Consider the following 144,179-nt stretch of genomic DNA (forward strand, 5'->3'; position numbering starts at 1 on the left):
AAAACCTTGAATTATCTTTTGGTCTTACTGTGCAATAAATTATAGAATTTACTGTCTTCTCCTCCATTTATACAGTATGATGGGAAAGATGATTAATTGACTGGTGAGTGGACTAAAAAAGTATCTTTTAGTCCACTACAGAGAAAATTCTATGGTGACAGACTGATTGGACAGGAATTTATGTATGTTTGTGCTTGGAAGACAATAAAAAAAATATTTCCATAGTCTTGAGGAAACAATCCCTTTTATTGTAGAGAAGTTTGTATACACAGATGCAATGTATTTACAACCAGCTTTTCTGAAACAGATGACTGCTTAACATCCTTCACAAATCTGTCAAGAATGAAAGAAAATGAAGCTCAGAAGCCCAGCCAGCCAGCACAACACCCGTATTCAGATTAATTCCCAAAGACACCTGTAATGAGAGTAGATGACATTATTCAGAAAGGAAAAAAATAGGACTGTGACAAAGATCAGTGGATGGTTTTCAGGATTGGTTCATTCAAATGCATTGCTTAGCTTGATCTCAGAGTAGATAAACCATGAACTAAAATTTCAACAAGCAGATGGGGTCCTGCCTTTTGCCAGGGATGTGGGAGAGACAGGCAGAAAGCATCTGTCCTTTCCTTCCCTGGCTTCTGCAAGAACAGTTCACAGTTGCAATCTCTGAAAAGAATTTGTTGGTCCTGTGTTCCCCTGGAAAGCTCTTTTCCAGAAAAAGTCAGGAAAAGTTCCACATTTCTTCAGTAGGTAGAATGGAGTCAATGCACTAAGGGTGAGGACAGGTGTCCTCCTCAGGAGGGTGAGCACTCCCACGCCAGCCCAGCCACAGGAGAGGTGGCACCTTGGTGTCTTCTGGTGCCCCTCCAAACTGCGACTCAGCTCTGCACTGCCCTTTACCTGGGGTGCTGTGCAATGGCACCAGCTGAGATTCAGCCTGTACAATCACCCCAAATGCAGAGGAGACAATGCAGAGGGAAACAAGGAGAGGTAGAGACACACATTATATTCCCTTTTCATGTTTCTTTTCAATTAAAAGTAGAAACTTCATCAAAACAAAAAGTTACATGTGCAGGAGGCACTTCTCTAGAGAAGAAATAAATACCTCACACAAACATTCACGGGTGGATGAGTCCCATGAAAAAGATTCTCAGTACAACCAGTTCAGTCATAAAAGGAATCTATACCTTCACATTGATGTATATGAGAAACAGACAAAACATATCTGCTGATGCTCAAGGAAATTACATGCTTAAGTTCCCCACAGGTTGGGAACATGTATCTTAGAATCTGCATAATTTAGTTAACACTCAGCAGAACACTGCAATATTTACAGGCACATTCCAATGGGAAAACATTTGCATGTTGAGTGTGAAAGACACAGCTTTGTCACCTAATCATGGGACTTTAAAGCAGGGATTTTGTGACCTCAAAATACTATTTGTGAAGTTAGTGGAGAGGAACAAGGTGGGTAGGCGGTAAATAAAGTAATCAGAATTTGCTAACTTTTTTTTTGAGCATTAGAATGGTTTCAGGCTGGGATGAAGTGAGTCTCTGTAGACCACAGGTTCTGGCTTGTTACACATAGAGTGTTTTGTCTATTCTCATTTTCCATACTTATCCTTCCCAATTAAATATGTTTCCCATTAGCCAGGTTGATGAGAATACTGCATAAGACTAATTCTTCTTCTTGCAATCATCATCATCACTCATAGCAAAGTAACTTCAAAAATACTTGCAGAAGAGGAATGAATTGGAATGTCACTTTTTTTGACTTGGTCTGTATTCTGAAGTTGAATGTGGGCATCTAAGAAACATATTTGTAATACTTCGGAAGTTTTACAAATTAAAAAATGAAGTTACACTCTGAACCTGATTGAGAATGCAAAGTTCTACTAGCACTGTATGTCAGACATGGTGGAAAAAGCTATTTAGTGACTACTGTAACCCTAGTGCTAACCAGAATTATTCTGAAAACAGTTCACTAGTTTCTGAAACTACTGTAGTTGCAGCAAATTATTAAAACTATCTACAGAATATGAGTCATACAATTTAAGTTTCAATATGTCAGCAAAACAGCAAAGTGTAACCCACAGAGGTTATATCCTGGAAGTGAAATTATCAAACTATTGCTTCAATGTCTGTAAAGTAAAGCTATCCTCCCTAGGGACACAGCACTCTCACTTATGCTGACACATAAGGTGGTGGTGGATCTTTAGCAGCTCCATTCACAGGATCATCATATGGTGGTAGCAGGACCTGCAGGAAAGGAAAAAAGTTTTTATTTTTAAAAAAGAAGTCAAATGAGAAAATTTACAGAAAAGATAACCCCTAAGGCCTTGTCCACAACCAATCAATCAAACCCCAAAACAACAAAAAACTCCAAACAAACCAACAAAAAAAAACAAACCAAGACAAAACACCAAAACAAAAAAAAAAGAGTAAAATTATTAAGCAGGAGCAGAATAGTTAGGAAAAGAAATAATACTAGCATGAAGTTCCTCCTTTTCAATATGTATATTCATAATCTGTTTTCATTATGAAAGAAAACAGATTGCTTCTCATTTCATAGTAACCCCATAGTAACCTTTCATAGTGAAAGATTAAAAGCTTGATTTCATCAATTCACTGCAGGTACCTGAATTTGCTCAATCTGGCATAGCAGTGATAGTGGCTGCTTCTTCTGCAGCTCTCCTCTGTCAAGAGTGCTAAACCTTATCTCCTGGAGGAGTGCTCAAACTTCCAGAGTGAGAAAAGTCCAGAAAACCTCTCCTTCTGAGCCCTCCCTGGAATAGCTAATAATTATTTTGGAGTGGGGAAAAAGAAAGTAAATGGAGAACAAATTACCCAATGTCTAAATAAATCTCCAGTTTTATACTTCTGGAGTATTCAGCCATGAGAAGAAGATCTATACTCCCAGAAGCATTTCAGTGAATCCTTCAAACATCTGACAGCAATTAGGAAATTAGGACAGGTTTAGTCATATATCAACCCCATTCACTGCAGTCCAGGCACCTTTCTAGGACATGGGAGATATAAGTTCAGGCCACACAGGGCAGAGGAGAGATTTGAACCAAGACTCCTACTTGTTTAGGAAAGCATGCCAGCCATCATGCATTTTTTAATGGCACCTGCACTGACATTAGTTAGTTTGCATGTGAAAAGACAAAGGAAGAGTTGGTCTGTGAACCCCAGCAGGGACTGAGGATAAAACAGATGTCTGAATGAAGAATGAGTGTACATTTCCTAAAATATCTCAATAACAAGTAAGAATATCACTGAAGTGCACTGTCTGAGATACTTTATGCAGCTGATGACAAGTTATTCATAATGGAATTTCCAGATTTATCAGCATTGCTTCTTGGTCATTAAAGAGCATGTAAAGCTGATTGTCTAAATGTACATTGGGAATATCTATAGGGACTTCTGCCATGAGAGGATTTCACCAATTCCTATAGAAGTTGATAACCTGCCTTCTGCAAAGAAACATCCATAATCATTCCTTTTGGACCTCAACCACAACATACAAAATCAGTAGGAATTGTTCTGTAGATTTAAATAGACTTTGGAACAGGCTTTTGTGGGATAGTTCCAAGTGTGATTCACATTATACTCATGTGAGTTTACAAACATGCATTGATGACCATGTGTTCAAGTACATCTGTGCATGTTGTTAAGATTACAGAATGGCTACCTTGGCATCTTCAGCCCTTAATCAGAAAAGTTTCATTACTTAGAATACTTAGAAAAGGAAATTGTCAGAGCTGTTGCTCTTCATTAATACCATATGTTTGAGCTTGCAAGTGCAGTATTTTATGCACTACACAATCTAAAAACCCTCATATTTGAAAAGCATTTAATAAATTATGTCACCCTTAAAGGCTGAAAGCATCTTATGACTATTTATCTAGTGAAATCAGAACAAGATTTAGAATTTCAAGTATATATTATGATAAAAATCATAACCATATTTTGCAATGTAACCTCAGTAAATCACAATGCTAAAGCATGTTAACTGTGAAAAGCACTACAGATGAAATCCCCTCCCTAGCACTGATCACTAGTTTAATAACAGGATTTCTAGTAAAATCCTCATGTTACTAAAAAAAGTTTCTCAAATATCCTGAAACATGTTCATTCGTTTATTATGACACGATATAATTAGGAATTAAATCTGACCTAGAGATTACTCTGAAAATGAATGAAGTTCCTCTTGTGAAGATTTAGCTGTCTTACTGCACTTTTGTAATGCTAAGCCCCAACCTGTGATCCATTTCTTTCAGGTTCAGAGTCTGTTTCATCAGGTGTGACAAGAAGTGACAGCAGGCCCTGTCATCCAAAGAGCTGTCCATCTTCCAGCTAATAAAGATGAGCTGATAAATAATGGATGAGACCTCTTCCTGTGCTCTGATCCTCTTTTAAATCCATGTGTCCTAAGGCTACATCAATATTATTACTTCAGCATTGAGGTTGCTGTCATTTCCAGTAGGTCTCCTGCCCTGGAGAATTAATGATATGAGTGAACTTCTCCATTCCCTTCACTCTTTTATGAAACAAAATCTGTCTGGTAGGAGAAAAGCCTCACCTCCTGGTGAGGCTTTTACATCTTGGGAGTAAGCTCTCTTCATTCATTGACCCAAACCTCATATATGGGTCAATGGCCCTAAGGGCCCTCAGAAGACACTTTCTCACTTACCAGCAGTTCAACAAGAAGTGAGAGGAGATAGGAATGCCCACAGAAGTCTGGGCAGCTGTAGGCACACAGTTTGTAGTAATTGGGAGTGGGGCTGTGGGGGAGCCTCATCCCCAATGGGTACAGCTGTGAAAAGCAGGTGAGCAGCATTGAAAGCAGTGAGCCATGGAGTGCCAGGTGCACTGACCAATCACCAAAGGGAAGAGAAGGCACAAAGGGGCAATGCAGGTAAGAGGAAGAATATAAAAGGTTGAGCTAAAGAACAAGAAGGGCAGCTGCTTGTAGCTTTCTGAAGTGGTATGGTGCCGCTCTGTGTGGGTGAAAGATTAAAGCCTTCTGAAGTTGTATGGTGACATTCTGTGTATCATGGCTGTCTCAGCTGTGACATGTGCTGTGGCAGACAGCAAGGAGATAATGCATTACTATGCCTCAAACACTAATGACCATTCAAGTGGGCAAGTTGGAACAGAACATTCCTGGAAAGGTGGGACCATACAAAGGTAGCACAGTCCCATTCTGGAGCCAATTTTCCTGTTCTGTGGTGACCATACAACATACAACACACAGCACAAGTGCAGAAGCAGGGTCGAACAGTGGTTATATTCCTAGAGAGGACTGTAGACCACCAAGGATCCCAAACATCCCCTGACTCTTTTTGGGAACTCTCCATCAGAAAACTGCATGCTCCATAGTGCTGCATCAGACACAAAGAAACTCCTCCCTGGAAGGGATCTGGGCGTTCCTCTTCTAACTTGCAGGTACATAACCTGACAAACTTTTTTGGTTTGTGGGTCCCCACCCTCAACAGAACACAACTGTAACCATTATTTTGACCACACACATTGACATTACAACTGTCAGATCTTGTCACTGGATCCACAGGTGGTTATGTCTTTCCTCTCCACTATCTGCTCTTAACCATCCATCCATCCATCCATAATGGTCCTTCAAACCTAACTGAAAACCTGATATGATGGCTAATGGAAGCAGATAAGTGCTGTGAATATAAATCAGCATAGATATTCAGGCAGTAGATTATGCTCTCCAGAGACAGAAAATGGAAGCCAGTCACTGAGCCAAAGGGTGAATTCAGAAACTGGAAAAATAGAAACTCACTATTCAGTCTTATCTGTGAATCTGATTGGAATGGATACAGTCTAAATTGATTGACAAAGTACAAAAGATATGTGCATATTTTAGGTATATAGTACCCAAGGCCGAACCTCCACTCAGACAACTGACACATTTTGTTTCACAGGCATTACATTTTTGCATTTCTTTGTTGTGAATTGAAAATTGTATGATAGTTGCCTGAGCGCTGCGGGAATCATGTTTGCAGAGTGTTTGAGATTGTCACACACAAGTTACTATAAAAATTATGAAGGACACACATTTTTTGGTACTCAGTGATCCCTATGTGAAGACATTCTGGCTTTTTTCAGTAGACCAGCAAGCAAGTTTGGAAGATTAAATAGTTGCAAAGTTCAGTCTTATAGCATGCTTAAAATCTAAAGGACAGAAGCTCCTAGCTTATGTCACAAGCCCTATAACTGCATTATTTTTATTTAAGAAGCAAGTACCATTTTAACACCATCCTTTAAAATGCAGCCAGACGTAACATTACTCACTGTTTGTACAATAGTCTGGTGTAAAAGCATCACAGAGAGACTCTGAAATCAGAGCACTAGGGGTCTCAAACCAAGAAGGCTCAAACCCACAGCTCCAATCTGTCATATGAATGCTCCAGCAATGGGGTTTTCAGTTGGGGAGGGAGGGAAACTGGGGCTAGGTAGCCCTATGCTCAAGTGGGACAGGGAATGCTGAGTGCTGGGCTTCGCTCCCAATAGCATTTAAGCATTTTGTGATAAGCAGTCTTGTATAATATGCAGAAGGAATCCGTAACTGTCCCATAAGAAATCCTGTTCCTGACTTAGCTGGTGTCATCTGAGTGGTTTGGTTAATTGTATTACATAAGCATCTCTTTTATAAAGCACATGATACAGGATGACCTTCTCTGAAAGAAATAATTACCAAACAAGTTTGCCAATGGCTATAACATATTCAGTTAATATAAGCATATGTCATTTCATATTTTTTACATCCTGGTTAATCTGGTTTTGGAGAATAAGTTTTTTAAGGCATTGCTTAAAAATATATCTGAGAAGAAACACAGGTAAATACTTGTATATTCAAACAGTTTGTAGCTAATCTTGTCCCAACAGTGTTTTGTTTGTTTCTTTCTTTGTTTGCCTGCTTTGGGGGGCATATTGCATTATTTCAATAATCACTCCTTATCTTTGCTGCTGATTCCACATTTACTTGAACTTTCAGGAGAAAATTTTCTTTCTTCAGCACATGTATAAGTTTTCTCATATTGCTGCAATGATTCCTGTTTAAACTCAAGCTCTTAGATCTCCTCTTTCTAAAGGAGAAAATGTGCTTAGTTCTGTATGAGTAAAATAAAATTTTGATTAATTGACTATTTCTGCATTCTCACCCAAACCTCACTGAACTCAACAGAAAACTTTATGTGTCTCCAGAGAGCTTTGGATTGCTTTTCCCAACAGCCATTTGCACTCTCCACTGGATGGAAGGGTCCTGTTGCTGCACAGAAGTTTTGAGTTTTAACAGCATTCTGTTTGGCTGCTGTATGAAACATTTGGGAGTTCCCATGACAAAAAACCTTGTTGATGTCTTGTTAGAAACACACACAGCTCTATTATACTTTTATCCAACACCTTCTTAAATGCCAAAAAAAGGCTATAGATTAAAAAGGTCTATGATAAGTACTGATGGTTAGAGTGAGCATTCATGATGTTTTCTCAAACTTTAGCTTTTCAGTAAAAACACCTTTGCTTTATGCTGAAGGACTTCAGGTTGCATCACACAGATCACAGTAACAGGTGGCAATAAATAATTGTGTAGAACTAGGGTCATTACTACTGCAATTTACTCCTGGTCTTGTCCTGGTCCTGTTGCTATTGTTTGGATCTCTGACAAATCGTTTAACTTTGCCTTAGAAGGATCTCACCTGTTTGTAAAACAGGGGTATTATTTGTTACATCTTGAAAGATGTTGGAAACATCAAGACAGAGTCAAAACTCCCTTGGATGACACTTGGATTTGACTGTATGAACACAGGTGGAAATTGTGGAAATATTTACAAACTAAATATGTATTTGAAGAAATTTCAGCCTATGCCTGAAAATGTTTATCCCAAGCTCTTCACCACAGCTCTGTATGTGCTGCACATAATTCTTCTGCAGCAGTGACCTTTACATTTTAGACACCTAAATCCTTAGGGAAGGCCAATGTGAGTGTGTGGGGAGGAAAAGAAGAGAGGGCAAAAGGAGCCCCAGGTCAAATACAAAGAGTCAGCGGGCTCAGACTGTATTCCCTGTTTATTAAAAAGAGGAGGGAGAGTGTAACCACAGGGTGAATAGTGTTAGACAGATGGGAAGAATATGCCAGTGCTGAATGCAGTGCTGAAATACAGTCATCACATGCCTTTCCTAATGCAGGGTACATTTCCCCCTTGATACAGCACAAGGCTGATGCATCAGGTTCAGAGACAACTGAACTGAAAGAAGAGGTTTTAAGCAGCACAAGCCTAATTGCACCAGCCCTCTACTTTGGGCTCATTTCACCTCAGTGATTCCAGCCATGACCAACAACTGCCTTGCACCAATCTGACACCACTGTGTGCTTTGGAGAGGGTTTAATGGTGTGCAATCACATTTACTAATTTCATGTTTACTTCCCTGCTGTCCTGTCATTTACCCAGCCAAGAGCAGTGGAATTTCCTCCCACAGCTGTGGTGCTTTGAGGAGCCATTAACTGCAACTTAAAGCACGTTCAGCTGCAGTGAAGCAGCATCCAGCCTACAAACAGCTCTAGAGGGAAGGCTGCCATCAAGACCACCTGTCCCATTCAAGATAGTCTCAAATGTACTGTTGGGCTCTTGACTACACAGATGTTATGAAGATCACCTGGGGAAAACAGCAGACGTCTGTGTGCATACACAGCTACAGCCAGCTGATTGCTTCACTCTGTAGGCAGGAAAGGCTTAGGATAATTCTCCCTTTGCAATGTTTTCCTGCCAAGTTTGACAATGTGGTTTTTTCCTGAGCAGTCTGAGCTTACAAAGGAAAATGTAAAATTAAGGTATATTTTTTTTCTTAAAAATTTCTGAAATCCAAATCTCCTCAATTTAAGCTCTGTTGTGGAGACTCGAGCCACAAAGTGGTAGCTATTTCCTTTAGTACTTTGTGTGACAATGAGGTCTGCACTATATGTAAATATCACTAATTATTTAATCAATTTTGTATGTTATTTGAAAGTAAATAAGCCTATTAATGTAGCACTTGTTTTACTTCCTGTACAAGATTTACTGGAAGCTACTAAATACAGTGATTTTATTGAGGCTGACCCTCAAAAGTTTTCAACATTTCTCTGTGTAGGGGTAAAAGAAGTAGCATTTATCAAGAGTATCTGAAGAAATATGTTTTTTCTATAATGAGTTTCCAAGAGTTCACAGAATCATAGAATATCCTGAGTTGGAAGGGACCCACAAGGATCATTGAAGCCCAACTCCTTGCCCTGCACAGGACCATCCCCAAGAGTCACACCATGTGCTTTAGAACATTGTTCAAATGCTTCTTGGGCTCTGTCAGGCTGATGCTGTGATCACTTCCCAGGAGAGCCTGTTCCAGTGCCCAACCAGCCTCTGGGTGAAGAACCTTTTCCTGATATCCAATCTTAACTTCCCCTGACACAATGTCAGGCCATTCCCACTGGTGACCAGAGAGAGGAGATCAATGTCTGCCACTACACTTCCCCTTGTGAGCAAGCTGTAAACCTCTGTGAGGTCTCCCCTCAGTCTCCTCTCCTCCAGGCTGAACAGACCAAGTGACCTCAGCCACTCCTCATACAGCTTCCCCTCCAGACCCTTCACCATGCTTGTGGCCCTCCTTTGGACACTCCCTAATAGCTTTATATCTTTCTTATATTGTGGTGCCCAAAACTGCACACAGCACCCACCAGTGGGGAAACAAGAAGTACTAAAACTAAATCCACTGAGAATTCAGTTTTCTATTTAATCCCTTAACACAAATTCACGTTTTACATTGACTGTGTGAAAAGACTGACAGCCTTCAGGAGAAGAGGGAGCTTTCTTCCAGTAGTGAAGAAAGAGGACTAACAATTATTATTATTATTATTATTATTATTATTATTATTATTATTATTATTATTATTATTATTATTATTATTATTATTATTATTATTATTACTATTATTACTATTATTACTATTATTATTATGTGGTGAGAAGCAGTCAGATGTTGCATACAAGGCAAGCACTGGAGACAGAAGTGGGGATTAGCTTTCAGAATGCTGCAGTTAAGTACTTGCATGTAGGAACAGCTCTCCTGGGTAAGTTTAAAGGTCCATCCAGATACAGTAATAAGTGGTGGATGATAAAGAAACAGAAGTGCAAGACAGAACAATTAAAGAAATTTAGAAAGACCAGTGCAAACATATGTAGTTACAACCTGCCCAGAATATTCTCTAAACTGTCAGAAATTTGATTGTCAAGGACTTGGGTTACTGGTCATTAAATGAATTTTTCTTTCATTGATTTTTCTAGCCTGTATTTCAATCCATGCTGATGTCTAGCACTGCAATGTCCCCTGGTAAGCAGACCCACAGCTCATGTAGGTGTTTCATGAAGAAATGCCTTTGGTTTGCCATGAAACCTGCCAGTAGCTGTTCCACTGAGTGGCCCCTAGCTCCTTTCTAAGTCAGTGAGCACCCCCTCTGCCACTCATGACTCTAAAGACCTCTGTTAGGTCCTCTCTTGTTCTGCCCTCTTTCATCTCACTAAGGATCCTTGCTCCCCTGCAGGGCAGTCCCCACTTACTTTCTTCACACCAAGAAACCCACTTGACAGTTTTGGGTCCAGGCTGAAGGGAGAGCTCCAAGACCAGGTTTGTGAGAGGTATGTGCTGCACATAATTCTGGGGAGGGAGCTGACCTACATTTGAGCTCAGGAAAGTGGCAGCCACTTTCACCCACCTGACCTGGTCAGATGGTCTTCCAATGAAATCAACTGCCCTTTAGAAGCAATTCTTTTAAGTAAATACTTATAAATATCTGCTTCAAATGTGCTTGTTTACAATGCAAATGATGCTTTGGTCAAATGAGTCCAGTTAAAGCAGATGTTTCTAAGGAAGTAACACATCAATGTCTTAAAAAATGTTCCCATCTTTCTCTTCTTCTTTCTCCTTGCCCCTGGATAAGAAGAGCCCTGGGTATAGGGCCAAAACCAAAGCTTCATATCTGAGTCAAGTCTTATTTAATATTAAATGAGAAATGTTTGACTTTGCTTCATACACAGATGCTGTTATGGTTTCATTTGGATGCTCTTATTTGCAAAATCTGTCCAAAGTATGCTAGTTAATTACTATTTAAGGATTTCATTACATGTTGTCTTTCAAATAAATCCCAAGAAATCTTCCTCTCAACGTGGACAGGAAGTATTTTCATGTTTATATGTATGTATTTCCTTTAGAAACCACACTAGAATGATTACAGATGGAGTAACTGGAAGCAGAATAGCTCAGAGATAATTTATAACCCCATTCAGCAAAGAAGTAGGATTCAGTGCTCCAAAATCATCTGTGCAAAGTTAGAGCTGGTATGGCTTTTCTTTGGAAAAACTGCTTGTTTATTCCAAGCCACCAGCTCTCCAAGACACTATTTAGGAAACTTTACATGAGTTTATGAAATTCTGTAATGAAGCAGCACAATGTTTTCAGCACTCCAGATAGATGAATAAATGTATATATTTCTAGGATACAACAATATTTAGGGACAGACTGTGATTACCCTTGCATGGGAAGAAAATTGAACTGAGGAAGCTATTGTCTTGTTTCATCATGTGCAGTCTCATGAAAGTCATGCAGAATAATGGTGTAATTACCCTCTCCATTCAGAGGCATGGAGCAACAGCCCTCTTCAGGTCACAGACATCTTTCCTACACCTTGGTCAGCCTCATACTGCTGCATCTCTAGCTGTACATCGTGACTTTGTACAGGCAGAACAGCATTATTTTTTCAATTTTTCCTTTTTTTGTTTTCAAAATGAGCACTTTCTGGGTAAGCACATGCTTTCCCAGGGTATATTCATTTACAAGTCACCCGTACTGAAGACATTGAAGCATACATCTACTCTGTGTAACAAATGGTTGATGTCTTGAGTGCAGAAAACTGAGAGATCACTACTCTTTCAGTGGACTTTTTAATTACTAAATTACCTCTCTTTCTAACCTAATCTTTTACAATTACATCGTGTATTCCACTCAAGTGTTAACAAGACAGAAAGCTGGGTATAGCTCACATGGGACACCCAAATTGTTTAACAGGACTGATGATCTCCCAAGAGTGTGGTTATCACAGCCATGCTTACATTACAGATGCTGCTGGAAAGGCTCATATCTGTATATAAAAAAATCTATTACTGGAAGTAAAAAAATCTATTACTGGAAGTAAAAAAAATCTATTACTGTAAGTAAATCACAACTGTAAAGCACCTGTCAGCCAGAAACTCCCAAAAACTTTTGCAGATTTTCTAAATTTGGCGGATGAATACCCACTCAGCCTTGGCCTTTCTGATGTTCAGTGTCTGTCCTAGAGTTATTTTAAAGCAGACCTTGCTTTCCTCACTGCTCATAAGACAGAGGAGCAAAGCCACAAGTGCTGTGCAGTTTGGAACAGACCACAGTGGACAGCCCTGTGTCCATAAAGAGTCCCAAGAGATGCTTGGGAAGAGTGCAATTGCCCTAAGGGAGCCACTAAAGTGAAATGCAATGAGACTTAAAGCCCATAAGTTAGCTGAAACCATTAACAGCCACAGAAGGACAGACAGGCCTCCTGGCCACTGCCAAACACGGGCAGCTGGGTGTCCCTCCCTGGCAGGGAGCGTGGCCTCCAGGCCATCTTAGAGCACACAGCCAACGCTGAGCACCAGCTGTCACCACTCCCCCCCACCCAGCTGGGGGCTCTTCAGCATCTGAGCGCTTTGTGGGGCTGGGAGAGCTTTGTCAGAGAGCCCTGGGGAGGGAGGGACTGGGATGTGTGAGGAGCTCCTCCTCTGCTTGGCCAAGGCCAGGGCAGTGCAGGAGGATGTGATGAGGTGACACCAGATGAGGTAGTGCTGGAGCTGCAGCAGGACCACGCCTGGGGAGAGCTCTGCAGCAGGGCAGGGCTCCTGCACAGGCCAACTCTACAGCTAAAAAGCCCCAGCATGGCTCATTTCTGCTGGGACTCTGCCTCTCACACCCTGCTGCAACTCCCTGTTTGAGCAACACCTGCCTGAGCAAATTCTCACCTCCCCCGTCCTTTGGTGCAAAGTGTAACTATGACTTGAGCCTGACCTGGAAAATTCACACACAGCTCAGCTTAACACCCATACACCCTGGCTAATGGGGATTTAAGTTGTCATTGACTTTTGCTGCACTGATATGTATCCTTGGAATTATACTGAAGACTTTGACTTGTGTTTTGAAGCCCAAAAAGCAGCAGCTGTCAGATGGTAGTGAATCAATCCCATTAGGATAAAAAGCACTAAAGAAAGAAACACTGCAAATTTCTAAACATGTTTTTTTCCTACATTGCAACATACCCAATTAGTGAACCCAAAAAGATTTGGAAGATTTAAATTACATGTCCCCATTTCATGTCTTCTTTTTAATCTAATTATGAACACTGAGAACAGAATTGTCTGTTTTATTGTAAATCTCTCACAAATTGTCACGTATTAGTTCCAAATTCCAAATAAATAAATTTGCAAATAAATACAAATTTAAAATCTTCTGAAGAAAATAGATAAACATGTATATTTTGAACTTGTAATTTAGCTCACAGGTAAATTTATAACTGCCATGACAAATGAAAATATTTTGGAAATCTTGTTTTTGAACTTAAGAGGGTATTTGCTCCAAATTGAGGTTGTTAATAGTCCATTCCAAACAGTACAGCTGGCTTTTGACAGCAGCTACCTAATAATAGTTGACACCCATAACAAGAAGCGCAATTAGCCTATAGCACTAAGCAACAAAGAAAACAGGCAGCATGAAGTAATTCTGACCAAAGGGAATGCTGGATTTTAATTTAAAAAATCTTCCATAAACAGGGAAAAAGTGGAAGCAAGACTGAGAATAGATGGTAAGATGGAAAGTTTAATAAAAATAGAAAAATAAATGACCAATCTCTTCACTAAGATTAAAGGTCAGCTGACAAGGCATGGGACTTCACTGCAAGTAGAATATGAAATGCTGGAGCAGCTGAGTAGCTGTTTGTTGGCAGATACAGACCATCATGATACGTTTCTGCAATTCAGAATCAAACAGAAGAGGAAGAACTGCACACGTGGCACATGCGTATTACCAAGATGTGAATGGTGGCATCCATGGGGATCTTGAGGCCTCTGAAGATTCTCTCATTAAAGAAATTGCTTGTGTTGTTATGTTTACAAAGTGCAATTCTGAAGAAAAACAACTCCAGCATTTAAACCACATTTCTAGGTCTCATGTAGACTATTACATTGTATTACTAATGAATTTACTTATTGCGCTGGGTAGTTCTACTTATATCCTTTATTTCTTGTCCCTGGTTCTTCTTCCTCTTCTCTATGTCCTGCTTTACCTGCCTTTCCTCTTGCAGGTTTTACCAGACAGTTTCCAATAAGGAAGGTCAAGGGTCCTCTGCCTGGACTCCATTGTAGGCCCTGAATGCACTGAGAGAGTCATGCCAGGGATATTCATTTGTGGTGTCAGCTCATTTTGAAATATTTCCCTGGTTACCATTCACTGCAAAAAGATATTTGTGATCTAGTGGCCCAGCAACAGTTTGTGGCACACAAACGGCCACACAAGACCAGCTACCTGGTGAGCATTGACAAGTTTGTAGGATTTTTAGGGAAAACATTTTTAAAGCAGAATTTTTCTCTGAGCTGTTTTCTACTCTGACACATACCATCCCAAATCTGGCTCAGCAGCTGGAAACCACAGGTTCCAAAGCATCTATCAGAAATAAGAGCTCTTGCTATGGTTTATCTGTCTCTGGGATCCATCTCATGCTTCAGTCTGTTTAACTGGCATGAGTCTAAGGGTCCTTCCCTCTGTCCATAGCCAAATGAATCACCAAATCAATAACACAATTATACAAAGAATGGCTCTTCCAACTTTACCAAAGAATTTCTTCCTCTGCTCAGAGAAATCATCCAGCAGGAATGAAAGATCTACTTCTGCACTTCTCAAATAGGTCTCCTATTGCTTTGAGAAAGGGAAAGCAAACAAAAGTGTTGACCAATTAATTGCAGGCTACTAAGCTGAGGTCATGTCCACAGAGGGAATATATCTGCATTTTTTAAAAAGTAACTTATTAACCATAAGTGTATGTAAGATAAAATCTATTGAAGCGATTTTATAAAGCACATAAAGATCTAAATCCCACTTTGAAGAGAGATTTACAGCTTTACATTTTATCCCCACTGGCAGCATGACCGGAGATGAAACTTCCATTGATTGGCTTCAGTGAGAGTTAAAAATAGACAGACTGAAATCTGTCCAAGAGCACAATAGAGCTGCTACTGCTCCAGAGAACAAATGTCTAACTTTGGGTTATCTTTTGCACCTCTACACTGGCAATTTTTCCAAACTGGATGAACATTTCCATGTACTATTGTGAAAGTTTAAACCTGTGTGGAAAATTAACCCTCATCCATGGTGCATTTGAGAAGGTGGCAGGAGAAAGCAATCCCAGATTGGGAAAGGGGGAAAAACCATCCTCAGGTTACTATGGATTGGGAAAGTGGGACAAGCAATCCTCAGATTACTGCAGGGTAATCCACTTTACTGCCATGCCAAAACCTCCTACAGACATCTCCAGAAACTGAGAGAAGTACTGGAAAAACACTTAGGAGGAAGGAGATCCATATTCCCAAGAGACTCTGCTGTGACTAATGTACACAGCTGGATTCTCAGGTCCTCAGGAGCATAAGAGTGTCACATCTTCCCCCTGCCTGGGGTCCAAGCCATTCCCCTGCCCAGCATCAGCTGGCACTCCCATGTCAGACCACAGTCTATTGATGGAGCCAAGCCAGGCATATTCATGTGGTGTCAAATTTTGATCAAAGGTCACAGAAGGAGGATCTCTCACCCAGTGGGCAGCAGGAGTATCCCATTCACAGCCTGCAGCAGGAGGAGGGATGTTTGCTCCAGATGGCAGCTTGCAAAAAGATGGCTTAAACCACTTACACTGAGTGACAAAAATCAGATTATCTGGTAGCTGATAAAAGGTTAGTTACAGATCAGATCTATGAGCATTATTTATAAGAACCAGTTTGACCAGGGGAACTAACTGGAAATTTCTGTGCTGAGAACAGAGCAAATGGGTAGCATGAAGCAATTCAGATTACAGGATTGATTTTAAGACAAAATCCTCCTATAAAGAAGAAAGCTCTGGGGGTCTCATCATAAGTAGGGCATGGACCTGTAGGAGCCAATCCAAAGGAGGGCCACAAAAATGGAGAAAAAGAGGCTCCAGGGAAACCTTATAGCACCTTCCAGTATCTAAAGAGGGTCTACAAGAAAGCTGCAGTGGGACTTTTCATGACAGCATGGAGTGATAGGACAAGGGGGAATGGCTTTAAACTGAGCGTAGGTGTAAATTAGACATTAGGAAGAAATTCTTTACTGAGAGAGTGGGAAAACACTGGAGCAGGTTGCCCAGAGAAACTGTGGATGGCTCATTCCCAGAAGTGTTCCAAGCTAGGTTGGATGAGGCTTTGAGCAGCCTGGTCTAGTGGAAGGTGTCACTGCCCATGGCAGAGGGGTTGGAACTAAATGATCTTGAAGGTCCCTTCCAAACCAAACCACTCTGTGATTCTATGATTCCATAATACTTAAAATTTTTACTCTAAACTGTAGCAATTACACCCAGTCTCATATTTAAGCTTAGATTTCTACTTCTGTTTGCACAGATTCTTCTAGCTAATACTGATGACAAGTACATATCAAAAAACATCCCTGAAGATGAGCATGCCTGCAGGTAAGACCTGCAGCTCTGTTGGAATTCAGGTAGCAGGTTTGATTCTAAAAATGACATATTTATTTCAATAAAGAGGGCAGAGATTGACACATATTTGTTAAGAAACTTGTAGCTCATGATTTAAAGGCATATTGGTATGAAGAAGCCCTGCTGAAAGAATTTTTCCAGCATTCATAAAAGTGGAAAAACATAATTTTAATACTAAAGTACACTTGAATGTTGGGAGAATATTATACAATTACACAGACTGTAGTGACCCATCACAGCATTTCAAAATTTTGTAAGGTTTCCTTAAGAGCTCTAAACTCTCAGAGGTCCTCAGTATTTCACTTTCAAAGCCCTTTTCTTCCATGCTTCATTTTGAAACCATTTTAAACCAACAGTGTTGTGCCTGCATTTTTTTATGGTCATGTGGAGAGGGGTTTGTGTATGTTTCGGAATGCAGACATCCATGCAGAGAAAGATAATCTTCTTAAGGCTGTGATTCCAGGGGGTGAACAGAGGGAACAACTGTCTTCTGACTCACAGTGGAGAATGATGGGGATTTAACCCCACACACTGTCATTCCTTCTGAAGCTCAGAAAGAGCAGAAGAAAGAAAGAGGCTGCTCAGGAGCACATCAGCTCCTCCGTCACAACCCTGAGTGCACTGTGCTGGTGGGTGCCCATGGAGCTTGTCAGGGAAGGATATGAAAGAGATGGATGTGGAATGTGTCACCTAAGGGTGAAGGTGCTCACCCTGACTAGAAAGAAGTAGTCAGACATGGGTTTGAATGAAGCTTGCCTCCACCTCAAATACATAATTCAAAACCCAGGCTGTTAGTGACTCTCCTCTTGCCTTCCTCCTGAGCCTTTCTGTACTCACAAAGAGGAAATTTTGAGTGATTTTTTTCTGATAAATTCCCACATAGCTCTTTCTCATTTAATGTCATCTTATTGAACTTCTTTAGAAAGATGCCTCATACCTTACAGGAACAGATTCTCACCTTATTAAAGAAGTGTAAATACTGGGAAAGGAAGAAGAGTCCAATGGTCAGAGCCCTAACTAGGAATGCACAACCTTTCTCACAACCTGCTTTTGCTTTAGATGTCTTCTAAGAGCAAGATAAGCAAAGTTAAATTAAAGGCTCAGTCCAACAATGTCATCTGTGAAGGGGATAAAAGGGCTTCCTTTTCCCACAGAAACATTTGGTAATCACCAAGTACAAAAGTACTGAGAAGAGCTTTGGTAGCCAGGCACCTCTAAAAACAGTCTTTTGTTTTATGAAGGCAGCAGTGAAGCAGGTGATTTTAATGTAACTTTCAAAAACTAAGTTTAGTTTCCCAGATAATCCAGCTGACACTCTCTCACTGATGAGCCAGCTGGCTCTGTGGGTTGTAGAGTTAACAGTGTTTGAAGCTGAGTTACAGCTACCTACAGGCTGAACAAAAGAACTATCAAAATCATTTCACATAAAATTCCTGGGTTTATTCAAAGTAGATCCCAGTAAAGAAAATAGTAATACTTCTTAGGTCTCAATAAATCCATGTTTTTATACTTAAATGTCCTAGTTGCCAGCTGTGATCATGGTTTGTAAAACTTCTTATGTTTTTCTTGAAGCTTCAGGTATAGAAGACAAATATCTACACAAGAGTTATGTCTTTCATGTAAAAGTAGTGATGGTTTACTAAGCCCTTGTGGCTGCCTGGGAATCACTCATTCCAAAGGATTACAGCTGACAGTCTAAAACCTCGGTGTGTGGAGACCACCCACAGTTAGGAAAACCTGAGCAAGGCAATCCTGGGATTTTACCCTGATGATCCAGAGGACCAAGTTTGTGCTGCTCTCATTCTGTTATGTAAAAGGTGTAAAGAGCCTTGTTCATCAGCCCTGGGTCACCCCAGGGACTGCTCTGGCACAGAGCCCCCAGGTGGAACTGAGCAGCTCCATGGCAACACCACTGCAAACAGAACTGGCTATTTTCCAGAGACCCTTTCTTCCCATAGTCCTTCAGTGCCTTCTGCAAAAAGCTTAGCAATCATGTCTTGCACATGTGCATGTAAGCACTAAACTACTATAAAGTGAACCTATGCCTTCCATACTTTGAGGTCAAAATCTGTTTATTAATGGCTTTCATGTCAATCTTTGTTTCATTTGGTCTCCTTACCATACAAACCCCATCATGTACGGGGAAATGAATCACTGAACTTCTGCTGCCTTTTAGCTCCTCTCTGTGAGTTTGTAAAGCACTACACCAGATGTTAAGTGTCCTAAATCACAGTTTCTATAGATAAATCAGAATTTCACAGCAGGTGTAGACCATGGCATCCTTGAGTTCTAATCAGTCCCTCCACAGTCCAGATCATCACACGGCTGGAGAGCTCAGAACTGGAGGTCATTCCTCAGAACTGGGGCCACTAAATAAACTGTAGTTTATGATTAACACAGATTCTTTAACAGATAAAATAAAATAAAATAAAATAAAATAAAATAAAATAAAATAAAATAAAATAAAAACCAGCATTTTAGCAATAAATGTGATTTGCAGCCACTGCACGCCAGTCCCCTGAGTTTCTATTCCAAACATCACCAACAAATGAGGACTGCCAAAGGAATTAAGGTGGTTAACTAAAGAGTCAGAAACATAAAATAAAGCTTTTAAATGCATAATAGTACACAAATGTTTGCCATGTAACATCCTTACCGCGGTGTCATTGGTGGTAATGTACACCAGCACATCCGAGTTGTTTCTGCCATTGATGTATCGGTAACAGTTCCACACACAGCTTATCAAGTACCCCTGCAAAGAAAAGGGATTTATTATTCTGTGCAGAAAATAAACCATGCATGCTTTTCTGATAGAGCATTTCCATTCTTTATAAATATGAACATCAGCATGATAGAAGGATGGGACAGTCACTTCCCTGGTTGCAGTGACTGTGAGAATGCCTGGGGGCTCTGTGAGTAATCCAGTGTCATTCCCCATACTGATAGCATTGGGGTTCTTTGGAATTGGGAAGGTTCTGGGGACACCTTACGGTGGCTTTCAATATATAAAGGGAGCTTATTAAATCAATGTATTCCATGTGACTGGAATGGTCTGGGGTCTTGGTATTCTTGCCTGACTAGAGAAAATTGCCAAAGTAAAAGCTTCTATTGACATATGAAGTTATTTCTGGCATTTTAAACATTGTTAAAAATACTGGTGGGGTTTTTTTCCCAGTGTAAAACAAAACCTCCAGTAATAGCAGCAATAAACCTACTGCAAGATCATAAACTTCACTGCTTTTGTTCTTGGAGCTTGAGTAGCGCTGCTTCCTGTCAAACAATTAGTTGTCTCCACTTTTTTAACTGGTTGGGCAAAATAGCCACCACCTCCTTCATGAGCAGGAGAGATTTTAGCTTGAGTAGCAGAGATGAGCAAAGTGACTGGAAGGAAGATAAGAGGCAGGAAGATGTGGAGGAGCTGGAGTCAGATCCGCAGGATGTCCGTATCACAGCTGGCAGGACTAAAGCAGTTCTCTCTGGAGCTTTCTGCTTCCCCTTGTTGGAGGCTAGGGCTTTTCCTTTTGTTTTCTTTCAAACCAAGACACCCATGTAATCACACATGATGGTGATGAGGAGAACTTTGTGTTTTGATAGTGCCCAACTTATATTTTTACTTAGTAGGTCTGCACAGAAATTCTTCCTTAAACCTAACACACATAGATTAAACTGCCAGCATTAAATTTGCATGTGTGTCTCACTGAGTGAGTCATACTTTTGTGACTCACTTGCACTGATGGCCTTCCAAAAGCCTCTTATCCCTTTGAGCTGCCCTGTGCCTCCTCTGTCTCCAGAGCTGACACACATGAGCTGTGTTTTTCAGGATGCCACGTGATTCACTGATGGCTTGCTTGCAGATCAGGAAGTTTGTTTTTTTTTCCACCAGGGCTGAGCTGGCTAAAATCTGGTAAATTTGCTTCCTCTTTTTTTCACAGCACCTTACAGACCCTGGATTGACTTACAGCTGTTGCAGACTTTGACAATACTTTTGGCCATCAAATGGAGAGAACAAAAGGCTTCTGGAGTGAGCTAAATCCCAAGGGAAGATTAGACATGCTCTGCAGACCAAGCTGTGGGCTGTGCAAACCTACCCCAGGCTACTGAAACAAGTAAAGGCACATACATGGAGAACTGCATCTCTTCCAGAATTAAGTAAAATGTCATTGTTAATTTAAAGTGGTAATAAGTAGTTCACCAGCTTTCAGTGCTCAGATACTATAACCTGGGAAAGGCATAAGAGCCAATGCAGCACAGAGACTGAATATAGTACACTTCTGTGGGGACACAGCCTTTCTTTATAAGAAACCCTTTACATTAAGCCCACCTATTTGCAAAATTATTTCTCTACCCCTTCTGTCAAAATCCAAAGTGATGGAAGCCCTGTTTTGGATAATACAATCTTATCTAGGAGAAGCTAGTGGGAGATTATTTTTTAATGCTCTCATTCCATGTGGTGAATAAAACACACTTAACCCCACAATGAACCTCCACAGCTTTCCCAGCTCTGAAGCCTAGCTCTGCATGCACAGGCTGTTTTTCAGTGGGTGAGGTATGTTCCTTGAATTAAGAGGCCATCAGCCAGCTCACACCAAGGAATTGGCCCTGAGACACTGACCAGCATAGGACAGAGAGTGGCAGCAGCTCGGAGCATGTCCCTGTCCAAGTGCTCTGGACATGTGCTGCTGGCCTGCAAACCATGACTCACAGAAACTTGTTTTCCTCAACCTGGAACTTTATTTAGCTCATTCCTAATAATTGTTTTCTACCAATACTGCTGCACTGTTAAATGGGGCTCCTGATTCAGTTACCAATTTACTTTCCTGAAAGACTTGGCTGAGGTTTCTAATACTGCTTTAAAATGTGTGGTTGGAGACACAGTATATAAATATATTGATTTTTGTCTCAGAAGACTAATGTTCACATTTGAAATTGGTCCTAGATTAAAGGCCTCCCTTGGCCTAATCCACCCTGAGTGGATCTCCTGCCTACCACAGCACAGACTGGTGACAGACAGTGACACCTTTTGGGGGAGGCAGCCCCAAGCAACCACCACGAGAAAGGACAGGGGAGTAAAAAGGCTGAATGTAGAAACAGGCACTGTGCCTATTTCTAGCCAGCTTTTAGTCCTCCCCTTGGGATGGTGGGAAATTACTTGAGACCCTAAGGATCTGAAACTCACAAAACTTTGTCAACCTGTCTCTCACTGTTGCAGTTGCAGACTCACCTGTTAAGCTGCATAACAACAGAAATGAACTGCAGACTTGTGCTCATCAGATGCCTGACCAGAAGACTGACCAGCATCTTTGTGGAAATTAGAGGTTGTTGTATTGTGCTGCTTCTTGTAACACAGCAAGGGAAAGTCTGTGCTGATCTGGGTCCCAGCAGCCCTCTGGGTAACCCCTCACTGGCAGCAAGTGCAGGGTGAACACCACAGACCCAACAGAGCCCCCTCAGGTTAGCAGCTACCTGCACTGAATCCCATTTGACTCCCCAGCTGCTTTGAATTTTCTGTTTACAGAGCCGGGATGGGCTTCAGTAACTGGTGAAAATGAGATTAAGATCTCTACACAAACTGAAATTTATATGAAGATTTCAAATTATGCTAATGGAAGACCAGTTGACCACATGTATTTCCCATGTTGGTGTTACAGAGAGAGAAACAATGGGTTGCTGTGCTGATAAAATCTGGAATTAAATCCATCTTCTCAGCACACTAGAATGTGTATCTTGTGAGTTTAAAAGGGTTGTATAAGAACAACTGCTTAGAACTGAAAGAAATGCTGTAATTAGAAAGAATTAGTATTAACCCAAACCACTGGTCTGCAACACTTTATATGGCATTTTACAGGGCCAGGACATCAGCTGTTGGCTCCCAGTCACACACACTGAGGTATGCAATTTAAAGCAACTGATCCCTGTTTTAGAGATGATTCTCCCATAACTATCCTGTCATCATCAGTGCTGGGACTTGTCCTAGGCTTTTGTGGAACAGGTGACAACCTCGTGCCTATGTACTGGCATTCCTGGGAGTGGGGACCAGAGCTTGGCTCTTGAGGCTGTGTTCATGGTCCCAGCTGCTGCCCCAACAGCCCTGCAGGAAGGTAGCAGATGCCAGGTGATGTGTTGCAGGGCAGGGCTCTCCCCCTCCCAGGAAGAATGCCCTTGGACTGAGGGCACTCACCCAAATTTCTCAGGGAGAACACAGAACTTCATTCTTATCCTTTCCCATCTGCTGAGGACACCAGGACATGCAGAGTGGTCTCACCTCTGGGCTCAATACCTTGGAGATGCAGCTTACAGGCATATTATGGAGAACACATCACACTGGCAGCTACCTCTTCCCACCTACTGTTCAGAAAGAGAAAGGCCGAGGAAGAGCCCATACTCTGAAGCTGCAGAGTGCTTGGGGCAGCCTGGGGAAAAGGTTTAATCTGGCTTATTATGTTTGTACTCATCTGAGCTCATTTGAGCCTAAGGAGCTTCCCCATGATGGAGAAGTTGAAGCCTCAATTGTTCTGTCTCAGAAGCAGGGAGAGCTGAGAGGATACGATTCAAAACTCTAAACCAGCTGCAGAGGACATGATTCAAAAGTCACTGTGTTGGCTATGTGCAATTTGAAGTCTTGTGTACAAGCATATAAATACATTTGTGCTGATGGATGTCCTTCCTCAGCCAGATAGGAAACATCTATGTTTCATGATATGCAACTCCAGTTCAGTTTCTAGACAAACACAGTGAATGGAATCATGTACTTTGTCTACTCTGAGAAGTGTTTCTTGTCTGAAACCACCTGAAATTCCCGTTAGGTGCTTCAGATGCAAGTAAAGGATAAGGACTAATAAGGTAAATGCTTGTGTGTGGTTAGCTGGCTTTCTTACCACCCTCTCTTGTACACAAACCCATGACCGCAAAACACAAACCCAGCATATAATAATGCATAATCTTGCTTTCTGCTCAGTAGTGTTCTTCTCCAAGTGTAGCTTCACTCAAACCAAAAGTGTGATAATACCAAATATTTCTGAGGAATTAGGTGATTCTGTTTAGTATTTCCTGCCAGTTGAATGCAGCTTTTCCTACTGTAGCTTTTCCTAGGTCACAATGTTTTGGTTCCTCTCCCTATTTCTAGTTGAACTCCAGAGGGAGAGGAGGCATATTTTTTTATACACAGTACCTTTCCAGTTTCAATATGTAAATGTGGTACCATCTGTTAAGTCTATCAGAGATGAAATGTGATGCATCTGTGTGTGTTCAGCTTTATTTGATGGAGCAGATTCTGTAAATCTGCATAGCAGCTCTTCTGGAAACATAAGAAATTCAAATGCAAATGCTAACCAGAATTTAGCATGCGTTTCTGTGTAAGTCACATATTTTGTGACTCATTTATATGATAATACATTGCTAGAATGAGCATTATATAAGCCACATATACTCTTGGAAAAAACATGTTTTACCACTTAAAAACAAAATGAGTCTTTGGCACTATTAATTTCTTAGGTTTCTTGTCTCTGTAGTAAGCATTTTTGCCATTCCAATTTTAGTTGCCTTTTTTTTTAAATAAGCTTGAAGTTTTATTGACATACTTAGTCAATGAAACACCAGACCCACGTGGAGTAAAAACAAGCTGTTCATTGCATCAGAGAAATTTTTTAGAACACATTCCCTGTGGAACCTCAAAAATCTATGGATTTATTAAATTCACACATATTTCTTAGAAGTGCAAATAAAATCAGCTGCATGGTTGTGAACATATAAGGCCAGAAAGCTGAACTCTATTGCTAAATCATAGCAGAAGAGTGAGCACAGCTTCCAACAGCACTTTAATACACCCTAGCTGTTGGGTTTCTTTTCCAAATTTTGAAGTAGCTTCAATAACCTAATCTACCTCTTTTGTCACAGTAACATTCCCTGTATATGTCATATGCATTGTCTGGAAGCAACATCTTTGGTGTCACTGTGACCCTTTGGGACTTCTCTAATCCAATGCAAAACTGCTTTGCAGAGAGAGCAAGACTAATCTGAAATAAAGTCCCACACAAGAAATACAAAACCAGCAGCACTGTGATGTGAGAAACCCATAGAAGGGTGCAAGAAAAGGGCAAACACACCAGCATATTTTACAAGAGGTCCAATGCTCAGGGTACTAGTAGGAGCCACAGGTGATTGTTTTTCCTACATTAATTTGTCTGATCTTATTCTGAGCTCCTTTTGAAGTTCTGACCCACAGCAGGATGAGTCTGCTACACTGGACAGTCAACCTGGATGTGGTGGTTTCACATGAGCCCTTTCCAGCTGCTCTGGGAGATGCTACATCTCCTCTTTGCCTGGTACCTGCCACCTGCAGGCCTCTTACCCACTCATTCCCTGTGTCCTTCTGTTGCCAGGTCTGACAGTTCTTTATGGTGCTCCTCCCAGGAGAGATGGCTTTGATTTATTTACCTGCTCTACAGAATTCTTTCTGAGACAGGGCACCCACCAGAAGGGAAACCATGCTTCCAGAGATGGTGGGCATCAGAACTGGCTAAGAAATGACACAATTTATATTTTTGGTTTATTTATTCCTTTCTTAATATTCTTAGCATTTGATTTACTTGTTTGACTAGAAAGGAGCTAAGCCAATATTTTTACAGGTCTATCTGTAACAGCTACAAGATCCCTTTTATAGATGGTCATTCTTACTTCAGAGCCCACAGCAGTGTTTGTGAAACAAGAGCATGCTTCCTCAGTGTCCACTACTTAGAATTTTTTACCACTGAGTTTCTCTACCACTTCCTTGTTCAGTCAGTCCATCCCATGAGATTCTCCTGCAAAGATTTCTTGACTAATTATTTTCCCCATTTTGAATGACACTGCAAGAAAATGTTGCTAGAGTTCCTTCCCCTTCCCAGATCTCTTGTGAATGCACTGAACTGCATGGGTCACAGTGTTGGAAAGACTGATAATTTATCTTTATTCCCTAGCTACAGTCAGTGATGTGAACTTTTCTCTTCTCCCTACACATTTTAGAGTAGTTTTTAAAGTTTTTTGCATACATGCTGCCAAACACATTCTAAAAAAACAAGAAGTCTATTTCAACAGGCTCTCCCTTGTCCACTGCTTCAAAGGATTCATAAGCCATGAGTTCCTCCAACAAGAATCACACTTCCCTGTTGTGGACTATATGTTCTTGTGTTTGTCTGTGAGATTTTTCACAACTTTTTCATATGTCTACAACCCTGTTTCCTATAGGTATCAGGCTGCTTGGGGTGTAGTTACCCAGAACTCTTCTAAAGACAGACTCCCAGCAAGGGACATTCCACCCAAGACCAGAAGTGGACTTTATACACAACAATGCACTTACCTTAAAAGCCAAAATGATACTTATGAAAAGGAGGATAATCACAACCAGACATGTAGGGTTCACAGACATAATCTCTTCCTTGTAGGGAAAATTGTTGGGCTGTGTAAGCAAAAACAAGCAAAACACTGTGAGTCAATCTCAGAAGTCATTTAAGAGCCATTCAACTAGTGCATCCTATAATTAATAGCTTACAAAGCTTTCTGTGATCCACTAAATCCAGAGCTCTCCCCACGAACAACCAGTTTCAGTAAGTGTGGCTACAACAGGCACTGTGAACACTCAGCTGCCAAAGGCTCCCTGGAGGGCTCAGGGATTTGCTTTTTGCTTTGGATGTGGTGTGGGCTCTCTCTTCCTCTGTGCACACTGGGTTTGTATCTGACACAAACTAGCAGAAGTCTGAGAGCTTTGCAGCAGGAAATCTTCCACCATGGGAAATGGCAAGCAAATCTCACACTTACTGAGTAATCATTACACTGGCACTGGTTGCCAAAGAACAGTGGCAGCTCTTTCCAGAAAATCAAAGCAGGAAAAACTGGACAGCATAATCCTTTCACCTAATATTTTATGACATTTCAAAATACCTTGAACCTCTTCTACTCCATCTTACTTTGGCTAAATTTGGACTATTTCTCTAGGAGCACTTGTTAGTTCTGCTACGTATGCGCCCCATGGAGTCATGGGTCCTACACGGGGCCACCTCATGATTTCAAGTTGAAATGTGGAAATCTGCCCCAGGCCCTTCTCTTACATGAAAGTAGCTTACATTCTGAAACAGAAGTGACAAAATGAATCTTCCTGCTTAGCACAGGCTCAGGCCCTATCACAGGATAATGATTTAGAGCTGTGAAACACTCTAGGATCAGTGACTGAAAAACAGCCCCTAAAAATGTTTTACTGTATTTTTTATTGCTTAAAACTCCACGCCCTTTGAAAAGAATGTTCCAAATAGTTCTGAAATACTGCAAGATACAAGTTCCAGTTTCAGTTAGAATAAACCATTGTTCACAGACAGAGCTGTTCTCCACAAAAGATAACTCCACTGCAACAGTAGCTCATTATATCTGAATGCAATAGTTCTTTCCCCACAACTCCCTGTTCCCTTACAGGTCTAATTACTTAACCAGGCCAGCTCTGCATCCTTGTCAGGACAATTAACTAGACCGAGCTATAACTGTATTCTTGGCAATGATGGTGTAAATCCAGAGTAACCCCTTAATAACCCTTATTCCAGCACTCAGCCCAGTGCACCAGGAAATTATCTTTTTTTTTGGACAGCTGCTACTGAGAATAGCTCTTTATTTAGCGCTTCCATGAACTGTTCAGAGTGGTTAACATCAACAGCAGCTGTAACCATTTGCAGCTAGATGTTACATAAGCACATTTTCCACTTCTTGACAGCAATGTTTCTGCTCCTCTGCTGAATTCCATGACTGAGGTTTTTATCATGTTATCTTCTTTGTTGAGGTAGAGCTTTTGTAGGGAACTAGCTTGCTATAATTCAATAAGTTACTGCTTTTTTTTTTTTCCCCCCCAAGAAGGTTATTCTAAATATAGTGGATGCAGTCACCCAGAGACCAAGAAAGCAAGAGTATATGCAAAGAAACAATGCACTGGGAAATTAAACAAAAATTTTATATGCATAAAATTTAAGTATTAATGCCCTAACCTGCCCTCCTGTTTGCAGAAGGGACACCATAAGTTAGGAAGGTAGAAAGTCCAGTCAGTTAAGACAGTTACAGTAAATCTGTACCCAAATGATTTTTTCAGTACTGATCTACCATTAAAAAAACAGTCAAAATAGTTTGTGAATATAATAAAAAAATCCTATTAAGACTTTGGTTCTCCAAAGAAGAACCTGGTTTTTGAGAACCAGTCACCAGTCAAAGACTGGATGACTGCATGCTGTGTTTTTGGCCATAATCTAATGGGCTGTTTCTAAACATCAGCTCAAAAGGGCTTTGCATGGGGGTGAGAGGAGGGCAGGCAAATGACCAAGAAATTTTCCTGCTTGAAAATCAGGAACATCTGCTGGAGCCATGATCCCTGGTCAACTCTGGGGCAGGGTGTGCTGCCCTGCAGTGCCTGGTCTTCCCTTATATCAGCACCAGTGTTTCAGCAAATATCTCAGCAAAGCCAGGAGAGCACATGAGGAACAAATCCTGAGGTTTGTCCCATTCAGGCTCAGCTTTCTGACTCTGTCCTGAAGAGATGAGAGGCGTAGGCAGCCCCAGTGAGTCAGTGGGTGCTGCACCCACGCCATGGTCACCCCCACACACAGGTGCCTGGGAGATCTTGGTGCAGGATGTGAAAATGAAAGTCAGTCTCTTCTGGAACTTCCAGGTTTCCTGTGTGGGAGACAAAGCTTTCAGTTCTCTGATGGATAGCCCAGGAGCATTGGGTCAGCATGGAAGAAACCCCTTTGGCTTCTTTTGCTAACTGGGCTGGGCCGGCCTATGAGCACTCTGATCTCAACTACAAACCCCTCCAGTGCTGTAGGAAAAGCAATTTATGACAGCTGAACCTTTGGCAAAGAAGCAGGAAAGATGGTAGGAAGCATCTCAACTGGCTGCAGTCACACAGGGTACAGGGACCACACTGGAACTGGTGCCATTAGGCAGCCCTTGGGGTCCCATCCCATGGCTGCAACTGTTCCCAAAATCTCATGAATTCCCACAGAAAACAGGTACCAAGAGTGGTTCAGATGAATCAGACCAATGGTCTTCACTGACTGTAATGATGAATTTAAATATTGATGTGGATACATGAGGTGGGACAAGAAATTCTGCTCCTGTCTTGGGAGTTTGCTCTCCGGTGGGAAGACCAATAGCTGGAATCCTGCTGCTGAGAAGGTTCCAGGCACCAGGCTCGGTGCTGAAACTTCCAGAAAAAGATCAGTGTCAGATGTTGTGCAAGGCTTGATGAAGCTGTGACTGAAATACATCTGGGTGGGAAAAACTAAACCTATCATTGGAAATACAGGAGTGATTTTGGAGCAGAACATGACGAAATTTTCTATACAAACAAAAGGTAGTTGCAATGGTGTTGCACTGGCAAGCTAAAGTCATAATTAAAGTGTCATTTATAATCTTGTCATGGATATGGAGAGGGCTGTGTGCATAATAATATACCTGATACAGTTCTAATTTAAAAAAATACTTCTTATGCATATCAAAGCCCTATTAGACACTTTAAAAGACTCTAAAATGTCCATGGAAAGTACATTTCTGCTGCATTGGTATCATACAAACACACAAAAAGAATAAAATGACAAAGGCTAAAGCCATTTCTCATTCCCTCAGCCTGCTTTCATGACCTTTCATGTCTTACTTCCCCTTGGATCACAAAAAATCCACTTTAAAATACAATGTAGATTGTCATTCCAAGTTACAATCTTACAAGTATTGAAACTTACAACAGTGAAAGAAAACAGCAACGTCTCCGTAGAGTTTGTAAAGCTCTGCTGTGAAGTTAGTGGTACTTCTTAGGAATTATAAAATGGCATTAAAAATGTCAGAAAGGATATTTTGGTGTTAAGCTTTAATTTATAGGAAAAATTTCTTTAGGTTAATCTCTTTTATGTCCTCTAGGCATTTCTCCATAAATTTAAAAGCATGACTGATACCACCTGAATTGTCAGGCAGCAGCATTGCAGGCAGTCCCACAGTAAAGCTACTTAGTATACTTTGAAATTTTGTTCAGATGAACTGTCATAGTCCTGCACTTTGATTAGAAAAAGTTTGCATAACTCAGTTGCAGACCAGCCTGTTCTACACCTCTACTTCAATCATTTCATATGCTGTTACCACATGACAGAAGATAAAGTGTTTAGTTGGAAGGCTTTAAAATGCCCATATATCAAAGATTTAGTGGGGTTAAACAAAAGAAATGTGCTTTAGGTCAAACTGCTTTAGACCTCTGCTTAGAGCAAGAACTAGAATGATTTTTATTTTACACATGTTGAATTTGCTGTATGCAAAAGTTTTTGCTTTTTACATGACAATGATAATGACCAAGATATCCAGTGTAACTCTTAGAAACTTTGATCACACAATCAACACAAAACTTAACTAAATGCAAAACTTGTAACATTTACTCATTTTACATGACCCTTCAGGCTAAGATGCTCTTGCAATCCATGGCAATTAAGTAGCACATCTGAGTGCAGCTGGGTATCAAAAGGCAACAAGAAGTTTCCAAAGACACCGTTCCTGGTAAAGAAGAAGCCAGTATAGACTGATGTTACCAAACACCTGTGAGCACTATTGCAACATTTTCAGCTACGGCCCTGACCAGCTCATTGATATGTGATCATCATCTTGCTAAAAGTAGGTGGAGAGTTTCACAGCAGCTGTAACTCATCACCCACACACTGACATCTGGCAGATGTAAAAGTAACCATAGTATGATACCAAAGTAACTATATAACAATACCAGGTAATAGTGAAGTAGAAATGGTTAAAGAAACAGGGTTTTTCTGACCTTAGAGCAAACAAAAAGTTCTTCTGAGACTGCTAAATGTATTCTGTTACCAAATGCAAACTTTCTTCCAGATATTCAATAATGGATTTGAAGAACAGTTGGGATTTTTTATTTACCTTATGGAGCTGTGCCCCCTAAAATATCATTTCCCAAATGCAAAGCAGTTTTAGAGGAACAGAATCTGTAAGAATGCCAGGAAGAAACACAGTCCTTGTTCCTGCCACCCTGGCAGACCACTGCAAAGGGGGTGAGGGCAAGACAACCCCAGGGTTTAGGGTTTGCAAACCATCAGGAGGGATCACACCTGAATGGCACTACATTCGTGGTGTAATTGCTTGCATTGATTTTCACCTTGTCACATGTCTGAGTATCTGGTAAGGGTGGATGTGCCCTTCACATCTCCCCTCTGCTCCTGCCCACTCAGACAGATGTACCTACTCTGAACCAAATGTAACAACCTTATGCCAACAGATGTAGCCCTTCCAGGTAAAGGGACAAGGGCCTCCAGTTGAGCCACATGTGCTTGGGACCACAGCTAAGACACAGGAGGCATAATCAGCTTCAAAGCAGATGCAGAACAGCTTCAAAACTTTTTTGAACAGGTGACATTAACTGTACAAAATTCATCACAGCTCTTGGTAGCTTTTCCCCATCACTAATCTCCGGCATAAATGATAAAATACAAACTAATCCTTGTTTCTAAATTAACTTGGACTAGCTTCCAGCTGCTCATTAGCATTATGCCTTACATCTAATTTAAACAGCATTTTAATACCTCATTATTTTGCATATGAAAGCTCTAATGGCACTACCTCTTGGTCTTCTTTCTCAGTAAATGAAGCAGGAAAAGCTGATTGTCTCTCATCATACTACAATATATCCAGCTTTTATGTAAATTTTTTTAGGAACCTTCCTGCTTGTTCTCTGACTTTCAAGCATTGTTTTTTTTTACAAACAGTCTCCATAAACAGATGAAGGAAATCCACACTACTGACAGAGAAGGGAAGTCTCCTCTCCCTTACTATTAATTGCTCCTTTTTCTGTCCACAGATCACAAGAGCAATTTTTGCAAACAGCAGAACAACCTAGGGACTCTAGTTTTGGCATGTAAATCCCTAGGCTGCTTACAGGGTCACCGCATCCCAGGCACAGCTGGCAAACTGTATGCTCATCTGTATTGCTCAGGCTTTTACATTTCTTTGCATTTATCTCTGTAGCCACTGAAATTAGTGGCTGAACTCAAGTTCTCAGGCAGTCTAGCTCAGTGTCAGCCAAGGGTTTCATTAGAAGTGAATTTGCTGGGAAAAGTCACGAGTACTGCCAGTGGGAAATGCAGAGATGTGCTCACTCTGGGCAGTGCAGGGGAGGGGCTTCCAGAGGATGACACAGAACAGCCAGATTATATTCCTGCTCACAGCCTCCCACCAAAGGACTCAATCCCTCCAGACAATGAGCCTGGAGAAGCTCTCCCACGGCTGACATCAGCTTTTGTGAAGTGCCTCTCGGGGTCCAACATTATTAATGGAAGTCAGGAGGAGCATGAAATCTACTGCTGATTGCTGGAGACCTTCCTCTACTGAAAATAGAAACTCACTGGCAGATGATCAGCTTGACCACAACCCTGTGCAGTGTGCCAGCTACCCTCTCCTAAGCCATGTGATACATCCTGTATTGATCTGGTGCTTTATTGTTGCTCTGAGCATCATGCTGCAAAGCCAAACATCTCATCAAAGCCCATTATGCCCCTGCCCATCTTTATTGATGGAGTCAGTAATCTTGTCAGTGAAGGAAAATGAGCTTGCCTGCAGGACTGATTTCTCATGAAACTGTGCTGGCAGTCATTAATAAATTTTTTCTGGTCTAATCCATTATCAATTGACTGTCCTCTCAGCCCCAGCCCTTCTGCTTGGTAGCAATGTCAGGCTAATCAGCCTATAATTATCCTGGAAATCCCCCTTGCCCTTTGGAGCACTGACAGTTTAGCACTCCTGAAGACCTGTGGCATTTCATTATCAGTCCAGAATATAATTTACAGCAGCAAGACAAAGATGTGTGCAACCAAAGATTCAGCACTCCAGAGCAGCAGTACAGATCACAGAGTGCTCTGCTGCACCAAATCCCTTCCAAGACCTGCTCTTTCTATTTCTGCTACAGAAGGACCTGTTATTTTTTTATCTGCAAGGAAATAAAGGGATTTTTTAGCACACTTTTCAAGAGGAACAGTTGGTCTTTGCCCTTCCAGTGAGTCAGCTCCAAATGCAGCACCAGATTTTCAGCAGAAGAGCAGAGGCTTTTAAGTGAACATTGACCAGCCTGTTTTTGCCCCCATCCTGTTCTTGCACAGTGACCAAGACTGAGTAAAATCTGGTTACAACTCATGCTCTGGGAGGTGGGGGGAGTTCTGCAGCCACACAGATGCTTGTGCTGCCAGAAGAGCAGGGCTGGCACCGATGCAGCAGCAAGGGTCTGTAGGCAAAGGACAGGCAGCAAGGCTCCAGCAGTGGCAGTGCCAGCTGTAGCACTCCCAAACCATGGCTCTAATTTGCTCTTTTCCACTCATATCTCTGAGAACTTTTTGACTTATGCCTCTGCTTCTCTTCCAATGCACCATCAGCTGTGAATGCAGGTGGGTGTTAAATAAGATGAAGGATAACAGGCTCCTGATACATCCCAGCTCTCACTGGCATGACACATTGCCTCTTCCTGCAGATTTGTGTGGCTACTTATCTGCCTGCTGGTTCTCATTACCTGTTATTTATACTGGCCAGCTTTCCATCCACACAACAAAGTTCACAGCCAAGTTAATCTGTATTCAGGTTCTCAAGGCAGATTTTCAGAGACATTTGCAGCACTGGCTTCTCCAGAGCTCTGTGACTCCACGTGAACCCTGCTGGATGTGGGACGTGCTCCTGTGATGAGACAGAGGCTGGTGGGCTCTTGTCTTTGCTCTTGGGGGTTGTGATCATATCTTCTACACTTATGCAATACTGGCCAGGGATGTTTGGCCAAAGCAGAATGAGAAGGGAGACTCTAAATGTCCCTAGGACAGAATCCAAAATATTTTCTAGAAAAACAAAACCTACACTCAGTCAAACTCCTGCCTATTTAAATGTGTTATAGCTACCAAATAAATTAAAAGGAGCAATAAAATATCCTTGAAAGAGTACCAAAAATAAGCCATATATGAACACAATAACGCTGAATGCAAAAGCAATTATTCATCATCCATGTCTTGAAATATGAGTCTCACTCTAAATGAGTGCTAGAGCTTTCACATCATTGCAAAATCTGAGCTTTTCACAAATATTGTAATTAGCAATGTAGCCTTGCAAGGATGTTGAATTCAGTCTGGCAAGGACTGAAAGAACTTCTCAAGGACTGTATGAGAAGGATACCACTGGCTAGAAATACAGGGCAGAAACTCCACCTTATAAAGGTTTTTCCCCCCAAAGGTCTGTGAACATCAAGGGATTTACCAGCTGGCGGAGGTAGTCCTGAATTGTGCTGGGATAGACGAGTACACTGATGGCAACCAACGTGTTGAGGGCAAAGTCAAAGATCTGGTAACAGAAGAAAGGGATGATCCAAGCTGCATGTTGCTAAAAAGAAAATAAATTAGAAGCTCATCAGCCATAAGTTAAAATAGAGGAATATGTCTTTCTAGAGGAATCTAAGAAATATTTGACATTATGGAGTATTAAATCAGCTAAAAGAAATATGACATTCAGCCAAGAGGTTTGGCCAAGGCAATCTGGCTGCTTTACTGCAGTCATATGTGCAGTGCAACTCCCACAACTCGTTACATTAGGAGATTCAGAAACCACACAATACTTTTCCTTTCTAATTAATAGGATTAATGTTGGAACAAACCACAGGCTTGGGAGGTGAATAGGAAAAAATTCCCTTAACTTTGATAGGTACAAGATTCAGTTCACTGAATTCACCTTTTGCCCAGAGCTCACTCATATTTGAAACTGCAGACAATCAACACAACTGCAGCAGGGGGCCCTGGGGAACCACTGATCTAAGCAATCAGTTCTGCTGCCTCTTCAACTTCTTTTCCCTCTCCCAGTTTTCAGCTAAGCAAGTAAAAAAGCAATTGTTAGAAAAGAGTTTTCTTAATTTTGTTTCTATGGAGTTGTGTGGTTCACTGTATTCATGTCTTCCCCAAATGTAATGAATTACCAAATGTAATGAATTACCTTATATGCACCATATGTAGCCATTGCACAGATCAGAATCATGAGGAGAGAAATTGCAGTGGCAATGCACATATCTGGAAAAGAAACACAACACATCAATGATTGAAGGCAAATTCAGAGCCTGGTTCAGTTATTTTACCACCTCCCTTGTGCAGAGCATCTCAAAGGGCAGGGTGGGAGATGGGTGGAGATGGGGTCAGGTGCATTGTTCAGGCATTGCTGGAGGAAATCTCTGGCTTTTGAGGGGAACCTCCTAAATACAAGAAGCACAGACAGTGCTTCTATCTGTTCAAGCCTGCAGCATTACACTGTGCTGACACTTACACTGACACTGTGCAAACCACTACAGCCTCTATAAGACAATGGAGATGAATGGTCTAGTTTTTATATGGGTTTTCAAAAATCAGAAGCAGTTTTGACAGGACTGTTTTACTGGTGGTGCTGATATCTGTAGTGAGAATGTGTCTGCTTTTCTGCACTCCAGATTGTTTCTTCACCAACAGCTGCTGCATACCATTGCTCATATATCTCTGTACTGGAAAAGGAGCAAAACTGGCAGATAAAGTCATCTTAGCAGAAATAACATCTTGAAAAATTTCATTTCAACCAATAATACTACAGAGATATATTTATTAATGGAAATGTATAACTGTCAGGAAAGGTAAAGCAGTAAAGGAAGGAAAACATTCTATTCTTTAAAGTTTTGATTGGAGGAATTACAGGACTCCTATCTTTTTATTCTACTGCTGACCAGCTTTCAATTAACTTTTTATTTGATTTAAGAAGTTCCTAAGCCATGAACAGTTGGAAGGAGATCCTGGTGGAAAAAATCACATTTGGTCTTTTCATATGCACCTCCCTAGGTATCGGTACAGATCACCGTCAGGAGATCAGAAGTGAATTTCTGAACTTGACCTTACAGTGAGTTTGGGAGTGCAGTGGAACATTGTGCCTTTTTTCTGAGGTCAAGCCAGTGCTTGAGGTACATAGCACATGGCTTTAGAGATCCCACTCTGTTGGTATCTGTGAGGTACATGCTGTTCACATTGCTGTCACCAGGTGTGTTTAAACCACCTGCCTTGATGAGGTATGTGGAGGAGCTCTGAGATGCACAAACACACCACAGTGTTCAGGATGTTCACTACCCTGACTTTGGAACCATTCAAAGTGTAAAGATGGCATCATTTCACCACAGAACTGCCACAACATCTAACTCCAGCACATGATGAGGGGCATGGAACAGTCCTCAACTCAACTCAACCCTGGATGCATCAAAATCAGATCCTGGGTACGTGTCCTGGAGCCTTCACCCAAGTCTCTGAAAGGATCTGGCAGCTGTGGACAGGTCTCACCTGCCACCACCAGGAAGCAGTGCAGGCTCAGCCAGGTGATGGCTGAGGAGGAAGGACAGGCACCAAGTCTGGTCTGTCATTATTTCCAGCCTACCAGAATGATCATCCATGTAGAGAACAAAAGACCCAGTCCTTGATCCTGCTGTGCCTGAGGGAGCACAAACTTTGCCCTAGATAGCACCAATCCAGATTTCTGCATGCAGAGAGGAACCTGAGACCTGTGAAGCTGGAGGGAAAATGAGCAAGAGGAGACTGCTGCTGGCAGGTGAGGACATGTCCAGAGCTGCTTGTGTTCTCTGGCTCCTTGGGCACTGCACCTACCAACAGCAGGATTAAGGACTTCAGAACCCAGGTTTCCCCTTTTTCAGAACACTGCCCGTGTCCTAGGTTTCAGGATTCTTGTTCTCTCCCTCTTGCCCCCAAAGTTTGTCCTTGTGATTGCACAGGAACTCAAATGCCACAGAAAAAGTCCTATGGCAGGTACTTCCTAATTTAATGGATTAAATTTGAAGGATAAAGTGCCCTTTCCTAGCACTTGGAGGAGCACATTCAAACCACTGTGGTCTGATGAGGCCCTGGAGCACAGACATCCTTTCTCACAGTAGAAATGCTTGAATCTTTGTCTTATTGTCAAAGTCAGCATGTCTCACCCAGGAGAGGGGCCTGCAGTCAGCAGTGAGTTTAGCTCACCCTGGTGCTCCCTCCCTGTTGCCTCCACAGTGGCTTTGTCCAGCTCAGCTCATGGGTGCTACACGATGCCATGGGAGGCAGCTGGGCTCCCTGCTCATCATTCAGGAGGGAATGACAGATCAGTCATTCCAAACTGCTCTTCAAAGGCACCTCCTTCTCCTCTTAGAATGTGTAGAGAATCCAGACAACCAGTGCAGTGTTTGAGCTGCATTACCTCGACCAGTTTCTAGGTTTTTAGGAGCTGTAAAGGCTGTGCTGTGCCTGTTAGAAGTGATCTGAATTCTGCCCTCAAGAGGAAGAAGTATCCACAAAATATACCTCTACTAATAAAAGGTACTGCAGCCTCTTAAGACACTTCTGGTTGTGTGGCCATTTACTCTGGCTGCCTACACAGATCCTGTGAAATCAAAATTATTTTGAATAGACCAGGTACACTTAAGGTAATGAAAGAAAAGAAGTGAAAATTGCTGCTGTAGCCACAAACCTCAATTGAACCTCTTGTAAAAGAGGCTCATGGATCAATATTTTGATTCTGACCATCCATTTGGAGGCACTGTTTATGCATTTGTTCTTGATCCCAACCACCTACTCCCTGCACCTGGGGGGAAGCTGCTGTCATTGTCATTTGCAGCAGATGCAGGAGTCACAGGTTCCACTTTGCTGGTGACCATGGCAGTACTGGTTCAGAGCCAGAGCCCAGCAAACTGTGATGAGCTTGACATTGAAGATCTGGTCTGACACACTCCTGCTCCCTGTCTCCAGTGTCTCCCTAACTGTGCTCCACCATGCCAAGTTCCCAGTTGGCTCAAGCTAGTTCTTTCTCATTTAAGGCTTCATTGGGTTTTTTGAGCTGTGTCAGCTTCAATTAATCCAAGTGAAACTAGATATGCAGCACATTAAATGAGAAACTGACAGGGTGTGTGATTTTTTTTCCAGCCACGCTGTGCTTTCTATGGCTAGAAGGGCTGCACTTGGACTGCTGAAGGGGTTATCCAGCCTGTTTGTCCTAGATGGCTTTCTGAGTTTTCTCCTTGGGTTTAAAGAAACCAGTTGAGTTTTTTTCTCCTTGGGTTTAAAGAAACCAGTTGAGTTTTTAAATTCTTATACCTTGCAGTGACATCCTACTTTCCTGCCTCTCTGGAGAGAAGATGCTGCTGGGGCTGGGCAGAGCTGCTGCCATGGGGTACCTGTGTGCACAGCAAGCTGCAGCTTGAGCTCCCTCAAATCACCTCAAAAGTATTTCCTTGCCTTCTCCTCTCCTCTTGCAGAGGTGGGTGCTGCAGGGACAGGGAGGAGCAGCCAGCAAGGCCAGTCCCTGTGTGTGGAGTGATGGAGACCTCAAATCCTCATCACCTGCCCCAGCCCTGGCGTTAATCACTGGCCCTCAGCTTTGAGAGCAGGGGCCAGAAAGCTGCAGATGAGCAGCCTGCAGTCCTCTCTCAGTCCACTCTCCCAGCCTTATTTATCCAAGAGCCTCCTGACTGCCAGCTAAGGATTACTGCCTTGCTCTCTCCTGCAGGCTGCTTGTGCAAGCTTGATGCCACTGCTGCCAGCCACCAGGCAGCCCCCTGGGTCACAACCTGCACAGCAGCAGCATTTTCTCCCTGGGAAAGAGAGGAGGGCAATGAGAAGGAAAGAGTATTCTGCACCTTTGAGCCCAGCACATTTACTCTAGAGTATAAAATTAGAGGGGAAGATGCTGCCCTGAGTATCTTATACTGGGAAGGGATTTAGTTTTTTGCCCCTCCCTATATCTGGGACTTGTACTACATAAGAGGTGTTGATGGACTGGGACAGGAATGTACCTACTCTACCACTTCCATTTATCCCCCAGCAGAAGTCCAAGCCTGCTGTCTGTAGATTTCTTTATAAAGTTTTTCTATTTGAAGTAATATTTTCAAGTCCTGGGTGCATGTCATTGAGCAGAGAGACCCTCACATTATTGTCCCCTGTCCTGAGATGTCTGCCTGTCTTGTCTGCCCATCCCAGGACAGGGACATGGGCAGATTTTGACCTAAGTTGATGATATCAGTGTCAAAGTTCCCCTCAGTTTCTGTAGGATATGCAGAGGATTTCAATCCTTGCTGTCATATGGCCTGTGAAGTATCACACACACATCTCTGACACTTTGGCAGCCATAAATAAAACCAAGCAACACCCACTGCTTGTTTGGGCTGTTGACATGTCAGGATGATGATCTGTGTGTCTGAAGAAGCTGAGCAGAAGGCTCAGGCAAAACCCTCTGGGAAGTAAAAATGAATTATAGGGCTTTTCCATCTCCTGCTCTGAGATTATTAGTCTTTTAACAGCAGCAGTATTGCATAGAGCAGCTCACACATTTTTAATTTTTCCTAGTCCAGCTTCTAAACTCCCTCAGGAAATAATAAAAAGAAAGATGACACTAAATGGGCTCAGCTGATTATCCAGCACAGGAGGAAGCCCAGCATTTTACCAGGTTCAGAGATGTACATCTTGGGGAGCCACACAAACCACACACACTGGTGTGCACAGCAAGCTGCAGCTTGAGCAGCTTGTTCCTTCCAGTACCTCCCTCTGCCACACGGGTACGTCTTGGCAGAATTTCTTCCCCCTTGCTTCCTTTTCTAGAATAGAAGGGAAAATAAATAGCCTAGAGCTTTTTTTCTAAGTGTTCAGGTAAATCCTTTCTCTGACTAATCAAACAGGTACTTTGGAGCCTCTGGTAATGCCCTTGGAACCACACTAAATCCTGGGATTAGAACTGATGTTGCACTGGTATTTCCAAGCAGTTTGCACCAGACTGGCTGTGACTCTGCAGGTGGCAGGAATTTTTCCCACTGCTGGAACAGAAAATTGAGAATTCTCCATAAACCAGGCACAGCTAGAAATAAATCTGAATATGAATACTGGGGGAATCCTGGTTTCTTAGAAGTCAAGGGAAACCTGTCATTAACTTCATTTGACTACTGTGACACAGCTGATAAGTTTTTTTTGAGATGATGTTTTCAGATCTTTTATGAGGGATCCTCTTACAGAAGAGAGAGGAAGGGAGTGACGAATTTTACATGTAAACTCTGTGTCTGCATTTTTTTATTGTTTGCTATTGATAGGAGGATCAGCAGGAATGAGAATAATGGCTATCAGTGTTTGTGTCATTATTATTTGTCAACAGAAGTACATACAGATAACAACTTTGGGACCTTCTTTAGAATAAAACATTATGTATCTTCCTGTATTTCATACACATGGTTTTGGTGCATAGAGCTAACCTGGAAAACACTGCTTCAAAAAAGATAAATAAAAGTAGGAAAAGAGAAGAGTATGTGGAAGTTTTTCTGATGATTTATCTCATAATAAAACATTTCATTACATTTGAACAAATACAGTCATGCTTAAAGAATAGAAAAAAGAAATTATCTCCTGCCAGCTATTTCCAGTAACCATAAAAGTCAGTAGCTTGACTCAACTGCCTTTACTCAGTAAGGCACCAAACCAGAGGGAGTCAAAGAATAAAAGGAGACATTAATTCAAGTGTTCATTCGTAATTTAACTGCCTGTGAAATGTTCCCTTTACCAAATGGAAATGAGGTTGCTTGGCCCATAAGCCATCCTTTCACAGTCTTGCAGGGTTCACTTCAGAACCCTTGATAAAAATATACAGAAAATACAATTTTCAAGTGTAGATGGAAATCCCCAATGTACTTTATCTGACAGCTACTGCATTACAAAACAGAATTACAATTTGAAAGCCTTGGGCACTGGCAGGCCTCTGATGTCAGCTATATAAAACCACACTGACAGACAGTTATTACCAAGGTTAATCTCTGAGAATTAGGACAAGGCAGTCAGTTTTAATATGTCAGAATCAGCTAGGAGCCCATCTGTATCTACTATGGTCCTTACTTTCTTAAATCCAGTTATATAAAAAGATTTTTAGTCAGAAGTTGTCGGTGGGTTTTCAATGAAGACACAATAAAGTTGCAATCACCCCTTATCATTAATTCAGTGTAGAGCCTCAAGGCATATCTGCATAAAGACCTTGTGGAAATAAGCATGCCTTCAATGATACCCAGCATCTCTGACACAACAATGGGCAATTTTTTTTTCTCATGTGTGGGGCTATTGCTTCTCCTACAGACATTTTTATTGACTTCAGTAGGAATGAGAAAAGGACTTAGAACCTTTAGCTGTGGATGGGGGGATTCTGAGCAGAAAGACACCAGGGTGACTAGCAACAGACCTTGTTTCAGACTACTATGAGAAATGTTGAATGTAACCATCTTGTGAGCAGAAATGAAAATAAACAGACATTTTTATCAAAATCAGGTGGAGGGAAAACTTTACTCAATATGAATTAATTAAATCAACACACCACCAAATAATTTGGAAAAGTTATGGAACAAGGAAACATTCTCAAAGGACAAGAGTTTTTTGTAGGAGACATAAATGGCCTAGCTTGCCCTTCTCTAAAACCATATTAAAGATTTTCTATGATGCCTTTCAGTAAGAGAAGGAATTGCTCTGTGTTATTGCTAATATGCCTGTGACTGTACAGTTGATATTTGCATTTGCATCTATTTGAGCAGGTTTGTGCAAGTCATGCCAGATGCACAGGGGGTGCATGAACACATCCAGCACGAAGGAACACACTCAGCTGTCTGAACAGCAGCGTGGCTCTTGTGCATGTGCAGGCACTTGGGATGTGGTGCTGCAAGATGCAGAGACTCCATATCTCCCTCTGGCCTGCAAAATTCCCCTGGGGATATCTCCCTCTGGCCTGCAAAATTCCCCTGGGGATTTCAGCACCATGCTCAGGGATACATCTCCCTGCCAAGGGCTGGCTCTGCCCCTGCCAAGTCAGGACACAGCAGAGCAGATGGATTGATTACTAATAGGTAGGTGGCAGATAAGGTCACTACTAGGAAACAAGTTTAAACTGTAACATGACACCTTTCACAATAAAAATGCATCTGCAAGATACAGAGGTGAAGCAATAATTAAAAGGACAGTAATTACTGAAATGATAGGACAGTTACATAAATGCTGCAGCAATGAGTGCTAGTAATTAGGGAATTTGTACTTACTGGCATCATCCATAAATTCAAATTCACCCCCTAATTCAGCACTAGTCAGGTGGTACTGGTCAGGATCAGTCAGGGCACTCAGCAGAATCAGCAAGACCACCGAATTTATAATCTACAGAGAGGAAAAAAGGAAAAGGATCAGTCTGTGAAAGTAATCCATGAAAAACCTCTGGGAAGCACATACCCACCATGTTTCACACCAGCTGATAGAGACTATTTTCCAACTGTACAACCGTAGTATTTAACTAACACTGTAATTAATTTCTTTAAGTTGGTAAACAGGACTTACTTCTTCCCTCAGCAGCAGCATGAAAATTAAACAAAATGTAGATTGCCTCTTTTCATTCTGACTCTATTCCACACCAGAAAAGTTACTGCTGCTCTTTCAGACTATAAAACATGTTATCACATCCACCAGTCCTTTTGAAATTATTACAAATGGGTGCTGTCATCAAGGACTATCAGCATGGCAGAACCAGAATTGAGGACAGACCCTGTTAAACTGCTAGATGACCAAAGAGGAGCTCAATTACTGGAAAGGGCTGTGTTTTAAGAGGCCACAAGTGAGGTGCTGGTTCAGGTGAGCTGCTAAATGAGGAGGCCTGGGGGGGTGGCAATGTGAGCCCCGTGTCTGATGCTCACATTCCTTTGTCATATGGCACAGATGGACATTCACAACCACCAAGGCCTTGGCTATGAAATGCAGTAAGTGAATTAAATGCCAAGAATATCAAGTGATCCAGCAGAAGCGGATTGTCAACCATCAGCTATGGACAGATTGGAGAGGTAGCCAAGAGCTGTATTTTAAAACAAATCTGAACAAAATGCTCATATTGCTTTGAAGTGAAGAGAGCTAATTGCAGAAAAGAAGATTACTCAGCACGAAATAATACAGCCAGGCTAAAAGCTTATTCTACAGAACTAGGAAGATAACTGGTGAAGAAGAAAATGGAAAGAAGAAAGCTGAAAACAGTACGCTTGGAAAGATGGATTTCATTGCTTTGGTTCTCACTTCAAAGTCATCCTAATCTGATCACAGGTTACTAGCAGCAACAAGAAGGTGTAGGTGTAGCACAGGTTATTTCAAGACATAACAGGCTAGAGAATTTCTCAGGTGAGATAAATCCTTTTTGATAGGTAAATTCCATCAAGTCCAGCTGATACCAGATCTGTTAGCAATCTTTGAAAACTGCTGAGAATAGATTGAGTTCACAAGACAAGATAAGAGCAAGCACAGTTTATGCAATTTCAAAGCAGGAAGGTCATGTAATGAATTTCTAGATAGACTGTGAGAACAAAATAAGAAGAGATAATCAAGCAGTCTTCCCATTAACACTTCAAATTTGTATGGTGACAATCACCACGGGCTTGTCAAGGACAAACTGTGAGTAATTTATCTGTTTTTCCTTCTCTGACAGACCAAGAGGCCTTATGGATAGGGATCGGGCAGAAGCAGTAGATAACATCTCTGCATCTTAGCTCCCTTTTTGACATTTTGAGATTCTCACAAATGAGCATGGAAAACCTGGTTTGGTTGGATGCGCAGGAAGGTGAATGCCCTGCCAGCTGGATAACTGTACTGAAAGAACAGCTGTGACAGATTTAAGGCCTCACAGCCAGCAAAGATATATTGATTGGGATTTTCCAGTATCATTGAGAGACTTGTTAAGTCACTCGTAACCTCTACCTTTCTCTAATTTGCAGACAAGTTGTAAGCACTTTGTGAAATAAGATTTCAATTATTTTGACCAACTAGAGCAGAATTCAGACAACAGAGCACAATTCAGCACCAAAAAGCATAGAGAAACACATTTGTGAAGAACTTCAGAAGAAGTTGAGGCAAAACCACTGAGTAAGTGACAACTGCTCAGAAAGGAGTCTGAGTATGGCAGTGAATTAACTGAACACAACTCAGTGGAATCCCATAAGCTCAGCTTTGTGACTACATGGTGCTGGGCAGTGCTGTAGAAACCTGGGCATTAGATACATAAACTATCTTCCCACTTGCCCTCCATGGGCTCTGCAGAAAGGATTCAAAGTCCTTCTAAAACGTACAAGGAAAAACCCTGGGGAGGATCCTGCATCAGAACAGAGGGCAGTGAGACATCTGGAATGTAGGACAGGTAGGGAAAAACCAGGGGTTGCTTAGCAAGGAAAAGGTAGGGGGAGGTGCTCTCAGTCTTTTATGAGCAGAAAGGTGGGGGGAAAGAACAAGGCAACAGATCCACTGGGTAAACAGATCTGAATTATAGCAAAAGAAAATTTAAGTTAGACAGTGTGGTGAACAATAAGAAAAGAAGCAGATAGAGATTGTCTGGAGGGGGTTAGAGATTGTCATTACTGCATTTTTACATAGAATAGTTAAATAATTTTGTGTGGGGAATGCTGTAGCATGGTCTTGTCTTTCTCTTGGTTTGGAGATATCAGGTGACTATCAAAATTCAAAGTACATTCCATAAATCTTACTGGGTTTTAACATCATGTATAACTCCATATCACAACTTAGTTCTTGTTTTATACTCCTTTGTGGAAAGCTAGAAGATATAAGCCAGGAATAAATGTTACCTAAGAAGACTACTCAAAATATCCAAGCAATCAGAAACCATAAATGCATAGAGTGTTGCTATTTAAAGACATATTTTTGGGTACAGATATAGCCATGAAAATTCATAAAATACTGACCTACACACTCTACTTTCTCCTTATGGATATGTCCTGATTCAGATTATGTGATTGTCAGCATTGCCTTAAATTCTGTATAAGACATAGGTGGTGTTTGCCTGATCTGAAGTCTGCTGCAGTCAGTAGGAATCTCTCTAATGCTCTTTAGTGCATTACTTTTCTGTTCTATCAGTTTGTTCTCTTGAGATGCTCATAATCACCCGAGCACTTTCCAGCTGTGCTGTCAGCAGTGCAAGTGAAATACACCACGTGTTTGTTTGCTCCCTCTTTCTCCCAGAAATGTGTGCACGGTTGGGTGTATTGTGTTCATTAGGGTTTTCCTTTTGCTTTGAAAGTGATGTGACTGTTGAATTTTGAAAAATGCTCTAATGCATAAATTCTGTCTGTCTAAAAACTTCTTGATGTAATGTTTTCCAAGGACACACAATCAAGGACAAGAGCATAAAAAATTATTCCCTGTTGGTATATGTAGTTAGTATGAGAGTTGAAATCTCCATTCTAGGAAAAGAATTTTGATAGGGCCAAAATTTCCTTCAAGATGTTTTACCTTTCTTCAGCAACAAATAGTGTAACAACCAATCAGCAATGCTTAGAAAGCATTTTAATCATGCAAACTTGCAGGAAGCTGCTAAACCCTGTACCTTCCCAGTGAGACACTCTGTCCTCCTTTCATGGATGGAGAAACTGAAACGTGTCCATGGCCATACAGCAGTGGGGTTGCAGCAGGATGCTCTCCCTGGAATGGGGTAAAATAACTTGAGCAGTGTCCTCTTTCCAAGCTGTCAGTGGTAAACAAAGAAGGGGCATTCATGCTGCCTTTGGTGCTGAACAATGGCTGAAGCCAAGTCTGACTCAATCCCGAAGTTAAACACTCTGATAATGAGATGAAAATGTGGCAGACCTGCAAAAATACCTGGACAAAGGAACAAACGAGTGCCACTGCTGATAGTTTATCTAAAGCTCTGAGCTGACACAGCTGGCCTGGAGACACAATGGCTGACAGACAATCACCCAGCTCCAAATTGAACAGCAGGGCCTTCTACCACACTCCTTCCTGCAGTGCATGTGTGGGGACCTCTCCCTTGAGTGGGGATGCCCTTCAAGGTTACCTTTCAAGGCTGAGTGAAAGAAACTGGCCCTTGGTCACTGATATGGGTGGGTAATATCAATCTGTTAATAACAATTAAATATCAATTCATTTTTCTTGCTAGCTTTAATACAATTGTTTCAATATTGCTTCATGGTGTACTATAATAGTTGTTATATCTCCTATACTGTGTTATAGTATCTAATAATATACTATGTTATAGTATATAATAATTCTGGTTAAGATAGTTTTGTCTAATCATTATTATAATAAAACCATTATATTTATTTATTTAAACATATCTGGTCTGCTGTCCTTTATCCTGTGGGACAAAGTTGTATAAAGGATCAGTTATACCTATATAATCCTTTAGACATAAACCGTTGATGAAGTTTGGGGTTAAGACTGGATCCAGCCATACCAAGACTCCTCTAGGAGGAGTTTAAAAAGCAAGGGGATCCTTTCTACACCCTGTAACTCAACAGGAGGGTTTCTTTAATAAACTTTATCTGAAGCTCCCACTCTGCCCATGACAGGTGCTCATTAAGAATAAAATGCAAGACTTTGCACTATCAAGTCAGAACTGTGACCACAGGGTCCTACAGCTGATAGCACCCAGTGCTGCCAGGGGCTCAGGAGAGGAGCTCCAGGGACACTCACAGCCTTATCTGACCTGCACAGCCCCAACCTGAGCCTCTCCACACCCCTGCCCATGGCCCAGGACCCCATCCAGGGCAGCCTGGGGTCTCTGTCCCAGTGGTACAAGACATGCCAGTGCCCAGCCATGCTCCCTGGGAGGACCCTGCAGAGGCAGGCTGCAGCTTGTCTCCAGCTGTGGCCCTGGCCCCAGCCCTCTTTGCTTTTGGTTGGCCCCCCTGGTTTATCCCCTGCCCTGCTGGGGCTGGTGGTGATCAGATCACTTCTGGGCTCAGTCCCTGCAGGATGGTGTCCAGAGTGCCCTAACAACACACTGGACAAAGGACCTACAGAAAATCCTAAAAATGCCCAACTGTGCCCTTATTCTGATATGGAAATAAAATAATTATCTTTAAAAAATCCAAAATCTTACTTTTCTGGGAGCCAGATGGAATAACATCCACTTTTTTTAATCAATGAAGGGGAGGAAAATAACAAATAATGCTTTATAGAAAATAATAAATAATGCTTTATAGAAACCACAAAATGTATGAAGCCAAGGGGAAAGAGTAAATATTGTGGAAGAGACATCCAGATATTGGAGCAGTAACTGGAGTTCCTGCTGTGGGCTTATAAAACATAATTTCAGATTTGAGTAGAAGACACTTTAAACAGCAAGAGCTGTGTGAGGAAGGTGCATGCAGGCATGAGCAGGAGCAGGAGCAGGTGACGAGACTGGGACTGACCACCAGCCACCAATGCTGCTTCCACCTGCACTGTGACAAAGAACCAGCAGATTAGGGACAATGTGAGGCAGTTCTGCTGGAGAGGATGTCCAGTGTTTAGGATGCAAGGACACAACCTCATGTCTTCCACAGAAAGCACCCAGCAATTATAAATTATATAAGGCATGAAAATTTCAGACTTCTACAGCCAATAAGTCACCTTTTCTCCATGTCATTGGTTACAGAGGTCAGCAGTGAACTCTGGTGACCCACGGGAATAAAATGCAGCAGAGCAGTGTCAGAAACCACTGCAGCAACAGGTGACCAGAAAACAAATATCACTATCATTTCAGACCTTTTGTAGAAGTGCAGCTGCATGCTATCTATCCAGGCTTATCTAAAATAAAATTAGTTCCAGTAGCTCCTAAGAGCATGCCATTAACACCAATCTACTGATGATGCCTAATTCAAGCAGACAGAGAAATGCTTTGGCCAGCAACTTACACAAATGTCTGTAAACACTGAAAGAATGGAGTTACAATGGCTTGCCAGGAGCTACAATGGCTTTCAGTCAAGAGTCAAAATAAAATAGCTTTGTTAAAGGAGTTTAGAAGAAGAAATATTATGCTCACTTTAAATCAATACACTGCATTAAAAACAGAGTGATGTTTCTATTGAAGTCTACAGGTTCCCATCTACAAATATTCTACTGCAGCTCTCCCAAGGCTTTCTAATGCAGTGAAGAGAGATACCTATATTTACAGGAAAAAAGAAGAGCTCCCCCCAGCTTTATTTCTGTTGAGGGTTCAATATATAACTGAATCCATGCATGTAGCAGTCTGAGTGTTAGGGGTGGTGAAAGATGTTTATACAGTTTTAATTCTGTGACTGCTTTCAGCCTCACTGAACTCAAGAGAGATCCACTTAAGCACTCTCCTTAAATCTCAGCATTGGTGGTGAACTAACTCCTTGCCTGTGCCCCTTTTTACAGTTCCAGAGCTGCTTTCATGACACTGGGAAGCCCTGTAATATGTAGGAACTGGCACATGGAGTTCTAGCATATTTTTAGTATCTCACAAAACTGGCATGGTTTAGTTTGTTGTCCTCTACAGAGATACTAAGGAAGCAAATTGCCAAGGACATTAATTTTAGCAGTAAGAAATCCTAAAGATTTTTAGTAAAACTTAAGAAAATCTCAAGCAGAACCCCTGTACCCACTTCTCTGTCTCCAAAAAACTCTGTTCTTTACAGAAATGATAGAAACCAAACGTCAGTCTTAAACTACTTTTGCTCCTTGAAACTAAACAGAAGAGTATTTTCCAGCACTTGGATATTTGAAGTCAGTATCACTATCAGAAAAAGTAAGAATGAATGGAAAATGTCTATTTAAGAATCTCAATGTCTAATTCTCCCTATCTACCTTTCCCTTTTCACTAGGCATGTTCTTTGCATATTTTCATTTTTTCTTTAGGCATAGAAGATCTTAATAAAATCAAGAACACTTTTGTTCATCAAAAGGACAAAAGAACTCTAAGGAACTCAAAAAGGAAAAAAAAAAACAGGGTCAGGATTTAACTAGCTCATGGTAGATTTGCACTATCTGGGGTGCATTTCCCAAACTTCTCTGTTAGTGTGGATAATGAATTAGGGTTTATTGTCCCATATAGGAAGATTTTTCTGTCCGTTCTCTGTCTCCCTGTTAGGCAAAGTTTTGTGTTTGTAAGTGTTCATTGGGGGCTTTTTCTGAGCTCTGACTGAAGAAGAAACAAGGAGGCAATTTCATCAATAAAGGTTTTAAGCTGAGTGCCGTGAAGAGCAGGCAAATAGCACATAAGGAACAAGAAACAAGACGTCCCTTCTGTGTACCCATGTTTCTTGACAAGTCTCCCAGCAGTGATTCAATCCCTTTCCCTCTGGGGGCACAGGAGCTACATCTGAGCACGGCACAGCCATGGTGTGAACTCCAGGAGAGGAGGAGCAGGAGAACCCTGGCTGTCAGAGTAGACATCTCTCTCTTTTTCCTGCTGTGTAAGCCTTCTGCTTCATGCTAATGAAAATGTTTCAACTTTCCAGTGCCTGGGGACAAGCTGCAGATGTGTTAGTGATGCACAGCTTAATGAGCGGTCCAAGTTAGAAACCCAGACACCCTCAACTTTCATCCTATCTTTTCATCCAATAGAGCAAAACAGCCTGAACAGAAACAGAGAGAGGGACACTTGAACCTGGGTTAAAAGGGAATCCTTCACTCCTCTGACCAGTGAAGCTCATTATCAGGCATTATTACTGAAGCCAAAAGGTTGAAGGAATTCAGAAAAAAATGATTTATTTACTAAAAGGAAATGCAAGTGTTTAGTCATATCACAAAAGATCTGAAAAACAAAATATAAACCTTCCTGCTTCAGGTGACTGCCCAACCTTAACACTACAGGATAATAAAAGAAAATGTTGTCCCTGAACAAGCTGTTCTTTCTCTCTGTGTGGTTTCTCAAAGCATGGTTCTAGCTGCTATCTGAAATACTGCACTGGAAGAGGAAGAGCATTAGTCAGATCAGAAGTAGCAATTAGGATTTTATATTCTTTAATTTGGAGAAGTTAGGGTAGAGTCTGTAATTCTTGTCACTATTTTTCCATACTACTTAGGGGAAGGCAAAGAATCATCCAGGCAGGCTCAGATTAGCAAATTACAAAGTCCATATTATAGAGAGCATATAATAGAAAGCTGCATAAAATATTTCAATCAGCTTTTATATACACAATTTCAGCTTTGATTGCTATGACACTCAACACTGAACTTTAAAGACTATGCTGATTCAATTGATATAGGAAGTCCAGAATAATTTACCAGCACTCTTCTATACAAATGACTCAACTACTGCCTACTGCCAATCTTTTAATAAGCATAAAACCCAAACCACAAGAAGTCTGTTATTAGTGAAATATGGTAATGCTTAAATTTATTTAAAAAAAAATAGATGGACAGATTGTGCAATATGCACATGAGAGGTTTCTGCCTCCCTAGAGATAGAGTTTAGTTTGTTATATACTTGTGAGAGACTGAAATGTTATGGTTTGTGGCTTAGATATTGTTATGAAGGACTTTTTGCCCATTAGGGCAAAACTGTATAAAGAAGCTGCAACCACCAAGGCCTTCCTCTCCCTGAAGATGTTTCCTGAGGGTAACTTGGGACTGTGAGTTAAGCTGCCTAAGGGACCTTGGGATAAGATAAAGGTGACACTACTGTTCAATCATCTCAGGTCTAGGGAGAAGGAGACAGACTGAGGGAGAATGAAGTGTCCTCCAGAAGGCCTAACCCAGCAGCTGTCCTGAACATCACCTCTGGCTGGGATTGAGGTGGGGGAGGCCATAGCCCACAGACTCATCTGCTGAGTCTGCACAGACTCCCCCCAACCAAGGGGGCAGGAGGAGAGTTTTGGGTGTGTGGCATAAACCAGAGACAGTGAACACCCATCCTCCCCTACACCAACCCCACAGGGCACAGCCATGGGAAATTCACAAGAGGCAACTGAGGGGGTGCCATAATCCATCAAGGACCCCCCAGAGGGCTCCCAGGCTTATTCCTGAGTCCTTGCAGCAGAGCCCTGCATGGGATGCAGTGATGCAACTGCTCCAGAGCCTGTGGCAAGAGACTGTGTCACACTTGTTCCTGCAGGGGAGCTCCCTGGGCATTCCCAGCTGCCCTGAGTGCACATTAACCCACTGAACTCTGTGTTTTGAGGGACCCTCACCACCAAGGAGACCAGAAGAACAGGATAAATAGGACACTATCAGGATCCATGGAGTGGTGATATTTTCCCCTTAATCTGTCTCTCTGTCATGCTCTTCTCCCCCCTCCTTTTCTATTTCCTTCTATCGCTTTCTACCTCCTATTTGCTGTTAAATAAAATCCATACTACTGACTTTGGCATATGGTCTTGCTTGCATTTTAATTTGGGTAGAGTCATTTCTTTCATAATTTTAATAACAGAATTGTAACACCATTTAATCTTAGTCCTTCCCTGGTTTAAGGAAATAAGATATTTGTATACAAATTTATCAGTGGAGTCTTTGTTGCTTTTCCATTTTATTTAATGCAAGTTGAACCTGTACCTAAGGAAAGTCCTGAAAATGACTGCTGAGGTCTTCTGCCCAGCAAGACCTCTAGGGAAATATTTATGGAGAAACATAATCACATATACAATTATATCATTGCCAGATCAACTCACAATTTCTCCTAAAGGTCATCTTGGTCCAGGATGCAGTGGAGAACTAGCAGAAAATTGGTATGCAATAAAACCTTATTAGAAAAAGAGTTGTTCAGGTGGGATTTGCTTGGTTTCTGCATTTCTCCTTGAGTTCCAAAAATGCATGTTTGAGCCTCGCAGCTGACTGAAAGCTTGAGGGCAGACCTGCTGAAGTGTGACTGTGATATGAGCTGTGGCAGGTCCCAGAGATCCAGACTTTGGTGAGGCCTTGGGACAGAGGATGGGCCAGGCAGCATCGCTGTAGCTGCTACTCCGTGGCCCTGGCCAGCACTTTGTGTGTCCGACAGCAGCCCACAGTGCTGTCTGTGCTCAGAGTCCCCTCCACCCTCCTGGACTTGGCCACTGCACTGCTGAGGACTGTGCTTTGCTTTGGAGAGACACAAACAAACACTTCATTAAAAAAAAAAACTAACAAAAACCAGCACCAAAACACACGAAATCTATGATCCATTATTCTTATGTAGCCACCACAGGCAGTATCCAGAGAAGCCATACAAGTGACTGCACCCTTAGAGCACTCTGCAGCCCAAGGCAGAGATTTAGTCATGCAAGGAAGAAGTGGAAGGATGGTACAGTACAGATAATTACAGAAATAGTAAAGAACATGATCACTTGTATCCTGTCTGGCTGGCCACAGCTGTTTCACTGTTGGGAAATGCATCTCTCCAAGGTGAAAATCTCCCACAAATCTGTGTTTCTGCCAAAAGCATTTGTCTTGTCTGTTTTAAGCAGCTTAATATATCTCTGGATAGAACAAGACCTTGCTCAGCACATGCCAGCAACAAAATGAAAAGCAGGCACAGCACTCTCAAAACCCCTTTCAAGGCTGAGTACCAGGATAACAATAGTTAGAGCTGACTACAGACACCTGAAAAAGAGCTGACCCTCAGGAGGTCCAGGAACAGTGTGCTAGGCTCAAGTCCATATTAATCTTCAGGGATGCCTTCCTGGCAATTCACCTCACACTGACCAGGAGCACTCTCTGACACCTTCAGACACAAGTGTGGGTTTTTGCTTCTTATTCTGCTGTTTGGAGATTTGGGACTTTAAACCTCCAGCCCTGCTTGAGAACAGCACAGAAAAGGCCCTGCACATCTTCAAGCCTCGGCCACTTTAAACTTGCAGAGTTTTACAGTCAAAGCACAAGCCTCACAATAAAACAAAGAGAAAAAGAAAGCAATCAAGGAAATTAATTCCTGGCTATTTTACAACATCCGTTCCATATGTCCAAGAATATATAAGACTAATTGCATTTTCACTGACGTCAGTCTAATCAACGATCAGTTTAGGAAGCTTAATGTGTTCTCCTCTGGCTCACTAGGAGATACATATTAACCTTCAACAGAACTTCCAAACACATTTTACTTGATTAATGTAATACCTCCTTTCCTTTCTATAAATATATTCATGATTTTTTGTATAAAAACCCAAATGTAATTACAGCATACTGAACTCTTAATGGGATTCTTTCCTTCAACAAGCATTTATGTAAACTTTGCTCCTCTTACAACCAACCATCTGTTTTCTCACTGAAAGGAATTTATTATCCAATTGAAGGCCTTAATAAGAAAAAATGGGTATTTTACAAAGGTTTGCAGTTTCTGAGGTGATAATTGTATTGATTACATGAGACAACTGTGTGATTATCAAAACAGCTGATGCAGATTATCAGCTGTCATTGCAATGATTACATACTCCATGAAATATCCTACTGTGGTATTTGGGGATATAAGAAAAACTGCCTGTGTGAGGGGATTAGAGCTTAAAGACATTTTCATAAATCCTTGTGTTGTGTCACAGACTAATAAACATTTCAGTAAGTGCAAGAGCTGCCCAAAAGACATTTCCAAGAAATTTTGTCCCTCCAATAAGTTAAAAGGTTTTTGCAAGAAAAAACAATTTTAATAAATGTTTTAATGTCATACTGATGTATGACAGAGTCTGGGACAGACTAATAAAATACTGCTTCTACTTCTTTCTACAGCACAGGAAACACACAAGTACGGGGTTTTTTCCACCTAGAGCAGAAAGCACAGGTAAAACTTGGGATATGGCATACCAATGAACCCATCTTTTGTTCAGATAACCTTTTTGGCCTGCTCAGGGATGGATTCTGTCACACACAGGTAAGTGATTAGGCTCTTTGCAAGCTATTTTATTGATTGTGCCATTTAAATTCCTCCCATGCTGTCCTTTATTTTGCAATTTGACTGAAGAGGGCCTGAAGCATGAATTGGAGAAAAAAGATGGGATAAGGTCCTGCACTGCAGGAACCAGGGCCTGTGCACAGCACAAAAGAGTTCTTTAAGAAGTTATCCTGATGCCACTCTTGAAGCTAATAGATATTAAATTATTTAATAATGTATCTCTAGAGAAGTTACAGTCAGAATATGGTTATTGAGAAGGTCCTTCAAATAAGATCATTTTGTTCATGCTAATGATCATCATTGGTCTTTATTTTTGCTATGACATACATAAAATTCATACATGTGCTTTCAGTTTGTTAAGTAAATAACATGCAGGGCCTGAGCAGGTATTTGTGTGCAGAATCAGTAATTTTTTTTCCCTCTGGTCTTGAAGATAATGAAATGGATGTGATCCAGTCCAAGAGCACATACCCTGAACTCCTTTGACTCCAGTCTCAGCTGGATATTCAACACGTACATCAATCATCAGGGAAGCCTTTAAAAGTAAGATTAATATTCTCCTCTATTCATAATGAATTCCAAGTTTTCTCTCCACTCTCCACAACAGCAAGCATGTGCATAGGAAGAGTCTATTGAGTTACTGGGGAATGTTACTGTTTTTTTTCCATGATCTTGTCTTTCGTCTTATGAAGTACACACAATAGAAAAACTAATGATCATTTTATAGACATGGCACTTGGGACATAAATATTTAATCAATTCAGCCATTTCTATTAGGAGAATTGGGAGTCTCATGTATTTTGACATTATGACACCTTCAGTTGCTAGTGGAGAAATTTCCCGTACTGCTGACACTATGTCTCCTACCAAGGGATGGGAATTAGGAATGTCATTGGCATCACCCAGCTCTTTCCCCTGAATATACAGCCCAGGTCTTGGCCATGGAGAGGAAACACCTGGTGAATTCACAGCAGGCCCCATTCTGCAGGAATCCCTTCCCCAGGGCCAGCAGTACTGGGCTGTCAGTGGAGGTGGTAAAGGTGCAGGATAATCCCACCCAACCCCAGCTATATCCCACTGGGACAACACTGGAAGAGACATCCCTGGGTGATGTGGAGGAACTGAGCCTTCAGTGAGCTGGCTACTATGGCCCTTCATACAGACATAAAGTTGAAAATCCTTTCTTTTTAGCCCACTTCATTCCATATAAAGCTAATTTTCTAAGTAAAACATAAGGCCTCATATCTGTATTCATGAAAATTCCCACAACCTGACACTGAGATAGCACATCAGGCTTTCTGATTGTGTCATTTTGCTCTTTTCACAACTTCAGTTCTTTTTTCAGTTTTCAAAATCTCCTGATTTTCCCAGGTTTAAAAATAATCAAGAACTTCTTCTTAGAATTTCTTTCTTTTCCCTAAAAAGGCCTTCACAACCTGTTCAAGGGACCCTCAGTCACAACTGTCTGGTGATGTGAGTAATCTCAGACAGTGTAAAGCTTGCAGGAGAGTGGATGGAGCAGCTTGGAAGGCTCCAGTGCAGGGATATTTTGTTTACATGAGCAGTCACTGCTGATCTCTACCCCCTGCCAAGTAAGCCAAGATTACTGAAATCTTCTAACTGGTATTTGAGCACATTGCCATACATGCTGTTTTGCATGAGGCTTGAAAAATGCCAGGACATAAATGTGGCCTAGTCACAAAATATATATTTTCACTCTCCTTTTGACATCAGATCAAGTTCACTCTACCAGTCCTGTAAGGGATTCAACCTTAAATCAGTGAGACCATAGCCCATCGTGCTTTTCTTTTCCTTTGCAATATAAGTCTACTACCAGTATATTTTTTCATCATTAGGATTCAATCCTTTTACTAAAAGATGACTGGGACAGAGATAGATATTAGACATGCTTTCAACAGTATATTCAAAAAAATCCAGAACTGAAATGTCACAACCAGCAATTCACACCGAGCTTTCCACAAATAGCAGCTCAAACATTTAACCCACCTTAGCTAAAAACTTCAGCTTGCTCTATTTATGTTCTTACTGCACATCCTTCAGTGAGAGCCACACGACTCGATACCCTGTGGTTATAAAAGGTTCTCAGCCTCCCATTAGTTTTTATTTTTAGCCCCTCACTGTCAGGATCTCCGGGAGGGCAGCGGCTCCCCAGGCATGGCAATGGTGAACGCACAGCACACCCCATTCTGCAAGAATCCTTGCCCAGGGCCAGCAGCACTGCACTGGCACTGGAGGTACTAAAGGTGATGTTGCAGGGTCCTGGGGGGCTGTGGGACCACGGGGAGGAGCAGCCTGTGCCCAAGGCTCTGCTGCCCTGAGGCACTGGGCACACAGAGCTCAAACAAGAAGGATCCTTCTTTTATTGTCTGGTTTTTTTTTTTAACTGATACCTTACAATTCCATCTTCTCCCTACCAAAGCAATCAGAAATAATCAGAATTCCTGCTATCCCAGATGGTGTCAGTGGATCCTCAGGGTGTGCAGAAACCCCATTGTCAGGAGAATGGAAAATCCTTCCATGACACTGTCAGCATATCATGATGTTGCTCCTTCTTTGTGTTTTAGACAAGGAAAGTGGAGTCCATTTCCTCAGGAAGAAGACACGCTGTGTTTATGAATGCTGTCACTGACAGGGGTGTTGTTATTCTGACTCACCAGCACTGACTGGGTCACTTGGAAATTGAAATGCCAGTTTCCCCCAGACTCCAGCACCCACTGGAGATCAGAACTGAAGTTGGCTCATTTCAGCATTGTCACTGTCCTGAACAGCACAGTGACAAAATTCAGCTATGGGAAGTGACTTTCTAGTTTAACTTGGTTTGTTTTTTTTTTAATACAACATTTTTAAGACTTTTGTGCCCCAAAATGTTTCTGCATTACTACTGTGACTTCCAATGTCATGTTATAATACAGACAAGTGTACAGTCCATTTCAGATAAAAACTCAAAAATTAATAACCAGCCAAACCAAACTGGTCCTCAGGTTTGAAATAAACATTAACCCCCAGTCAGCCATATTGCTGACATTTTAATCCTTAGTATAATATTTGTATTTAACATTGCAGCACCCTCGGTTAAGCTTTTCTCCCTAAGGCAGCACACTAGTCCCTGAAGTGTGGGCTATTCTGCAACCCCATTAGATATTTTTTTCAGGAAATTTCCCCTGGCTACTCCAACCTTTACAAGTTACTTTTTACACTGAAGTACCTCAGTGCTCAGTGACTTTATGTATATTGCATTATTTTGCTATATTGCAATATCACACAGCAGCAGGTTTTATTATTGTAGATGAGCACCAATGGCTCTACCAGGAAGAAATTACTGAAACAGAAGAGCTATAGAAACATTAGTATTCTGAGATACATCATGTTCTAAAATAGAGTAAAGTTAAATATTTATTTCCCAGCTATTGATACCTTATGAGACCATTGTAAGTGTCTGTGGCTGCTGTGCTTGAGCTGGAAAAGCTCCCTGCCCCTTGGGAAAACTTTTGTGGGAAAACTCCCTCAACAGCAGCATTGACAACTCCACGTGCACTCAGCTTCTCACTCTCCCCACTATTTGTGGGCCTCCAAACACCCAGTTAAAACATTAAAACAAAATTAAAACATTAAACTTAAAGCTTATTGATGGGGGGGCGGGGGGGACAGAATTTTGAGGCACAGCACCAGGGCTGTGCAGCACTGCTCAGCAGCAGACAAAACCCTGGTGTGTCACCAACACCTGCTGTGTTATCAACACCTTTCCACCTCCCGGTGCACAGCGTGGAACCCGGAGCGTTGCTGTGGGAAGATGAATTCCATCTCAGCCGCTATTTTTTCCACATTTACTCAGACATTAAATTCTGCCTCCTGAAATTCTGCTAACTCAAAAGTGGTTCAACATGCGAAAAGTCTGCCAAAATTTCTAAGCTACTGCTTTTCCTCCTTCAGATGCTTCTACTACTGGATCATTGTATTCGTTGTCAGAGAATTGACAAAACTTAGCCTCACAGGTAGTGAGGAATGAAAAAGCAACAAGAAAACTATTCATTCTCAAGGTTGATGTTTTTCCTCAAGTAATTTCCTGTATGGAATAATGGCAAAGCATATATAGAATACATGGTGGTGTTGCAAAAACTCAGAGAGGGTTTTTGAACTTTGAAGTAATGCTCACAGCTCACGTGTGGTTTGGAATAAAGCAATCACCCAAAATACATGCAGAGAAAAAAAATGCCACCAGGACAACATCTATTTTTATGTTAGCCTTCAACAGCACATAGTAATAAAACCGTTATATGGTTTTATATGTTATGTTATATGGTTATGTAACCAAACCATAACTGTTCTTCTGAGCCAAAGAAATCTATTTGTATTTGACTTTATCAGCCAGATCTTTCAACCAGGGCCATTCATTCAAGGAACCACTCCTTCCTTACTTGTTGTTTCCTAACATAATAAGCAATCAAAAAGGCTTAGCATTTATTATCTACATGCACCTAAATATCTATTCTTAATTATTAAATTTAAAAATCAAATACTTGCAATAGCGAAAAAAGCACAGAAAGAAACGTGTGCTCTATCAGTTTGAAGTAATTTAGAAATCCACCCTGAAAAAGTTATGAAAGCAAAAAAAGCAAGAGGTGTAAATCAGGAAATACCTGCTCATAGAAAAGGAAATTTAAGACCAAATTTTGCAGTAAAATACTTTGTGAAATTCGCCCACTGGTATTTAAATGTTTATAACAGATTAGGTAACAGTCTTAAAAGCTGTCAGACTTTTCTTTGTATCCAAGCCCAGGTGATGCACTTCCCTCTTCCTCAAATAACTTTAGGTCCACTGAACAGATAAAATATCTATATCCCTTTCTCTGTGGAGCCCATGTGAAAAGGCTTCGTTCAGCTGAAGGCAGAAAGAAATAATAAACTCCCTAGAAGAAATGTTCAAAAGCTTTCAGGTCATATTACAACTTAGCAAAACTTAACTGCAGCCAGGCAAAGAGAGGCATATTTTACAATATTGTCAGTATTGTGCAGCTGTGGATGTTGCTATTAACCATATTTTATTAAACCAGGAGCAAAAAATGGTTCAACTAATGCACAATTTTCTCAGTGGTGAAATACATATTTTACAGGACATAGAACATTTTATATGGTTTCTAGGACATAAATGTCAACCTAGCTTTTTTATTACACGGGTTGAATTTATTTAATGAGCTGCCTTACAGTGGAGGCAGCCCTGCATTTTTCACTTGCTGCTGCAGGGAATTTCAGTAGTTAGCAAATGAGCCCGGGTCTAATCTGCTTCCGTCTGCAATCATTTGAAAAATGATGCTTGGCAAACAGCTCTGCACAGCCTCGCCATCAGACGGAGATCGATTCCTCACACCGAGAGACGGAGCAGGCTGAGAAGTGCATCTACGTTACCTACAGCAAACAACCAGTTCTTTTTATTCTGAACACCCTGCGACTACAGCTGGACCAGCTCTGGGAAAACCGCTTTCCCCACATTGCAAAGGATGGGGAAACAATGGGCAGAGAGGAACTGAGAGCTTAACGCGGCTCCCCGGGCCAAATAACCGAGCGCCCAACAGCCTTTGATAACTGATGGTAACGCTGGTGTCCCCAGGGTAAATTCCTCACTCGTGTCCTGCAATCCCGGCAGAAGCAAGGTATCTCTCCAGTACCTGCGAACAGCCGCCTGGAAGGCTTCAGCTCCCCGCCAGGCAGACCAAAACGCTACTGCCAAACGATGACCTGCCACACAGGGACAGCAGTGACAAGAACACCCGAACGCGGTATGAAGCAGGGACCAAAGATGATAAAACACGATTTTCTGCGCGGAGTGCCCAGGGGCCAGGCAGCCTTGCTGGAGCTAATGCAGCGGCGGGGCCCGTGTGCTGCAGCCAGCTCCGGCTTGAGACCACCCCGAAGTTTGGGGGAAAACCTTCACCCCAGGGGTCTTCACTTATCACATTTCCAACCCCCACACGGCTTTTGGGTTGAGGCCCTCCCGCGCCTGCCCGTGCACGGTATCCCCTGCCCGCTGCCCCGGCCCCTGCACACGCACTCGCTCCGTGCCCCAGTTTCGCAGAGCCGGTGCCCGCCGGGATCAGCGGCGCTGCCTGCGCATTCCGCTGCTCCAACAGCGCGGCTCCCTCCGATACCCGCCTGAGCCGCCCGGGCAGCCTGGGCCGCTGCGATCGGCATCCCCACGCACGGAGCAGCCCCCCAGGCTGCCCCTGCAGCGGCGCCGAGCGCCCGGGGCCGGGCCACGCTTACCAGGTACCAGACGCCGAGGATGATGGTGCCGGTGCGGACATGGCAGCAGAGGCAGCAGCTGTTGGAGTAGAAACGCGCCCAGGGCGAGCTCAGCATCTCGACGGCTCCTCGGGGCTCCGCCGCTCCGCGTCTCTGTCCGCGCCGCTCCGCGGGGCGGGGCCGGGCTGGGGTCGGGCTGGGGCCGCCCCTCCCGGCGGGCGGGACCGAGAGCACGGCCCGGCACGGCCCGGCCCAGCCCAGCAGGGCGGAGGGAGCTCTGCGGGCGTCTGTCCCCGCAGCAGCAGCAGCAGCCCGGAGCAGCCGCGCCGAAGCGCGGGAGGGTTTTGGGATGCGCAGCCCCGGGAGTTCAGCGAGCGGCAGCCCGGCCCCAGCGCTGCCGGGCTAGAGCCGCTCTCGGGGGATGCTCCTCAGGGCAATGCTCCTCAGGGAATGCTCCTCAGGGCAATGCTCCTCAGGGCAATGCTCCTGGGGGGGGCGGGATGCTCCTCGGGGGGTGCTCCTCGGGGGATGCTCCCCGTGGGATGCTCCCCGCCGCACCTGGAAGGAGCCCTGTGAGGGAGAGCCGGCTCAGCGCTTCCTTGGCAAAGCTTGTAGTGCTTCTCGCAATTTTTGAGTGGCAAAGTAGCAGAAATAAACTCAATTTCTCTATAAGGAAAGATAATATTGGAGGAGGTCATGGAATGTTTTGAATTTACCCCAAGTTCTGCATCCAGGAACCTTTGTTTTCTTTCACAGTGCACTCCTAATCCCCTCCCACAGTTGCTGCTAGTGAGGTGCCTGGAATTTCCTCCTGTCACTGATATACAAGGTAACATTGAGCTCATGGCCACTACCTGTAGTTAATGTCCTGATGATGGTGGGCTGTGAGGGGGACATGCATCATTAGGAGGAAGGACCCAGTCCTGAATATTGAAGCACTGTGCAGATTTGAGCTGAACTTCCTACCAAGCAGCTGTCTTTTCTTGTTTTATTATTTGTCCTCCAGATGAAACAATGAAGAAAATACTGTCAGAAGGTCTGTATGTCTACCCTGACCCTAAGCATAACTTATTTACTGCCATCCATCTTTGCTTGCCACCAAATTCCACGATTTATCATCAAAATATAACATTGAAAATACTCCAATGTATTGGAGTATTTATGGTTGCTTTGGGGCTCTTCATTATTTCATACATACATACATCTGCACAGAACAGGAACTTCAAGATAAAAGCTAGCTTGGCACAGATAAACATTTCTAACTATGCTTTATCCCTACTTATAAAACCACTATAGTAAATTAAATTAAAAATACTTTAAGTAGAAATTTTACATAATCTCTGTTCTTAGTTTGTCCTTTTAAAATTGGCAAGGGGTTGGCAGGAATTTTTGTGTATAAAAGGAAGAGCCACGTAGCCCTGAATTTATAATTTTAACTAAATTCTATGCATAAGCCAAATATTTTTAAGATTGATATTCAAAAATGAAACTAAAATTCTTGTAAAATGAAACATCAGTATTGACAAATAGTCAAGAGGCCAAAGGAAAATCACCAGCCATGGGGTCTGGACTATCTCACTGATAACCTTGAGAGACCTTGTCCTTTAGTGCCAGAGAGTAGGAAAGTTAGAGATGAAACCCTTGCATGCATCCCTTGAGGAAGGCAGGAGCATCTGGTTCATGAAGGCTATTGACCAAGGACCTGACCTTTTCAAAGCAGAGGCCATAAATTAAGGGGGATTCCATAAACAAGGGCACACAGATGCAAACCTGGTGGAAAAGGGACAAGGAAGCCTATGCCAAAATGCAGAAGTGTCAGGTTACTGACTGATGGCTCACTGAAGAGCTTTGGGCAGGGTCACCTGCAGTTTGTAACTGATAAGAAGGGGAAACAAGAAGAACAGGAGGGTTTGGGATATTTGAGGAGGACTCTGCAAAACTTTGGAAGGAATCATAGAGGAAGGGGATTGTGAAGGAGCAAAGGGGAGACAATAATTAGAGGAGGGGGATCAGGAAGGAGCAGAAGGAGGATCAGACAGAAAGGGGTATAAATGAGGTCAATCGTGTGCAGAGTCTGGCTGGACAGACTGCCTGCTCACCCTCACCTCTTATAAAACCTTTCTTAAGTGTCTCTCTGTAGTTTCCCCTCTCCATACTGTGTGTGGGGGCTGTAAGGAGCAAGTGCCAGCTGCTGGGAGGATCAGTGAAGGATCAGTGGGTGGGTGGGTGTTATTTGCTTGCAAGCATCAAACTGGACCAGCTGGTCTCTGCTCGGATCTTCGGTGAGTCCTACGTGTAGGAGGCACAGATGAGGGCAGCACCTTGTCTGTGGCCATCTGTGCAGCTGTCCCTGCTGGGCTCCTGTGCCTGCAAACGGGAAAGCAGCAGCTGCATCCCTCAGCCTGGGATGGGCACAACAAGCTGGGCTTTAGCAGCCAGGCAGGAGGAACTCAGGTCCTGGAGCTGTGAGAGGCACACACGGTTTATAACATCCTCCAGCACAGCCCTTCTCTCTGTAAGGAGAGGTTAACTGCATGTCTGCTTTCACTTATGGCTTCCCATCAGTGGCTTTAACCCTCATATTCTCAGAAGGAAAAGGAAGAAAGAATAAGCAGCAAACACTAATCACTTCAGAGCAGTTTCCTGTATAATTATTAATTTCCATTCAAAAAGCCTGATGGGAAAGAGCAGGAAACATCAGGCTTCATGTCACTCTCTGATTTATAACGAGCTGTATTTGGTTTGCTTGGCAAGATTTTGATGGTGGGGAGTGTTCAGAGCCTGAGTATTGCCACAGACACAGACCCTCCTCAACACAGCCTCTGTAAGTAAAACTTCCGTGTCTCTCACTTTGCCTTACAAAGCAAGAAATGACAAGCACGTGTTACAGAGGGGGCTTTGAATCCTGAATACCTGATCTTACACCCTGATGATGGAAAATCATTTAAGGTGCAACAGGGGCAACTTCTGAACTGGATGACACCTGAGTTTTGCCAAGGTTTCCAGAGGTACAACAGATACATCGAGATTGTCATTCATCAAAACTTGAACAGGATTGCTGTCTTGCTCAGCAAGTGAGACAAAGTCAAGAGAATTAACAGCTTACTTACAAGCCCTTGTTTCAGCTGTACTGAAGAAATAAATAATTTTTGCAGTGGGATCCATATGGTAAGAATTTTTTCCAAGGGAACACTCAATGCTGAAATTAAACACTGCACAGGGTCAAAGCCTGACACACCCTTGCTCAGCTGCTGGTCAGCGTGAGGGCTGTGGGGTGTACCCAGAAAAGAAACGCAGGCTCGTGGCTCCTGCCTGTCCCTCTGACCACAGCAGAGCTGCAGATCACTAAACTCCATTCACACAGCCAGCCATTCCCCACAGCACACCCTGAGAGCTCTGCTGGCCAGCTGGGAAGGGACACAGCCCGACTTGGCTGCTCTGCCAGCTTTCCCTGAGCTGCAAGCTGCTTAACAAAACCCAGTGCACTCTGTGTCCTGCTCCTGCTCTGTTTTCCCCATCTCTCCCCCGTGATCTTCTCACTGCAGAGACAACTTCTCCCTCCTGCCAGAGGATGCTCTGGCCCATTCAGCATTTTCTTGCGCTTTCTAGTGCTCACTAAAATTGGTTACTGCTGCTTCCCAACACTGTTAATACCTGTCTGAACAAGATTGCTGGAAGAGGACAGCTGGTTTAGGAACTGCTTGTGACTCCCACCTTCTCTCTGCGCTCCCAGCCCACACAGGCGGTGCAGCATAGTTCAACTGGCTTTGAATAATTCAATTGCATTGCTGCCCAGCATTGCCTACAGCACTTCAACAAAAGGGCAGCTCAAGAGAATCGCATCTCCTGCTTGCAGGATTAGCCACGTGCTCCAGAGTGAACAAAGGTATTCGTAATTGTTTTGTATTCGGCAAATTAAGATAAGAAAAGGGTTAAACATTGCCCAGAAACCAAGGTCTGGGTATTGTCCTCAGGCACAGGGAGGTGACGACTTTGAGGAAGAGACTCTTGTCGTAGTAAAGAGCCATTTTATGAGTCCTTTTGTTCAGCCTGCTTCAGAACCTGTGTTTCAGGATGGCTGCAAGTGATTCAAGTATTCAGAGCTGTAGGAATACTTAATGTAATGAAGTTTAAAAAATACCTATAGTTTCTAAAATAAATAAGCCTCCAATAAAAGTCTGACACTACCCCTCTGCCACAAAGACTGCCCAACATGCAATCAGATAGGGCTGCTGCTACCATCCCGATTGGGTTCAAGAGGTCATTCATTCCCCTGGTTTGCCTAAAAAGGATCAGAGAACAGTATTTTTCTTCAGCATGATACAACTCAGAGCACAGAGCCTGTAAGAAAGCCATTGCAATGGCACAGCTTGATGTGCTTGCAAAGCAAAATTCTTGTGTTTCAGCACCAAACAATGGACAACAAATGATTGGTGTTTGGGTTGTTTTTTTTTTTTTATTTCTTCTTTCTTTTAAAATTTCAGTTTAAATATTTAAAATTTGTTGAGAGAAATGCCTGGAACTTTTTAGATCACTAGTGGGATATTTTCTCATGATTTGTCTTATAGAAGATAGTGATTCTAATATCTTAGGAAATTCATATACTTGCCCATTTTCCTTCCTGATGGTAAAGTGTACTTGTAACTCTAGCTTCCTTGGGCCACAGCTTCATAATTCTACTTGAAGGTGGTGATTTTAAGAAACATGTCATTAAAATATTTTGATATATTGCCCTGCCAAGAGCTGAAATGTTCTCCAAGGAAAAGCTTGCTTTACTGCATGCTTCTTTCCTTGCTTTTCTTACTTGAAAGACTCTCAATTTTGCTCTGAAAATATAAGACTCACAAGAAATGAGTCTAGAGTACACTGAGATTGAGCTCTTTTTTCTTCTGGCCTTCTCATGCATGCCAGCCTCACAGATTAATTTTAACATTTTGGATGAGATGAAATCATCTGTGCTGCATTTGCAAGAAACCTCAAAAATAAGCTGGGCAGTTATCTAATTGTGAAAAACGCCGATCACTTGTTTATAAAATTTTAAAAGTTTAATAGTAATAAAATGGTTATAAAAATAGTAACACAATTAGAGTAACCATAATTTGGACAATTTGAATTAGGACAATATGAGACAACAAACACAAAGAGTTACGGATGTCCGGGTACCTTTTTCTGGGCAGCAGGAGCCTGAAAAAGGACCCACGTTAACAAAAGATTAACCCTTAAAAGCAATAGCCTGTTGCATATTCATACACTTCATACATGATGCATAAATTCCATTCAAATACAGGATTCTGCCCGGTCATCGTCAGCTTCTTCCTCCGAATCCTAACAGCGCCTTCGAGGTGGGAAGAATTCGTTTCTTCTGATAAGAGGGCCATAAATTCTTTTTCTCTGAAAGATTTAGGTGTCCTGTGGCTGCTATCTCACTGCGAGTCCTTTCTTTAAAAAAAGTATCCTACATAGCATCGCTTCTGTTTTAACATTTTGTTATAACCTAAAACTATATTTAACACACTACTTAAGAGAATTAATACAACATTACTTTCTAACACAACACATATAATATTCTTTTTAATATTTGCGAAAAGCCAATCATAAAATACATGCATTTTTCACATAATTATTTGCTTGGCAGCAGATTTTCAATTTGGTAACATGTTCTTGAAGCTTTCCCTCAGATCCAGTTTGCTTTCCATGGGCTGCAGTCTCCTCAGAGATCTGCTCCACACAGAGTGCCTGCATACCAAAGCACGTGGCTCTCTTGTGTCCACCCCTGTTCTCCTCTCCCCTGCCCGTGCTGTTCTTTCTGAACCACTTTTGCACAGGGCTGCCAGAGGCTCACATTTTGCCTCGGAGAAGATATTTACACTGGACTTATAGCCTGGCTCTGCCAGTACCTTAACAAAACAGAACTCTCTCCTTTTGCCCTTGAAGCCTGTAAATTTCTGTAATTTTTCAGTTCTCCTGGTTTTTCCCCTGCTGGCTCAGCATACCTGAAGCTACTGAGAAGTGCAGACGTCACCACTGTTTGCAACTGTTATCAACAAAATTGGAAGGTGCAGCTGTGCTGTATCCAACTAAAACTCATCAACTCTTCTCTACCAGGCTAATGAGCCCTTTACCACCTCATATCCTAATAATTTCTACTCTACACAAACTCTTCTCCCATTTTTTTTGATAAATTAATTTTCTGCTTATCAGACACTGCTTTCAGTCCTTTAAGTATGTTTATTGCTTCCCTCACCAGTGTGGGGATCTAGACAGTTTTGTACATGCTTTTAAAACTGCAGGTATCAGGCATAACAGTATTCATTTAATCAATGCACACAGTATTGGGATTGTACCCCCATTCCTCTCCACTACTTGGATTAAAACACCCCCAGATTTACACTGGATCTTTTACTACACCAACCCAGTGGAAGGTCATGCTCGGAGCTTTTTGGTTTTTTGGCCTGAATGCTTATGCTGGACACAGCATTAAACAGCCTGGGACATTTTATCCATAATCTGTAGCCAGTTATAGAACATAAAGTACAGCATACAAGGATGAGACAGGGCTGTTGGATAAATTGGTTGTTGTGTTGCCAGCAGCCTCACTGCTTGCCAGATTGCTTGAGCAAAGGAAATCTCTGTGACAGTTTTTAATACTGTGTTGAGTTTGCAGAGAGGTCACAGGTCTTTGATTGATAGGAGAGGCAAACCTTCTAAGAAAAGCTAATATACATCAAACAGCATTTACTTCCTTTTAGTTCCATTAGTTAGATTAGTTAATGTTTAATTTACAGATTCATTTGAGTATGGCTCAACACTGGGAATGTTTCCAGATTTAAATCCCTTCTTCATTATGCCATTATGGGTTTTTCCCTTCTGTTAAAAGACCACCTTTTTTCCTGTTTTAATATAAAAGGATGTAGATATTCCCACCCTCTATCCCCCACCCCCCAATTTGATCATCAAACATGTTTTGTTTACATACCTGTTTGGATTTTTTTTGTTATATCTAGTAGAACTCATGATCATTTTGTCTTCTATCAACAATCTCAGTCTAGTGATAAATCATGTCCTTACATTCTAGTGAGAACCAATACTGATTTTAAGTATGGTCAAGAAGAATTGAAACAACACATCTTCCATAACTGAGATTTATTACTGCCTGTAACTTACACAGGAAGCACTTCTCAGTTTCAGATTTTTAGATGCCTTTTTTAGTCAGGCTTCAAGCAGTAACTCACCACTTCACCTGGGGACCTGCTTAGACTTTGCTCCAGATGCACTTTATTCTTCTGAATATTAAGCCAAATGTGCCAAAACCTGGAGCTTTGAGCTGCTACGAACTTTAAAGCAACTGAAGAGCATCAACATCATTACTTTGAATATCTATGGAGTTATCTCTCTTTTCCTGCTCTCTTCCAAGTCTGCTGGACTCTCAAACAAACTCCAGGGAATGCCATCCAGTTCTTCTCAGCAGTGCTCACTGCAGGCAGCGGTTTGCTGCAGAAACTTTCAGTCTCACATGTATTGTTTTCTATGCTAAAAACAGCACTTAACTTCATCATAGTGTCACATCCTCTGCTTGTTTACCCATCCACTGCTTATTAGGGAGTCACCAATGGAGATCAATTGCTTTCCAGCCAAGCCTGCAGAGCATGCCATAGGAGCTGGTGGCTTTGTACTGTGAAAATATCAGCTGGGTTTGTCCCCTTCAGCTGTCTGTCCTGAATCCCCTTGATGATTGATTTGCTGAGCACACGATAGCAATACAAACCCAGTTAGCCAATATGTGCCTTTTTCTGCAGAGGCAGACTGCAAGTACTGTACATGCAATGTAACCTTTTATATGCACTATAAGTAATTACAGGTCCAGGGTTTGTCCTTCATGAAGTGCAGAGATACAGCACTGATAATATTACTACTTCAAGAGCAAGAGAAACACTTTTGAAGAGTGCTGATGGTGCAGAAAGTTTAAATGGATTAAGTTTGTTCCAATTTATAAATCATTTGTATGTATTAGGAAATGCAGCTAGGAAATCTAGATTTAAAGCTACATAAGATGGAGCCACCAGTACCATGTGTATGTGTGTGTGGGATGAGACTGAAGCTAATACTGTATATTTTATATTGTTTCTTCTAAAGAAAAGAAAGATCAAGGCTGCTAACATTCTCCTAATTATAAAAACCAAAGATACTCTTGGTTTCTCTTCATCACAGTCTCCTGAACATCCTCTTAAGATACCTAATGCCAGAAGTAACAGTGATAGTTTAAATCATATCTCTAATTTTTCATCATTTGTATAGCAAATCACATAATAAATGCCAATACAATTCCAGTGAAATAGCATTACTTGCCAGCTGACCTCCAGGTGCATTAGAAAGATTGTTTCAAAAGCACATCACACAATCACACAGCTTTCTGCTGTGTTCCAATATAGGTTATCAATGTATATTACTATACTGTGACTGTAAAGCATTTTATAGGCATGCACATGTCTGAACATGTTTGATTATAGCCTTTGGGAAATCCTGACTGAGCCAACATTGTAGAGCTGTCCCAACTCACAGTGGTATTCAGTAATGGACTAGTCAAGGCACAAAGTGTAATTGCAGTAAGACACAATTGTAACTCACCATCTGCACTGCAACTCATTTAGTGTCAAACATCTATGCATAAACCTTTGGAATACCAGAGGTTTAGCCTTAGCTTTCAGAAACCCCATCTCTGCAGACCAGAACAACACACATTTGCCACTTTGGAGAGAACTTTCTTTTCATTTTTAATGTAAAAATCACTGATCACCAACATGACATTCTCCAAACCCAAACATAGTTTGAAAATGCAAATCTGTACATATTTCTCCTTCTCTTTTGATGTTTAATGAAACCACTTTAAACCACTTAACTGCCACGTGGGTCAGTTTTGTATTTGTAAGACAAAAGGACTCCTCACTGTGAGTTTTACCATGCTGATGCTGATGGAGACATCCTTAAAGCCCTGACAGAACACTCTCTTGATAGCTCACTTCATTTGGAGCAGGGCTGAGCTGCTGATTTGCCATAAGAAAAAAAAAAAAAGAAAAAAAAATGCAATTAGGAATACTTTCTTCAGCTAAACTTCAGTTAAATTACCTTTTTTGCGGTGGACTGCTCAAAAAAGAAATGTTAGGAATATTTGGCTCTAAAGAGTTTAAAGCCTCCAACAGTATCATGTCCTCCATACAGAAGCAACACAAAGCAGAAGTGAAACATTGTGTGAAAGATAACAGTGTGGTGCTCTCAAGAGATGTTAACATTACATTAAGTGTTCACATAAGAAAATGTGTTCCAGCACAAATGCTTTCTGGCAGCACAAATTCCAGTGGCATCCTAGTGCAAATTCAAGACTTTTAGAGATAGAATTCTTAATGTAAAGTGAAGCACTCGCAGTCCTGCTTTCCCATAGTGATCTGGTGCTGCACAAGATGTTCTGCCTCAAAGTGAAACAGATAAAAAGTTATTTTCTAATGTGACATATGACTTCTGACTAAGTTTGACCATAGTTTAGCATTCACATGATGTGATTGCATAAATCCAAAACATATGGCAATCTTTGGGTGCGTAAAACCTGCCTCTCTCAGTCATATGTGAGGCTTTGGAACCCTTAAATTATGCATTTCTATAAAATATTTTTTGTATTCAAGGCAGTACAAGTTAAAGTGTTTTAATAATTACAAAAACAGTCACTAAATTTTCTGTTCTGCATGCCTGGTAAGGGCTCACAGAAAAAGACATACTCCTAAAACATCATGAAGGATTTCCATGGTTAACAGCAGGCTGCATGAGTTGGATGACTTTGAACTGCATGTCTGTAGTATACGAATATAAAATAGCACAGTATTGATTTGCCAGCTCAATTCTATCAAGTGCTGATCCCACTCCAGGAAAGCACTTAAGTACTTTTTACTACTAGTACTGCTGTTCAGAAGTGTTCAGTACCCAGGTGAAGTCCAAGTAACATTATTTTTGCTTATTAAAAAGACAGGTTTTCCATTTTTTTTTAATTAAATAAACACATTTGTTCAGAGCAGACTGCTGTTTGAACCTCCATCCTTGGAAAATACAGAAAAGAATTCCAACAAAAATGAAGAAAATATTCAAAATATCCACCGATGAAGATTTTAAAGTGTTTTTAAATAACCAGCCAGGCATGAAGGTGACAGACCATCATGCCTCAAGGTGGACCTCAACTGTTAAATACAATTGTGTAAGTCTCATACTTAATGCAACACCACTATTAACCCCCCTCTACACAGGCCACAGACTTGACTTACAGCAGAAACACCAGAGAACCAGAATAATTTTGGAGCAAGAATAATTTTCAAGTATCATCACAGCCCTCCCCTGATTTAACAGCTGCCTTTGCCCCTGCTGGAGGGGAGGCCAAGGAGCAGGGCAGGGTTAGGCTGAGCTGGCATTGCTGCTGCTGGGTGCTGGCCGCTGCTCTGCAAGAGCCACCATGCAATCTCTGATTTGGTATTTCTTGAAGTGGCTACTCAGACCATGCAGGCAAGAGTTCAGGGAGAAAGAGTTTAACCTGAAAAAGTTTCAAAGCAATTGAAAGACTCCAACTTTGCATCCAGGCTAAAGGGCAGTGCAACTAAGGCACAAAACTGGAACAACATACTTCAAAAGTCAAATGAAAGATGATGCTGGCACAGCAGGGTTACTTGTAACAGATGACTTGAAACAGGCACCTGAGGCAGCTGCCCTGTCCTAAACCGCCCCCGACAAAACTCAGTTGGGCTGAGACTACAGGCTTTTTTATCACTGAATTTATAGACTTTATTCCCCTTCACACTATCACTGATGGATTACATTCTTCTGTGATTCAGAAGCCATATGGTAGTGGTTATGAAAAGGATACTGTTTAACACTGCAGCAACCTAAAGCAGTAGAGTCTTTAAAGAACACATGGACCTGACAAAGTCTCAAACTTCTGGAGAAAATCACCCTGGTAACTGCAGAATTTGATTGATAGAAATACAATTCTTGAGATGCATTTTATGTATACCATAGGAAAAAACCCAAACCACTTATGGTAGCAGTGATGTAGCATTTTATTGTAGTCTGTTTTCTGTTCATAATTTTACTGCATTCAAACAATAAAGTATCTGACCAGCTTACCAGCTTTATGGCGTTTGGTGGTGCCATTGTTTTTTGGTTGTTTGTTTGTTTGTTTTAAAGTACAGTACAAGGATCATCTGATCAAATCTTTGTTGGCAAAAGCACATTTGAGACAAGATGGCCCAGCAATCTATTCATCTGGATCTCAAAAGTCCCCAGTGTTGGGGAAATCCACAACTTCCCTGGGGAGATTATTCCAAAGGCTGATTGCTCTCTTTGTGAAAAAAATTCCCCATGTGTCCAATTGGAACTTCCTCAGGAATAACTTGTACCCATTATCCCACGTGTCTTTTCCACGTGGCTTCTTGTAAAAAGGGAGTCTCTATTTTTTCATTAAGTAGTGGAACATTGTGATAAGTTCTCCCCTAAGCCTTCCTTTTTCAAGGCTGAACAAATCCAGTTCTCTCAGCCTTTTCCCCTGTCACAGGCTTCCCAGTTTGTGGCTCTTCTCTGGACCCTCTCCAGCCTGTCCACATCTTTTCTGCACAGCAGGGACCAAAACTGAGCACAGTATTCCAGTGTGTCCTGGTGAGCTCTGAGCAGAGTGGGACAATGACTTCTGGATCTCTGCTGGTGATGCCCTTGTGGATGCAGCCCAGCACCCCGTTGCCTCTCTGTGCCAGCACAGCACTGTTTGCTCATGCTGATCTGATTGTCCACCTGGATCCCAGATCCCTTTCCACAGAGATGTTCCCCAGCTGGGTGGATGCCAGCCCTATGGTGCTGCACACCTGGGTTATGTTTTCCCAGGTGTAAGACCTGAGAGTTGCCCTTGCTGGACTTCATCAGATTCTTGTTGGCCACTCTCCAGCCTATCCAAATCTTCCTGCAGGGTGGCTCTCTCTTCCAAAGCATCCACTTTCCCACTCAGTTTGGTATCACTGGGAAACTTCATCGTGGTGCACTTGATCCCATCTTCCCAATCACTTTCTGAGGATATTAAACAGAGTTGGGCCTGACATCAGTCCTGGGGGACCCCACTTGTGCCATGCTGCCCATTTGAGGAGGAGCCATTGGTCAGCACCCTCTGGGTGCTGCCTCTCAGCCAGTTCCCACCACCACATGGAGCACTCATCCACACCACAGCCCATCTGCTTTTGCAGAGGGAGGCTGTGGGAAACCACTCTGAAAGCCTTGGAGAAATCCAGGAGGCAATGTCCACCCAGCCCACACCACCCAAGCAGCTTACTTTGTCACAGAGGGGGAGCAGGTTTGTCAAGCTCAGTTTGTCCTTAGTCAATCTATGTTGGCTTTCCCCAATCCTGTGCCTCATGTGACTTATGGAACAAAACCTTCTGGTAGCTATCATAATTTTCCCAGGGACTGAATCAAGATTGATGGGCCTAAAATTCCCTAGATTCTCCTTTAAGCCTTTCTTGTGGATGGGGGTACATTAGCCTTTTTCAGTCTTCTGCCATACCCTCAAGTCCACATCATCCCAAGATGATGGAGAGCAGCCTTGCAATGTCAGCTCCTGTAATAGCTCACCCCCACTGCTGGCTCTGTGTTTGTGCAGCCTGGATTTTTGGTCCCAAGGCCAGGGGCCCAGCAGTGCTGGTGCAGACAGAGGTGAAGGAACTGTTGAGAGCCTCAGCCTATTCAGCGTTACCAGTGACTAATTCTCCTGTCCTGGTTATCAGCAGGACAGTAGTTGTCTTCTGTTTCTGCTTGCCGTTTTTATACCCAAAGAACCCATTCTTGTATTTTTTGACATCTTGGCCAAATTCAATTGGAGCTGAGCTTTTTCTTTTCTAACTCCATCTTTGCACACCCTGGCAATGTCCACATAGTTCTCAATAGGTATGGATCCATATTTCCATCTCTGGTATACTTTGCTTTTGAGTAGACTCAGAACCTCACAGTTGAAGCCAGGGGGGCTTTTGCTCCTGCTACATCCCTTATCTTTAAAGGGGATTAACTGGTTTTGTGCTTTCAGAAAAAAAAGAGCATTCTTAAGAAAGTCACAGCAATCATTAGCTTCTTTACTCTCCAGGGAAGCTTCTCCTGGAATCTATCCCTTTTTGAAAAAAATTAACACCACAGTGATTTCAGACATGGCTGCAGGTTATTTTCCACATTCACTAGCTGCCTCTGTGAACAGGTGAAAATGCAAGGTAACTGATCTTCCACAGTGTCTTTGAAGACTTCTGAGAGCAGAAGCAAAGCTTGCACCTGTCCTTACACATATGCCCAGCCCCTCAGCAGCAGAGAACAGCAGTTGATGCAGCTCCTACTCTTTTGGCTAACTAGCTACAGCTCAGGAAGGCACTGCTCTCCTGGGTCCCAAGCCTCTTCAAAAGACACATTAAAGCCTGGCTGTCTGAGAGCAAGTCCAAGTTACAGAATCACATCAGAGAGGAATTCTCTCCCGTCTGGAGCTTTGTTTGCAGACATAGCTCTAGGCATGACTTTATTTGTTAGCTACATAGGTAAGGCTGGCCAAGGAAATATGAAAAACTGTGGCAGCCCTTGTTAGAACAGCCTCTGAAAAAACCCACCTCAGTAACAACATATTTGGTTTATACTTCACCAGGTATTTGAAATAAGGAATCCCTTGAAATCAGTCTATTGAACAGCTAAGTGGAAATACTGTTAGTACAGAACTTGCTATCTGTGAAGAAACACCGTGAGGTGTTTCTGTGAGGGAACCACCTCATACCTAGTCAGTTTTGAGCCCATTGTGGCAATCTGGTTCTGAGTGATCCATGGCTTACCCTCTGCCATGGACTGAATTAAAAATACTAAGCCAAGTTAAGGGAACACTTAATGCTACAAATAAGACAGCAAATGTGTTTTATAGTTGCAGATGTTCCTAAGCATGTTTTTTTAAAGAGTATTGTATGAATTCCTGAAACTATGAGTTTCATGTTAAGGGTTTTAAATGCACTTTTCAGAATACACCTCTATTAAAGACATCACAGTTTCAGTTAAAAAAACAATTTTCAGTGAACCAGAAACCTTCAGCTTGGTACAAATAGCCAGAAATGAGAAGAGCAGAAGTTCAAAAGTCTCCTCAATGAAGGACCCACTATGGAAATCAGACAAGTTTTGTAATGCAACTAAGTTTCAACAGGAACAATCCATGAATTATTAATAACATGATACAGAACACAATCAACAATAATTCCCACCCCCTACCCATGAAGAAACAAAAATCATCCCACCTTGCTCCCAACATCCATCCCAACTAACAGCAGTTCTGTTAGTCCTGCAGTGAGCAAAATCCATTGTGTTGCCACATTACTTTCAAGTTAAGACTTATCAGTCACACAGCCCTTCCTGCTCCTTCTTCCCCAAATTCATTTGGCTGATACTCCTTGTTTTTTAATGAAATAATTCACTCAGAATTTTAACAGTAAAATATTTTTAGCAGAGTATTTTAAGAAGCAATTAAAAATTTCAGGCTTTCTCCTGCTGTCTCCTTCCAGTTACAGCAGAACAATGAAGAAATCTTTTAGTACTGGCCTGAAAAATCAGAACTGCTCATTTTTACTCAGTGGTCACCAGGAGGAGACTGGCAGGTACAAGAGTCTGTGAGGGACCTGCAATTTTTAACAACTGAAATCTTGACTGGCAACCTAGTTGAGTTAAAAGGCACAACAAGTAACAGATGAAAGTCTGCTTAAACCATGTACTCTGATGTCTGCACTTTTCAAAAGCCTTATTCACAGGATAATCCCATGGCTAGAAACTATTAATAGGGCAGTTTCAAATGAGATACAATTCAGTTACAACACAACAGTACTAGCAATATTTCTATAAATTTTTGAAATGCTTTTAATATGTACATTCTTTCTTAGTAAATATTAAAGTAGTGCTCTTCACTTGCACTTTTTTCTTTAGACTTCTAAAAGGGTATCAGAAATACAGTTTTCACCCCCCTGCAAACCAATGCACAGTTACCTTTGTAACAAGCACATATGAATTCTGTACACCTTCCCCTCCCCACAAAGGAAATAAAAATATGCCATGGCTATCCAATTACACATCATCACAAGCTTAAATTACACATACAAATAATTCCAGAGTATTTAGAAAAAAACAACATATTGGATTTATGAAACCATTCCATGCATTCAACGATAACAGAAAAAAAAACCAAAGGGAAAAAAAAAAAGTTTCTTTAAAATGGTGTTTTTTTGCTCTATCCAAGTACCAAAGTCTGGATTCAGTGTATCATTAAGACTAACCACTGCTTGAATCATAGAAACATGACAGTACATAGATAACCAAGTTTCTATTTATAGACAATATGATATAGAGTTACTACCTCTCCAATGAATGTCAAATAAAGCAAGTTTCGCTTTCTAAGACATTGAAACTGCATATTAAGAAAACAGTAAGAGGTGCTGCTAAATAGGTCACAACATTTTGAAAGGAAGGCTATATATTTATATGACCCTGCTTAGCAGCAGCAGTTAGTTAGCAGGGTTCCTATGTTTTAGCTAGTTTGTTTCTTTTTCCAGGATGACAAGCTATTTGACTAACCCAGAAATATCACAGATTTTATTTTCAAGAGAAAAAAAAGAATTTATGCAGTGAAAGTCCTTGGGGGCAGTCTCTTTCATTACATAAAATCTTTGTATTTTCTATAAGAGGCTCATAGCATAACATATAGATTGGAAACAGATTTCAGACATACATTAAAAACCCGAATTCAAAGGGTATTTTTTAACCTTTACTATGAAGTCAAGTAAAATTATAATATTATTTACATGCAAAGGACTCTGCATGATTTCATAATATCCTATTTTTCATGTTTACCTTAAGATACTCCTTGAAAAGCTGTACTTCGGTTCTAAATTTATTTCACACAAATAATGACAAATATCACTCATAAACATTATTCCCTCCCAGTAAATAAATCAATACCATCAATTTGCTCGATTTATTTTAACAGATCAATTTAGAGTGTCATGTTCCTGACATACAGGAGTTAATACCTGTGCAAGTTAGTATCCATTTATTAGGAAAGCTCTCCATTAGCAGGTGCATTTTCAGTACAATTAAACCCAGCTTGCTGCATTGTCTGCTCTTGCCTTGCAATACTGTCAAACTGCAGTTGAGTACAGTAAGAGCACAAGACTGTTGATCAGTACCACATGTTACAGCTGTTAACAATTCTATTTGTGCCACAAAACCAGAAGTCAATCATTTGAAAAGAATCCTGACTCTTTAACTGAACTTACCAGGTGATGTTAAATACCATCCTTAGCAAACCAAATTTTGTAAAGGCTATTTACAGTGTACATGGCTGAGCACGTACCTTACAGACACAAACAGATCTCCACTTTAATACCACCTCATTACAGTGCCTGAAAATGACAACACATCTTCAATGCCATTTAATTAACAGTTTCAAGCGGGAAATGGTCTTTATTTTACAACTGCTTTACTTGCATAATTTTTTTTTTTATATAAAAACACTAACTCCTGTCCAGAAGTCTAGACACATTCTACATACTACAGGTTAAGGCAGTAAAAAAATGTGTTCCTGATAACTGTTTTTGACAATGTCAATTAAAGCTGTCTGAAGCTACTCCAGTTCTCCAACAGATCTTTGAAATCCAAATAATTTGTGAGTGAAAAATTCACTTTGATTTCTTCAGAGTTTTAGTAATATAGACAACAGAATTGGGTGTGGTAAGTCAACAAATGTTAGGAGAAGGAAAAGTTTGATTTCAGTTCATTTCATGGGTTTAGAAGTTGAGAGAATAGTTTTTAGATGGGATCCTGAATCAACCAAGAACTGTAGGGAATGAAAAAGATAACCAATTTTATGCACATTACTGCATTCTTAAAAATATACTGTTATCTTCAATAATTCAAGTAAGGTAATAGACATTATAAAAAATAACTTCATGAACCATACTCAAGTTTCAAATCACATTCTCAAACTTTTAACCCAAAGCAGTTTTATTGTGTTAACTTCATATAATAAACCATGAAGGTCTGACTGTACAAATGGTTAATGATTTGCTCTTGAGATTCCTGTGAAAGCTAGCAGACTTGCTAACCAACTTACTGTAAAGATATGGCAGATTATGTATTGAATCAAAGCACTTTGATTTAGGCATGAAACTCAAATCGTTGACATTCTGTGCTTCTAATGCACCACTCATAAGAGAGGCAAGAAACACCCATTATTGTACAGACAATTATTTTTACAGAAAACCCTTCCTTGAAATTAATCTTTTATCCGCAGCGGTAGATGAGAGTATAATCTGTTGTAAACAGGGCACTGTGTTGTAAAACCAGTTTTTTTTAAATTAAGATCTCTCTCCAAAAGTTGGAAAAACAGACTCTTCAGAATGTCTTTCAAATGTAGCATGTTCTGTTTGCTATATCATAAAGTTACTTTCATTTGATTCCTTTTTAAAGATGTTTGTGTTCACAGCAGTTCTGTTTTTAAAAATTGTTTGAAATTTATATAAAATTCTGTACATGTTCACAAATTATTGCATAAACAGCATAATCTTCATGATAATATTCAGCAACACATGTCCATCTTAGAAGTTCATGTCTCCCTTCTTGCTTTTTTCTTCTTTTTAACTTGTTTGGGAGATTCCCAGCTTTCTTCAGACTTTGCTAAAAAACAAAACATAATTATAGTGTTAACCCTGAGAACATTTACACAGAATTGGCTTTTAAAATCCTGGATAATACACACTGTATTATTAGGAAGTGATTCAGATTAATCAACTAGATGTTTTATTCACCTGCTTCAAATGAAAATAATTTCATTTGAAATGCATCTAACACAATATTTGCCAATTTCATCCTACTTTTTAATCCCACAAATACTTAAAGAGTGATAAATGTCAAAGGCCATTCATTTTGCAAATGTATTACTTACAGTAGAGTCATTGTTATTTTCTGGCCTAGAAAATAATGTACACAATTGACATTAAATGCTCACTCTTACCAGATTACACTGCTCTTAACCACTACATCTGAGTTTTTAAAATTATTGAACTATGTAAAGATGTGATTACATGGAATCCATAATCTAGTAAAGAAGCACTACGTTCTTAATAAAACAGACTGCCTTAAAACATGCTGGCTGCCAAAAGTGTTAAAAAACATTAAGTATTGTACATACTGAACCTAAGAGATGTTCTTTCAATTGCTGAAACACGAATCAATCGCAAAAGATTTCATATTTTAGAACCAGAACAAAAAGTTCTAAGTTGATACACTGACTTGAAATATTCCATTGTTTCATGTGTTCAAAGCCAAGAAGCCAATTAATGCAGCTGAATGAGCTTTTGTAATTATAAAGTCATCATGTTTCTTCTGAAGTCATTAAAACCTCATTTAGTACTTCAACACTTAGTCAGCAACTTATTATAGATTGTCACTACTTATTAATTTTATTAAAGAATCTGAATCAAAACATCTTTTTTTTTTCCCCAAGCAATACCTTTCACATCCTCACTTCCCTTCTAAATTTCCTGTTTTACTGTGTGAGTGCTTCAAATGCTTTTGATTGCGAACACTCCTGTCAAGTACAACAGAGGGTACATTTGACATTCCTAGGCACAGCATATTTTCAAAAAACAATATACCTGCAGCAATTTAGCCAGATCTATGTGCTGTTAGACTCCAAAAAAAAAACCTCCACCCAATATCTTTCTACTCCCAAATAACCAACTGCTTCCCTCTATGATTACATGGAAGCATACGGAAAAGATGCTAATGAGCTAAATTGAGAAATCAAAGACCTCAGTAGGCTGAAAATTGAATTATTTGTATTTTTTCCCAAATTTCTGGTAGCTAAATATTCTGTCAACTGCAATGTTAGTAACCATCTGTTCTCCACTGAAGACTTGCGAGCAGCCCTTTGAAACGATGTTGGCAGAACTCCTTAGTCACAGCACAGAGCTCCAGTCCCAGCGGTGATGAGTACATCCAAATGTCCGTTAAGGACTGGACAAGCCCAACAGACATTTTCAGTCATCCAAGCATATGAAGCCAATTTTTCATCACAATGAAAACAAAAATATCAAGGTACTGTTAACTTTAAGGAAGTAAAAAATATGGCAAGATGTATAAATAAGACACAATGATCTGATATGGCACTTTAAACTCAAAACCCCAGGGCAAAGTATTCTGACTACACTCTATGGGGAAAAAGCACATCCTAACTTCAGACAAATACACTGCACTGAGAGATACTTACTCTGTGGAGGAGGCACACTGTTTTGCTTAATACTGGGACTAGAAACATCTGTCTCTTGCAGCATCTGTGGCACTTGGGAAGCGATCTTGTCAGAATTGCTCTCTGATACAATTACAGATGGCTCAGTAGAAACAGCAAGCGAAGGAGCCTCCTCAGACTAATTGAGAAACAAAAATACAAGTTTCCAAAAGTTTAAGTAATACAAAAGCAAACACTCTTAAATGGTGTTATTTTGGCAGTATACTTAGCAGCTGCTGAGAAGATGGCATTGAAAAATTAAGTCAATATTAAAATCCTGAAAAATTTTAAATTGAGGTTGTAATACTATGACTGCCATCTAGTGCCAACATTCTTAATTGCATACAAGCAAAGATAACACTAATTCTTAAAATACAGTGCATGCAAAGAAAGGGAGACCAATCTATAAATCACCAAGACCCTAAAAGGATTCTAGAATATTCAGCAGAGATGTGAAACAGTGACAGATATGCGAAACAGTGACAGATATGCATTTGGTTGCAAGGTAAGCAGGCAAGTTAAATAGGACCAAAGAGATAACTCAAATCCAAAACAAATCACATCTCCAGTCATTCCTATAAACTGCTCAAGACACTCTGTATGCTTACAGAATAACAAATATTGGCAAAAGCAGTCAGCAAGTATTTCAGTGGAGCTTACTGCAGAAATAGCTGCCAAGTGAAAGGTACCTGTGGTATTTTTCAATTATCTAGTTGATTTTGAAGGTTCCCACTATGGAGACAAAACTGTACCCTAGTGTGTAGTACTTATTGTAATTAAAATTACAGCAAAACAGAAAAAAAACCATTTTGACATTTGAATAGGAAAGTCAGAATATAAAAAACATAAGATCCCACACCAAGTCACCAAATGACAGAAGGCTTCAAAAAAGAATGTATTAGAACACAGCATCTCGCCAAGCAATAAACCCCATACTTTAAGATGTTATTAAGAAACCATAGCTGTAGTTGTGTCACAACAGCTGAGACCTGGAACTATGAAAACCAAATACTGAAGTCTACGTCCCTGGATGCAGATGTACAGATCCTACATCATAGTCATCAGTTTTTACTTCTTCCATCACTATAACGTAAGCATCTCAAAAATTCAGTCAGAACATCCAAGAGCAAAAAAATATAAATTTATTTTTTAATTGTATCATACTAAGCAAGAAATTAAAGAGCTTTAGTTGAAAAAAACCAACACATGAATTTAAAGGATAGCAGTTCTCTGACCTTGCATGAATAGTTTGCTGTGCTCTTACACATCAACTGAAACAAGTTTTTTTAATATCTATAATTGCAGCAGTTCTCTCAATCTACTGAAAAATTAGTAATCTCAAATCTTTTTATAGATCAACCATGCTGAAAAAATGAACTCCCAGCCTACAGGAATTCCAAGCTTAGCCAATTCTAATGTTGTCTAATAGTTAGCAATCATCAGTTACATAAATAAATGAACTTAACAAACTGTGATTTCTAAAACAAAAGGAGGACATAAAGCTTCTAGTGCAAGGTAATCAATTCAGGTTTGGCATCACAGTTTTGTTAGGACAGTCACACTTGACCAGCAGGTAAATCGACTCAATTAAGGTTTTAATAGCTCAGCTGCCTCAGGTTGACTAAGAAACATGTTGCAGCTTGAGTGTTACAGCATAAAGTATTACTGCAAATGTAATGCTACAAATACATAGAGCACTATCTGGAAATTTTTCCAAATAGTTCTGTCCAAATTTTGAATACAGGAAAGTGGGTAGTGATGAAGACATTAAAAAATGGGTACTACTCTTTGCTAGATATACTCTCTGCTAATTCAGAAAAGAGGCCTGAAACAACAAATAAAGCCTATTAGATGATATAAATAGTTATGTGCATAATTCTGTGATTCAATAATGAAGTAGTGACTTGTCAAACTGTTACTTCTTTTTCCAAGTATCTCTCTTCATTTAAAACTTGTGCCAGCTGATAAAGTGCAGAAGGTTTCAATGCAGCCCAATGTAGCATGGGGGCAATACCATCACCAGATACTGTGATGTGAAACACAAGGTTCAACATTCAGCTGTTTCTGATGGTTATGATGATACACTGAATAACAACTTGTTTGTACCCAGTTTGTTTTCCCCTATATTTCATTCTTGTGTTTTGGAGCATTTGCTTAAGGCTAAACTACCTACCTACCTTGGAAACTTAAGTTATCCATTCCACACATCACTCACAGACAGTTTCTAAAACTTTTTACAACAGCCAAGTCAAACAATACTGGAAGGCATCTTTGCATGTGTGAAATTACAATGAAGCCAAATCTGATAGCCAATCTCCTTTATCAAGGAGACTTGATAAAGACTGACAGAGCATCTGCACTGTCAGACAACAATTCACAAGTTGTCCTTTATCAACTTTAGTTTCAGAGAATATTAGTAATAATTTTGTTTGTCCTTTGCCTCCATACTAAGTTTAATACAGAACATGTCTTGTTTCACAGTTACCACTTACACAGCTATACACAGACACATAGATTAACAGATTGAGTTTAAGGTTCAAGAGTAACAGAAGCCCTCAAGCCTCAAAAAGGGTGTAGTGCAGGTCTACATGAGATGCTGATGCCATCAAATCACCTAGGAAGTTGGGTGTGATAATAAACAGTAAAGCACTGAGCAAAATCTACTGAAACTGGGCTTGTATTTGGTAGTGCTGACAGCTTGTGAGAAAAAAAATTAACTGCAGATATTTTTCAAATCAATTTAGATTTCTGAAGAACAGAATCTATAGTCTTCCAGGAAGCACTATTGTGCCTTCTTCTAGAAGTCAAAAACCTGCCACCTTGATGTCACAATCCAAGTTTTCGGTCTACACATTTTCAACTAAAGCCTCTAAAATAAAACAAAACCTCACACTTTCAGGAGTTTGCATATGCAAGCAGATGTCTTTTCAAATACAGCTTCAAAAAAAAAAACCACAAAACCAAACAATACACTAGTCAGGATAGAATAGGCAGCTGTTGCCAACCTTGATTAAAGGCTGAACTGATCTAATTGGTTCTGCTAAATAACTGTAGTAAAGCTCTTACTTTGATAAGCCTTAAGTATGTCTGAATATGCTTTTCAAGACATTTTCAACCAAAAAAGTACTTCTGTACTTTTTATTTGTTGACTTGCAGTCCCTTGTAAAAGATTTCATTTTGATGTTTTCATTTGACTCTTAAGAACTCATTATTTTTATGAAACTAATGTTTAGCAATTAAAAATTAAATCTCAGTATTCTGATATATACTCTCTGGTATCAAACTGCCGTGCCACTACCATCATTCACTCTTTATAGAAATTAAAATCAAAAACCAAAGCCACGAGAAATATAAATATTTTAAACCTTCCAAGAATGAGATGCTTTGTTGGGTAGCAGTACCTAAGAAAGCTGCTGTTAGGAGAAAGATGAAAGAGAATTTGTATTGTCTAGAATATGTTTCAACGAAGCAAACAGTTTGTGAATTGGTTCAAATAACACCTTTTCTTACTCAGCCATTAAGCTCAGTACAGCTATCAAAAATCAATTTTAGATTGCATTTAAGTCAGAATATTTTAAGTTAGTAACACTTCATTCTGTTGCAACATAACAGTAGAATATGCCACTAGTCTTCTGCTCAGATCTCTTAGTTCTTAGGTTTCTACATTTCCAAGTTTTTAACCATTGCTTGAATATTCAAACAAGAAAGTAACTTGCCAGTAAAGAAAGTCTCTACTGATTTGGAAGATACTGCTTTACAGAGTAGACATACTTTTTAAAACTCACAGCTGACCTGTCCCTAAAATTCAACTGTTCAATTCCCTTTATATTCATAAACATACAGCCTGAAACAGTATTCCTACTGTGACCTTATCTACACAAATGAATTTGTTAAATGACTTGAGCACTTCCAAATCAAACTAACATAAATCAAATTTTGCATCCCTACCTTAGCTGGTTCACTAGTACTTATGGTCTTCAAAGAAAAAGCTCTTTCCTGCTGTGCTTGAACTTTTGAGGTATCCGCCTGAAATTGCTCTCCAGCTTCTCTATCCAGTTCTTCAGCATCCTACAAAAAGGGGAGTGGGAGGGGAAAAAAGAAGAGCCTGTGTTTGTAGTCAAGTTCTGACTCTTCTCCCCTGTCAATGAGTTTTGTTGCCATAATCAGCTTCTATAAATCAGAAAATCTATCAAAAAGACTAATTGAAGTAGTGGGCTCATACTAGCCTATGCTAACACTCAAAATGTATAGAATAACATAATAAAGAAATACCCATAGAATCCAATAAAGTCCAGAAAGCTTCATGTATACTAGCAAAAATCCCAATCTCAGAACGAACTGCACTTCACACTCCTGTTAAATTATAAGAATGTGAAATTAAAATTAATTTACTCTACACACTTAGCAAAAGTATCACAATGACACTTGACTGCTCTTGGTTCTGTGCTTTGTTACAAGTTTTAAATGCAAGCTGCATAGTTTTCTATCCTTATTACACTTTAATATTTTAGCAACGCAGCTTATTTTACCATAATGCTTGTAAAGTAACCCTCAGTACAGAAGTTGGAAATATATCCAAAGTACCCAAGAGTCTCAACCTTTACTCCTTAAACAATCTAAAGTGGAAAGTTTTCATTTTTAATGTGGAATTACAGTAGTTACACTTGTTAGTGGCGCTAGAAGAATCCTGTGGTTGTGAAGAGGTCTGAGTTTAAACTGCAAACACTGTTCCTTCACTCATTTCCTTATGAAAATGCAGTCACAGCCTAAGTCTGATTCCTGACAGTAAGGAACATATATTGGCTTACTCCAAGCTCTTCAGCTGGCTTCTACTGCCTTAACAAACACTGAAGTCAAGAAATGAGTGTGAACATTAGAGTATAATCAATGAGAAAGATGAAGATGTTTGAATGAACGTGCTCCAACCTTAGAGGGTAAGTACACAAATTTTAAATGAGTTTGAAGTAGGACTGGCAAGTTAAATTACTAAACTGTTATAACAAGGGTAGCTTCTGTGAGCTGTTCAGTCTGCCCCTATCAAGCAAAACTCCCAACTCTACATAAGAACTTATCTGTGTTAAATTTTTATCTGTAAAATGATGACTTCATAGACTGATGGACGGAAAGAAGTAACAAAATTGGAACGGTTGGAGAACAATTAGTAGAATAACAAATATGATTATGTTAATATAGAAAGTAGGATTCGACATATATAATTTAAAAGACAGCTCACAAGCAATGGGAAAAAATTCAGAATGCTCTCACTGACCTTAAGATTCATGTAGGACACTCACAAACACGTGTTAACCACAACTTATGAATCTTGACTTATACTTAAGAGTCATAGCAGAGTCCAGAATAAATTTCAATTAAAAAAAAGCTGCAGCCCTAGTGCTCCCAGACTGAATTGCTTCAGAAGAAACAAGAGAAATCAACACAAGCTACACCTCCACACAGACAACTTGAAAATAAAATTTCCTGTAACAGGAATTTAATGTTTTACAACTCTAATAAACTGACTATGTGATAACCATAAAGCTATTCCAAAGCAAGTATGACTAAAGTTTTTGCTTTTCCTCTTTAATTCAGTCTAATCTAGTCAGATTCCACTGAACATTGGTCATTCTGTAACTGTAAAGAATGTAAACAATGAATGGCTGTCACAAAAAACACAAGCAAGATGCATTCTGATCATTAGCTATTAAAAGCTTTCTCCCTCTAGGAAAGTACTTGCTTCATCTATTCAATTGCCATGTGAAGTGCAATCTGCTTTTCCTATTTTTACAAATCTGTTTCAATGCAATTCTTCAAAAGCTATTTAAGAAACACAGAAAACTCCAACCATCCTAAGTCTGAAAATATTCTTTCCCTCATTGAAATCTGACTCACAGAGTAGCTCCACCAACTGAGCTTGAAACATTGGCACTTACCATTTCTCATAAATCAAATTAAAACAGTACTTCAGAAAACCATTATATATTCTCACACAATTGTATTTGAAGACAGCTTAAGAGAAAACTTCAATTTCTTTCATTCTCCTAACTAGTTATATTCACCAAAGCAGCTGTCTTTCAAAGAACATGAGGAAAAAGGTTTCCCATGCAGAGGACAATTCTACCTGGAAGCATCCCTACAGTACAGAATCCAGATTTGACAGAAAATAAGTAATTCAGGATAAATACTTTCCATGTACTTTGTGCTTTTCAAAAATTCAGCAAAATCACAAATTATCCCACATTCAACTTGTGAATACAACAAATTAAGGAAATACTAGTAAAATAAGAATTACTTTAACTCTTGAGAAACAATTGTAGACAATCCAATCCCATAAAGAAATTAATTTCCCAAAAATAATTTTTGTTCAAGATGCTGATAACCAAAGATAAGGCAATTTTGTGAATTCCTTGCAATTGCCTTTTAAACCATTAAGATCTTACCTGTGCAGGAGAGTTAGCATCTTCACCCTGCTTCTTCTTTTTCTTCTTCTTTTTCTTGGATTTGCCACTTGTAGAACTCTGAAGAATTGGCTCTGCTTTTTCTCTTTCATTATCTGAAATCTTCATATGGAAACAGAAGGTATTTAGCATTTAAAATGACAATGAAACATACCTTGTATAGACTAAACATAAATCAATAACAATAAGGAATATACATATACAAGTGGAAATGAACACAGTGTTATCTATCCAGTTCATTCTAGAAAGACCACATTCTTACATGCTATCTGGTAACACAGGTAGAGGAGTTGGTAATGGAAAAGGCAGCAGACCACCAGGCAATAGTGGCCCATGGAAATGCTGTTTTTCATGCTGAGAATTAAATATTGTCAAGAAATATTTATAAAAACAGATCTAAACCCTCCCAGTCTATACTGATAATGTAGTCCTTATAATTATGGCAAAACAGAAAGGTTTAAGATGGAGCTAATTGATTTTTCTCTTCTCAATAACATTCAGTGTTTTCCTTCTCTGTGTGCAGAGCAAACACAGTCGTGCTACTCTTATCAGTGTAACTGTGATGAGAGATTAGCATTACCCTTTTAGTTCCTTTAAGAAATGGCAGTGGTAAGGCCAAAGTCCTGGAGCTAAGGAGAAAATACCACCTTTTACCTTCTGAGTATCAGATCTCTCTTCACGCTGAGGAACAGAAGCAACTTTTTCTTCATCTACCCAGTTTCCCCACTCTTCTGCTGGTGCATTCCAATCAGAGCTTGGATCAGCTGAAGAAAGTCCATCTACAAAGATTAAAAGGTTTTTTGAGGAATATTGCCTTACTCTACAGGTGCTCATTTCCAGGTTATAAACCCCCTGCACGTATATCCACTTCCTGATATCAAGATATAAATAGTAATTCCCTGTCTTTCTGAAAAAACGGTCAAGACTTTATTGGTAAGTGGAGGACATTTTAAAGTAATGAGTATGACAGTCATTTTACAGAGCCTAATCACAGCAGCAGCTAGCTAGATGCAGTTGCTTCAAGACATTTTTCTAAACTATTTGAAGAGGAACAAATTTAAGAATTGTTATCTATCTTAAGTTGTTCTCTGCATTTTCTTTCTAGCAAGTGAAAAAATTAGGATGAACCATAACACTGATCAATCTTGCCTTAGTAAGATTCCTTTACAAGTGATAGATCTGAAACTGTAAATCTTACTGATTCAAGTCATCTTATAACTTTGCCATTTTTAATAGTCTTTTTTTTCCTGAGACTCTTAAGTCCACACCCTATTTTGTTATTATTCATTTATAATGGAATGATAGGTTTAAAGGGTCAGTTGCATAAAAACTAAAAATATCAGAAGGGAAGAACTAAGCCTTAGACTATCTGTTTGTAGAAAGTTGCGGCAAGCCAATTTTAAAACAGAACATGTTGTAAAAGATTGTTTTTTCATTTCACATTTATATTAACATCACAAATATTTCTTCCCCCCCAGTCTATACCAAATTGAAGAACAGGCAAATTTGGTCTGCCAACTATGGTGGCATTCGATTTAAACAACTGAAAATAAAGTCAAAATAAAAAGAAGTAATAAATCCAATTGAATTTATTGGCAGACATGAAGCCAAAAATACATTAAGAATCTTAAGATTAGTTAGAACATTTGGAATAGTTAGAAACTTTCCTAATAAAAATATTATCTTAATGACACCTACTTCGGATGCTAAAATTTACAAATCTGAAAAATATTACTCAACACTTTTTAGTTTACCTATTGCCCTCTCAGTAGTTGCTTAAGAAAAAAAATCCATTCTTAGTAATAATAAAAACTAGTAGTATTTGTACGTACAGTTAGTTTTCTTATCCTGATAAAGCAGCAGGGTGTATCTGTGTAGCACTTTGGCCTAAACTTGCATTTGCCTACTTCTGTTAGTGTACTCTTAGTTGACAACTATGATAAAATTTTATTAACAGAAGCTTGAACCATAAACATTCTATGCTCAGATATGTGAATCAATTATGCTTTTGTTAAAACATAAAACTGATTACTTTCAAAGGATTAACTGAAATGTGCTTTCCTTATCCTTAAACTAGGTAAGTAAGTAAAAGCACAAAAGGTAAGTAAGTTTCAAAATTATCTGGTAACAGAGCAATCATTGCCAACATTGGTGGAGTCAAGGATTGCATCAATCTATTCCACTTTTCCAGTTATTTAACTGCAATAAGTTGTTCTTAGAGAGAAGGTAACGTGCAAGGCTGCTTCTGTCAACTTCTGGAACAATTCTTCAGGTCAATGCCCAATGAGATGCACTATGCTTCCTCATAAACAGGGAGGAGAAAGTGGGGAGTAAACACCAACTATTCTACAACTCCCAAGTAATTTCAGTTATTTCTATCCTGTTTATGCTTCCTATATTTGTAAGAACTTCCTAATGTTTGCTAAATGAGAAAGCAAGTTAGATTAAATACAAGAGTCTGATGTTGCCTTAATTTTCCAGTAAGGTACAAACATGTAAAAACAAACTGACTCAAATGCTATCTACTAAATACATATTTTGCAGACTTGCAGTAGGTTTTTCTCATCACTTCCAGCAAGAGTCTTTCATTACAAAGATTTTTCTACCTTAAAATGCATGAGCTCTCTCACTTCTGAGTTTGAATATCCAAGTATTTTTCCTAAAAATTAACCATTTTCTATCAGAATTTATTAAAATACTTCTATTTAATTCCTTCAAACTGTCTATTAGCTTACAGAATTCAAGTATTACAGGTTTTTCTTCAGATACCCACCACTGTCTAATACGAGTAGCTAATATAAATAATAAATAACTACACCTTAACAGTAATTAACATTTTTTTAATGAACATTTTAGAGGAACATACTTAACCCGGACCATTCGTCATCAACAGGGGGTTGAGCATGACTTAAATCCCACTGAAAATCAGAAGTACCAGCCTGAGAAACTGATTCACTGTTGGAACCTGAAAGGGAATAAATAAAATTGTACTTGTAAGTTAGCAAGCTTCCTGAAGTTTTCTTGGGGAAGGAAGTCTAATCAAAGTAGGAAAGGAAGACAAAAGGCTCAAAGAAAAATGTCAGATTTTAAGGACTGCAGAAGACAGGAGAACTAGTAGGGTCTTGTGCATAAGGTATATTCAGAACACAAGGAAGCTGAAGAAGGAAGACAAAATAAAGTCATGAGAAGAACTCAAAAAGAAATAAGAAGGGTGAGTAAAAGCAGTCTCCTCAAACTGAAAAACACAAAGAAATTTCATGGGTAATAAAATTGTTACCCTGTATCAATAAGATCTCTTACAGGGAGAAGCTTAAAAGAAAAGATCACTAGAAAGATCTAGTTAAAGAAACCTCATTAATTACACTGCAGATCAAACAAATTATAATTATAAATTATACATTACTAAGAATCCACTTCTCATTTAAAGCACAAGTTTCACTAACATAAAAGCAGCTGGACAAACAACAGTAAGGCAAATACCAGTCATGATAACAGAAGGTGTTACACATCTAACATAACTGTTTTCAGAAAAATAAACAGCAAACAAAACAATTTCATAAAAAGTAAAACAAACAAAAACTATTTGTAAGAATTAAATAAATGAATATTTTACTTATGATGAAACTTCTGAAATTCAGTTTGAATAGAATGTGGGTCTCTATTTTACATACCCCTCTGCAAAAGATACCCAGGTGACAGAAATATAGACATGTTCTCATTTCTTTTGTGGCCACTTTGCATTACAGCATTGTTGGCTAAGGTGCATCAAAGAAAACTATTTCTCTTGAAGTTGAAATGGTGGTCATTGCAGCTGAATCTTAGCTCAGCGTGCCATCCTACTTTATTAAATAAACTGTTGTAAGTTTTAGCTTAGAGACTGAACCTGGTTCCAGGTAGCTGCTTGGGATTTTTTTTAATTAAAACTCTGTACAATTTAGATGCTGGACACTGAGCCTAAGTTCAACAGCTAAAAGCCTGTACACTGCAATATGAGCAAATGTAGCCTAAGTGCATAAGCACTTGGCCAGCTACTTCTGAAAAGGAAACTGCCATGCCAAGCTCATGGTGAAAGCAAGCAAGAGCAAATAACCTGACATATGATCCCTTTATTGCATAATAAATCACTGTAGGACTTATGTTAGTTGTTTAACACGCAAGATTTATTATGAAGACAGGTTTGTACACTATAGCACACAGCCCTTCCAAAAGGAAAACCCTAGAGCTTCAGCATTTCCAGTTGTCACACGGAGAAAGACTCAAGACTTCAAATCCTGCCTATGGAAGATATTTTCAGAGTAATGATTTAGTTCCTTGATGGGGAAAAACTCAATCATCTACAACAAACTCCCTCAGAGGACTGGGGTAAATGGGCTTTCCTAGAAAGAAATCTTCAGATCTCTAACTTGAGATATTGCAATGCTGAGAAACCTCTTATGCCCATTATTTAGACTTAACACACAACCAAGGCAGCTAAATAAGAAATCACAGAATCATAAAATGATTTGGGTTAGAACATACAAAGATCACCTCATTCCAACCCCCTCTAGTTCCAACCTTCTTACTAATATTCTGTGATTGATCTAGTTTTTGATTATCAATTTAATACAGTTATTTTACTGCATAATTTCAGCATAAGAAAATAGCTTTTTAAGTGTCTTCAACCTCTTTGCAGTACTATTTTCAAAGAAAAAAGAGAAAATGCATATTAGTATCACTTGGCAAACTCTATTCCACCTGGTGGAGTGGAAGAGAGTGGAAAAATCTTTTGAAAGGCACACATACCAGAAACTCCAGGAGTTAATCCAAATGAGGAGAAAGAAGTAGAATTCTGTTCAGAGGTATTAATCCTTGCATCCACATTCCAAGCAGCTGTGGGGAAGGGGAGGAAAAAAAGAAAAAAGAGCATCATGCAGTGCTGGCAATGTTGAAAATGTAGCTATTTAATTAAGAATTGGATCAGAAAAACACCGGCTAGTCCAGCCACGATGACATTTCACATAACTGAGGACATTAATTACTGCTGATAGAGTTGTGACTTTATGAACACACAGCTTGAAACAATTTTCAAGCTTCCCAAGGCCATCTTCCCTTTACAGCTTTTTCTATATATTAGCTTCTCACAAAAGAGAAGTCAATTGTTTTTTGAGCCCCATACTATTATTCCTCCCATTACTGCAATCACTTAAGTTTTGAAAAGTACATGTAGATGGAACACAGCTACAGAACACAGACTATATTATATGTTAAAGAAGGGAATAAAATTCAGAACAATTTTTGATGAATGGGAGATACTGCTTAAAAATGAAGACATACTAGACTGTTACATTTGCAAGGCAGAAAATAAGCAGAAATAGCCAGTAAAAACTACTAGTGGCTTTTATTTAGAATTATATTTACTTATTTGGGGGAGAAGGGGGTTAAAAACCAGAGAGGTATTCCAGATGTTGTCCAAAAAGTAGACAGTCACTAACCCCCAATTTACTGACTCCTGTGATAATGCACCCCAGCATACTGTTTGTGTCCTTTGCTACTAGGATCTACAGGTGGCTCACATCCATCTTGGTGCACACCAAGACCCCTTATCCACAAAGCTGCAATCCAGACAGTCAATATCCAGCCAGGGTTGCTTCCAACCAGATTCAGCACTTGACTCACTGAACTCCTTGGGTTCCTGTTGGCCCATTGCTCCCATCAGGTTCAGGTCCTTCTGGAAGGGATCCCTGACCTGGACTGTTTCAACTGATTCCTGCCCCCACATTTAAGTCTGATATAATCTGGAAACTGGATGTAAATGACATGGTTGCCTCCTCCAGGTCACTTATAAAGATGATAAACAGGACAGTTCTAAGCACAGCCCTGTGACATCCCCCTTGTCCAGTCTCCATTACCTTGGGCCTGATCAGTTTTACACCTGTTCTAGTTTGGATACAACAACACTGTGAGAGACAGTGTTGAAAACATTAGTCAAGTCATCATGAAAGCCTTTCACAGCTCTCCTTCACCCACAAAATGATTCATTTTACCAAAAGCAAATCAGCTTGGTAGATATGATGTATCCTCAGTAACAACACCAACAAAAAGTTGGTAAGTCACTACAAACTGCTTTATTAGGATACACAGCAGAACACATCGAGCCAGAACATGAAGAAAGCCCTTCACTTCTACTTGGCAATGGTAAAGCTTCCAAGGGTATATCAGACCTAGCCTCAGGAACTTCATTTCAAAATATGCCAGAGAAATAAAAGAAGGTCTAGACTTCTGCAGATTATGGCTGGGGTAGGGCTGTGTTTTGGATTTGCGCTGAAAACAGGGTTGGTAATACAGGGATGTTGCTGAGCAGTGCTCACACAGAGTCAAGGCATTTTCCACTTCTTGTATTGCGGGCAGCAAGGCAGCTGGAGTTTCTCTTCCCAACAAGAAGCTGGAAGAGACACAGCCCAAACAAGTGACCCCAGCTGGCCAAAGGAATATTCCCCACAATGTGGCACCATGCTCAGTATAGAAAGGGGGGGAAGAAGGAGGAAAGGAAGGACATTTGGAGTTATGGTGTTTGTCTTCACAAGTCACTGTTACATGTGATGAAGTGCTGCTCTCCTGGAGATGGCGGAACACCCACCAGCCCATGGGAAGTAGAGAATTATTTTCTTGCTTTGTTTGCATGAATAGGTTTTGCTTTCCCTATTAAACTCTCCTTATGTCAATCCTGGAGTTTTCCAGCTTTTCTCCTCCCAATGTCTCCCCTGCTGGTGAGACAGTGAGTGAGCAGCTGGATGGGGCTTGCCTGCTGGCTGGGGTTAAGACTCCACAAGTCTGAAGTAACACTGATGACTACAAAGGAACACTGCTTTCTAGAAGAGATGATGATACTTAGACTGAACAGTGGGAAGGGCCATGTTACAGCATTTACTAATAACTTGATGACTGTTGCCCAGAGAGAAATCAAGAAATCTCCATTATTACTGTGGACAGCACAAGAAAAAAGGCAGAAGACTGTACTGAGCACTAAAAAACCCAGTTTCTAATGAGAAAAACAGTGTAACACTAAGTGTCACAAGAGTTAAACAATGTTTATGCCTGGGGCCTAAAAATAACACCTGCCAATATCAGACACAATTGATTTCATCATGCTGGATCAACAGAATAGACTTACAACCTATTATTTAAAATAAATTACGCTTCAAAATGGCTTAGTAATCATCTCCAGAACTTTATGAAAGTGATATACAACATAGTATTCCTTCACAGAAATAATTTTATGTCAGATAAACTCAAAAAACCCAATTTAACTGTACACAGAAACATAGACGCTAAGCCATCAGCACTTGCAGTAAACAGAAATTGTTCTGTTAACATTTCACTAGACCACATCAAGATTTTTTAAATATATAAACATAAAAATATTTCAGAGACTACTAAAAAATACATTTATGAAAAATTGCTTACATGAAGCAAGTTCTTGGAAATAGCTTACCAATAGGAGTGAACAAAGAACGCTCTTTCCAGGGCCTGCCTACCAGGCTTACTCCCCAGTCCTTTCCATTTCCATTAGCATCTCCAGTGTCTTGGCCCCACGCCAATGTCTCAGTCTTCCTCTTCCCAGCTGCAGTTGAAGGAACAGATGTCCATTTCTCCTCCCCTACACCAATCTGTGAGGAGATTTTTACAGGCTTCTCGTTCCAGCTTCCTCCATTTACTGTATGGCTTTCACTCAATCCTGGAGAAACTTAAATACAACAATGACAAAAGGATTATTTAAAATAACAAGTGGATGAAGAATTAAAATATCACTTATATGCACATTCACTTAATAAAAAACCCCCAAATGAACGGCAGCTTTGCTACACCAGTGTGATACAGACAGGGCTGCTGCTCTGTCTCAGCTGATTTTCCAGTTCAGATGATATGCACCATCTGTCTACTAACTTGAAGAGGGAGGAAAAAGCAGCACCAACTGCACTCTCTTTCCTCATCCCTTTCTTTACAGGGCTTGAATCCAGTGTTGGTGAACCAGTGTCTCTAGATTAGAAAAAGGGTGGGGAGGGTGCTTTCAACACTGTCAGCTAATTTCTCTTAGACAGTATGGGGATGACTTACTTGTGGAAAAACCCACACACTAAATGGAGAGTATTTCCTGTTTCATAACTGCATGCAGCAGTTCTCCAAGCAGCATGTAGACAAAATTACCAAGTATTAGAAAATACTTCCTAAACACTACAAAGGATTTACAAAGAGCATAGATATCATACTGACCATAGAGTCCCTCACAGTGAGAGATAGAAATCATAGTAACACTCAATTTGTAAGTAACATATTTTATGTTTCACTAAGGTAAAAGACCACAACACTGCAAGAATCTCTGTTATGTGTTACCCTCATGAGAAATTACTATCCACTGCAAGTTTAATGTATTCTTTGAGAAGTCAGCAGTAAACTGAGACAAAGATCATAATAGAAGTTTTTAAAATTTATGTCCCTATTAAATATAAGGGCTAGTGCATCCAGCCTCCCTTACTATATATCACAAACCTTTCTCTTTTTATATAAATCCCCTCTTTTTATATATGCAGTGGAAAAACCAGAAAAACTGTTCTTTCTCAAGCAATTAAGAAATATTTGCATATTACAAGTGTAACACTTAAACAGTAAGCCAAACCCTTATGCACAAGTCAGTATCATATGCCAACAAAAAATACAGACCAAACATTTTATCTGTCAAATGAACTTGTAACTCAGGCAGCATCAACATGCCCAATTCAAGCTGGCCTCACTGACATAGAATGACTTAAGTGAGATATGCCTAGATTTTCTCAGACAAATCAATTCCAAACACAGACATCTGTAAGGTCACCATTGCTGTACAAAAACCACTGCCCTTTGTCTACAGCACTAGCATTGCTCCTGTGAGTCAACATCCTCCTAGCATAATATGAAATCTTAGGGAAAGGCAACAAAAGAATACTGAAGAGGCAGAAACCAAACTGCAGTTGCTAGAAAAACCTTTTTGCAACTTTGCAAAAAAGCAGCTGAGGTCCTGAAGAAGGAGGTTGATTCTTCTCTGTTTTACTCTTTTTTTTCCTCTTTATTATAGTTGTCTTTTGTCAAAAACTTCAAATTCTAAATTACCAGCCAGTTCTCACTGAATCACAGAAAACTGAAGATTGAAAAGGATCTCTCAGTCACCTAGTCCCACCTTTTGTTCAATGCACAGCTAACTTCAAAATTATACTACATTATTGAAGTTCTGGAAACCATAAAGGCTGATTGTCCAGAGATGCTTTGAACTATCTCATGAAAAGCTTTTTTCCCCATGACCTTCCCCTTACTGAAACTTGGTTATTTTCTCCTGTCCTCCCATTAGGCATCTCTGAAGAATACAGCACACTCCTTCTGTGCCATGGTATAGGAAGTTCGTGTGTGAAGTAAAAGCTCTCAAAAACAAGCAGAAAGGGATTCACTTTCTGCATCTGAGTGCTGTTAGTAACTCATTTTTGACTTGCTTATTTATACTAGTTATTTTTGATTAAAGCAACTCAGCTAATGTTGGCTATATGTAAGTAACAACCATCTTGATTTCATATTGTCAAACTAATTCATTTCAAGTATTATTATAGCAGCATCTGTTATTAGAAAACTGTTAAGATTTACTAGTCAAATATTTTAAGTTTTGTGTATGATATACGTCAAGTATGTTCTTTTTATAAACATGTATTTATAAGAACTTTCAAAATGAATGTATTTATGCATCTCAAAAGGAGAATGTAAAGAACTGAGTAACTTGTATATTCAACCTGAAACAAGTGTAAACAATAATCAGGACTTGTGAGCTCTCTGCAGTTATCTATACCAGGGTTTCTTTGACAAAATAGTTCATTAACACAAATAAGTAAAGCTAGCATAAAGAATTTTTCAGCAGAGCTTAAAAATAAACGTTATTGTTCTGTACATAAAGATTTTTATAATAGGTAATCTACCTGAAAATTCAAAATACTGAATTGTATTTCTACATGTAACAGAGACTGTTTTCAACTCTGTTAAGAAATAACTGGAATTTAGAAGTATAATATTTGCATAGCTAAAAGAGCCAGATGTACAGTAACGTTCCAGGTTAGTAACTCAAAATCCTGCAGAGACAGTTGCTGTTTTCACTTCTGTAAAATACTCCTCTAGTTACTTAGGATGACCAATAATAAAAACTTTTTACCTTGTGGAATTGATGACTCCCCCTTTGCAGGTTTAGAACTGTTAATCTGTGCATTCAAAAGTGAATCACCTGATTAAGAGGAAACAAAGCTAGATTAAGCTTTTTAAAAAAATAACGCCTGTAAAAATCTTCTGACAATCCATTACTAATATTTTAAGAAAATAATAGATTAGTACCTTACAGTAAATTCAGACACTTCGAGAAAACTTAAGGATAAAATTAAAATGCTCTATTTTTTATTATTTGTGTTTATGCTGCAGGCAGAATGCTCTCAAAGTGACTTGAGACCCATATACAAATAACTGCAGATTCCAAAGAACTTAAACTACTTTCCCAATGAACAAAGAGCATAAATCTAAAACAAGGTTGTTATTTACAAGCAAAGAGTGGCTCTAAGTATTTCAGACCGGTACCTATTTCTAACATCTACCTCACCATAAAAACACTAGATACAGCTAAATTCTCAAGGTGATACACAAGATACAAAAAAGTACATAAAGGATTCTCACTAGAGAGGTTACAGTAGTTACGGTTAGTAACAGTGCATCCAGGCAGTTGGAACTACCATTTCTTGAAACTCTGTGTAAACTGAGGGGAAAAAAAAAGACAACAGGAAACAACTGGTCTAGTCCTCAAGGCAACAATGATGCACTCAGTCAAGGTGCAAATGAGTGTCATTGAAACAGGAGGGTGAGGCATACCAATTTCAATGAATTGTTTCAAGGTACCAGACAGTTGTTCAGCTCAGTCTTTTTGCCACTTTGCTAGAACATCAAGTTTCTTTCAATTAAAGCATCTATTTCTCAGTTTTACTCAAACAGGGATTCCTGTGCCTATACATGCTCTAAACCAGTCCATGTAATCTTTATTGCAGCAGCTCTATCTACTGAATCCTCAGCTACAGTAATTGACTAGTAAATCTCAGCCATATGTGCCTTACCATTATGAACAGCTTTAGTACATGATGCTACTAAATCTGTGTTGGAAAAAAATACCTACATGTTAAGCAATGAGTGATATTTTAAGAGAACTTCAGGGGCATAATCTTCCCACAAGGAAGCACTCAAAAAGTTAAGGAGTTGGTGCTGCCTGCAGCAGTGCTGAGAATGCCTTTGAATTTTTTGAAAACAAAGGGCAGAGTCACAGAGCACAAGTGAAGGAACAAGGACAGGCCTACGCAGCTGTGAAACAATAACAGCACAACAGTGTGGATGGAGGCCAGTGCCTTAGACACTTGCTCTAAAACACTCTTGAGCTTCCCCAAAAATATGGCTAGAAAAGGGGGAGTTTTGCACAATGAGAAAGTACTTTTACACAGCTTGAAATAATTTCCTCAAGAGTTTCACCTCCAAATATACCTAACATACATCCAAAACAGAGTCACTATTTAAGCATTCAATTAAAGTTATCTTTCTGGGACACATTCACAGACCTATCAAGCATCATACCTTTATTTTTTCTGAGACCAACTGGAAGTGATGGTGTAGGCATCAGCTGTTCAATGGATACAGTAACCGTGTTTTCTATTCCCTGGAGATTTGAGTCTCCTGAGCCACCATCGGTCAGCACCTTGTCTCGTTTACGCTGCTGACGCTTCTCTCTGTTACTGATTTTTGTTTCCCAGGCTCCTAAAACATCACCCAAACGAAAACATCACTAAGCCAGAGAGGAAGAAAAGACTTTTAGCTTCTATCATATCAAACAGAAGTCTGAGAGCATTTTAACCAGTCAGCTTCAACCTTAGACTGAAAACACAAATGATCAAAGGTAAGTTTTTCTGTGATAATACTTGGCTTCACAGAGTAAAACATGAATAGCATGAACACCTTACTATCCATAGTTTCTCAGTTTTTATAAGATTACTTTAAAAATCAGTTGGAAGTTACTAAATACTGTTGTTTCAAAAATCCTATTTCCATATATAATATGTGACTACGGAGTTATGAGTTTCTTGTGTTTCTTTATGAACCAAACATGAGTAAATCTTAAACAGCATTTGAGCCATAATGTTTGCACTTGGTGTTATGTTTGTGTTCAGTACCTTCATCAACTTCCTTTCCATCCAGACGAGACGTATCCTGAACTGTTTTGGAATCTCCCTTTGATTTCTTTTTTTTCTTTGACTAGAATAAAAAGAAAACATTTTCTTAATGATTACTTACTGATCACTTGGTATAGTGATTCAGAACTCCCTCTCCTCCTAAAATACAGGAATAAATTTAAAACAGATTCTCCAGAACAACTCTCTATGAAAGACTTAGGCAGCACAGAATTGGCAGGTGGGGGGAACATTACTTATGCTGCAGAATACAAAGCCAGGCAGAAGCAGCTATGCTGGCAGCATCACAGTCACACAAGAGTAATGAGCTGTTTAGCAGGCAGATGCCACACTGTCAAAATTTGTTTTGTGCAGAAGTATAAAGTTACACATGAAGAAATAAACAATGCCAGCAACTCCTTTAAAAAAAAAGTAAAAAAGTCCAGCTTGGAAATTACTTCAAAACACAAGCTGTGATTAGAGCCCATACATTCCAAACTCTTTTTTCCTCAAGGTTTCATCAATTATGGCTTCTTGGATGTAAGAGCTAAGCTAAACAAATAGGAACAGACATGACTGCTTCTGCAAATAGTTTCGGTGCAACAGGTAGCAATATAGAGTGTTGAAAATATAGTATTGAAGAAAAAAAACCCAAGATATTGGGAGAAAATATATTGCAGAAAGCCTTGGAGCAAATTGACTTGACTACCTTCTGTACTGAAAAGCTTTTCAACCTAGTGAAGAAAGGTATAAGAACTACCAGATAAACATGAATGAAAAACAACAAGACTTTAAAAAGAAGTATGTTTTTCCACTCAAATGTTACAAGGGGAACTATTCGCTTATTCACTGTCTCTGAAATATTTCAAGAATGCTGGACATCTTTCTGGAATACATCTGCCAGAGTCAGACTAGTAATTGCCAGCTGTATACCTGAGTTTCCACAATTTGGTTTTCTTGTCTTAAATGTCCATGAAGTGTCTAACAATCTCTCTAGAATTCAGAATTGATATTCTATGGGCCCCACAATGGCATGCAGTTCACATGCCTTATGAAGTCCCAGAGTAATCTGTAGCTTCAATACAGGTGCTGAGAGCAGTATAGCTTGTTAGTGCAGCAGAGATGATAAAAAACTCACTGCTTATATGCAATCCTGCATCACCACACCTACAACATTTAGGGAACTGATCTGAACAGTTAGCTCATGGTTTAATGTACATTGGGACCCAAACTACACATGCACCCAAGCTGAATTTTCATTTGCTCAGCAGACTACCTTTGCCCACATACCAGCCAACTAACTTCTGAAAAGCCTCCAAAAGAGAAGGGCTGGTTTCAAAAGAAACCTGAGAAGAATTGGTTCTAAAAATATGAACAAGTCAAATTATTTTCTAGGGCAACTTCTAATGAAAGAATTAAAAAGGCAAGTGAGAATTAGCAATAAAATTAGTTATAAATTGCCTCTTCAAGCTCAAACAGAGAAAATCACAAACAGACTAAGTTTGTACCTTTGTCTCCCATTTGCAGCTACACTGAGACTGGAACTTGAGACCCTAAAGTTTCTATCCACAAAGCCATAACTACCCAACTGTCCTTTCGCATTAAGAGAACACCTGAAATTACTTCAGAAGACTCCCAGACAACAGTTCAAGATGACTACTCTTCCAAATTGTAACTTCAGTTTCCTTAAATAACTAGCTCCTATGGAATTATTGACATCAAATTTTATACTTTTCAGGAAAACATTGAAATTTAACAGCTGAAAAAGAAATTTGTGATTAACAAACTGTTTTAAAAAAGATCAAGAATGCAAATCTTGAAAACGTGTTTACTTTCCTAAACAGTGTTACCTTGTTCTGAAAAACCAGAACTATCCTTTTTTATCCAATCAACCCATCACCTGCTAAACTTTGTACTGTACCAGTTGCTATCTCAGTACCAAACTGATGGAAAGAAACAGCAAGAGATGCTAAAGCCAGAGCAAGCTAGCCATTCTGCAGAAGTCTATGCATTCAGAGTGTCACCTTCTGCAACACACAAAGATGCCAGTGTTGGCTCTGCCAACAGCCAAAGAGCACATGAGGAATACTGCAGGCCTGCCAAATTTTTTTAAGTCTTTAGGATGCATTGTGCCCCATGCAAGAACAATAGAAAAATAAACCTTTCTTCTTGATCTCTAGCTGAGTAATCATTTCTACTATTCAAGACAAAGCAGTTATGTGCTTGCAAACAGAACGGATGATGACATTTTAACTTCCCACAACCTCATCCACAGAGTTATTTCTTAGGGAACAGTCCCTTACACTAAACACTAAAAAAAAACCCTGCACTGTGGTAAGTCACTAATTGCAGAATAATAAACACTGAACAGCCAGACTCCAGACACTACCCAAAGCTTCCCCTCCCATAAAGCAGAAAAACACACATGAAATTCACAATCCTGAGGCAGCCAAGAAATACAGAAACACAAAGAATGTGTGATTTTCAGTGAACACGTAATTATTAACACATAGGTTATATGCATTCATATATGTACCCACTTGCACATACAACTTCAATCACAGCCATTGTGTCTTACACCATCCATCCCAAAGATGGTACACAAAGACACACAGGACCCCCTACAACCTCAGCAGGTTTGTAATGTTATAAATGTTACAGATGCCCTGAGAAGCCTTACCAAATAATCAGAAGCCTGTACAGTTACCTGTAGTTCAAAGGAAGTTCTTAAGTATGCTTTTAATTGAAGGGTAACAATTTACTCCTGACTCAATCATTTTTTTTGCCCAGAATCCCCCAAAGTGATATGAAACCACAATTTGAATAATCATCACATCCATTTAGTGGTACTCATTTCCTAGTTTCAGCTTCACATTTTAAAATTCAGGTCACTATGTTTGCAATTTTAACATGAAGTTGAGTTTAGGATTTAAACACTTAATCTACTTGAAAACCTGCAAATTCAGGTTCAAGCTGTGGCATGTTCTTGGGGGGGGAAAAAAAAAAAGCCAAAGTCAATCTGATATGCAAAACATGGAGAAGAGGAAGAGCCACACAGCATAGAACTTTAAGGCAAACCTATTTCACAGAAAAGTCACTCAATTTGCAAATTGCAAAAACATTTAAAGTCCTACAGCAAACTAAAAGGATACAGTCTTTTAGCCAAAATACTAACCACAAAAGAAGTTATTGGAGGGTAAGCAAGTGTATTTATTAAAGCTTGGATTGGAAGGGACCTTAAAGGTATCTAGTTCCAACCCCAGCCATGGGCAGGGACACCTTTCACTAGACCAAGTTGCCCAAAGCCCTGTCCAGCCTGGCCTTGAACACTTCCAGGGATGAGGCATCCACAACCTCCCCGGGCAACTTGTTCCAGTGTATCACCACCCTCACAGCAAAGTGTTTCTGACTGTTTATACACAACCTTTTATTTTTCCTCAGTATAGTTACAACAAAAGCATTTTATTGAAGAAAATAAATCAGAAAATAATGACAGTGGGAAAACTTCATGCACAGTGTTAGCAAAAGAACCAAGCAAAAAAAATTATCAAAGGCCCAAGCCAACATATCCATGTTGCCCATAAATAACAGCATATATAATAAAAAAAGATTAGTCCTCACAGTTCAAAAAATAACACTGCCAGTAGTAAGGTTACCTTTTAGATTAGAAATTGCAGATGGATGCTTTAAAATATATTTTAATGTAGCTGTTTAATTTGCGTAACAAAAAAGCCCACACCAGACTTCAAAGCCCACATTTATCATCAAAAATCAAGAACTCTAATCAGTAATGGATACATCTGGCAAAAGAAATAAGCAGGCACACGGTCTAAATCCTTTGAATAGTAGTCCCCCAACTGGTAGACCATTTACAAGGCATTTAACAATACTATCATTATGCTGCATCCCCATGAAGCCATCAAGATGAAACAAACTTTATTTCTGTAGGCTTAACACTGTCACATGATGAACACAGATACCAGTGTTTAGTGGGGGGCTGGGAGTGGGGTTTCCTTGACAAACATTCTGTGATAAGGCATGTCTCAGAAGTTAAGAAAATACTACTTTAGCTCTTTTCAACTCCAAATTAGATTAGTACTCTTCACAGTAAGAAGCCTGCCTCTTCATTCATATATGTAACAGGATTTCAAACCAAAACCAGTTTTTAGATATTGAAATATTATAAATCAAACTTCAACATTTTTGCTGTGTATCCATAACTAACCTTTTCATTCTTCTTTTCTGTGTCCACAGGCTGCTTTATATTGTCTTTATGGACAGTTTGTATTACTTCATCTTCAGATACATCAAGGAAAGACCTTCCATTAGGCTGTGTAAAGAAAAAGCATAAATAATAAAAAAATTAGAGAAAGCAGATGAAACAAAGCTCAAATTACAATATTACTGAAATGCAATTGTTGACGGAAAAATGCTTGTAAGATTATTGAATAGAACAGACCAAATTGTGGATTGCTGTTCAAAGGTTCTACTACAATTCTGTATTTACCAAACACAGAAACGAAAAAGGAAAGAGAACAGGTCTTATAATTTCATCTCACTCCTATTCAATCCAGGAATTTCATAGCAAAAGGTAAATTTCAGAAATTTACCAGCTTTTGAAATTACCTGTAGCTGTTCTGAAAACTGATCCAGAACAGCTACAGTTGTACGTGCCATAAATTATCTAATTAAAGTAACACAATTACCACTTTGTAGCAGTTCAGCAAGAGGACAAATTTTTAAAAGCAATTTCTACATTGACCAAACATCTGCAATTTCTCTCTATGCATATCCCTCCCAGCTCACTTCCTTCATAAGTTAAACTTCATAGTAGAACAGAAATTAGAAATCACACATGAAGCATGACTAAGCATGGTAGCCCATTGTTCTTTTCAGACAGACTTGATTACAGATGTTACCTTAGTCTACCATTTCCCCCTCACACAATTAAGGAAAGAAAATTAGTATGTATTATGCAACATATAAAATTAAAACTCTGGACAATCATTAAAGGGGGCCTTTACATTACTTTTGACAGCAAAAGCATGTCAAAAGTATGACAACTTAGCCTACATATTCCCCTTACAGAAATGTAGTAATTTAGAAATCATTTACTTCTAACAAAAGGCTATGACTGAAGTTACTCTGCTTAACTGCAAAAAAGATGAAAATATTATACTACAGTCAGCCATTAATTTCACTGCATGGAAAACAATTGTTAAGAATAGTAATTGGAAGAGTCCACACAAATGTCACTGGTTCACATTCAGAATGACTCAGATAAATGAATGACTGAAAATTAAATAAGCATAAATAGCTACTTCAAACTGCTTTAATTCCAGCAATTCTCTCAAAATAAATTTCAAGCTCTATTACCTTTAGTTTTTTTTTTTTTTTGCTATTAAAAACCCAAAAGCTGTTATAACTCTGCATCACACAAAGCTAATTGCTTTCAAGTAAAACAAAAGCCGTATCACAACTTAGCATGGCCTATTCCTTCAAATATTAGATCTGATCCTCAATTTAACTGTTAGAGGCATTTAAGTCTTGCCACATTGTATTATGCCTACAAACCACCCCGGCATGATTTCACTAGTGCATAACATAGTATTGCTAACTGTAGTTAGCAAGCATGCCAACTTCTTCAAAGTAACTATAAATAGAAATTGAAAGATCAGGTCACCTAACCTCTCTTCTCCAACAACCAGCTTTAAACTAGACTTCTCATATCTCACATGCAGTGCATTTCCCTCAGCATTCTGAAAACAAAGTATATTTTATAAGTCTGGTCTAGGAACTCTCTCTAAAAGTTCTTCTAAACCAAGTCCACCTTATTTGTATATTCCACAGAGGTACCAAAGAACTGATATTTAATCTTGAAAATAACTCATTGTCAAAACTCAGTTCTTGTGCCTCTCTATTTTCTCCAGGGACTGCTTAGAATTAAAGTTAGATAACATATTTGGTGCATCTTCTATTGGGTGTGTACCAAAAATTTTACAGCCAACTAACTTTTTAAATTCTGTACCTTGCTTCTTAGCTATTACATATGTACCTTAAATTGAAAAGTACTTTATTAATCCCTTCCAACTATTCAATAAATAGAAGCTTTATTTTTTAGTTTAAAAGAACTTCAGCTCTTTCTCTGAACTAATAAATGAATTCATATCTATTAAAAACCCTCTGGAAAAATTCATCCACATGACTGTTCAAAATGCTGTCTGATCATCTGATCATGTAAACAACAATCTTTAGAAACATGTTAGAAAACTTGGACTTTGATACATCTGGGAGAAATACATCCCTTAATTGTAATACCCTCCTTTTCAGTGGAAGCTTTCCACATTTATTTTCTGCCCATAGATGAATCATAGATTTTTAACCAAAATCCATGTGACCATTTTTTGGATATACCAAGGAAAGCAACAGAAGCAAGAAACAAGAAAGTTTTTCTACAGTATTCAGAAATGTTTAATTTTAAAAAGACAACCACAGCCCAAAGTTTAAAACTTTACGGGTAATAAATTAAACAGCCACTGGCAAAATTAATTAACTCAAAATTGTGCAATTTATTATTTGCCATCTTTTCTCCCCTCATCTTAAAGCTGCCAGGCAAGATGCAACAAGGCAGAAGTAATGCTGTCAGTAACAGCATTGATTACTGAATGCTTTTCTTGCCTAAGGACCTTAAAATTCCAATACTTAAATAAACCTTTTTCCACACACACTTCATTTGAGGGTGTTAAGATATACCAAATGTAGAAAAGGTTTTGCTCAGACTTTCAAAACAAACAAAAAGTACTCTTTAAATATGGTAGTGCAAAGGATAACTCAGTTTCATGCTTCAAACAGTATTAATGAAATTGTTATCACCTCAATCTTACAATGCTGTATTAGCCAAAGTCCTCAGTTACACATTAGAAAGATACCTCTGCTTAGAATATCTTGGCTAATGAAAGAATCTGGTAACCAATGTTTTCTGCAAGCTTCTGTTCAGAAAGAAACTAAGCAATTTTCTCTATGAGGCCTGAAGAATCCTACAGCCCTACTTTTGCCATTTGACCACTAACATACACACAAACCAACACCTGAGTATCACCTGAAAGTATAAAGTCTTTACAAAATCTAAGTGCAAATAAGCAATAAACAGCCATAGCCCAGAAAGTTCAAATATGAAACTTCCTCAAATGAATGCAAATACTTTTACTAGAATGTGTAGCATTTATTCCCCAGGTGCATAAACAATGGAAAGTACAATGTCAATTTGGTGTTTTCCACATCTACAAATGGATGGTGTGAATGGCTTCCTAAAGTGGTTGCAGAGCACAGAAGATGGCTACTCTCAAGTTTCTGTGGTGTTTGGCAGATTGCACAGAAACCATGTAAGAACAGCTTCACTTTTTTTCTGCTGAAGTGGGAGAGGCACAGTAATTATTCAGAAGGCGAAAGAATCAAAATTAACTATCAAGTTTTATGAACAGAAAAAAAAATTCTTAATGAGGCCAAAGACTTTTGCCTCTTCCAGGAGTTAAAATAAAAATGAAAAAAGAAAAAAGCAGCTTCAGGTTTACTGCACAGAATCTGATGTAAAGACACCATGATACCTTGCTCCAAGCAGCCTGAATGCCAGAACTGGCCCTGTAAACTTTCATCTTAATGAATGCTAAACAGTTTCAGCTCCGTTTTTTTCACAGTCTGTTCACAGCAAGTAAATAAACAAAATCTCATAGGTACTACTGTATTCAGTCAACAGAGTGTTATTCAAAGAAACCTGTTTTACTAAGGGTAAGTTGTACCCTACTTATACAGGTACTGAATAAAGCCACATGCAAGGAAAAAAACAATTAATACTCTTCCTCAGAAAAGCTACAGTGAGGAACACCTCTGATCCTGACTGATGAGTGTTACACATCACCTGCCATACAGTGAGCTCAGGAATTCGGTATTAAATTAACCCTACAGCTTTTAATTAGACATCTGTAGTGTGTTCTTAAAGCCACAGACCAGTTGCTCTAAGCTTTCTGAATCGCCTGCAATGGAAATCTAGACCCTGGCATAGCAAGCCTGTAGTAAATCTACTGGTAATAGGCTTACTCTTTTCCCCTCCCAGCCCTCAGTATTAGCATCACAGCACACAAGCCACACGATGAAATTTGCCAGGCAGCAATCTGTAAGAATTTTTGTTGCACCTTTAAGTTTCCAAGGCTATTTTAAGAATTTTTCATATATAAGTCAGAAAACACTGAGACATGCTAATATTGGTCTCTCTAAACTTATCTTGGAAAATGAGCACAAGGCAGGCCTATTAAACTTTGTCACTGGTATAAACTTATTTGCACTTCAGTTAATGATTCAGTTTGTGCATTTCCTTTTGGAAGAAGGTAGGATTTTTTCCATCTCACCATGGAAATAATGAATACAAAGTACTATAAAAATAACTGTTAAAATCTTAATGATACAGAATGACAGCTTAAAAACTACTTTGCTCTTTTGATTACAAAAAGATTTGCTCCTACATCGCCTTAACTTTATTCTATGCCTACGTAAACTAAGCTCAATGGAGTACAATTATTTACATTAAAAAAAGTCAGTTATTTTTTATATAAAATTACTAAACTTTATTTTTATGAATCTGTATACTACAATGCACTGTCAAGTCAAGAGAGATATCTACCTATTCACTCAATCTTCTGAGGAAGCATTTTTTAATGTCTTCAGCAATGACTTGCAAGAGTTTGTTATTTGTTTTCATACTAGAGTTTCAACAAAATAAATGAAGCAAACTTGATTTCATTTCTAGGGTTAGTCTTTGTTGTCAAGAAAGCATAACATATTTATATGACCCTGGAGTATCTGCTTCTCAAGATGGGAAAAAAATTACATCTTTAGCATGCCTTCTCCAAAATGGAGAACCTAGCTACACTGGAAAGATTCTGAATCATGTTTCCTCTTCTTGGTGCTCAGCATTCAGTCTCTTGCAACTTCCAGAAACAACTTCAGTAGTTCAGTGTTAAGAGACAGGTTGGTGACATATGCAGACCTTTTTTTTTTTTTCCTGTTTAAGATGTTCTAGCCTTACACTCTCATTAAAAAGTTTCCCAAACTTCTCAAATCTTAATGCTGCACAGACTCGAGTGAAGATACAAACCTAATGTTTCTCCTTTCTCTCATCATTAGGGAAACAATTCCGATTTTATAGAGCAAGATATAATTATACGACACAGTTGTAATAGGCAGGGGACATCTGTTACACTTTCATTCCTATAATCTATTTGGACATAAATAGGATTACAAACATCCTAACAATATAAAAGCTATAGAAGCAATCCCCTTCAAGCCCCCAAACTGTGACAACTGTAAGCTTTAAAAGGACAGTTGACAATTTCTGCATTCTACTAATTTTCTCTTAAGTGGATGGATGCACACGGTAAAAGCTGGAAGGCTCCCACACATATTAAGAATTTAAAAAATATAAACTACAGGAATGATCTCTTTTTAAGGGGCTGCTAAGACACAGATTTCCTTATTAAAGGAGATGATCCTTACAGTAATAACTAAATCAGACACATTCCTACTGAGGCACGCTCACAGCAACATTGACACTAACGTGTTCCATTGAAAATAGAAAGCAAAAACCTTACTCAAGTTTGAATCGTCACAGCATTCATAGGGCTTAGAATGCTGCTTCCAATAGTCTTTATCTGCCTAGACTACAACTCCTGGCTTGAAATTCTAAGCCACGCTAAGGACTCCACAACTGGTTGCTAACCCTATTATTCAGTGAATAACAATAGTAATAGCAGCTTTCGTACGATTTTTGTTTACAATAAAACGCTTCCAAAAAGCCAGCCTTTTCCTCATCACCCAGGGCTATTAACGTGCAGTTTACTTGTGGCAGCGCTGCTCCTCCAGGTTTTCAAAGTAACAAAGTAACCCAGACGATCTGAGACGGCTCCAGAGCAGACAGGACCCCCACACTTCCCTTCACAGGCAAATATCGCACGGTGGCTCGGGGAAACCTCTACGGCACCCGGATCCTTCCCACCGCGACAGGGCCCGGGGAGCGGCAGCCGGGCTCGGGCCACTCGCCAAACGCGACCCCCTCGCCTCCCCACAGGGACCCGGCCGGGTGCCACAGCCCGCCCGGTGCCGCCGCTGTCAGCTCGCCTTCCACCCCCGCTGCCCTCCCGGCCCTCACACCCCTCTTACCCGCGCCGCTTTCTCCGGCAGCTTCTTCCTGTTTCGCTTCTTCTGCTCATCGCCTTTGAGGTTCAGCTGCCCGGGGACCGGGCCCGCCGACTTGCCCTGGCCCCCGCCGGCCGTCAGGCCCGCGCCGACCGCCTCGTCACCCTTCCTCACGGCCGCACTCCGCGCCGGCTTCTTGCGGAGGCCGCCCCCGCAGGCCGCGGCCAGCAGCAGCCCCAGCAACACGAACCCGAGCGCGGCCGGGACCGCCAGGGCGAGCCAGGTGGGCAGCGCCTGCGGATCGAGGCCCAATTCGAGGCCCAGTTCGGCACGCAGCAACCCCAGCCCGCCCGACAAGGCGTCCCGCACCCGGGCCGCCGCCTCCTCAGCCCACCCGGCCGCCACCTCCTGCCAGCTTCCCGCAGCCATCGCGGTCCCCGACCTCGCAGAGGCCCGAACCGAGCGGGGCGGCGAAGGCGCGCTCAGGCCGAGCGCATCGCGGCCTCGGGAGAGCCGCGCCGGCCCGCCCGAACCGGAGGCACCGGGGGTGGGGGTAGGACGGGACGGGACGGGAGCGGAGCGGAGCCTCCGCTGGACGCGGCTGCCTCAGCCTCGGGGCCGCCCGGGTCTCCTCCTCTTCCTCCTCCCCGCCCTCCGCCTCGCGCGCAACGTCACCGCCCCGCCGCGCGCCCGCCGCAGCGCGCCATCAGCGCCATCAGCGCCATCACCGCCATCAGCGCCATCAGCGCCGCGCGCGGGGCGGGGGCCGCGCCTCCCGCCGCCTCCTCAGCCTCCCGCCTCCTCCTCCTCCTCCCCGGCGCGCCCGGCCCGGCACGGCCCAGCCAAGGGCGGTGCCGGCGGGGAAGGCAGCGAGCTCGACGTGGCAGGCAGCGAACGGGGCGGGAGCGGCCGAAGCCGAGGGGTTGGAATCTGAGGTCATCAAATCCAACCTATGACCGAACACCACCCTGTCAACCAGACCTTGGCACTAAGTGCCACTTCTTGTCTTTTCTTAGACACCTCCAGGGGTGGGCAGCCCATTCCAATGTCTGGCCACCCTTTCCGTGAAAAAATTCCTCCTCCAAAGTGAAGCTACCCCGGCGCAGCTTGAAGTGATGTCCTCTCGTCCTGTCACTGCTTTCCTAGAAAGGGCCGCCCCCCCCCCCCCCCCCTAGCCTGGCTACACCCGCCTTAAAGGTGATTGTAGAGAGCGATAAAGTGACCCCTGAGCCTCGTTTTTTTCCAAGCTAAACACCCTCAGTTCCCTCAGGAACACAGGACTTGTACTCCAGCCCCTTCACCAGCTCCATTGCTTTTCTCTGGACGTGCTCCAGCACCTCAATGTCCTTCTTGTAGTGAGGGGCCCAGTGCTGAACACAGGATTTGAGGTGCAGCCTCACCAGTGCTGAGTACAAGTGACAGTCACTTTTGTGGTCCTACTGACCAAGCTATTTCTGATCCAGGCCAGGATGCCCTCAGCCTTCTCGGCCACCTGGGCACACATTGGCTCATGCTCAGTTGCTGTCAGCCAGCACTCTCAGCTCCTTTTCTGCTGGGCAGCTTTCCAGACACTGCGCCCTAAACGTGTGGCATGGGGTTGCTGTGACCCAAGTGCAGGACCCAGCACTCAGTCTCACTGAACCTCTTAAAATTGGCCTCAGCCCATCGATCCGGCCTGTCCAGATTCCTCTGCAGAGCCTTCTTACCATCCAGCAGATCAACACTCCCACACAACTTGGTGTCAGCCGCAAACTTGCTGAGGGTCAACTTGATCCCCTTGTCGAGGTCATTGATAAAGATGTTAAACAGAACTGGAGCCAGTACTGATCCCTGAGCAGCGCCACCAGTGACCAGCTGCCAACTGCATTGGTTCCATACACCACCACCCTCTGGGCCTGACATCAAGCCAGTATTTCATCCAGCAAACACTGCACTCACCCAAATTGTTAGCAGGCAGGAGAGGGCTGTGCAGTGTCAAAGGCTTTACCAGAGTCCAGGTAGGGAACATCCATACCCTTTCTTTCCCTCATCCACTAAGTGGGTCACCTTGTCATAGAAGGACAGCAGTTAGTCAAGGATGCTTTAGCGTGGACTGTTTTCATTTTCCAGTGAATATTAACTGTTGTTGTTGCAACTGGTTGCACATTTGAGCCGCCCTAACATCCCAAATAATGTATTCTGTAAGTATTTTAAGAAGTTTAGGATGTTGCACTATATAGATAGAGGTGACAGAACATTGATCGTGTAGCTATAGTTTTAAATACATCAATCAAAAAAATATGCCTAACAAATTTGAAGGCATCATTCAGCTAACATTGAATGTTTTGTGTTTTGTATTTTGTTTTGTGTATATATATAGATAGATATGTATACATATGTACATATACATATACATGTACATATTCATATACATAGAGAGAGAGAGAGAGAGATTAAACCAAGGCCATAGAACAGAAAATATTGTTCATTTTAAAGAAAGCACCGCAAGAACCTGGTGGGGCTGGATGCCACAATCCGAGCCATTGACACGATGGTTTTCACTGCGGCGCCGGGGCACCACCAAGTGGCAGCACTGTGAAGAGCTGAGCTCTCGTCGGAAAAACATTTCTGTCTTAAAAAAGAACAAAGGGAGTGGTTTCGCACCTGGAAATAGCCAGTTTCGGTTTGAGTCGGCTGGTAAAGTAAGTTAATCTGAAAGGAATAAATATATTTTTACTCTGAAGCAATGAGATATAGCCATATGTAGGCGTACAGTTGTAGCAAATTGAAATATTTTGAAGAACGCCTGTTTGACTCATTCAAACAGTTGGGAACAAATATACTACTCTGTCTGTACTCATCAAATAAACCAAACATTTTATTTGGAACTAATTTCGACACATATTAGTCTAGTATTAATCTTCAACTGTATTAAGAGATCTGATCAAAGTTACCCCAAGGACTCTTCCATCATCTTTCTCAAGCCATTCTCCCAAAGATAACAGCACAAGATTGACACATTGCACATGACACACTAAATAAGAGAAAATTATGGAAAAACCAAAAAGAATGGAGCTTAAACTTACTTTTAAAAATATCAACTCTGTTGACTGTGCAAACATTCCTTGTTTTACCACAACAGCTATTGGACATACCTTACACAATACCTTACCACCATACTTAAAGCTCCATGGCTTGCTGCCATGGCATGAAGGAAACCCAACTATTGCTTTGCAGTCTCAAAATACCAGTTTCAAGAGTTTTTTTAATGATTATCTTGAATGATATTGAACCATGTGTCTTGCAGCTGTAGACATTTTTAGATTAGAAGTCAGATGGATATGACAGAAGCAGGTAAAGCCTCTAATCAGGTAAATAAGCAGAATCCCAATAAAAACACATTCAAGGTGGTTGTGACAGGAAATTGAAAAAATCTTGAACAAAAAGCAATTTTGCTGTCTTATATGGATTGTGACTCTGAGTTGCTTTAAGGTGAACTCAGTACATAATTCACTGAAAATACTAAGTCATATACCCATTAGTTTTCTGGAAGGAGGGGTCAACAACAAGAACATCCCTGATCCAAGAATCACCATCCTTGGCGATGTTAACAAGGAGCTGGAAAAGGATGAGAAGTCTGCAGACAGAATTTGCATTGAGAAATTTCTCATCTAGGTCATGGTTGGATGCCTTGAGCGAAGACTGAGCTCAGGCTGAGGAATGGGCTTAGAGTTAAATGCTGGATTAGGAAAATGAGGCTCATCATGCCTGGAAATGCACTTGGTGTGGAGTAACCAAGAGCTGCCAAAAAGGGGTAGAACATGAAAAGAATCCTTCCTGGAGACACTTTTCATCCAGGCCATGGCTGGGCGTGTTGGAGAAGGCTCAGCTGATGCCTGGGATTAGGGTTAATGTTAACATTACATACCTGGTTGGGAGAGAGATAAAATCTGGGGCTACAGTTGGTGTGGGGCAGAAAAGGAGCAGCTGGAGTAAGGGGTAGGCTGCAAAAATACCTCTTCCCTGAAATCTTTCTAACCTGGGTGCTAGGTCAGGATGTGGAACTAAGGCTCAACCCATCCTTTGCATTCAGACTAAGTCAAACTTTTAACAAGGCAGAGCCAAGAGCTCCATTTTGATAAAAAGATCTGCTGTAGGAATTCTCTTAGGATAACTTGTTCATCATGGCTGTGGCTTGGGGACTTTGGTTGGTCTCTGCACATACCAGGTGTTGAAGTTGTGGCTACAATTAGGCTTAGGGACAGGAAACAGGCCAAGTTTGAATACCCATTTGGAATGGGGCAGGAAAGAATTATTCTTAGAGAAGTTTCCATCTGGTTAATTGTTAGGGACTTTGGGCTGTCTCAGCCTGAACCTATGGTTAGGGAACTGGTTCTGTTCAGCTTTAGGAAAAGGGAGAAAGCCTAGCACTTCATTTGGTCAGGGATTGAAAAGGAATTGCCAGAGGAAGGGATGGGGACAAAAATAATTGTTCCCTGAGGACATGTTCACCTGGGCTATGGCTTGAGAATGTTGAGCTGGATCTCACCTGACACCTAGGTTTGGGTTAAGAGTTGGAAGAGACACAAAGAGTAGAAGCTCCAGTTTAGTCTGTTAAGCCTGGAAAGAGGTTGCCAAAGGGAACAGTAGAGTATCAGAAGAATTCTCTCCTGAAGTCTTGTGCTGTTGTCTTGGTTTAGAGATAGGTTTAGGGGAAAAACACTCTGCAATGAGTGTTTCCTCTAAAAAAAAAAAAAAAGAGTTCTAACAATCCCAATAAGAAATGAATACTAGTGGATGAAAGTAAAGAAACCCCCAACCATTTATTGACAGAGTCAATACTGTGCCCATGTGGCACAGTAAAAAGTAAATAAATGCTAGATATTAAATTGTAAGAATTTAGTTCCCTCCACCCCTTTGCACACACACACACCGGAACAAAAAACCAAAATGCCAGGGAAAGAAAAAAGCCAACAAAAGTTTGCCACTTAGTGGCTACAAAATGGCATGGGTTTTCAGGGAAAACAAACAAACAAGAAAAACCCCCAGCAGATTCAAGCAGCAGTTCAGGCAAAAAGATGTGAAACCTGGTGAGTCTTTGACATCAGTCCCCTCTTCACAGCAGAGGAAGCAGGTGAGGTTTCTGTTGTTGTCTCAGCTTTTCCCAAGGTGTGAGGCTGAAATGGAGAGGCCCCTCGTCTTTCCCACTAGTCTCTGATCTCAGACCAAAACCAAACCATCCAGTTCACTTCGAAGTGCTGCTGAAGAATTGCTGCTGCAGCCTCTCCAAGTCCAGGAAGGACAAAGAAAAAAACTTCTGCCTGGGCTAACAAAAAAAATCCATGCTAGGTAAGCAAAAGCCCAGACCACATGGCAGGGACACTTGGGGGTGAGGCTTTGGAAAAGCCCACTGAAGAGCTTCAAGGCTCCCTTCTCCCTCCAGACCCACCTTAAAGCTACAGCAACCATTTTTGGGCATGAAGCATGCAATCAGGGAATAGACTAATCATCATAAAATCACCCCAAGACAGCTCTGTTAAATTTACGTGAGGACGTGTTTATCTGAGTCATAGCTAGGAATTCATGGTCTCATCCAACACAGAGTCTGGGGTAGCTGGGGCAAAGTCCCCACATAAATTTGGGGTTGGGAGAGAGACAAAGCACAGAGCTCAGTTCGGAGAGAAGCTGGAAGGAGGTTGCTGAAGGAAGGTGCATGTTGCAAAAAAATTTTGTCCCCTGAGAGCTTTTTTACCTGGGACATGGCTGGTGGACCTGGGCTTGTGCTCAATTACCTTCTCAGAGTGGTCAAAGCAAGACTTAGACTAGTTACAGTTTTTCTGATGCAGTGCTTTTGGAAGGATTTTTTTCCTAAGGGAAAAGGAAGAGCTCATTATATGAGTAAACCATGTCCCTCTCTGACCTTCAAAGTTTACCTTATTTTTTTTCCTGTTGGTCTGGTCAGCTTTTTGAGCTGAGACAGAATCATAAATCAAAATTCACTGTTAAGAAGTAATGTGTTCTTCAAAGTCTTTCTCAATTTTACATTATTTTTCATTTTAGTTCACATTCTTGTACATAATCATATAATTCAAATACAGAAACATTCTACTAAAAGTACTAAACTTAATTCCCTGTACAATGGATAAGTCTGTTCTCATTAAACCTTGCCATAAGTAGTGTTTAGTCATCAAAGCTAAGTTGTCATTATGACTGATAGAGCTCAATGCCTTGGGAGGTGAAGAACACTTTGGCAGACTATTCATGTTCAAATTTCTATCAGCCCTAAACACTGAGAAGAATAAATTGCAAAGACTTGCTACCCACCTAAGAAAAAACTCCTTGAATTAATGGGAAGCAAACACCAAATTATAGGCCTATTAGCTCATATCATTTGTTGTATAAAATTGTAGTAAGTGTACATTAAATGTCTCCTGTAATATGTGTGTTTGGAGAGTTTTCGCAGTTTTTTTTTTCATAGGCAAGACAGTTTTCCTAATACAGCATTTTAATCAAGAGGTGTTGCTTTTCATAGAAGTAGCACAGTTTAAAGTTAACTTTAAATCATGTGGTTCATTTATTAGCAATACAATTACAGAATTCAGGAATGCAGGCTCATTTACACATTTAGCCTGTAGCACTCAATCTGTGTTGCTCATTGTCCTGTGCTGTCAGTACCTGAGCTAGCAAGGGTCAGAAAACTGCTGGGATGTCAGTGTAGATGTCAGTGCAGACATATTCAAGTTCCTTTGGTATGTCCTACTCTAAATAATTTTGTTACAGGCTTGGACTGTTTTCTGTCATTCTGTGCCAGAGCTAGGTGGAAATATTCCAAAATACTAAATCAGCTCAGGGAAATTACAGTTACAAAGGAAAATGTCTGTCTTTCGGTGAGCTTTCAGTGCAGCACACCTTTGATGCCTTGTGTAGGCTGACCTAGAACAGAGACTAGATGGAGTTAAAGAATAAAGTAGGTATTGATTAGGAGAGAAGGCATCAATAGATCCACCTTGGGCAGCCCAAGAGCCCAGCGAGGGCTACACCCAAGATGAACCCAAAATGGTCACAAAATGTGTTGCAATGTGATGGTATTTTAAATTCAATAAAAATGGATGACCGGTCCCGGGATCTCACACTTTTTAAAGTTCTGGTCCATTTGCACATTGGAGTTAATTGTCCAATTACAGCTTTAGCCCATGAAGTCCCATCCTTCTTATTTTTCTCTCTTCAGTCCACTGTGATTCATGCTCTTGGGCCTGAGATTTGGATAGGTTGTCCTTTGTCCCCAGCTAGAGAAGGAATTGTTTTGTCTACCTACTCTGTGAAGAGAGCTTGCTATCCTCTAATATGAAGCTTGGAAGTATACACTAAAGCAGTACAGAATCTGAAAAATATTAAAGCTAAAACTTGAGACATCACCTTAGTCATGCAAAGGAAGCCTAATCTCATCCTGTTCTCCCTGATGGCTCATGTAGCAGCATGCTGCGAAGCTTGGGCACCGTTGGCTGTGAGGTCTACCACAGAAAAGACCTGTTCTTGGCAGCTGTAAATCTTGGAAACCCAGAAAAACAAACCCCTTGCTTGAGGTAGAATATCATATTTTCCATCCCTTTTTTTAGTCAATGGAAAACTGTATAGTCCAATGGGAGAAGGAAAAAACCCACCAGTCAATAATGAAACTATGAATAATACATAGAACATATGTGAATTCAGTCTGAAACGTCAGTCCTAGAGATGGTATTTCCTAACTTCTGTGCACTTGATTTGGCATTCTTAATTATTCTTAATTGAAAAATTTACATACAAATTAGACTTGTTATAAAATCAAACAGAAAAAAAGTTCTCCTGGTTTTAAAATCTGCTTCAGAGAGACATTATTCCCATACAGAGTACAAACTTCTGCCTCATTTAAAACTAATTGAAACCTGACTCTCTGAAAAGACTGTAGTGTCTATAATATATGTGTCTATGGTGCTCAATAAAACAAGCCCAGGGATTGTTTCAGTTCCTGACTCCGGGGTGGCACACTCTGGCTCACACCCACACTGCTTTAACTGATGAACTGTGTCCATAATGAGTAGGTTCTGCCTCCTGGTTTCAATTGGGTACCGTGTGATGTTCCTATGACCCTGAGAGATAACTGCTATATTTTTGTAGGTTTTTTCTTAGGTCAAACTGTCAGACACAATGTGAGGGCTGTGTTGCAGCTTGCTGGAGAGAAGTTTTTATAGAATGAGATTGAGGGTTGCATGCTTTGCTGTGTGCTGTAAGGGTCTGTGAAGATATTTCAACACGAGGGTTGTGTAGGTCCAAATCACGTCAACAGTGCTTAATGTAAAATATCCTGAGCATGCTGCCTGAGCTTTGGTAGGAAAGTTAGCTGGTGTGGTCCAAACCAAGCTCAGGATGCAAATTTCTTCCTTGTAATTGGCCAAGTTCAGCCTGAGAGTCTAAAGTAGAGCATGAAATACCACTTGGATTTCTATGGAATGTGTGCACTAGCTGTCAGACCAGTGCTTTTTGGTAGTCAGGTAGCTGTTACTCAATCATTCTGTGTATTGTTTTGATCTAACCCAGAGACTACTGTGCAAAGCATTCACATATAGAAATACAGAGTAAATTAAATTGGAGTGACTGATGTATTCCCATTGCCTGCAAGAAGCAGGGCTAATTCTGAAGTTTGATCAGGGTGCTCAGGCTTGCCCAATCAGGTTTTGAAAGTCTCCAAGAATGGAGATTCTTCAGGCTCCCTAGTTTCCCATGCCAGCACTTGGCCACACTCTTGTGAAAAGTATTATCTTTATCTCCAGCTGGAATGTCCTGTGATGTGGCTTGCAGCCTCTTATGTTTTTGCAGTGCCCATCTGAGAAGAGTCTATGGCTGTTTTCTCTGCAACTCTTCTTTAGTTAGCTGCAGATGGTAGTTAATTTCCTCTCAGCCTTCTCTTTTCCAGGCTAACCAAAACTGAATTTTCTTTTAAGGCATATGCTCCAGCCCTGTAAGTATGGAAAAATATTGAGAAAACAGTAAATTTACATGGAGAAAATAGATTTTAGAGCCTGAAACCAGCATATAAAGAAACAGAAAATATAAATGAAAAGAAAGCTCAGACCAAAACAGATACTTGGGGCTGAAAATTAAACCTGGACAAAAGACTTCCTTTCCGCAAAGAAATTTTAGAATTTATTTATTTTATAGTTATTTATGTCTTTTTAGAATTATGTCTTTTGCTTAGTCTTTTTCTTGTTTTAGTTGTTTTTAAAAAGAGAGAATTTTATTTTGAAACAAAAGGTTTTATTTTCAAAAATAAAACCTTTTGGCATGTCTGAACAGAATATTTTATTGCAAAAAAGCTTAACTGTTTGAATCTATATGGATTTTCCACCCTGTCTTTCAACTAAAACTTTTAGTCATCAGTTTGACCCAAATTCATAAACATTTCCCTTTAGTTCCATTTTATCATATGCACTATTAATTAATTTTTCTGTGTGTTGAGCTTTAAGAAACATTTTATAGCTTCCAAAAGATGAACAGGCATGTTTCATTAAAAAAAAATGAAGACCTAAAAAGTCACAAGTGTTGAATTCCAATATTTTTCAAGGCATTTCCATGATCATGAGCCAGTGGGATCACTGGCAATCACTGACAACTATACACTGTATTTCTGAGCAGCATCCCAACTTTCTGCCTGCAGCTGTGCTATCTCTGTGCCATCAGAATATCTTACTGAACTATGGCCTTTGACCTTAAAAAAACTCCGCATGTCCCCTTTCCTTCTTTCTTTTCATTCTATTTGTAAAGTCCCTTTGAAGTAAAATTAAAAAAAGAGCAGTCCTCTAACCTAAGGAATAACTTTTATGATAATTAGGTTTATGTGTCATTTGTGCAGACTATTCAACAATTGCTTCTCCTTTTTTACTGTGTCTAAAGTAGTCATTCTGTTTCCTGTATTAAAAACATACTCTCAAATCCTCTCATGAAGTGTCGGATATTCTTTTGGGGATTCCACTTAGAAACAGTAAGAAAATATTCTCAGTACATCAGCAGTCTGTGTGCATTAGTGAAGAAATAACATTTCTTTACAAGACAATGGACTCCTATTAAAATCCAAGGTGATACAGTTATGCAGGTGCCAAAGTGCCTCCAACAGTTACATTCAATTCCTAATTTTTTAGAATAGTTATACTTACAGTGACCATTTTTCTCACAGTTTTCTCTGATAAATCCTGAAATTTGCATTTCTTGCAGTGTCATTTGAACAATAATGGAGAGAGATTTTTTAAAAGACCAACAGATTGTTCATTTATTCTACAGGGCACAAATAACATGCTGCATGCTAGGAGTTTTTCCTTTCTTGTTGGTCCTGTTTCTTTTACTGCTGTTTCTGCAACCTCATCTGTTTATCCTCTGACTTACCTTCCTCCTAGACCTTTCAGTTCCCTATGACCCTGCCATGTGTTTCATTCCAGGGTTATCCCTGCACTCTTGCCCTTTTCTAATTCCATAGCTCCTGTAATTCATTCCCAGCTACTTCTTGTTATAAAAGATATAATGCTATAATATATAATGTAACTGAATAAAACCCCATATAATACAGTTTGAAAGTTTGCTAGCCTTTTCTAGAGTTACTCCACGTGCATGTTACATCTAGTTTTCATCTTACCTGTGTTATCATAAATCATCAGACCTGCTACAAGAGTTGCCTTAAGCTGGTGAAGAATTGCTGAGGCTGGTTGGGAAAAACATGAGCTGAGCACCTGGCTCGAGTAAGGCCTAACAACTGAATGATGGTCAGAGCAAAGTGGAGGCCTCACTGCTCAGTGTTGTTCCAGTGAAGCACAGAAGAGCACCCGTGTCTCCAGACCAGCCATTGGCTTCACTCCCCCTTTCACAGTGCCAAACAAGACTTGCTACAAATCTGGTCCTTTAAGGAGATAAGTATGCATGAAAAATCTCTCTGGTGAATGTCAGACAGCCTTTACTGCCTCTTTTGTAGGTGGAAGAAGACCAAAGTGTTTATTTTACTCTTTCTATCAACTAAGAATTCTGAGTGAAAGAAGCCAGAACTGCCATGGAGCCTGGTTTGCTTATTAACTTTCACCCAGTAAGAATGCAAGTAAAAAGAGAACATGCCTTACATGTGTTGTTACAGTCACCAATCCTCATCTGTAACATGCAATTGTTCCTTCCTTTTGGGCTAAAACTTATTGTATAAAAGAAGAGGGGTTTGAGGCAGAAAAAAAAAGAAAAAAATATAAGAGAGGGGGGAAAACACCTCTGCTTGTCTGGGATCCGTCAATGGACTGTGTCTCTCCTCCTTCCCAAAGGGAAGCATTTAGGTGAACATCTGTATGGGAGCAGTTCCAGGAATATTTATTTACATATATACATATACATATTTATAATAGATCCCCGTTACTGTACCTTTGGTTGCTATACATACTAACTCTCTGCAGTTAGTGCATTTACCACTGTCAATCCAGAACTTGTTTTCCTGTTTCTTCAATAAACCATTCTATTTGTGACTCTGGATCATGTAAGTTCTTACTGAACTTAGCCAGAGCTCTAGTATCAGAGTGGTAAATCACACTATTCCTGAATCTTGCTCACACACATTGTTATTGATTAGACTCAACTCATCCTGTTGAAATTGCACTACTTGTGAACCTGTGCTCAACAAAGTTCTTACTGAACATGACCAGACTTGGAGAGCTGAACTGGTTGTAGTCAGAAATTAAACCCAGCAACACCCAGCCTCCCTGACCTCTGTGAACCAGCTGGAACACAAAGGGTTTATTTTCTGTCAAATTTCTATACTCTTAATGGAACAAATGCAGTGTTCAGGGCAGGTCAATACCTCTTTTGATGTATCATTTCAATTTTTTTTTTTTTTTGTTGGGGTTAGGTACACTGGCATCCCCTTTATGCATCCCTTCTGGGACACCACTGCAAAATTGCTTTTTGTTACAGTTGTAAGGACCTAAACACTTGAATGGATCAGGTTGGCTGAGGAAAGGAAGAAAGAGGCTCCATATGTTATATGATTTAGAGAAGAATGTCATCCTGAAATAAGGAAAAAAAATGTCTCAGTGTACTCCATTTTTGGCTCTTCTTTAGAGATCTCATATCAGTCTTGGCTCCTAGGGAGTACTTGGCACATTTCCATCCTGATTAAATTGTCTGTCTAGACTGATAACTATCCAAGCCTCAATAAAATTACAGCAGAAATGCAGCTTTTGGAACTGTCTTCTGAAGAAGTAGAGAGCTAGAGTAGTTTAATCCTCAGGAGAGGGGAGAAGATGCTATGGTACTGGAGAAGAACCAATCAGGAGAATGAAGAGTAGTCAGAGACTTGCACTGTTGGAAAACTGTTTGGGATAACTTGAAAACTTTGATCTAGTCCCTTGTGCACACTTCACCAACCATGGTAGCAATATACTAGGGTGTAAGGGAGAAGTGAGACCTGCATTTAGAGCAATAATGACATGAAAAATGGCTTATTTCCTTTTATTATCATGATTCCTAATCAATTAAGTGACATTTTAATAAGAAGTAACTGATTAGGAACACTGGATGTGGTTGTTAAGATGCTGCAGCAAAGCATTAGAAAATAAGATTTCAAAACTCGAATCCATTTAATGAATTTTGTCTGCTATAAGACTGTCAGCAGCTATATCCAGCCTTGAAGAAGGATATGGGTTACCTAGAAAGCTTTGGACTGTGGAGTCAAGTAGAAAAACCAGGTGAAAAGAGATCAGAGAAAAAAGACCAAGTGTTGGACTGGTGTAGTTCACCTTGCCTTCCTTGCATTAATCCCCTCAGTTATAAGCCAACAAAAAGAATAGCAGGACTTCGCACTTCTTTTTGTTTTCTGAGGAATGTGCTGATTGCATTTGCATTTTTACTCAGGATTAACAATCTGACAGTGTTAAAAATGTAGTCTTTTCCATTCAGCTTGTCTTTAGGTAAAATTCACATTAGACTTGCACATCTTGAACATTAGGTGTTGCTGAACATTCCTTGCAAATGCAGAATTTAAAAAGGAATAAAAAGGGGGCTACAATTTAACTGCTTAAAAGAACTTTGAATTGTCTAAGTTCTTCAACTGCTTATCTTTTGTATTGTTAATTGAATTCCCTTGAGAAACCCAATAATATGTGTAATGTACAAACAGAAAAAAAGGACAGTTTCTGTCCATGAGATCATACTTCCTTTAAGAGGAAAATTAATGGATATCTTCTATCACCTTTACTTGGATCAGAAATATTTTTTGAGCATATAATCCTTGGTCATGTTATCCTTGGTCCCAGGCACAACATACAGAAATCTTGAACCCTGTGCACATGCAGTCAGTTCTCTACACAGGTACTCCGTGCCCTCTTCCAGAAATATTTTTGCCATGCCCTTACCCCTTTTGTGCCTCTCTCCTGACCTGAGCACTTTGGTGGCTTTAAAAATTTGATCTTATTGTAAAAAGTGGGAGGAGTTTACAATAAAGATGAACTACTCAGAGACCAAGGAATTGAAATGATTCTTAATGGGAAGAGAAGCATAAAGACTTGCCAAAACCATGAAATCATACCAAGAAGAAAAATGTCACAAATGAGCCCACTGAACTCAATATGGGTATTTGTATTGGTATGTGCCTGTGAATTTAAGCTCAAACATACAGAAACTGGGCTACAGAGAAGCAGCAGCAAGTTCCAAGTGACTCTAAAAAGGTTTTTTTTTTTGCTCTGCCTCAGTGGTGCCAACTAGGAGGTGAGGGGGGAGAAATTTTATGCATTTTATACATCACCCCACATTTGAAGGGTATTTGTGTGATTAGGATTCTGTTTCCCTAACACCTGTCCAGGAGAGTGAATTATTTTTTGATCCTATCAAAAAAAAAAAATTGTAAGAATATTTTCAAGGTGTCATTATTTTTCTTTTTGGTTTTGTTCCTCTTTTTGTTTTGACACTAATTAGCTGCAGCACATAAGACAGAGCACAGCTTTTTCTGAGCACTAGGTAGCAATACCACACGAACTGCACTCACATGAACCCGAGACAGGAACAGGCATGGATGGACTGAGAAAGTAGAAAGAAAATAGCTTAGAACATAGAGGACATTTATAAAACTCTGGTTTTGACCACTTGGGAAAGGTTTGATGCCCAGGAACCTTTGCTACCAGAAAGCAATGGAAACCTTTAAGTACACACATCACCCACATAGTTCAAAATACTCCCTTGTCTGTCACTGAATAACATTGGTTGTTCTTTCACATTTGCTCTGAATCCAGTGGAAAGACTATAAAGATCAGTTGTGGTAATAAGGCTCTCTTAAAAGTATAGAAACTATACTCTAGATACAAGTATTTTAAGTATTTGAAATATTTTAAATATTTGGCAAAACATACATTCTATAGGACATTAGATATTTCATATGCAGAATTTCAGGGAGCAATGGATACCTATCTATTCTAAATCCACTCATCCATAATGTTATACACATTACCAAGTATCCTTTAATCTCATGTACATTTTTTCCTCTTACTTTTATGGAGATGAGCATTTTCACTACAGTCTTCAGTGGATAGGGGCATTATGCAGTGTGTCTGCATTAATTTCTCTCCATTCCTCAGCTGCATGAGAAAATTACATCTCTCTATTGCTGAAGTCACAAAATAACTGATATTCTAATCATTGTTATTAAAATTTGAAAATAATTAATTACTAACGGTCTATCAGTAGAGCGCCCCTGAGACCAATGTCAAGGTCTTCAAAAATTATGAGTAAACTGGGAGGGAGCTCTTGAGATTTCTTTTCTCAGCAAAGTACGTGTATGGCCAGGGACTGAATGGGATTCCTCATATTATCCAGGGCAAGAAATGCAGCAACTTTCAGTCAGCCTGTGCTCACTGCCAGCTGCCCACAGCTCTGCCCATGCATCTTGTCCTCTCTAGTCTGTGGTTCTCAATGTGCTGGCTCTCCAAATGTGAGTTTATACTTTTCAGCTCTCTTCACACCAGAAGAAATATGAAAATACTTGAGCTTCATTTTTAAAGGAGGGTGGCACGTCTAAAAACAGTTTGAGATGATAGATCACTGTCTCTTCCTTCATACCTCTCCCTCACACTGTGAAGGAAAGGTAACCTAAGAGAAATGCATGCATACAAACACATGCAGAGCTTTCCTAAGGGCTGTGGAAATACCTGGATATAGCCAAGGTAAAAACAGACTGTCTTTGATAGGTGGTAAGTTTACTGAATTAAATTCTTCATTCACCTCTGTTAAAAGCACATTTTAGCTAGAAAAGAATCTGTTTCCTTTACTACACTAGTAGTAAATGCATCATCAGAGCAGATGAGTGAATGAAACAGGAGCAAAAGATAATGTGTAATGACATCACTTGGGGATACCCAGCCTACAGTGTGTGCCTTAGAAAGTCCACTGAGACAGATGTCCCATACTGACCAAGGAGTCTTGAAATAAATGATGACTGAGAATACTCAGTCTGACAGACTTCTCAAGCCAGTACTAATCTCTGCTCCAACAAAATCCCAGCTCTACTCCCCCTCTGTCTCAGTGACTGGCCTCCTTTCATTCCTCAGCTTATGTTTTCATGTTTGTCTTACCCATACTTTTTCTTCTCTCCGAACTCCTCATCTAGTCTTTCTTCCTCAGCTTCCCTATTCAATGATTTCCAATCTTCTCCTTTAGATTTATCATCTGCTCTTGACTACTTGTTCTAGTGTCTTTTCCTAGACATTTGTCACTATTTCCAACATATCTGATCACTAATTAAATCCATCTCCCTTTCATATCTCCTTCCTGCCAAGCTATTTGTTCACTTTCACTCTCCTCTAGATCTTCATCTCAACCCCACCTTGAACTAGGTCGAAGGCAACCACACCAACCTTCTCTTTTCTCTTGGTTGTTCCCATTCCACCACTCTCAGTGCCTTAGCAACCCATCCCAGCTTTCCTCTCATGCTGCACCTTCTGCACCACACAACACACCACACCACACACCACGCCACGCCATGCCATGCCATGCCACCCACAATTACCATAGCATTTCTGTTCTGACCAGGTCTCTTTTTTCTGTCCCATACTGCCAGGATTCAGTGTTGGAACTGTTGAAAGTGTATCCTTCGTTTCAGATCACAGGCCACAGGACCAGCCAGCCATGATGTCAGCTTGGAGCCTGAAAGGCTGTGAAAGTAGTGTGCAGCCCAAGGCTGGAATGAATGGATGTACTGCCATCTCTACTGGAAACATGTTATACAAAGGCTTCAAGGTTTATAACATGGGCAGGCTTTGATAAAATTTTGTGAAGATAGGAAGAAGTTTACCTTTGATAAATAGGCCACCCACCTTGCAAACAGGAAGTCCCTGTACCAAAGGATGAATGTACCATAGCTATTAAAAGAAAAGGCTGCCAGAATATTTTAACATGCTCAAAACACTGTGTTGGTTTTGGGTTTTGTTTTTTTTTGGTTTTTCTTCTCCTTAACTGTGTTTTCAGAAACAGCTGAAATCTTTTGACTGAAGTTCTCTACAAAATTGTCCAGAGGCAAACATCCAGCATGGAAAATTCCAGACGGAACTATTCATGTATGGCAAAATTATATGCTGCTGATAAGAGGGAATTGGGTTCAGAAGTGATGGATAATTGTCATAATAGTACTACAAGTCCTACTACAGCACGCTAATGTATTAAACAGGTAATGTACTGCTGCTACCAAAGAGTAGCAAAGGCAGTGTGCAATTTCTGTTAGCTCAGGTAATTATAGCATTTCACTCCACTCATTCACATCATGGAAATGTCAGTTTGAAGCCTAATGGAATACTTTTAAGGGCATTAAAAAGCACAGATAAATACCAGTGTTTTGTCAAAATCCCAAAGACATGTATTGTGGAAGTTTATCTGTATGTAATACATGTATATGTGACAGTAGACATCCATGTCTGTAATATCATTACAGGATCACTGGGTTTGATTCCCTTTCTAAAATGTTTCATCATCATGGTTAACTTAAATGTTTTACTTGTGTAAAATAAGAAGACCAAGACCCTTTTTCTGTTCAAATATGCAGTACTGCTGTATTCTATGTTTCTGGCAAATGATTACAGAGTGGATTGAGGAAAACTGCATTTTTGAAATTCTTTGAATAGAAAATAGGGTTTAGTGGGGTTTACTAACATTCTTCTCCCCCCTGCCGCCCTTTTTTTTTCTTTTTTTCTGTAGTAGCAGTGGTAGAATTGTGGGATACCATACTGAGAAGGGGATTAGTACTTTGATGAAGTCTCTAGTCCTGCTCCATTAGATTGGTCTGGAAATAATTTTTGCTGTGACTCATTTCTCCACCAGTAAACAACATGTGAAGGTCTTTATTACACTGCAGATTGAATTTCAATTTCTCAACAATTTCTAGAATGCTGTTAATTCAATTTCTTTGTATTTGACCACCTACCCAAACAATGCCAGCCTCATCAGTGCTAGAAAATATCCTTCCAGCAGATGGCAGGTATTGCTTATCCAATGTAATCCTGTCATCTTGATCTGCAGCCATGGGACCGGGGACATCAAGAAAAGCAGGAGCTAAAAGCTGAATAACTGATTCTCAAGACACACACATTTCAAAAAATCTTACTAAAGTTTGTCTTATTTTTTACACATTTAGTTAGTACATAATTCCTAGTGAATGCTTTTCTTTCATTATGGAGTATTTTTTGAAAAAAAATTGACTGAAATAATGATTAGGAATCTAGCAGTTCAACAATAGCAGAAACTGGTCTAATTTGAGCATGTGTTATGATGTTTTAGTACTAATATTTCCTTTTACTGTCTCACATGAATAGCCAATGCTAATGTGAATCAATCAGTTGGAATTCTTCTTTCAGTGTTGAAATCTTTTAGGCATTTTGTAACAGGAGAAATTCATACAAGTCTGGACAATTTGGGGTAGATTTAAAGCCATGGTATGGCTTTACAATGAATCTTGACATCTGCTCTATTTTTACTGCCAATTATCCTACTGTACTCATTAGTTTCCTCTTTCCTTTATATAAGTTCACAGAGTCAGAGAAGTTACAGTAAAGTTCACCTCATGGTGTAAGAAACATAAAATAGACTAGCTGATGGAGAACTCTAATTTCACTACAATGTGCTCCATTCTGTTATTATTTGTCTACTGTTTAAGAAAAATGGTCCAACTGGGAAAAGACAAGACAAAGGAAATAGTAGGAAATAGCTTGATCATTGCAAAAAGTCACAGCCTGAGTTATTTTCCAGATCTGAGTTCTGGTATGAAAGACCATTTTACTTATAAATTATATGACATTTGATTTCCATTCTTGTTTTTCTTTGATACTTTCTGAATCAAAGCTCTCAAACTCCCACACAGGAGATGCTGTACCATCCTGTATTTTCTTTATTAGCTGTTCAGCTGAGAAGATCGAAACTGTTCTTCCTTGGTACCTTAAAAATGTTCTACAAAGGACACTAGTGAGTTTTGTAACCCCTTTTTTTTTCTTTTGTCTCGTGGGATTTGGTCTTCTTTTTCCCTAGTTGGCTGGGTTACTTTATTTATATGGTACTTTAGGAAGCCATTTCTTTCCAGTATTTTATTTAAAATTTCTTCTGTCCTGTTTCTATCTTTTCTTCTGTGAAACACTCTTTAGACAATGATCAGCTTCTGTCAGGACAGGGATCCTCTTCACTCTTAATGTGAAATATTACCTATTTGCTTAGTATGGTTCTCTGGATAGAAATTTAAGTGCTTCATGAACACCTCAAAGTAAACAGGTCTTCCATTTCTTTATTATGATAACAAGTCTCTTGGCAAAAAATAGATAATGCCAGCTGATGCTTTGTTGATGTTATTCCTACTGATGGTATTAATATGTTGGTAGGAATTTTACCCTCATCTAATTTTGAAGACATTCCATAGATCAGAAGGATCAAAAAGAGATTGTTAAACCATTTTTCCATTGGTTATCTAATGTAAGCTTGAGAGACATGACACTTATTTATGCTGAAGTCTGTTTAATATGAGTAAGAGTTTCAGAATTTGTGAATTAAGGGAATTTCCTAAGAAGCACATGCCAAAGGTCAGGTTTTGAAAGTATCCACTAGCAAGTCCAGCTTCCTGCTTTGTAACTAACAGAGATAACTATGTCCAAGAGAAAATATATTACTTTTTGAAAAGTCAAGCTTTCATGCCAGTGTGAAATACATGAAGTGTTTAGTAGCACCTACATCAGTATGTAACATTAGACTGTTAGACTTCAAACATGAATAAGAAGAATTTAGTATTTAGAATTTAGAATGTAATAATTCTAAATTATCTGTGCAGTCCGATGGGGAATCTAAGAGTCAGTAAATGCACTTCAGGTCTTGCACAGTATAATTTTTTGCATGATAAAATTTCTATCACATATAGGAAGCAAGTATCTCTTCATCATAAATAGTTGTCCCAGAAGCATGTACATGTATTTATAAAATATTATCCTTTATTTCTCTAAGCATAGTGTGCTGTTGTGTCGTTGTCTCAATAAGGATCAGGAGATAGGCCTGGGTTTTAATTTGGCTTGTTAAGAACTAACCATTGTGTGCTCTCCCTTTCATGCAACTGGAAGGAGAGAAAGACAAAAAAGAGAAAAAAAATAAGGCTGATTGACTAGAAACTTCTGCTTATCTTTCCTCACTCCCTGATCATTGCTGTGGGTGCTGCCAGGCTGACACATAGATGTTTTTATGCAACAAGTGCACCAACAATCCTGTCTTGAGATTCTTGACTTTAGAAGGCATAGCCTTTCTTTCTTCTTAAATCAAAACATAAAACCTTATGTGATACAAGTATTGGTATATCTGTCACATTTATCATTTCACATCTAAGCATCTATACAGACCAAACAATGAAGGAAAATAGCAGGAAAATAACAGTAAGAGGAACTATTGAGGTTTAAATGTGATTTAGTGCTGCTGGCGGTTTCACTGTGGGATTATAATCTGCATAACTTTACATAAAGTTGTTTATATTATCTGATATATAAAATTAGTTGGAACTTAATGATGTCCTGGACTGTTTATTTAGGCATGAGATCTCCAAAGCACGAAGCTCCTATATCCCCACATTGCTGGAACTTTATGTACAATATGTCCCAGAAGCAAGGAAGGCTAGAGAAAGGAGAAGAGAAGGATAGCTGTGGAATTTCTCACAACTCAACACATATTATGAACAATCCAATTTGAAACCAGAGGAGTGCTTGCAGGAACAACACCACTCTTATTAGAATACCCAAGGGTGCAAAGAGATAGGGTCAGTTTTCTCAGCCATGCTGCAAAGCACTTATATTATCACTCACCCACATTTCCTTTCATTGGAAGCTCTCATGGGAGATAGGAACCTCAAAACTTTATCTATCAGGAACTTCATTTCTCTCAGTGCTGAGGATAACAGCATGTTCTTAATTAACAGAGCTGTGACTAAATTGTGCAGCACTCTGAGTGAACAGAACAGAAGGCTATTTAAAGAACAGGGAGGGATACTTTTCATTGTCTGTGGTGGGGGTTTTTATAAATCAAAATGGAGCAGTTGGAACCAAACTATGAGAATGAATTTGTACTACAACTGCTATAATTGAAATAAAAGCTTAAATCAACCCTAAATATAAATAGAGAGCATGAAAACAGATTTGTAAAACTTGTTGGATTTCACTGCATGCACATTTTTTGTGAAAGCATTCAATAGCTAAGTTTCTTGTTTTCTTGTCCCCCTTAAGGTGCCCCTTTATCTTTTCTGAATTATTTGCAATGAATTATCCTTCTCTTTTACACTCTTTTTCAAGGAGGATCTCAGATGTGAAACCTATGGAACATCTGGAAATGATACAAATCTGTAGAATCATGGAACTGCATGAAACACTAATTTTCTCCAAGCAATCTTTCCCAAATTATCCATACCTTTACAAAGTGTTTCTTTTTAATGTTTAATCTTGTTTGAATCTTTTAGACTTTAGTTGCTTATAGTCATTACATAAATATTTGTTCCTATTATTTAATGTTTTTCCTCTCTCCCACTTATAATTTGGTTTTCTCCCAAATTGTGTATAACATCTCCTAGGGCAGGGGGAGCATTTAACTGTGTTTCTGCAGGGCTTGCTACAATCAGATTCATAAGTTTGTATGGCTACATATACACAACTCAAGACTTAAGAGTCTAGAACCAAAACATTTGCACCTGGTGAGTCATGCTGCAGATTTCTGTGTAGGCTGGTGACCTGGCAGAGACTCAGCACCACTGCAATGGAATACCCCTTGCCCTTTCAGAGGGAATGAGACCAGTAGCCAATTTATCAGAAACCAGCAGAAGAGACTGCAAATATCTAAGTGTTATTTTAGCTCCCCAACCTGGTTTGTTTAGGTGCTGCAGAGAGTGTCAGTGCAGTGCCACCCTAAGACAAGGCATAAAACCAGATCTCGAGGTATTTGAGACGTATTTGAGAAGGCTTTTCCTGCCCAGTTTGGCATCAGCTGGCCACATGTGCTGAATTAGTGAAGAAGTGACAGCGTGGTCAGTTACTCTCCAGGTGAGCCCATCTGTCCCACAAACAGGGATCCCAACTCTCCAGCTCTCCAGTCTTCCCATGAAACTGCACAGCATGAATGCTTCCTCTCAGTGCATACTATCTCAGATGAAACAAAGCTTGGCAAAAAAATGTACAAACTACATTTCTTTGCATCTGCTGTATGTAAACATGATATAAGAATCCCTTGCTCTTAATGTCTGTCTTTGCCATGGGACAAGAGTCAGCTTAAACTGGCATTTGAGCCCTCCTCCTGGGTGGGAAAGATATATGAGTAGTTGTAGCTGATTTGTTGATGGCAGCTAATATTTGAAATTATGACTCTCTTTTTTGCCAGAAATGCTAGTAATTATGGTTAAATTTTCACCCTTCCAACAGTAAACCTTATGGAAATGGGCATCTCCAAAAATCCCTGATGGAAAATACAGGGTCCCTAAAGTGAGCTGAGGTGAGAAAACAATTTATGCATGAATAATCACAAGAAGCCCTCCCAAATCCTCTGAAACCCCATTTGCTGCTACTCAATCCACCTCTGTGCCACTAGGGTCTGCAAGAACTTTGTTAAGCCCCAGCTGCCTGAAGCCAGTGCTGGAGCTGGTGTCCTGCCATGGTCTCTGACAGCAGCCTGCCCACAGCAGCCTGTCTCCTCTCTTTGGAGCCAGGTGCCACACTCCTGACATTATTTGACAGAGTGTTTTACACCCTGTTTATATTACTGAAGGCATACACAGACCTACATTTGGTATTCTGTACTTCTGTATTAATGGCCACAAATCTGTACATCCATACTGTTACTGCCTCACTGTCCTAACCTTAACCTAATGATACTCATTCTCTCAACTGTTACAAAGGTCCTTCTGCTACAACTCTTGTGTTGTTTATCATCTTGCTCTCTCTCTCTGCCTTCCACTTTCTTGATCTCAAGATCTGCTTATGTAATGGAGAAGGATGGAAGAAAAAAATTATGATATTTGTTTTTATGTAAATGCTAAACTAAAAATATTAACTACGTTATTGCAAGAAAAACTTTAACACTGTGAACTGTTAAAATTATTTTAAATATTTAAATGCTTAACATTGAATCTAACTTTATTTCAGCTCTGGATTGTAGTTTTGCTGTAGGGGGCTTACAGCATTCATACTGTAAACAAAGAAAAGCTAACACCAGCAGGACTAGCACAAATTGCATTACAGTCCAAAGCAACTCTACTTTGTACTCTATTTTGTAATCTCTAACTTTTTTTATCTTTCATCATTTTTTTCCAAATTCACTTATTTGATCTGCAAGCACTTCAATTTTTCATAGTTTTCTGTATGTGAGACATTCCACAGGATCTGATGATGTTAAATACAGCATGTTTAAGAGGCCCTAGTCCTTTTGAGCTGTTACACACACATCACACACATACTTAGCCTGGGGTATTGCAAGAGATCCCCGTGATCGGTGAAAAGCAAATGCTTGTAAAAGCTTCAAAATAGGGCACAAGTCCTACATTTGTTTTGAAAATGCTATGGTGTTGTGCAGCTAAATAGACATGATCTGTGATAGTGGTCATAGCATTGCTATTCATGAAGTAATCACCATCATGTTTTCCTTATAAAGCTATATTTAACCAATATACCTCATTAAATTATGCCTTAGTTTCTGGTTATTTTTTGAAAAACTTTCCCCACTACAGAAGCATTCAGTGACTCTCAGTCATTCCTTGCAATGTGGCAGTGAATTTGGACAACAGACTAAAGGGTGGAATTGATATGGAGAAATTGTCAGAAAAACCCAGCGCTACCTACATAAACATCCTACGTGAAGGCACGGGTTCTCTTTGTTCTGCAAGTTATGAGCTCATACGTCAACATGGGAAAACAGATGTTTAGATGAAAAAAATAATGAAATGGCAGAATGAGGAACATGTCCAAGTTCCTTTGGCTTTTGTTCAGGTGTTCCACGGACAGAGCTAATGGGAATCATGTGGAGTGGCTGATTATCATTGGAATCAGATGGTCTTTTTGTAACTGTAAAAAAGAAAAGAAGCAATTTTACTCTGTAAACACACATCTTTGATTTACTGGGCTTAGTTAAAATAGTCTTTCACTGCTTATTATGAGAAGGATAGAAGTTACTTGTCAGAATGTACTTAATCCTCTTCTGAGAAAGAAAAAGCTTGTATCATGACATTAGTAGAAAATCACCAGATCTCTTTTGTTCCTGCTTTTGACTGTTGAGATGAAAGACCTGACTGTCTTGGCCTTTGCTCCTCAGGTAGTCATCTGTGCAAAATGACAGGACTTTTTGCACATTTTAATACAGACATAGGATTCTGCTCAATGTGCAATACTCTGGAAAAAAATTTCCTATAGTGTTCATTTGTTAATGCCTTCCAGGCTCAGTTCTTAGTCCTGACTGAAGTGCTGCCATCCTCTTTTACTTCAAGAGATGTGTTCCCCATCTTCTTCTGCCTTCATTTCCTCCTTATGATGCTGTGGGCCAGTTACTTCATGGCCTATGATGTGATTTGTCGTGTCTTTGGCTAGGAAATCCATGTACTCATAAAGAATAATTGTTTAGGGATCTTCCCTTCCCTTCCCTTCCCTTCCCTTCCCTTCCCTTCCCTTCCCTTCCCTTCCCTTCCCTTCCCTTCCCTTCCCTTCCCTTCCCTTCCCTTCCCTTTCCCTTTCCCTTCCCTTCCCCTGATCAGAGTGTGAACTGCCCTCCCTGTTCCAATAGATAGATATCAAATATTTTTTAGGTAGATATCAAATATTTTTTTCTATTGCTCTCAGTTTTGGAGAGCAAATAGAACTCCCTATGACAGGGAGTAATTTTTATTATGGCTTTGGGATCCCGGTTTTTTCAGTTGCCATAGAGTCATGAATCCTGATCCTCCTACACCTCTCCCATACAACCACTTTCAGATGCTATCTCAGGGCACAGTGTACCATGGAACATTCTGGTAGAAAATTATATTAAAGCAATCAGTTATATCACAGTCTTTAAACTGAGAGTTTCATGCAGCAAACCTTGCTAAGTTTTTCGAAAGATAGAATCTGCAGCCTACAAGGGACTGCTGAGTGCTTGTTCAATCAGCAAGTTTACACTGAGAAATGGCTTAGGTATATTTATAAAAAGTAATTAGATAATCTGATCTAAAGCCTCCCTTGCTTGTCAGATTGCCAAAAGATAAGTTTATAGTATTACTTTAACATAATTTTATTTTATTAATTTAATTATTAAGTCATTTTTGCCTGAGATAATTCATACTGACCTAAAAATGAAATGGAAACAAATGGTGCCAGAAGTAAGAGTCACCAAGGGAAGGATGATACACAGCTGTCATCCATTTACCCAGAGAAACAATGTTAAAGGCTCAGTTGTCAGCTGCACTAGGGCAGGGCTCAGCCCAGTTGGGACTGTGGAGGAGCATTGCTTTTGTTCCTGGGAAAAAATGGTCCCCAGATTAGATGGGAGTTAGTATCTATTAGATCAGCTTTGCACTTCCCCAAAGTACCAAGTTTCTTTCTTGGCCTTTGGGGATCATATGCTGCTGCTCAAGATGATTTCAAGAGGAGAAAATAGTTTCTCAATTTCTCACCTGAAGTTTGCCAGATTTTCATTCTCTTGCTCCTCTTTGTTTGACCAACTGTGGTAACTTCCTAGTCTTCTGATATTTCTTATTTCTAGTTCTTTGGTTTAAAAGCATCCCTTTTCCTTTTGCCACCATCTCCTGACCCCAGCTGTCCTCAGTTCCTGGTAGTTGTTAGTGTCATGATGGCAGAATCTCCATTGGTCTTGCAGCAGAAGACCAGAAGCCAGTAAAGACATACTTGGTCTAAAGTGAGTCGAACAATATCTGATTTGTCACCAACTACTCCCAAAATGTCTTTAGGACCATCTCCACATGTTCTTTTTATTTCTCTGACTGCCCAAAGCTTCCTAAAGTGGTTGACTTCAGACAGTATATGATTGTATTAAAACTCAGAACTAGTTTGCTTGAGCATTTGATGCTTGCCAGTCAGCACTCAGAACAAACACCCCAGTGCTGCCCTGCAGAAAGCAGCTGAAGCCACATTTGGAGGCATGGCAGCATTAAAAATCCAGTCAGTGACTGACAGTCTGGCCAGACTTGGGATGTATCCTTAACGGAAGTTTCCTTTTGGTTGGAGCATAGTTGCTTCAGGATGATGGGAATGGCAGAGCTATTGGAGACCAAAGTTGCAAGAAATCTTTGCTTCACCTTCCTACCAGGGAGTAAAGACTGGCCTATAGGGTGCTCCATTCTGCCAGGAGAGAAACTCTTCCTCTGCCACCACCTGAGAAAATCCAGCACACAAAACTGCATATAGAGGATGGGATTAGTTCTCAAGTGCTTAAAAGATGTAAAGCTACTCAAATGCCAGTGTTAAAGGATTTGTATTCCCAGATGGCAGAGAATGAGCTCATAAAGTGTTAATCACCTAAGGATGAAATCCATCTAACCTTAAGAAGAAAAAGTATAGAGCTTCAGTGGGGGAAACTTATAAGATTAAACCTTTGCCCTCCTACTTGGAGGGCAGCTGTGTACTCATTTACTGCACAATCAGAGCATGTGCTTACATAGAAAATGCCTTCATGTTACAAGGCCATAGGACTAGGAAGGAAACTGTGGATTTCTCTACCCTATCTCACTGTTCTTCTGCTCCTCTCTCTCTCTCCAAAGTGAAGTTATACAACTTCTGCTACCCTTGGAGACTCTTTGGCCACAGGATAAATGCGGGTTGTGTTTTAACCTAAATTATGTCATATAATGAACTACTAAGAGCTGGTTTTAATAAAGGAATTAAAGCAAATGAGACTGCTGACAGACGACATGATGAACATTCTCAAATTCCTTCTTCATTATTGATTTTGTTCCAGTTTCTCATTAAAAACATTTGCTTGTCGTATACATAAACTATTTCTGCAACAGCTGAAGTCATCCAGTGAGCCACGCAAATCCAAATGTAAGTTCCAGGCCCCTGTTTTCAGCAAGACAATTGTGTTGGATAGGAACCCTGGTGATGTCAGAGATTTAATATTTCAAAGCAGGAACAGCATACAAACATAAAACTGAAAGAATTTTGGAGAGGCTCTGTGTAGTAATACCACCAAAGAAGTCAGCCTTGCACAGGAAAGTGAAGCAGTCAATGATTACCCTCTCCTGGCATCAAATTATTGACATCAGCATTATATATCATCTATAAGTATAAAAACAAAAAACTGGTTAGTCCAAAGGTAGGCATCCTGTCCTGACAGATGGAGAATTTCTTTAAAGAACATAAGAAATGATAAGCATGAAATGGTTTTTACTTGGTAGAGAGGTTATTTTTCCTCCAAGCTTTGGCAACCAAGATTTGAATAAACTGCAATTTAAATGGCAAAGACACCTGAGGGAGCTTGGCTTATAAGTGAGATATTGCTAAACGAGAATGGGAGAATTCTTTTCAGGGAATATTTAAATTTGAATACTGAGATTTGGGGGACAAAAATAAAGAAAATACAAACTAATTTTGGCTTTCAAGGTTGGGATTTTTTAATTAAGAAGTAGTTATTTTCAAAGTATATGGTAATTGAATTCTGATTGATAATAAAATTGGAATAATATTCCAATATTGGAATGTACACATGAGAAAAGCATTTATGAATAACCAGTTTGTACCTAGGACTTATTGATACTGTAATTTGTGTGGTAGTCTACTTGTATTATATTTTAGAGCTGAAATTTCCTAAACATGAGAATTCAAGGTATATCTTAAGGAATATTTCAAACAGGGTACCGGAGAGCTGCAAGTAAAATTAACAATGTTTCTACATAATCACATACAAAGATGATGTAGAGATTTCAACGAAGATAGAGGGAGATAATTTCATTATTTTATAAGTGTTAATTGAAGTAACACTTGTATTTGCTTAGAAATTGAAATGAAAACATTGGCTTAAGATAAAAGATTAGATTAACTACCCCTCTGAGAAAGATTTTTTTCTTAAGATACTTTTTCGAGACTATAAATAAAAACATTTTTTACAAACTAATGAAAAAAACTGACAAAGACAGTTCCTGAGGCACAGGAGCACAAAGAGCTGACATGCTAGAGGACCACTAGTTGATACTATTTATAGTATCAACAGTAGTTTAAAATGAGAGATTAACCAATATTGAAATTTATTAAAAGATAATAATATAACTTTTTTTGGTACCACAAAGGTATTGTTTCTCCCTTCAAGAAAATACTTAATCAAATGATAGAGTTAATTTAAAGGTATTAAGATTTGCCCAAGTACTGAGCCTCACCCTACTGTGCATTAATTATACTGATCAATAGAAGTTTTTCCAAAATAAGTTAAGAGCCCTCCCATATTATACAGTCTAAAGAAATTGAGGTGCTTATGTTTCTCATGTATCATCATTGATGAAATATTTCTACAGAAACAGCAGCCATTCATTTAATAGATTTTACAACATCCTATAAACCAACTTTGTTTCATGCAAATCTCCTGGGATTCCACTAGGAATGGAGCTTGTTCTGGTGTTTTCTACTTTTTCTGTTGGCTGCAGAGCAGCAGGTATCAGCCAGCAAACCCTGCAGAACAGACCCTTTTGCAAGGCCTGAACAGTGGGGCCAATCCAACAGGCAGTGCTCATGCAGTGTTCCCATAGTTGATACTGGACAACAGACCTGAGTAAGGAGTGGAGCACTGTGTTATTGCACAACTAAGCCTCTACCATCCATATAAAAGGAATTTTAGATTTAAATCATCTTGGGAAGAAAATATCTCAACCTAGGAAGAGCAGAACAAGAAAATAAGGAACTGTTGCTGGAAGAGAGGAATTGTATGTTTCTAAGACGCCAAACAATTTATTCTATCTACAGAACAAAGGCATGAAAAGTTTTTTTTTTTTTGGTACTGAGATCAAGAGAGACATGTTAATGTGGCATTATACTTGTGTCAATTTATTAATACAACAGTTGTGCCTCTGGCTCCAGGCTCTGTCGCTGCCATTGCCACTGCCCATGGCATCACATTCCATGAAACTGAGGAGTGACCTGAGAGTGCAGAAATACAACCAGCAGAATGCTGGCCAGATTTCCATGACCATAGGCTGATGCTTACAAAAACACCCTGAAGTAAACTTCAGGTTCCATTGCAGCAAGTCTGGAGGCAAATATTTTGCCTTGCCTCAAGAGGTGTCTCAGACACACTTGTGAAGCTTCTGCAGCTCCATGTAGAAAAAAAAAAGCATAATGAAGTGGAGATTAGTATAGTGAGCTGATAGAAACAAATCCAAGCAAACTGCAGCTTCACATTTTGGGTTTATTTTGAGCCCTATGTTTTTTATATTGGTTTCATATGTCAGTTAGATGAGGGTTAGGGGATTCTTACTGGAACTCCTGAATATCTTGTGTTCTGGAAAAATTCCTTGGCTGTTTGCCACTCTTTCCAGTACAATGTTATGATGTGACAGATGGATTCAATAACCGTGGCTAGCTATCCAGAGATGTGAACCACAGTGGGTGCAGGACTTAAGTGTCACCATGACTATGCTGTCCTACATGTCAATACCTGTTTTCAGGAGGAAGGAAGTAGCCATATAGCTATAAAGGGGTACCATTCTGGTTTTTTATGGCCTCACTGCTCCTGGAAGTAAGTCATCATTTCTGTCCCCTTAACTGCTGGAGCATGGTAATAGGTTCACAGATACTCCAGGGTAGCATCAACTTGTGACCACAAACTTCAGCAAGTGGAGAGAAGGACAGAAAAGTGGGATACAGTTTTCTGCTGCTGGAGAGGCCCCACTCACTCTGTAAGGTGAATTTGCCTAATGCTGTCCCTAAACATCACTGATGAAATCTGCCATCCTGGGTCTGACCTCCTATGTATGCTTCTGGTTTTGTTTAGGCTCTTGTTTAACCTGGCTGGAAGTGTGTGTGTGTGTGTGTGTGTAGAGGTCTGTCAGCCCATACATGCTCTGCTGTTCTTCTGGGTGTCAGTGCAATATACTCAGGGTCTTCTGCTTCAGCCTGGACTGCAAAAGAAGTCAGATCATCCGGACAGCACCCAAGCAATCCAAAACTACTGAGCAGCATTTTCTCAGCACCATGAGACAGACTTGCTCTGTGCAGCTGTAGTGGTAAAACAGCCATGAGGCAACAGAAAAGCAAAGGTTCTCAGCTGGCCTTCATTCCATGTTACTGAGCCACTGCAAACACAAATTGAAAGGCCGGTTTAAAGCCATTTGCTGTTAAAAATCAAGTTGCTTTTTAAAGAAACCAGAATCAATTTACTGAACTCTTATGCACTTTCTGTGCAGGACATGATCAAGAGTTGTTTTTCCATCTTTTACCAGGAAGGCCATTTTAATTCTTTAGCTTCATTCACTGTCACGTGAACTAGCTGTTACCACCTTCACAGTGTGCACCCCTGGGAGCAGAACTAAAACAACATTTGTTTTATTCAGAAAGAAAGTAGCTGCTGAGGCTACTTAAAAAAATAGTCTCTGAAGCTGTGAATGCAAAAGGTCAACATCTAATTTATGGGGCCTTGAAACAGGGCAGAAACCTGTCTCTGTTCCATGGTCTTTTATATTAGACCAAATTTGATGCAGTTACATGGACTCTGCAAAAACAGTCTAGTGATTTGTTGTTGTTGAGATGTTGACTATAGAACTTTCCTTGTGACTTTGATGTGAACAAGCAAATATTTCAGCCAGCATAGCAAATGTCTGTGTAAGGCTGATCTACTCTGGGTTGTGCTTCTGCATGTTATGGGATGTGATTACTATAAAACTGCAGAACCACTCAGAGCCAACACAGTTATCTAGGAGTAATAAGAGTGGTCTTAGAGCCTTATAACAAAGGTAAAAAGACATTCCATGATTTGCTGATTTATTCCTCCTTTTCCACTGTAAATACAGATTACTTAGGCTAGAGCATAGCAACCAGCTCTCCCTTTTATGGGGGTTGTCTACATAGTTATCTATATATATGGACTACACATGGCCAGGGTACTGTGGCTGGCTCCCTGCCATGTGAAGCCCTAGGAGCACTCAGGATGGCAGCACCTATCTCATATTCCTGCTTTTGTGGGTGCTGCTGAGTGTATTACAGACACTGAAGCCAGTCTGGGCTGAGCAGCCTGGGCACAGTGAGCTGTGCTGGACCTGGCAATGCCCAGAGTCACCCAGGTGGCTCTTCCCCAGGCTTCCCCTCATGACAGGTTCCAGGGCAACTTTCCATCTCAGAGACAGCACTGGACCCTGGCTGGCTTCCTGCATTCCCATGGCACTGCATCCAGCATCCTGGCAGTTCAGGAAAGGAGTCAGGATGAGCAGAATTTCTTGTATCTTCTAAGGTTTCTGTTAAAAGTAGCATCCCAGTCCCTCACTACTCAACATGAACTGGAAGTGGAGCTGTTTCTCAGATGTTTCCCTGATTAAACCTTTGGTTTCTGGGCACTTTCATAATGTGTAGCCAATCTTCACCTTCTCAAATGCCAAAGCAGCCTGATTGTTCAAATTGCTACACAGCTGTGCAAGCTATACTGTGAACTGTAATGAGAATGGAGTATGTTGTCATGCAAAAAAACCCCAGCCCTGCTGGGGGCATCTTTAGCAGCTCAACCAAGCCATTAAAAAGTCATCAAGAGCCCTATTCTAAGAAATCTAGAAGTGTGTGTGTGTGTGCTGGTGGCACTGCCTATGCAAAGAGGAGTTGCTGTCTCCATGGCACACTTGGTGTGTGAGGCTGTGATAGCCATGCACAGATGAAAAGCACAGTGAGCCTGTAGATGTGACATTTATGGCCTAGGTGGTTTCTGCCATAAACCTATAGAACTTACTTTTTCCTTGTCTTTTGTTTATTGATCTTCACAGCAGAAATTAGTATTTCTTTCTTTCACATAAATATGAAAAAAATGTGATAATAATACTGACTCGTATACTCTTATTCTGTAGGTGAGATGAAAGATTTGTATTATTTGGAAGAAACCTGGACTGGACATCAGCTCAGGATAGCTCCCCAACACATGTTGAAAATCAAGCACCAAAGGAATCCAAAAATGCAAATGCATATGCATCGTAGAAGGTATAGAGTGGTTATATGTTTCTCCAGAAGCAAGCAAATGCTTCTGAAAAAACTACAAGAGGCCATGTCATATAAAGGGGGCTGAGGCCTTTTTCCCCAGTTTAACTGGTCACTTGTGCTTGGAGAACACATAGAAGGTAAAAGAGCTATGTTGCTGCACAAAATGTGACTTTCCAGAGCTAGAGATGTATTTTCAGGTCAGAAAATTTAGAGGCTACATTTACTAAATGAACACATTTAAGTCACCATTTCTTAACATTCCTGCCCATGGTTTTTTCCTGAAAGCAGTGCCAGCTTTATTCACTATCTAGCTCACCAAGAATGGTATGGCTGTTTCAATTCTTTCCATTGCCACAGCCTCTTTTCCTGGCAGATGTTTTTGCTACAGAAGTCTGAATTTACTCTGGAAGAAACTGGCAAAAACTTGCATAAATTTAAATTTGTAAACTTTGAGTTGAAGTGAACCCACCACCAACAAATTGAAAGCACTTTCACATAAACTGTAGCAATATCAGCTGCATTCCAGAGCCCTTCACTTCTGGAGTCAAAGGTGTCTACTTAAATTGCTAATTAGTTGCCTATTGTTAATTTTTTTCTAAATTAAATACTCTGCTTGAAAGCATTTTTCATACCTGCCTAGTTGCCATAGCATCCATCACCACACAGTTCAGCTGCTCTTTTGCCCCTGTTTCATTAACAAGTAAAACTATAATTTCTTCAGGAAAAAAAAATTGGCAAAACAGAATTCAAATTAAAATGGCCCTAATAAAGGCTCAAATAAATTCCTTATCTGCTAGCATACTGAAAATACCCAGTTCCTGGCACAGCAATACATTGTGCAGTTAACTCTTCATTAAAAAGCACAAGCAACCACAGTACCAGGATGTGGGTAGTCTTAAAGACTAATGTGTACATTTGTGCAGATACAGTCTTCTGGGAACCAGCTTGTTTTAATCATAAAAGAACCCTTCAAGTAAATTTAATGAGGAGTTGGTTGAGGAATTTATTCTGAAACTTTAAACTATATGTAAATTCCTGAGGATCAAATTAAGTTGAAGGTAAATAATGTTCAGAATGGTGTTTCAGTCAAGGCTGCCTAAAAGCTGGAGTCGCAAAAATCCCGCTTAGAGAACATTTATTTTCCAGCTACAGATTCCTTAAGGAGCCCAGACAGGTGCCATATGTTGATGATAAAACAGCATCTTTCACAATGTGACATTTGGAGCCTGCTCAAAAGATCAGTAATTTTTGTCTTTTCTAAGGTTGTCACCTTTAAAATAAATGCCAAACAGTTATGCACTGGAAAAAGAGTAATTGCCAATAGTTATAAGTGTCATCACTGGTGAAACATCCATAAACAGATGTTTTGCTTTATATGAAGGAAAGTTCAGGATAAAAGAAATGCTGTGACAAGGACAGATGTGTCAAGGGTGCTTTAAAAGATCCTTGTACTGAGCTCTCCTCTCAGTGAGAGAAAGCTTAGTCTATGTTTTTTTTTTTAATGGTGCACTTGAAGATATTTTATTTAACGATCTACCTTTTGAATCATATTCTTTATTTGGAGTTCTGAAGTACACACATACACACATGCACATGAACACAATACCCTCTGTTTCCCTCTCTCATTTTCATAGAATAGAAGCATAACATGGTTAGGAGGAACCTCTAAAGGTAACACAGTCCAACCCCCTGCAATTAGTAGGGACATCTTCAACTAGATCAATGGCCTTGAATGTTTTCAGGGATGGGGCATCTACCACCTCCCTGGGCAACCTGTGCCAGTGACTCACCACCCTTTGTGAAAAAAATTTCTTCTATTTATATAGTCTGAATCAAACATCTTTAATTTTAACACCATTACCCATGTCCTGTTGCTACAGGTCCCATTAAAAAGCTTGTCCCCCTTGCTCTTATAAGCCTCCTTCAAGTAGGGAAGGCCTCAATGAATTTCCCCTGGTTTTTCTCTTCTATGGGATAAACAACCTCAACCCTCTCCCCAACCCAGCCTGTCCTCACGGAAAATTTTTTCTGCACATGGTTGATCATTCACTGAATGGTGCTATGCTTGGGCTATGCCTGCTATCTGGACAGTGTCATTTAATGCACAATTCTTAAACAAAGAAGTGTCTCCTAATAGTGTCAGATATGCAGATGAAGCAAAGCAAACATGTAAAGGCTAAGTAAGTTGATTTCAGAAAGTGCAGCTTGATCATGTAAGTGCTTGCTGGTGTATCTCACAGATCTGCAATTTCAAATTAAATTTCTCCAGTATTAATGAGGAATAAGTAAGGCCTTATTTCACCTTCCTGAGCAGCATTTTTGGGTGGAAAATCTCAGAGAAACAGACAAAGTGAAGAAACAGGTACATTGAAAAGATACCACTTATGCATATCCTTAGTGTGTATTACTTTGGTGTACACTGAGCTTATGTATATATGGTTTGAAAATATATGGGGCTTCTTTGGTTTGAGACCTGATCTTGGCTCTTTGTCAGTATTTATACAGTGCTCAAAAAGTTCTCAAGCACATTGGAGTAGGGAAGGTGCCTCCAAGCTGCTGAAAGTGTTTTCCTGTGTCCTGGATATGCACCTGAATAACTCATAAAAATCCCACAGAATTTGTAAGCCAACCTGCAGAAGGAGAAGGGAATTCAGAGTAGATGTAATGAGATGCTGGCAGATGGGACAGGAAGAAATATGGAAGGAGAAAAAGTTAGCTTCAGCAAATGGTCATGTTATGGTTCTGCTGCAAATAATCTGAATATTTATTTCCTTTATTTAGGCCAGAATCTTGCAAACTCTCGCATGGGGAAGAAATTTTATACACATGAATGGTCCCATTAAATTCAAGCTCATTACCAAATGATAAATACCAACATTTCTGTAAGATTACAGCCTTACACTGAGAGTGTGCTTGTTTTTGGTTTGTATGTCACTTCTCATGCTGGTGATTATTAACAAATACCCATGACAGAAAAACATGAGGGAAATCACACCATTTGATTTAGGAGGGTAGAGTAATCCAGGAGGCACTGTTCTAATAGGAGGGGGAGCCTTGCAAATTGTACAGCTGAAAGGGATAATGAGGCAGCACTGGCTTGAAAAAAGGAAAAAAGTGGGATTTAGAGGGTAACAAATGTTTGACTCTTCTTATGGAAGTATCTGACAAGGACCTCAACATTGGAATGAGAACTAGATGAGCATCATGGTGCTGAGAACTTGATAGTAAAAAGGACCCAAAAGGAAAATCATATAAAGTGCAACAGAAATATTTATAGGAAAAAAAGAGTTTAAAGAGTGTACTACATTTTCAGAAAAGGCAGGCATCAGATAATCAGATCTAGTTATAAAATGCAGAGAAGATACCCCACAGAGAGTTTGGATTCTTTTGTGAAAAAATCAAATATTCTGGGAAAAAAGGTTCAGAGCTGAATGTTACTGCTTTTTCAACAGATAAAAATATGGTGTAGTTTCTTTTTTTTAAAGAAAAAGGTTCTGTGTCCAAACATTTTAACTTAGTTGCAGTACCCTTTTCTTGTAGGAAGAATATTTAATCAGCCTAAAGCACAGTTGAAGCTATTGGGAAGTGCAGGTGATAACTATGTCAGAAAAATCAGATCCTCATTGGTTGCAGCATGCTGCATGATTGCTAGAAGCTTTAATTCACAAAAAGGACTGCAGAGCATGGCATGGTAATCATGAGGGTTCTATTCCCATTTGGCCTCCTACTGGAAGTGTGGGGAAAGTTGAAACCCTGATGGTCACTAACAAGAATAACCTCCCAAGCACTGACACCCTCCATCCCACCAGAATCACTAAGCTGTCAGATGATAACTTTCCCTAGAATTTATTCTCACCTAATGAGCAATAGGGCCAGCAATGAAAGCCTGGCCCACAGAGTTTGCTTTGCAGTAAGGATGACTGTCCTTGTGGCAGCTGTGATGGTTCTGTCTCCAGCTACCCATACCACCTGCATGAATCTCCAGCCTGGGTAATAGTTGCTGGATTGCTACCACTGCTACCCTGAAATATTCAGTAAAATAAACAATTGAATGTCAGTTTATTGACATCATATTTATTACACACCATCTTGTAAACAACTGGAGTTCATCTGCTGCTTCATTGAGAGCTGACCTCTCCTTGCATCAGAGTTGAGAGTCCCTAAGAGATGGCATTGTAGGAGAGTTCATGGCTGAACCACCACAGCATCTCCAGGCAAAGTGTCCCCCTTCATCAATCGGAATTCAGAGCCTCAATTCTCATCAGGGATTGTTTTTAAATCTTACAGGCTCTCTTTCCATGACCATTTTGCTGTCACACAGTGTTGTCAGAATTAGGTATTTAATAGAAGTGCAATGTTCAGAAAGTGTTACTCTTTCAGTCTTCATGGTAATTTGTCTGTACTAGAATTGTATTTGTGATGGTGGTTTTGTGGCATGGAATCCCATTGAACTGGGACCAACTCAACCAATTGGGACCAATACTTTGAGCAAAAGTACAGTTTGAAACACTCTCACCTTCTTTAACAAAGCATTAGAATAATGATAAT

General features: G+C 40.1%; 2 protein-coding genes across 3 annotated transcripts; both read right to left on the reverse strand.

Annotated features, from left to right (window-relative positions):
• Positions 1-227: 227 nt before the first annotated feature.
• Positions 228-59,927, reverse strand: LAPTM4B (lysosomal protein transmembrane 4 beta). The gene is made up of 7 exons (XM_066547800.1): positions 59,771-59,927; positions 41,952-42,063; positions 34,847-34,920; positions 34,121-34,243; positions 26,166-26,264; positions 19,488-19,583; positions 228-2,259 (listed from the first exon to the last, which is right to left on the reverse strand). Exons 1-7 carry the CDS (start codon positions 59,864-59,866, stop codon positions 2,185-2,187), a joined length of 675 nt encoding a protein of 224 aa, XP_066403897.1. The 5' UTR covers positions 59,867-59,927; the 3' UTR covers positions 228-2,184.
• Positions 59,928-73,935: 14,008 nt separating this feature from the next.
• MTDH (metadherin) lies at positions 73,936-108,618 on the reverse strand. Of its 2 annotated transcripts, XM_066565075.1 has the most exons (13): positions 108,010-108,616; positions 102,026-102,130; positions 97,804-97,885; positions 97,211-97,390; positions 95,763-95,831; positions 93,033-93,284; positions 90,344-90,430; positions 88,428-88,526; positions 86,216-86,340; positions 85,544-85,663; positions 83,055-83,174; positions 79,089-79,245; positions 73,936-77,494 (listed from the first exon to the last, which is right to left on the reverse strand). In XM_066565075.1, exons 1-13 carry the CDS (start codon positions 108,412-108,414, stop codon positions 77,424-77,426), a joined length of 1,872 nt encoding a protein of 623 aa, XP_066421172.1. In that variant the 5' UTR covers positions 108,415-108,616; the 3' UTR covers positions 73,936-77,423. The 2 variants fall into 2 exon arrangements, with proteins under 2 accessions (XP_066421172.1, XP_066421182.1); XM_066565085.1 differs by lacking the exon at positions 83,055-83,174 and having other exon boundaries at positions 108,010-108,618.
• Positions 108,619-144,179: the final 35,561 nt, after the last annotated feature.

The sequence above is a fragment of the Molothrus aeneus genome, chromosome 1 (genome assembly GCF_037042795.1).
Source record: "Molothrus aeneus isolate 106 chromosome 1, BPBGC_Maene_1.0, whole genome shotgun sequence".
Classification (NCBI taxonomy): domain Eukaryota; kingdom Metazoa; phylum Chordata; class Aves; order Passeriformes; family Icteridae; genus Molothrus; species Molothrus aeneus.

Bases quoted from the DNA above. Each gene is read 5' to 3' on its own strand.
- LAPTM4B (XM_066547800.1), bottom strand. From the start codon at position 59,866: ATGCTGAGCTCGCCCTGGGCGCGTTTCTACTCCAACAGCTGCTGCCTC. The intron at 42,064-59,770 runs GTAAGCGTGGCC...TCCTCTCTGTAG, and splicing joins TCCTCGGCGTCTGGTACCTG to ATTATAAATTCGGTGGTCTT. The intron at 26,265-34,120 runs GTAAATCCCTTG...TTGCTTACACAG, and splicing joins AGGACTACCTCCGCCAGCTG to CCCAACAATTTTCCCTACAA.
- MTDH (XM_066565075.1), bottom strand. From the start codon at position 108,414: ATGGCTGCGGGAAGCTGGCAGGAGGTGGCGGCCGGGTGGGCTGAGGAG. The intron at 90,431-93,032 runs GTAAGCTATTTC...CCTTCCCCACAG, and splicing joins TTCTTTGTTCACTCCTATTG to CTGCTTGGAATGTGGATGCA. The intron at 83,175-85,543 runs GTAAGATCTTAA...CCCTTTTTGTAG, and splicing joins ATGCTAACTCTCCTGCACAG to GATGCTGAAGAACTGGATAG.